Source organism: Trachinotus anak, unplaced genomic scaffold (assembly GCF_046630095.1).
Source record: "Trachinotus anak isolate AG129_WGS33_773 ecotype Australia unplaced genomic scaffold, CSIRO_AGI_Tana_v1 ptg000014l, whole genome shotgun sequence".
In the NCBI taxonomy this organism is placed as follows: Eukaryota; Metazoa; Chordata; class Actinopteri; order Carangiformes; family Carangidae; genus Trachinotus; species Trachinotus anak.
This window is the reverse complement of record NW_027273865.1, coordinates 17,842,300-17,986,478: the sequence shown is the minus strand read 5'-3', so window position 1 is coordinate 17,986,478 and position 144,179 is coordinate 17,842,300. Positions and strand designations below refer to the sequence as shown.

Here is a 144,179-nt window from a genome sequence, read left to right as displayed (position 1 = left end):
TGTGTTCATGTTTGTGTGATGTGTATATGAGTGTGTTTAAAGTGTAGTTTACAGGGAAGCATTGCATATTTTTCATTTCATTTTCTCCCCTTGGTATTGCTGCAAACAAACACGATATTCTTCAGACCTCACGAGGTATTTGCACCAGAAATGAAGCAAATTCATCTTCATCTCTTTTAAAATACCACTATGAGTTGTAATGTAACACAGCAACACAAGACTACCTTCCGTTGTCAACATTTAGTCCCCAGCCATGAAGACCAGCCAGAGTGGTGAAAACTCATACGGTGAAACTGTATGTATCTTGAAACAGGCCAACCCCAAACTTGTTTTGTTGTATTTCAACCAGTTAAAGAAAATATTTGAGGTAATAAATTGACCATGCATTTGTTCAGTCTTCATGAATTGCAAAAAAGTGTGTTAAATGGTTGTTTTTATAAGATTAGACATTTTAGTTGGCAGTGAATTTTTCTCCACACATCAGACAAAAGCAGGCAATCTGCTGACTGTTTAAACTGTGCATTATTCAAAACTGAACCTAATCATCCTCATAACTATCCTAAACCCTCTATCCTAAATATTCAAGGTGGAGGATTTTACTCATCTTTGCAGCTCTGGACAGGTGTCTAAGCCAGTGTCTATGAGCCAGAACACCCTGCCACCAGACACACACACACACACACACACACACACACACACACACCCGGGACACGACTTTTGCTCACCCATCTCTTACGTGTATGGAACAAGACACACATACACACGTTCAGACAACTTAATCACGACCACCGTCACTGCCCTATTTTCCATATGTAACTGGGGCACCTACATCCAGCCATCTGTATTAATGAAAACCAATGTGTGTGTGTGTGTGTGTGTGTGTGTGCGTGTGTGTTTCCAGCTATCTGCACAAGTGCAGTCTAGTGCTGCAGGCAGAACTCAAGCATCAGCCACAAGGGCATGATGGAGAGGAGGGGGCGGGAGAGGGCAACAGGAGAGTTACTGCAGTTTCCTCGGAGAGAAACAGGGAAGAAACAAGAAGAAGAGGCAAGCATAAGGAAGGGGGAAATGGAGGCTCTGAAGCAAAGTAAAGTGAGATGGAGAGCATGAACTGAGAAAACTAAATACAAAACAGACTAGCAGAGGTCATCATGAAAGGCAGAAGACAGGAGGTCAAATAATAATAATAATAATAATAATAATCTTGAGAAAGAAAAGGATTAAATAAAGACCAGAAAGAAGAAGCATTATTCAAAATAAGCTTCTTCTGTGGTGTTACAACCAAATATAACTGGAAAGCAGCGACTGAAGTCAGTCTTTAAGGAGACTTAGTTAAATCTGCATAAAATTACCTTCATGCCAATAATTTTGAATTTAATTTAATTTTCATTTAATAAAAAAAAAAAAAAATTAAATTACTTTTTGATTAAAATTTTAACCTCATTTTTCTATCAGGTTCGTTTCAGAAATGAAAGGGTTACTGTCCTAAAACCTGTCCTAAATAACTCAGGAAAAGACAGACAATTGGACTTTGCGCCCGCTTCAAATGTAGTGTGTAGTAGTAATGAATGTGTCTTGCTGGTTTACAAAGCCGGCAAACCTGATTTAACCCTTTAATGCCAAATGCATCAAGCATTTCTGAGACCTATTGCATCCCCTTATGGTAAAAAACTTCACTCAAAACCCTCTTGTATCAATCTTATACTTGTCTTCCAACCCCTGGTGGATACCTTTATCACTACAACAATTCAAACACAGTACATGGGACAATCCAAGTTGGCCACCTTCAGAGAGTTCCCAACTCACTGGATCAAGGTAAAGAAAATTGCGATTTTTACGATTTTCCAGTGACATTTTCTTTGAAATTTTTAGTAATATTCTAACATGAACACTTAATCTGTTGAAGCAAGTTATAATTACATAATTTTTTGCATTTTAGTATGTAGTAAAATCGTGTATAAAATTAGGAAAAACCTATATGCAAATAATTTTTTGTAATTTTTTTTTTTCAAATTTTGTGAAAGGGCCAAATAAAGGTTCCAGATTCAAGAAATCAGAATTTTCTGTCCATTATTTCTGGGGTCAGGCATTACAGGGTTAATTATACTTTTGTAGATAGATCCGCTGGTTGATGCTCCTGTAAAGTGTCAGAGCCTCTGCGTTAGACACTTTGGTCGCTAATTGTGTGTTTTTAAAGCTCATTGAACTCACAGTATCTCTGGTTCAACAGTACCACTCGGGGCAGGTGTCAGGTGTTTACAGTGTTGTGTGCTTTGAAAGGCGTCGCAGTACAAAAAAGGAGTGAAACTTTTGAAGGCCTAGCTCTGATACGGGTTCACCGTGATTTACAGTAACTTTATATATAGTGTGGCTGCCCTTGTGATTTTGGTTTGCTGTATCTGCTGCCTGGATGCCATTGAATATACAGTATGACTGTTGGAGATTTGAGTCACCAAAGAACTTCAGGATTTTTTCAGTTTACATACTCTGCAGTGAGTTGAACGGCTGTGTTTCACCGTGCACATGCACAAATAAGGCAACTCAACTATATCCATAAGCGCTAATACATCCTGATGCATAGAAGAAATAAATAAACAAATAAAACAAATAAATAAATAAACAAATAAAATAGCCACACCTGCATGCTTATACACACAGGGAAACACACATGCACACACACACACAGGCAGAGGGATTTGTTTTGACAGTATGAGTGTCCTGTGGGAGCAAACCATCACGCATCACCCCGAAAATAAACCTCACTCTAGGGTAGGAGAGAAAGGGCACAGGCATCACACACATTAGCTTTCGATTACACATCCACACCAACTCAAATTGGTGTACACACACACACACAGCAACACTCGAGGAAAAAGAACATAAGGTGTGTGTGTCAGTGTGTGTGGAGGAGAGGGGATGCTATGGAATAATTAGATACCGTTCTCAAACTATCAGCGCTTCATCACTTATAACTTGCAGCTTTTTGTGATGGGTTTTGTATAGAGGATCGGCTCAAATGGAATTTCTGGCCTTGTGGACCAAGTACAATTGAAGTTGCCAATGCTACAAGGTCCCAGCCTTACTTGATAGCTTTAGAAACTCAGACTCATTTGTGCACAGAGATGCCTTTTAAAGAAGCTGTTTGTTAGCTTTGCTCTTGCTACGTAGCCAGCATTAGTATTAACAGTTGTTTACTTATCAGTCTTGCCAAAAACTTCAGCCATTATTGCATTTTTGTTGCCTGGACACTACAGTGAGTCAGTATCAGAAAGTGGACAAGATCGTCGGGAGCAAAACAAGAGTAAGCATTGGTGTTGCTCTGCGCTGCAGAGGACAGCTCTTGGTGTGTAAAGCAGTGGGGTTTCATACAGAATTCACACTATTTCTCCTAGACTGGTAAGTAAATGGTTGTTAATGCTAACAGTGGCTTTGTAGCAGTAGGAGAGCTTTAAGTATATTAGCAACAACTACAGTACAGCAAACATCACCTGGTCTCTACTCATTAATCTCCTGTTTACAACATTTTACTGCACATTTTTGTTGACCAAAACATTTACAGCATTGTATTTGGCATATGACACATTTTTCTGTATGTTTGTTTTCTTCATATACTCCAATAAGGATACTGATTTAGCGAACCAACAATAATGCATAGGCCAATGAAAAATTACCAGTCACTCCTCTGTCCCTGTGAAATATTTGTTTTTTTTTTTTTTTTTTTTACAAAACAATAGGAGCTTGTGACTTCCAGGGGGTCAGCCAAACCTGCCACACAGATCATGGGAGCTTCTGACAATGCACATAATTGAGATTAGAGTCTTTATGTAAATTAAAAGTGAAAGACAAATATACAACAGGTTTGATCTCTTTACAGCTTTTGAGCAAAGCCTTTTCCATGAATTTTTGCCATTTAGTAGCCAGTTAAAATGAAAAAAAACTGTTATTTGGTAGAATGCAAAAAAAAAAAAAAAAAAACTTAAAGCTTATCCATGTTTGCATTTAGTTACTTCTCCGTCTTTCTAACCACTGAAGGTTGAAAAAGCATGTGGATAAATGCACGTACACACACACACACACACACACACAGACACACACAGAACACAATCGTTCTCACACACACAGTGAGGATTGTTGGATTGTTGTTGCAGCTGAGGCAGAGAAGACGAATAGATCAAGTTCACAAAGGTCAAAAGTCAAACAGGTCGGGGGAATGTTTACTGCTAAACTGTCTTTAAACTCTGTGCGTGCTTGTGGGCGCACAAGCATGGATGTCCATGACATTACACTACATACTACATACAGTATCTGTTTATACTCAATATGTGTTTATGAATGTGTGTGTGTATGCCTGAGCCTTCCACATTTGAAAAAAAGCAGAAGACATGAAGGGATGAAGAGGGTGAATGTGGAGGAAGAAACATTCCAATCCAATGTTTTCACATTAATCTGTTTATAATTTATGAATCTTGTGTTATTTTTCTTATGTGGTAAATTTTCATTGGAATCAAACTATCCATGAAAGAGAAAATTAATGTCAAGGACTGTGACACAACACTGCTGTCTGAGTAAAAAAATAAATAAATTAGATTTGTTGGAAGAGGGATTGGATTCTAAAGAGATGTTATTTTGGCACATGTACACATATTTTTACACTGAGCATGGCTGCTAAATTTGGTTGATGTAGAAAAGGCAACCCATCTTCCCCCTCTTATATGCAACACACCATATTTACAGTGCAGTTTTAGGGAAAGGATGCAAGTGACTAGTCTGAGGATGGATTTATACTTAGTGTCGGGCTGGAATGGTAGAGAGATGAAGGGAAATGAGGGACAGATATGCAACAGAGCTCCCCTCGAACCAGGGACGTCATGGTTGCCTGTTTGTATGTTTTTCCACCTGAACACTGATGTTCCACTAACAGAAACCCCACACGGTACATCACTGGCAGAGATCAATCCAAGATTCTGTTGCTTAGCCACAAAGCTTTAAATTCTTCTCTGATTTCACTTGGGGATGATTTCTAAAATTATTGTTTCATAAGGAAGATATTGAAGCTGGATAAGAAGAATGTTTGGTTTCGTGTTTCCTTGAGTCCCTGCTAATCCTAGAGATTGCTGGTTCCACCTCGGCACCACCACATTGCCTGAATTTGGATATTCTAACTGCAAAAAAAACTGGCAGTGTGGTGAGACAAAACATCTTCGCAGAAACCTGTAGATGACGTCACTTCTTGGAACAATAAACTAAACTGTACTGGGGTTTTTGGAGGTAAGTAGCCTTCAGTTGTGCATTTAAAATGAACAAAATACATATGAAAATGGCAGTAGTCTATGTAAGTATGTATAATTTGCTACTGATGGGCTAAAACTGCTGGTCTGGTTCGTAAATGTTAAGGATGATTAAATGAAATCCCCCCTCAGCCTTTAACAGATGCTCTTTTAATATATTTATTTCTTCATTAATCTCCACTAGCAAATAATTTATGGCTTCCCCTGTTATTTTTCTTAAACCGATGAGAAGTAATCTCCAAGATCATTTCTCTCAGCTGTCTGACACGGTGTCTTAATTTGTTTGTTTCAGAGATAACAACCAGTGCAAGTACAGTTATGCAATGGGATTGCTCAATGAACAGTCCTGTTAAAATTTAGATTTGTGCATGTGTGTTTCTTGTTGCCTCCTTTCAATCTTTTCATTTTTTTTCAACATCTCTCTATCACTGGCTTTGTTTTTTGTCATGTTCTTTACTTTCTCCTCTCCTCCACAATATTTCCCATTCCCGCTCACCTCTTAAACATCACCTAAATTAATTTACACCCATTCCTCACCTTACTGTAAACCCCTCCTCAAACAGGCATCTGCCAAAGTCCCACATCCCATTTCTGCTCCTCACAATCACTTCTGTCCTCCTCTTCCCTTCTCCTTAAAGAGCCCAGACGCTCCTGTTTTCCAGCTTTCAAATAAAAAATTAAAATGTCAAAAGGTGACCTTAAAAAAACAGGGAGCACTCACTCTTCCACATACAGACAAACATAGACTGTAGTGACAAGAGAACACACACAGACTTCCTGAGGCATCAATGATCAAAGTCAAAGCGGCTCCCAGGACACCACACGACCCGACTGTCATCTCTCTGTCCATAACACTCACTTTACAGGGACTGGTCATTTATCAGGAGTGTGAAAGTCAGGACACACATTCACATGGTCTCACACACACACACACAACAAAACAACAGTAATATCTACAGCAGACTATAGTATGTTTCTGTTTCACACACAGTTCAGTGAAGAGGTGAACAGTGTAAATCCCCTAAATCCCCAACAATATACAAAGACACACAGCAGGTGGTGTGTACCATTTCTAATTACCTGAATGTTTGCAGTAATAATGGATTTCTCTCATAATTTATGCGGCATGATTAGATTACAGAGCAATCTGATTGGTCTAAATGACTATCTAATGAGAGCATGGTAATGAAGTTACACAATGTTCCAGGAAGTAGGAGGTTACTGAGAGTGTATTCTTAAATCACACTCATGACAACACACACACACACACACACACACACACACCAAGTTACGTACAGTTTGTTTCATCAGCTGTGTGTCTGTGTCCAGCTACATCCTTTGAACAGCTCTGGACTGACTTCAAAGCCGCACACACACACACACACACACACACACACACACACAATTAGATACAGTTAGTCCCCAGAGTGTTAGAGTGTTAAATGAGGACAGTGTGTATCATCTCCTGTTTCAGCTTTATCAAAACAACATTTTTTTTGAAAGGTCAAGCATCCAAACTGACAACAAGCAGAAATGTACATTTTAAAGGAATAGTTCAAGGTGTTTGAGAAATAAGATTATTCATTTTCTTGTGAGATGAAAAGACTGACACCACTCTCATGGCTGCATAGTAAATGTACAGCTGGAGCCTGCAGCCATTTAGCTTAGCTTAGTATAAATACACGGGGAAACAGCTAGCCTGTCTCCGTTCAAGGGTATCACACTCCACCCACTAGCAACTCAAAAGTTCACAGTTTAACATATTATATTTCCTATGTGGAATGTGAACGTGTAAAAAAGTCTGATATCTGCGGATGCTGAGAGATGCCAAAATGTTCTGTGGAGCTGAGACCAGAGTTGCAGGTTTGTCAAAATGCGCAATAAAAAAACTATAATTCCTAATTTCCCAGTGGTAATAGCTGTAGGTAATACATATACATACAATACAATATCGTAATGCAAAGTCCATTGCAGAAAGTCGGCAATTTATTCTTCTTCACTTCACTCCAACATGGAAACAATTTTTGCATTTTGGCTTTGCAAATGCTTGTTTTTGTTAGTTTGCACCTATTCAAAAAGCCAATGTTGATTTCCCCCATGCGATAGCTCAGGCCTTGAGCCTTCAGGAAGACCTAGGGCAATGATTTTTGGCCCCACCTAAAGTAAATCAAAATGTGATTGTTAATTCACCTGCCACTTCAACACATACAGCTGCAGGGGCTCAGGCCTACTGTCCGGTTATGAAGTCGTAACCAATGAGTGAGCCAGCTAAAACTTTCTCTACCTACAGCCAAGCAGACAAAAAAAAAAAAAGAAAAATCTGATTGGTTAACTCTATTTTCATTTTTTGGGACATTAACCCTTTCATTTCTCAAGCAGATTTGATAGAAAATGAGGCTAAAATTAAAATTAGAAGAGAAAAATTATTAAATGAATATTTCCCACTGCTGCTGAGTCAATCACAGAGAAGTGAAGTAAGTCATGAACTCCCACAGGAACAGTTGGCCTGCGTTGTATCATTCAGCTCCAAGAAACCTCTGAGAAGGGTCTGATTTCAGTCTGTCAGGTCAGATTATTACAGACAATCCAGGCCTTCTAGGGCAGTGGACATTAGTTTGCTGCAACTCTGATGCAAATGGTGTGTTTTCTAGTAATCCTGTAGGTAAAAATGTTGTCCCAGCAATATTACACACTGATCTCTGAGATTAACAAGGATTTCACGTATGAGCAACTGCAGAGACATCGAGGAAAAATATAAATTTGTGTTCCAGTCAACTAAATATGCATCACTTTGCTTATCCTGTAAAGATTAAATGTCCACACAAATGCACACAGCACAGTAAAAAGGCACACATGCGGGGAGTGAAAGTGCCGGGGGAGGTTACAAGCTCTCACAGACAGAAGCTTGTAAACACACACACAAAAACACAAGCAGATTCACGCAAAGGGCAGCCTACTCACACGGCCTTGCGAGGTTGCCTCTATGATCTTTTAATTTGCATGGATCAACACTAATCCCCAATCCTGTTCATCTCTTTTCCACTCTAGTGACCCTGGTGGGAAATATCAGAGCAAGGCAGGATGTGTGGATTATTGCGTGTTTGGGATAAAGTCGTCTGAGGTTTCAGTCATCTCTTTCACTCGGAGCCCAGTGAAAATGATTTGACCATGTATCTTTTAGGTTTGGTCATAAATATTCTTCAACAGTTAGTCTTGCTCATATTGCAAACTTTTTTCTGTGCCATTTAACCCATTATTGTACAAATTTCCTTTTACTGTAAGTAGCTTTGTTTTTATATATCTGCACTATTCTATCAAATAAAAATATTCATGATGTGTATTATCTTATAAATATTTCTCACAATATCGAGGGGTCGTATGTGGTATGTTTAGAAACTTTGAGTTCTGTATGGCATTCATTTCTGGCATTCAAATGAAGGGGTGAAAAACAATATGGAAAGATGGCAATAACAGAGAAATCTACAGGCCAGCTGATGAGGGAGGAACAGTGCTTGGAGGGAAGAGAAGGACAGAGCGACAGATGAGAGGGCGGCAGTAATTCATTATTGAGACCCTTGGCTGAACGGCAGCTACAAAATACACACACATATATATACAAAGATAGGCACGCTTGCTGGTTGGCAGGGTCTAGTGGGTGTGTGACAGGGGGCGTGTGGACACGCCCTGTCAGCCAGCCTGTCTGTCAGTTTACTACCAAACAAAAAGCACAAGGAAAATGAAGGTCAATCCTTTCTTCATTCATCTTCATCTACATGTTCACAGCAAACTGATACATATTAATCTAATGAAGACGTCATGCCTGTCTGTTGAATCTTCTCTTTGCTCTTTAAGAAGTGTGACACCTTTTTATTTGCTGCACCTCTCACTGGTGTTGTTTCTAGTTTCATTTATTTTTCCCTGTTTTGTCCTCATTTAGAAAGGAGGGATGTAAATAACCAACATGTTTCCATGATGTGATCCCTCGCTGGCCTCCCAGGCTGAAAAAATGGCCAAGTGCATTCGCTGAAACACGTGACAAAGTCAAAGGTACTGCTACTGCAAATTGTGCAGACAACTTCAGGGCTTTTCATTGGTGATTAGTCTGCCAGTTATTTACTCAATAAGTCAATTTGTCAATAAAATTGTATAAAATTGTGGGAAACCCCAAAATTGTGAGTTTACCAAGACATTAGACAAAGCAAATCTCCAAATACTCACATTTGAAAAGCTGGAACTAGGGAATGTTTGGTATTTTGCTTGAAAATTAGCAAGGTAAAGTACTAATGACTGATAATGATGAACTGTCAATGAACTAATCAAATAATCACCTGATTGTTTCAGCTCTACTTTCCTCCTGTGTCAACAGTGTCAACAGTGTCAACTGCCAAATGCTGATTTTTGTTTATGAGCGAAGTTTTGTTTGTTTATGATCTTCAGAACCTCTTAATAGTAGTTAGCAGTTATAATAAATTAAAAGGAATGGTTTGGCATTTTAGGAAATTGCTACACAAAACCACAAAACGAAAAAAGGTAAAAAAGGGTAGGTCCCAAGTTTCAAGACGGAATAAAAACTTGAATATTGTTTAAATCAAACAACAAAATCCAGAAACAACATTTAACATTTTCCTTCAATAGCACAGAAACAGTAGTCGACCACAACCCAATTTTGTGTATCGTCCTCACCACAGACATTCTCCTAGAAAGAGGTCAAACTAAAAGACCTCTGTGACCTTCAGTGTGGTCAACACATACTGAAATCAGAGAGCATCTCCTGTACAGACATTACCATGAGTAATGACTGCATCATTCATGTTGATGCGGAGTGGTCTGACACACAGACCCTAACCCCAGAGCCCCCTCATAACTTCCTTAACATGAAACTGTTAATACTCTCAGCACCCCCATAACTCAGCCCTGCTTCATTTGGCTAATATGGCAGGCACAGTGTGTAAATTACATGACCTTTGTTCATTCATTCATACCTAATGTGTGTGTGTGTGTGTGTGTGTGTGTGTGTGAGATTTCTACGAGTATGTTAGTTGTGTGTGATGTTATGCCACAGCCCATACTCACCCACTTGAGCAGTGAAATATGTGTCCATGTAAAATATTCAAAGCACCCAGAGCCAATTAGTGTAATGGAAGTGTATTTGCATATAAGGAGGGGGAAGGGTTGGGGGTGGTAGGGGGATAAAAGATAAAGGGAGAAAGGACGGCTGGAGGGCTGGAGGGTGGGAGAAATGAGGCGAGCAGATAAAACTGAACAGAGAAGAAGGGTGAACTGTGAGAATACATGGGAGGGAAATGAACAACATCACTGAAAGGCCATTGAACGTTTTGCAGGACTCTGCCTTAAGTGTTTTTTGACGGTTAAAGGAAAAAAAAAACAAAAAACCCTGCTTGTTACCATCGTTTACATGGCAACCAGATTCATTTTGCATTTTGCATGCAGGCTGGAAATTATCAACACAGTTTGAAAGCATCCATGAACAGTCAGATTGGTTGGCTGAAATTACCCAGTACCCACTAATAAAGTGGCCTACATTTTCCCTTTGACACATACTGTATACATCAGTGGTTTTCTGTTCAAACTGGTTAAGTTACATCTTGACAGTGTTAGTCTTTGTCAGTGAGAGGAAGAGCACTATGCTGAAGCTGCACATAAAAGATGCAAAATCATAAAAATCTGATCATTTGGTAGAAATGAAAGGTTTACAAACACAATACTGAAAACCTCTGAAATAAGGTGAGAAGGAAGGCGACAACAGTGCAGGCCTTCAGCAGTAAAATTATATCCAATGCATTATGTTTGCACATGCAAGACAACTGGCTTCATTTCAGTTGTGCATTCTGGCTCACTGTGACACTGGAGCAAAACAGAGCCATGGTTAATGATATTAGCAACACCTGTGGTAAGTCAAAATATCTGTTGAGAGAACTTGTTTGGCTTGTGGTGCTCATTCATCTTCATTGAAATAATCACTAATAGAATTGATCTAAAATTAAACTTTGTCCTGGAGCAACTCTTATCTCCAGGAGACAAGTTTGTTGATTCAAGACTCAAGAGTTCATTGGCTCTAGAAATCCAGGACCAGTTCCAATGTGCATCAGCAAACACTCCTCAACAGTGAGATGGCTCAGAAGTGAAGGCCAAGACTTATTAAATCCAACAGGCTGGTATCACACTGGAGGGGGCAGCAGGCCATCTCTCACAGTGAACAATGATCACAGTGAAGTCTCACTGAAGTTGAGGAACAAAAGCACCTAAGAACCAGACACATAAGGATGAAGCTAAAGTGTCACAATGATTACCAATCATCAAAGACCACAAGAGTAAAAGAAAAATATTGCCCAGTTCTGCAAAACGACCCAGTACGACCCAGTGTCTGCTGAAATAGCGCCCCTATGGCAGCAGGCATACTGGACCTCAGTTGTCATAGTTACAATAATAATCGTCGCCATGTTTACTAAAATAATGGTAGGGGCTTGGTTAGGTTTAGAGAAAGATCATGATTTTGGTTCTGATTTGGTCCTTTGTTGTCATGGTTACACTAATAACAATGAGATTAACTTTCTTGATCAGTCACGAATAATAGAAATAATATAAACTGCCACTTTCACATGGGAATCAAACACTGTGTCATACTCCTGTGTTTTGTTGACTCGTCCATCCACCCATGGACTTGGTCGCTCCATATACTACGTTACTGTCATACTGTCATAATTCCTACGGCAGCTAGATGTCACATAACAACAAAGCATAGCTATGGGTCACAATAACCTGCCGCACAAACGAACTATGTGCTCGTTTTTTACAGCAGGACAGTCTCCTCTGATTCATCCTGCCAAGTGATCCAGATCCATCTGGAACAGTCTGGCACTGTGTTATGTAATTCTATGCTACGCTGTTATGGAATCTGTAGATACACTGATTTCAGACTGTCTTCTGGAAAAGTAGCCCTTGTGTTTCAGTAGCGATGTCATCTACACACTTGTCAAACATATTGAATTGTAGGTCTAAAACTGAGAAAAAAATCAAAAAGAGAAATGAATGCTAATATAAACATCTATGCAGTATAACTATGATATCTATCTATATATTTATATTTATATTTATATATATATATATATATATTTTTTTTTTTTTTTTTTTTTTTTTTTTACTTTTCTCATACACACAGACTCACATGCTTATATCAGTCATATAAATGCATCAATAACAGCCACAGTCTTTCTTCCTTATTAAAGATACTTGGTGGTTTTTTTTTATTTACATCATATAAGACAGAAGATGTGCCCTTAATGTCAGTCAGAAACCAACAGCTGTCATCAAGCCTCTGCAACATACACACCTGATTCCAACAGCAGGGTAAAACAGGGTTCTTGTCCAGGGTCAGCTCTAACATGACAGTACAAAACACTGACCAATGTTTCAACATGTGACATCGGCCAGCGGTTCCCAGAGTGAGGTCTGAGAGTGTTCCCTATGAAATAATGATTTGGTAAATGTCATTTATGTATTTTATTTGTTTTAAAATAAGCTGATGAACAAATGTTATGGAAGCTACTATTCTCAAGTGGATGAAGTTGTATAGATTGAAGATCAGTGGAGTAATATGCTTTTTTTTTTTCTTTTTTTTTTTTTTCCTTTTGAGGACCCTGGACATGGACAACAAGCATCAACCATGTTTGTTTCTGCTGTTAAAACCAGGCTAATGTTAAACCAATTGGGACCAGTTTCCCATCACCTTAGACCCACTGTACTGTAAGTCAGTGGGGATGAAGTTGATCTTGGCAACAAGACAGTTTATAACAATGTCCTGCAAAAAACATATGTTAAGCAACTTTATTTATCAAAAAATTGACAGTGTCATGCTCATTCAGTTGATGAAAATATTTCATAAATCCATCGTTAACAAAAATCATTCAAAATGTGACGCAGAATGAAAAAATTACAATAGTGTCAATGAAAAAAATCTACCATTTTTTTTCTTCATTATTGAAAAAAAGGACTCTATTTGAGGGTAGGAAGGTTTTGTGGGACACTGGCATGTTAGGAAAACCAGCCTGGCTTTAGATGGCACACATACTGACATAATGTAGGATCTGGCTGAAATAGAAAAAGGACAACAAAGCATTGGAAAATGTGAAAGTGTCAATTCATTTTGTGAATTATACCAAAAAGAAATCTGCTATATAATTTTCTCATAATGTCCATGTTTCAGTTTAAATATATTCAATATATCTAAATAGTACAGATTTGTTACAGATACAGTGGGCTTTCATTAACAAATTATTATGTTTGTACATTGCCAAACTCAATATGCTCTCATATTGACACACACAGACAGACTCACACAGTTGCTGGAGTTATGGATGTATTTGGCTTTGCCTCACTGGACACTGGACCCGCCCACACTTAACCTCAGGCTCATGACAATATGTGTATGTGTTCACTGTTTGACACAGTTTATACAGTACAGCTCAGTTGTATTGCCACTGTAACTTCTGATGTGTGCCTGTGTATGAGTAAGTCACCTACAGTATGCACTGCAGTGCAATGGTCCATGACTGACAACAACACCGTAGAGAACCAGTACCTGCAGCACCACATCATAACAGCAAGACTTGTAAGATCTGACCAAACGTCTAATATTATTCCAGGACTTTACACACTTGGAGACATAAAAACTTTATGTGGGTGTAGGTGTAACGCTGGTGTAATGTACTTTATTTAGCCTAGATGCAGAATTCAGGTACTGCTGAAGTTGAGTGTAAACGACACCTGCACTACATTTATGCTACAATAGATCTATTAAGTATACATTAATGCATGTATGCAGAACAGAATATCCAGGATAATAGCCACGGAGTATTTGCGTGTCTCTATATCTGAAAGCCTTGGAAAAAACCCTGCCCAGGCTTTAGAGTGGTCCAACTTCTTTGCAAGGACCCTAAGGAAATTCAGTCTTTTTTTACTGCTGGATAGACAGCAAAAGAAGTGTTTTCCCCATAGTGGATTTAACATGGTTTGCACTATTTAATGTAATTGTAATTTTATTGTGAAAATGGTTTGCAATTTCAACTAGTCAGATAAAATAGCAACCATGGCTTTCATTGTTAACACTGTAGTCAGAATTGATCATCATTTATTGGCACTTCCTCACCATTCTTCAATTATTTGTATCTAATCTTGTCTATTTGCTTCCTGGACTGGAGTGTATTGTGGATCTTGAACCCTGCAGTAGTAACATCAATTTGCCATTTGTCCCATGTTTCTGGTTTGACCCACAATAATAAGCTTATGCATGAGGGACTACTTATGGGTTAATTTAACTATATGTAATTGTTTTATCAAACTAAAATAACGCTAAAGACACTTCAGATACCTCTGAATAACTCATGTCCTCATAAAATGATCCAAGTGGCCTCCCAACATAACCATTTTCCCAGGCCTTGGAGACATGGGAAACTACCCTCTGGCTCTTGAAAAACCTGGTGAACCATTCTCTCATGTACTTGGCAATTTATACTGAACCGGAATTTACTTTTGCTGGAGAGGCTTGTCAGTGTCACTAAAAATAGAAAGGTCTAAGAGCTGATCCTCTGAACCACTGATTTATACATATACAGGATGCATGTTTCACTGATGTCTCAGGTGGGTGTTGCAGATTCTGGTTCTTTATATTAACACAAAAAATATCAATATTACAGACCTTTTGGTTTCAGGAACTGTTTTGGCTTTGCTGCCACAAAGAGGCAACAAATTCAAAATGTGGGCAACTGCTTTCTAAGAGGCCTCCACTAAAAATAATCTACTGACTTAAATCTTGTTTAAATCAGTGTATACTGTAGATACCTTCCGTAGGCCTAAGATTACAAGGTTGACCTACTAAACAATGGCACCTAATTCAGAGTTAATACACATATTTTTTTTTTTTGTTGCAATTCCTGATATTTTTAGGCTAAAAACTATCTTCTCATGTTTTGGATTTATCTTCAGGTGTTATTATGTCTAGTCCAAAGTTAGTTCTATACTGCATAGTATACTTTAAGCGTCAGGAAACTATTAAAAGTCATTTTAATTAAGAAAAGTTATTTAATTTAGTTAGTTATTTTTTGTTTACAGTGAATATGGATAAGAGTATGGGGTGTATGGAAAAAATATTCTCAAAAATATATTTGCATTTTCTTTATTAGCAAAATTGTCTATTTTCATTGCTATCAGGATCTTTACAGAATATATTGTAAATGTTTCTGATGCTATGCAATAATGGCACAAATGTACTATGACCAAAGTTTTCTGGTAGCTGTACCCATCTCTAGTTCACTTTTCTACTTCACCCTTCTCCCATCTTTTCCTCTAACATGGCACATTACTTTACTGTGCTGGTGTCAATCTCAGTTTTTGTGTCCGAAGTAAATTATCCATCTGGTGTTTTCCCTACATGCTTTGTTTTACACGCACAGGAGCACATGCTCCTGTTCTCACCAAGGCCAGTGAGTTGCCAAAGTGTTTGGCTATTAAAATGTCTCGTCCTTTAACAACTGACAACGGACAGAAGGAACCACACCTTTTCTTTAAAAGCAGCCTGTGCTGGTGGAGTGTCAGAATTAAAATGGCACATTTTATCTTTTAGAGGTTCAGCAATTAGTATGTCATTGTCAATATGATATTTCCTTTTATCCTCTGTCAAAAATGTATTATACCTTTATGACGAGCAATTATTAACTGTTTAGTTATTAAGTTATTTTGTCATATTGTTATGCCCTTTTTTTTTTTTTTTTTACACCAAGAAGGTAAACACCACCTTTAATTTACATAACCTTGATTATTTCAGAATGGTTTTTCTTTTTTCTTTTTTTTTCTTTTTTTGGTCATCGTTAAGTCATAAAATTATTGTGATGGTGAAAAATCTCTATGTACTTCTTAATGATAATATAAATATCTCTATCAACATGAAAAATGTAATATTTCAGGTAAAACAATGTCTGTGGGCTTGTAACAGCCAGTTACTCAAACTGTGATATAAAGTTGATTTTTGATTAGTATTTCACTCGTGAAGAACAATGGCAGCAATGTAATATAAGTTAGATTAAATGACTCCCTAAATGTGCCACGTCTGTAAAATATTCAAAGACGATCCAGACTCAACCCTTCACTTCCCACTTTTTGATGACAGTTTATGAAGAAAACTCCTGACATTTACTTTGCCATGTCTGGGTTACTGAGCTACCCTGTAGTATCTGAAGAGCCTGAGATTTCCACTGAGTATATCATCCTCAGTCTACCAAACTAGTAGACTTGAATTTGAATCCCATTATTTATATTTGTAAGGGGCTAATGTATACTTTTATATCCATGTGGTAAAAAAAAAAATGGAATTAAAAAAGATTATATATGTAAATGTGAACCGTGTCAAGCGTGCATACTGTGACTAGGTGTACAAGTTACTATAGTACTATATTATCAGTACTGTATTATGTGTATTATTGGTTGATCTGGACAAAACACAGATGAATACAATTTCAAATGTTTGATCTCTTTAGAGGAGCACTTGATTTATTTTGCTAGCCACTCATGCCTGTCTCAAAATGAAATACACAACTATTCGGGATAATGGCTCACAGGGATAAGGTTCCCCTCACTTGCAAGATCATGGGTTCAAATGTGGCTCATAAATTTTGGCACATGTCATTTCCTCGTTCAAATCCTTCACTCCCCAGTGCAGCTAATGGCACATAAATGTCATGAAAATATCTTCAAACAAGTGGAAACGTAAGATAAATGAAGCGCTCCTTATGTTTTTTTTCTTTTCAAATATTTCAAATGAATCCATCTTGTTTTTGTCCTGATTTGAGCGGTAAAAAGGCACTGAGCTGGGAATAATTTTTAGTCCTACACATATTACCTGCAATGAAATGGCTGGATTGTTGTTGGTTATAGTTTGCTGTGGGTTAGAAGCAGGAAAGGCTCTAAAATCAGCTTAGCATTTTTGGCATTTGTCTCTTGATGACCCATTTTCAAACCCATCTCCTTATTTATACCTCTCATTTGTCTCTCCCCACCCCACCCAACTGGTCCTAGGTTGACAGATGAATGTAACAAGCATCAGATGTTAGGAATATGTTTAGTAAAGCATGGCATGATTTAGGGACAGTTAGAAGGCGGATTGTATTGTTCTTCAGTGGTGGTCTTCCTTGTACAAGAGGCCATGATGCACAGCAAACATTTGTGTCAATGTAGCCATCTTCCAAAAGTTCATACAGTTTCATTCCTCAGCATCCACTTTGTTAATGGAAAGTAGATTTGTTCTATTTGCACAATTCCATTGCTAATGAGTGCAACACTGGTTGTGTAAATGGTCTCTCTCCAGGTTTTCTCCAAGCGGTGTTGCTATCAACCCAGGTCAGGGTACCACTGGAGAGAGCTGGACACCAGGTATGGAGCTGAGGAATCCAGCTAGATATTAAGTTTTATATTAAGGTGTCTTGACTAATTGCCCCATCAGTACACTTCCTTGGGGAAGGGTCCATGTGAGACTAGCACAGCTGCTGTTCCTCAGGTCTTTTGAACCATATCTCCCGTGCACAAGGGAGATGAGGGCATGTTGTTCTTTTTCACCTATGATGAAAGCATTTTTGTTTTTCAAGTTTGATTGAATCAGGCCATCCCACAGACCTGAATCCAAGTTTTCACGTAATGCATTTGCATATCCAAAGATCCGAGTGATCATTTCCCTGCATGTTCCCCAGGTACAAATCCAGCCTCTCACATAATGCATATGTATCTGTGCATCCTAGTCTGGGTATGGGACCTACAAACTTGTTTCTCTTAGAAACATGGTCCCAATGCTGTAGGAGACTTTCCTCATAGAGGCTGGGGGAGCAGAGCGAGAGCTGGTCAGCGAGGCATGACTATGAGATGTCCCCGCCTCCAGGAAGTAACATGTCCCTGGTATCTCTTTGGGAAAATTCTCAGGGAGCTCCAGTCGTGAACGAGGTACAAATGAAAACGAACGGTCGTCTTTCAGCAACCTGTTGAGAAGAGAAGAGTTGGAGTACTATGCAAAGTCAGGAGTGATCACAGAAGTTTGTAATATCAGGTGATGTACAATATATATATGTATGTTTGTGTACATGCATATCTGTATATTTGTATGCCTACTGCAGTCACTTACTGGTAAGTTGTGGGACTAACATTGATACACCTCGGATGGCTCCCCGATTCAAACTTGCTGGCCAGTGTCACATTGTTCCCAAACAAGCAATAACGTGGCATTTTAACGCCGACCACGCCTGCCAGCACTGAGCCCGTGTGGATACCTATCCTCAGCTAGAAGAGAAAAGGAGGAGGAGGAAGGAGGTGGGAGAGGATTGTGGGGAAAACAAAAGAGTTAGAAGGGAAGTAGAGAGATTAGGGCATTAACATAACCATCAGGATTCAAAAAGTGAAAAGAGTCTAAATGGTGTTTCAAGTACAAAGGCATATGTACTTGGCCTGAAAATGGCAGTTATGCAGCTGCTGTTGTTACTGTGTAAGTCTGTGTCTATATTCATTTCTTTAAACTGTATGTGCATGCAGCATGGCTGTTATGTTGTCATCTGTAAAGTTTGACCTCGAGCTGAAAAGATTAGTTGATTAATTAATTAATCAATCAAGCATTTTGATGATAATTTAATTATTTAAGTCACTTATCAAGCATACTGCTAAACATCTGCTAATTCTAGCTTCTCAAATGTAAATATTTTATGCTTTTCTTTGCTATATATGAGAGGAAACCGAATATCTTTGGGTTTTGGATTGTTGGGTGGATCTCATGTCTGGCTTTGAAGATCTGTAAGCAACAAGAGCAAAGTCTTGTTTTGTGCACTTTAATCAATCCTGGCATCTAAAATGACTAACCTGTACCACAACAACATACCTGACAATGCTGTGAATGTTACTGAATTACATCTCCCCGCTAAACCGAACTGATACCATTCATTCATATGCTGCCTGTCCTGCAGCACAAAGACCATCTTGTTTTGAAACAGAAGTGCATTAATCCACTGAATGAAAAATGTACCGTAGCAATCATACTGCTAAATTTGTGTAGCCGTTCTTATCTAATCTGATATCCCATGGCATCAGATTTTCAGTGATGAAAATCCTAAAATAGCAAGGGTGAGAAAGCAAAATTAATCAAATAAATAATTGCTTCCATCTCCTCTTGGTAACAGATATAGGACAGCAACATGGTGCTCATGTTATATTCTGGATGAAATATGAATCTGTAAATGGCTGGAGGCAAAGTGAAAGCCATCTAGCCATCATTCCAGCTTGACCGTCCCACTTCATTGCCACTCGACCAACTATTGATTTCTTCCACTTGGGAACAAGTCATCACACAGGCAACACAGACACACACACACATACATGTGCACACACATATGCAGACACACAAAAGCCAGTGGAACCCAGTGGATTTCTAATGATCTACTTGAGCATCTCATCACCTTGGTAACCAACGCCACTGTGCATGCCAGCACACTGCAAGGTAGTCATGGCAACAACGGGCAATGGGGTAGTGAAGTAGAAAGAAAGCACAGAGAGACAGAAAGACAGAAAGGAAGACAATGGAGAGAGAGAGAGAGAGAGAGAGAGAGAGAGAGAGAGAGAGAGAGAGAGAGAGAGGCAAAAATAAACCTATAATTAGATGGCAAAACCTTGACATCACCAGAGGAGAGATAAAAAAAAGAGAGACAGAAAGTGAGAGAGAATGGGCTAGTAGGTGCACTACTGTGACCTATTTTTCAGCTAAACTGCTTGCAGAAGGCCATGCACTTGTCTGCCTGTCTCTACAACAGACAACCAGTCACAGACACACACAAACAAATCTGTATCCAGCGCCCACTCTCCTCTTTATTTCTTAGTCTCAAAACACAGACAGTAACACTCATACACTCTTCCCCTCCTGTTTTGCTATGAGTCAGCATCCACGACACATGGGCCTCAGCAAGCCAATGAGCAAGCGGCGTGGCAGCACAGACAACCAATCACATTCTAGCTTCTGGCCAAGCTGACAGATGGGTAAAGTGATGGAGATACACCGAACATCATCCCCAACTGCTACCTCCAAAATCACCACAAAGTGGAATCAACACTAGTTAACAGTTTCAACACAAACTGAACAATATAACCTTCATGAAGGCAGGATCTATTGCAAGACTGCTGTATGACACTGCATTAATTTTAGCTAAAAAACAGTAGGTTGTATCAAACAATTTGTCTATAAAAATGACAATCATAAGCTGGTCTCTCAAATGTGAGGATTTGCAGCTATTCTCTATTTTATATCATTGTAATTTGAATATTTCTGGGCTTTGGACTTTTGGTCAGACAAAATAAGCAATCAGTAGAAGATAAGGGAAAATATGATAGATATGTTCAATAGACTGAAAAACTGTAAAGGTAAACATATTCATGGACACTGGAGGTAATGGTTAGTTACAGCACTAAGGGGTTTGCAGGTCCTCTGTATTCCATAAAAAAATAAGGTGACTGATGGACGCAACAACATTTGCTTTGATGATATTTAATTACAGTTAGCTTGCATGTAATCCAATAACTGTAATTATTTTACATTTAATCCCCAGTACAGTACTTATAGTATGTTATTTATTGAACTGCTATTATGCTAAACCAGTTTTCTTGATACCTTCATATCACTATGTGAAGAAAATGGTGATTTCAATTTTGATGTAGATGTGCAAAAAATATAACAAGTCTCAAAAATTCAGTCCTGTTAGAATTTTTAACTGCATGCAGAGAGTGTAGAACAGAGCATGTGTAGAGGATGCTATAGTTTCTACAGTGGTTACTGTAATGAGGAAAACCATAACAATATTAGCACAATGTCCCTGATATCGACACCCACTCATCAACTCATACACCCACTCACACACACAAGCACACAAAGATACAAAGATCACGCTACAATGCTATCACTGAAACAGTAATATAGATGAAAACAACTAAGTGTTTGGTTTCTATATGTGTTTCTCTCTTGACATCTTACTCCTCTGTGTATTTATCTCTCTCTCTCTATCTCACTCTCCCTGTTTCTCTCTTTCACTAAACAGTTTTTCTCAGTTCTCTCTCACAGCTCTCATGCTAGTTTGCATAACAGTGCAACACTGGCTGGAGTTGAGTGCACTCACTGACCAGCATTTATCATGCTGAAGTGTTGAATATCTCTATAACTCTTCTTTATATCAACATAAAGTAAAGAGAGATAAGAAAGGGGAGAGCATAACAGAGAGTGTAGTGTATGGAAAAACAGAACAAGAAACTACAGAGGAAAATGAAGGAGGTGGGGGGGGGGGGGGGGGGGGGGAGGTAAAGAGGGGAAGAGGAAAGGCAGAGAGAGAGAAAGTGGAAGAGCAAGAGAGCAGGCCAAGCTTGGCAAGGCCTTTCTATTTAGAGATGAATGTTGGGAGCACAGCAGTACACAGAGCAGTGTCCTGCCTGTTATTCAGCAGCTATCTGTCTCAGCCTCCCGCTCACGTTTTGTCTCAATCTGTGTCATTCTTATATTCTCTATGCATATTTTTAAACAAGTTAAAACCAAATGTGCTCAGTAGCAAATTGTGTTTTTCTTATTATCAACTAATTCCAGCAAAACACCAAAAGCAATGTCTTGAACAATGCCTTAATACTTTCCAAATAATCTTGTCTACGACATTCAGCTCCAAGCCCATTTAATGCTTCTGAACATATAAAAACAAGCTGCAAATATCTAGTTTCATTTTTAAGAAAATGCTCATATGTTCATATTCTGAAAGAACAGACCACTGTAGTTTTTAGCAAATGTTACTGAAACAGAAGAAAACAGTGCACTTGTGAGGGTCTACAGCTGCTATGCTGCATTTATGGGCTTTGTTTCATATATGATCTATGCCGACCACAACTAATAAAAAATGTTTTGTATGAATTTGACTCATATTTATATCATTGCAAGTAAGCACCTTGGCCTGCAAAACTGCCATGGTAACCTAAGAGTAATGGGTGACCTTGACAGAGACTGGACTGAGGATAGACATAAATAAATGATATCCTGTGTCCCCTTTTCATTCTACTGAATTAACATGAGAGGTTTAAACTCAATTCCCTCAGTTATGACTCTTGCCTTCCCTCCATACTTAATCATCTTTTCTCTGGATCTCTCTCTCTGGGGGGGAGGGGAGGGGGGCTGTTCCTGCTGTACACTGTCGAAATAATAATAGTAATATCCATAGGTAATGATGTTATCAATTTTTCTTCTTCTTTTTATTATTATTATCATTATTATTATTATTATGAGTGCTGTGTTGTAGAGCGTTGAGAGAAAATATAAAGTTAATGTCATAAAGTGTTGTATGATATAAATGCAGAGAGAGAGAAAGAGAGAGAGAGAGAGAGAGAGAGAGAGAGAGAGAGAGAGAGAGAGAGAGAGAGAGAGAGATTGCTAAATGCATCATGTGAGTTCCCCCAACAGTCTAAACTAAGGGATGGTTCAGGGCTCACCTAAGACAGACCTAACTATAAGGCAGACAGTTTTAAGCCTAATCTGCCTCCCGAACCCAAACTGGGAGCAGGACAGGAGCCTAATAGCTGAAGGCTCTGGCTCCCACTCTACTCTTATAAACTCTAGGAACTACAAATAGACCTTCAGGTTTTTCACTGAGTTATTGGGACATCAGTAGTCCAGTCTAGAGGTAACAAATGCATAGACTAGTTTTTGAGCTTGTGTGCATTATTATCATTAACATGAACAAAATGGAATCTATCTGGTAAGTATCACTTAAACCACCCTACTGTGGTTCCTTTAATGTCAATGACATGTTCTAGTCTCTGTAATAAGATCTTGTCATTATTGGTGTCAAATGCAGCACTAAGATCTCTCAGGACAAGTACAGGGACAAATCCATTGTCTGAGGCCATGAGGAGATCACTGGTAACCTTAACCAGTGCTGTTTCTGTGCTATGATAGTCTCTAAATCCTGACTGGAAATCTTCAAACAAACCTTTCCGATGCAAATAATCACATAACTGGTGTGCAACTACTTTTTCAAGGATTTTAGAAATAAAGTGGTGTCTGGAGAAAGGTCTGTAATTGGTTAAAACATCTGGAATAAGTAGAGGTTTAATTACTGCAACCTGAAAAGCCTACTGTACATAACCTGTTAATAAAGATACACTGATCAGATCTAATATTGAAGTAGTTATTATAGGAAAAACATCCTTGGACAGCCTCTTCGGGCTAGGGTCTAGAAGACAAGCTGGCGGCTTTGATGAAGAAACTGTTGAAGTGAGCTCAGAGAGATCTATAGGAGAAAGGCAGTCTGTCATTACTACTGAGGGTTAAAGGGAATATATGGCTAAATAGAGCTATGACTGGGGTTGTTCTTGTTTTCTTATATTTAATGATGAATAATAGGAGGTTCTGGCATTATGGAGGGCTTTTTTGAATATTAATACATAATCTTTCCAAGCTTTCTGAAGTTCTTCCAGATTGGTGGAACACCACTTCCTTTCTAGGTTTCATGAAATCTGCTTTATAGCACAGGTTTGTGAGTTGTACCACGGAGCTAGCATCCTCTGACACGCTACCCTCTTTTTCAGAGGGGCCACAGTATCTAGTGTTGTATACAACACAGTGAGGTTGCAGCACTATCAACAAGATCATCAACTTGTGTGGGTGTAAAGTTGACAATGATAGTTCATAGTGAACAATGATAGTACCTGCTGAAGGTGGACTCAGCACTCGTAGCACCAGCTGCAGTGCATGTGATGAAAAACAGACAGTTCTACCATTAAAACTTAACATAACATAAGTGATTCATGTGTCCCATTGCCAACACGAAAAAACAAACCATGACAGTAAAAATAAGATAAACCAAAAGGAGCATGTTATATTGTACTGTATGCTATACTGTCCAGGGCAAGGGGTAAAATACAGCAGATTTATGTGCAATACCAAACATAAACTACAGAAAAGAGTAAACCATTTGAAAATGTGTTTCCTGCAACAATGTCAAGGAACCATTGGGAGGTTTTGTAAGGTGAACACACTGTAAGCACAGCGAAACCATGTCATCATATCTCATCTTTATACAATGCGAAATGGAGAAAGAGGAATAGAAAAAAAGGGAAGACAAAATTAAGAAAATGGGAACGTGTGAGACAGAGAAAGGAAGGGAGATGGAGTGAGAGTAGACTAAAATAACCAACCCTAGATAGCCGACAACCAATACATACACACAGACACACACACACAACACTCGGAAACTTATGGTACATAAGTAACATAAAACATCACAGACATACAGTCACTCAGCACACACAGGCACATATAATTATGTGTCCACTGTGAAAACAAATGCATCTACATTAAAAAATCATCCACAGACACAAACATGGCAGCATACTGTGCGTAACCCTACTGTTGATTCTATAGTGTTGAATGACACATGCAGCCGGCTAGTAGAAAATAAGCTTAACTCAAACAGAGACACATTCTATTAAGGTGCACCATGTCTCTTGCCTCATTTCATGAAAACCATTAGCAACAACGACTAAAATATCTATTCTGTTAAACAGCACTTCTTCCTATAATATTTTTCTATTCTCCATCTTACCCCTTAAAACTACAGGAAATGTGATTTATTTGTATTAAAAATAAAATAAAAGATGGATGATAGTACTGAGAGTTTTCTGGATTTTGTCATGAAAGTCTTAACACTTAACAATTGCCAATTCACATTTGAAGTGGAATTACAGCATACGGTTTTGTGTTGAATCTTTACTAAAATGTGCACTGCATTTTAAGACCCCTGTTATTGTTCCAAAAGGGTTTTAACATCTTAATTGGTCTGTTAATAAGTTATAATCCCTAAACACTAACTTGCTGATGAAAATCAAAACTGAGCATTTAGATGCACTCTCTAAATGCTCAGTTTTCGATTGAAATTTGAATTTTTTTTTTTCAACACTTTGCTATTTTTATTAATGTAATATATTTTTTTTATCTGGCTCTGAATCAGGTTCTCCCTGAGAAAACAGAGTGTAATAATGAGATACACGTGCCAGATATTTTTCATCAGAAACCATGGGGAAGAGGTAATTGTTGATAAACAGCCACCTCAAATAACACAAAGCTAAATGTATAATCATGTTTTTTTTTTCCTACCACCTTGAAAGTTTCAGTTTCTCTCTTTGAAGGAAAACAGACTGAATTAATCCATTATTTAAAATATCATCCATCCATCCATTAGTTCAGATATCCTATTCTGATATCTACCGTCTGCCCTTTTTCATCAATCAACCCATCCAATCACAGCACAAAACCTTCCAGTTCATAATGTATTCTGTTATCACCATGGCAACTGCACATGACACTGCAGTGCTATAACCTTGACTATCCATGTGCATTCGGAAATAGTCAATAATGTGCAAATACCAACACAAACATATTTAGAACCAGAAAACATACAGTTAGATACAAGCAAAAACAGACACATGCACGATTTCTCTTGATGTACAATGTCCATGTCTTCGAATTACAGCATCAATTGTCTCGTGTCTAAAGGCAAAGAGTGAAGGAACCTGTTCTCAGCAGGAACATCTGCTTCTAAAGCTGCAACATTTAGATGAATTAGTTAGTCAACTGGAAAATTATACCAGCAATGACTTTGGTTATCAAATAATTGTTTAAACATTTTTTAAGGAACAATGTCAAATATATAGCTTCTTAAATGTGAAGTCCAAAGGATTGGGATAAAAACTGTAAGGGAAGCAAAATATAAACATGTAAAATACAAGATGGAAGAAATGCGGGAATATGATGTGTAAAACTACAAATAGGGAGACAGTTTAAGCTCATTTCTGTGTTAAATAAATATCAGGCATCAAGCATCAGGTTTTTGGAGCTGATTCCCTTGAACGCTCCAAAACCGGCAGCTGCATCCTTTCTTATCTTTAAAGTTAAGTCCCTGCATGTTTCTATGAATGATCACACAGCAGCTTCAAAGAATAAAGAGAAACCTCACAGACCTTTGTAACTACCCAACCAGCCTCATGCCAGTTATGTATGTAACTGCCTCAGATGGTGGGGAATAAATGAAAACTCACCTTGATAGGTTTCCCGTCAGGTGTCAGCACTTCCTCGGAAAGTTCCATCATCTTCAGAGCCATGTGTGCAATTGGCCTCGCATGACTATCAACCTTCTTGTGAAGTCCTCCTGCCACACAGTAGGCATCACCTATTGTCTCGATCTGTATGAGAAATGGAGGAGGAGGGGCGGAAACCGAATAAGTGTGGTTGTGAGTATAATGCAGACGGGTGAAACTACGTAGCAACTCAACAACTCATACCTTCTCCACTGAGTAACAGAAATTAAAAGCACCCCTTCAGTCCTCTTGTAATATAAGAACTACAGTATCTGTTTCTGTCTCTTGGCCTACATCATTCACAGTACGAGTTGGCGAGCTTTGGTAAAGTCACTTATGGCAGCTTGCACTGCTTCTCAACCAGTCTGAGAAGTCAAAAAAACCCAAACATAAAAAAATACCAATTTGCAGACACACACAGCACCAATTCACTGAAATGCCACGTCACCTTTACCATATATTGTTACATATATAGAGTCCAAATTCACCAAAGCTCAAGTCTTATCAAGTGTTTTTAGAGTCGGTTACATATTTTATCAGACTGTATATTTTATTTTATTTGTTTGAAAGGAAGCATGAACAATATTAAATGATAAGTCTGGACTTGTTCCACACTTTTCTTATTGTCAACAAATCTCATGAAAAAGTCAAAACCAACAATATAGCAGTACTCTATGATACTTTATGACTTCCCGACCCTGTCAGTGGCTCCTGGCCCTAAGTCCATTGGTTCCTATTGAAGACATAAATCTTTAAAAACGGCTCACAAATGTATTATCAAATGTAGTTAAATCCTTGCTAGGCATTGTAGTTTTTAGCAAAAGTCTCTCAAACAGGAGTAAATACTGGATTTTGGATCAATTCAGTGTCATCTTTATCAGCTGAAATTCATAACAAATTATCTCACTTTTAAGCAGTAATGCAGTATTTTCCATACACAGTGAAGAGCTGATCTGGGTAACTTACCCAAATAGAGTCATCACCACCAGGGATAGTCATTTTTAAATATGTTTTCTGACCAATAGCTGTCTGTAAAGTGTCTGCAAACAAAACAAATATCGAATCCTCTGGCACTGAGTGCACTGAGTATAACTGGCATAACAGACTCTCTCATGTAGAAAAATATGAAATAACTTATCAAAATAAATAACAGATAATAGCCAGACTTTCTAATGTATGACCAGATTAGCAAAATGAAAACACACACGAGCGCTGTAAACCTTTTCCTCCTCCACTCTCAGCTGATTAATCATCAAAACCAGCCAACAGCTTAACCAAACGGAAACTTGCAGTCGAAATTGTTCAGACCTAAAAAATAAAATAAACAGGCTAGACAGACCTCAGTCATCACCACAGCGGACAGCTCATCTACTAGTTTTCATTCAGAAATAGCAACATGTCGTCATGGTGTGGGCTTAGTCTGATCTGCGTCTGTTAACTGTGAGACCCGCAGCAGAGAATACCCGCTCACATGGTACCAATGTCCCAGGATGTTATAACTGTTTAAAATGCTAGTAAACAAAAGCAAAGGGTTAAGCTAAGTCTTTGTTGGGTTTTCTATGCCAGAGCAAACAGTCAGTGCCACTGTCATTTCCAGGAGAACAAGTAAGTTAGGTGACGTGACAGCTGACATGGTCCTTATAAAGAAAAAAAAAATTGATGGCACAGGGGGAGAAAAGGAGGGAAAAAGGAAAACTAAGAGACAAACTGCTCTCATTTAGGCCTGCCGCTGGCTAAATCATGTCGACAGTAACCATGACAATGGTAACATATGGGTGCCTCAATCTCCTCGCCACGTCCTCCTGTTCCTGCTTTCTCTTCCACAGCTATACACATAAATCCTCTTACATACATTCAATCTGTCTGCCTTTTTGCATCTCTTCTTCATTTCCTCCAGACATCTGACACATTTCTGAGAGATAACACTGAGGAAAAGCATGTCTTTATGGGACAGTGGCAAGTACATGTTGTTGTCACAGGGACTGAGGAAATGAGATAGAGAGGAAAGATGATGCCAAAGGTGACAACAGAGAGAAGGAAGCGTGGAAAGAGTGAAGAGAGAAAGTGATCTGATGATAGAAGGTAAGGATGATGAGCGGACAGCAGACTACAGTGATGACTGTAACTAGGCCCAAAGCAACACTGTCAGATGGACAATATTGACACATCTTTGTTAAGCTCCCACAGACTGGCCATTAATCACTTCGTTTTTCCACAACACACACACGCACGCACGCACGCACACACACACAATCTAACTTAAGTGCTAACACTTTAAAGACCCTAAGAAATGAGAGGTGGGAAACTGTAATTTCCTGGAAAATAATTGCTCTTTGTTGATGACGTCATTCTGCACAGGTGCCCACATAAACCATTAAAGCCATTACATTTTTGTGGGCAATTCCAGTTTTCTAAGAGCCTTCCTAAATGATACCCCTATGTTTTAACAATCTCGAAAACCTCACCAAGTCAACAGGTATTATTGCATCACACAAAGCATCAATGTGTGCATCTTTCTGTCTACTGACCTTATAAACGTCCAGAATGCCACACTGGTAGTCGAAGCGTGTGTAAAGCTCATTCAGCATGGAGATGACCTGCATAGGTGTGCACTGGGCACACACAGCAGTAAAGCCCACGATGTCCGAGAACAGCATGGTGACGTCATCAAATTTGCGAGCCGGCACTGGCTGACCCTGCCACAGTTTCTGTGCCACATCACCTGGAAATATGGAGTACAGGAGATCCACGGTTCTCCTCTTTTCCTCCTCCAGTGCCTGATGAGTCCGTTCTAATGTGGCCTGGGGGAGGAGGGGAGAGAAGGAGATTAAGAGGTTTTGTTCTGTGTTCTTTGCTTTGATGACAACAATGCTGAGATGTGGGAGTACTGCGCCAAATTAAAACTGCTGGTGTGTGTGGACGTAGTTATGCATTAGTTTGATTTATTTTTGATTGTGCGTATCTGCATATGCTTATTTGTGTCTGTGGGCGAGCTTCTTAGTGCCAAGTCTGTGTCTAATGCAGTGCTATACCATTGTTCATGCCGGCATGTCGACTAAGATATAGCTATTTATAACAGTGGCCTGGGGGAGTAGTTGCAGTGAGGGAGTGATGCAGCGAGCAGATGCACAGGATTGGGTCAAGATTCAGCGACTTGCTCAAAGGTACTTTGAAAGACAATTATGAGAGCAAGTCCCAGGAGTCATGATCTTCCAGCCAGAATGGATTCAACGCTGAGATTTATTCACTCACTACAGCTGATGCAGTGGATTTAACATCAGTGTGTGATCTTGCGCATGATGGAAAACTAAAATAAACACCTACAAAACATACTTACACACATATTTTTGTATATCTTCACAATTTTAGTGTCATGGCGTCAGGTTCTTTATAGTCGAGAACTGTACACCATAATGGACAGTGACTGTTATCCCTCATCTTCAAAGTATTTTTGATTTGGTTTCTGTCTGCATCTGCTGTTAATCTAAATAAACTTAACCAGTGCAGAGCTCAGGGGTCATGACTGGTGACACAAGAGGATGCTTGGGGGGCTTCGGCATATGTTGTGGCCTGTTAGAAGCAGGTAAAGTTAAGTGGTAATTCAATCCCCTAGACCTAACAATAACCCATTTTACCAGTGTCACCTGTGCCGTAACACAAGCTAGTGCCTACTTGTAAAGCAATGTTCACTTTATGTGATCAGCTTACTGTAAATGTATCCATGCTGGTCAAACAGTTCGGGCAAAAACTATATGTTCATGTAACACAACAAGAAGTTACAAAGAAGCAAAAAAATCTGGCTGGGTACGGACAAGCCTATTTTTTCACAATGGCAAACTGGTCTAATAAACTGAGATTTTCTGCTTTGTAAATATGAACAGACCCATGTTTAACGATCAACCATTCTACCTTCAGTTTGTCCATTCTCTTCTTCAGGCCATCCTGGGCCTTGGCCTGCTCCCCCACCAGGATAACATCCCGCGTGGCATCATGGATGGGGATATCTGAAAGGTGGAGGCCCCTGCCCATCAGCTCCTCCAATTTATCAACACGTGGCGAGCCCAGAAACATCAGGGAGCAGGACTCGGGCACATGGATCATCTGACCCTTCAGTTCCATGACCTGGCAGGGAAAAGGAAAGGTGGATTAAGAAAGTCTGGACTTTTTTATAAAGTTCTTTTGTAACAGTTATTCACTTAGAGAAGTTAAAAGATACAGATGTTTATATGTATGCAAATGCACACGTATATACAGTAAATACAAAACATATATAATAGAAATTGCAGCAGATTACTCTAATTAAACTGAGACTGAATTTCACTTAGAAAGACATGGTCTGGTATATCTTACCCATGCTGAAAACTGGGTAAACTGTTGACCTAGCTATTAAGGAGACAGTCCGCCCATATATTCTTGAACAACAGCTATTTTTGTCAGGAGACATGGTACTTTTGAACGAACCCTGAGAGGACAGCAGGTTAACAAACAATTGCAACACGATTGCCAATTATATCTGAAAAATATGAATGAGAATTTGTTTCACTAGCTTCTTGACATTTTGCTCAGAAGCACTTACACGTGATAACAAATATGTCCAGGACCCGCTTAACACAGGTGTGAGGAGCACAAACAAAACAGACTACCTCTTATTCCTCGCAGATATAGAAGAGAGAGATTGAAATAGGCATGCATGGCATACCTCTGCTTTAGGCCCTGTGGATAAACCACCGTTCTCCCTCTCCCTCAGCACATTTTCTCTCTCTCCTACTCACTCCTTGCCCCTGTTCCTTCCTTTTCTTTAGTTTCTCTTTTGCCCTCTATTTCCATCTTCACCTGTCTTACATTCCTGCCTCTCTCCCTCTCCAAGCTCCTCTTCTTCCTGTCTCCCCCATTCCTCCTCTCTCTCTTTTTCTCCATAGTGTCAGATAGATTATTCCGCCAGTGAGCACACTGCAGCCCTGTTTTATTTATAGCACAAGGCTCTCCTAGGTCTGCATAATGCATACAGTCTACATCTACACACACACACATACACACACACAATATTTCCCAACGCACAAGACAAAGAATACATCCAGCAGGGAGACACACATACACACATCTCTGACTGTCTGTTTCTCAGAAACACTGACATACATATATATAAACACAGATGCAAACATATACACATATGCAGCTTACAATCCACAGGGTCCGAGTTCAAACCACAAGTATCCCCTGAAACACAGCTTGGTGTGATTAAGTATATATATATATATATATATATATATATATATATATATACATATGCCTGTATGGAAGAACGTGAGTTTACTATCAACCATCTCCATGGAGACTGTGAAAGGGAAGCCAGATGAAAAAATGAATAACATACTCAAATGCGAGTTGTATAAATGTACTATTCTCTCTGTTATCTATCTCTACTCTGTCTGTCACTCTCATATGTCTGTGAACTCAGTTAACAAAATATTAGAAAGGTTTACTTTTTAAAAAATAGGGTGGTTTCATGTAAAGCTTAAATTACAAATTGATCTCTCACAGTTTATTACAACCAAAATGTCAATAAATGCCTTTTTAAGGGAGTGATACAAAAGATTTGTGGATCCACCACTTTGAATGGAGCAGCACCAAAATTAAAAGGGTTCTTCCCTGGCCACTGTCCCTTCAATCCACCAAGTTTGGTGCAAATCGGTTCAGTGCTTTTATTATAATCCAACAAACAAACAAACAGACATGGATGAAAACATAACCTCCTTGACAGGGGTAACAATGGAGATTGGTTTTATGCTTTGAGACAACTGTTTTGTAGATTGTTGAAGACTCAGTATCAGAAGGATGTCAGTGTCTTTATCTGATGGAAAAATAAATGTGAGATGTTGTGGAATGAGACTGCTACAGTTACAGGTTATGTACTTTTAATTGTTTGTTACAAGCTGATTTGCTACAGTCTAGTATAGTAGCAGTGTGACCAGTAATAAAGATTGTGCAGTTCGTGCAACTTGTTATTCACATGAAAAATTGCTACTTTAGGTGTGCCGTTACTTTACAAGCACTGGAACAATGCCTTATCGGGACAAGCTTAAACCCAAGGTAAAGCAAAGGTCACTACACTATTAAGTCCAGTCTTAGTCAGTGTCCTGTGAACACTGTAATGCTTAAATTGCCCTGCATCACAGCATCAGGAGACGGGCGGCGCCAGAGGCCAGCAACTCCTGCATCTCCTCTCAATATTGTCCTGTTTTGTTTTACTGTGAGTGTTTCACTGCTTCGCTGTTCCAAAATGAAGGTTTGAATTTTCATCCAGCAGCTGTTGTTGTGGCTTTTTTGATCGTGTACAGTAGATATAATTATACCAGTGTCTCACCACCTTACTCTCTGTGTCTGTCTCTGTTCCTCTGTCTTACTCTGCCACACACACACACACACACACACTAATGCATGGATACAAACATACACGGACACACATATTCACACGTCCCTGGAGGCAGTTGTGTTGGCCTAGTTGTGCGTCTCTGTTCAACTCAGCACTCTCCTCTCCTTCTGCCTGCCTCTCTGTCATCACAGCGAGGCGAGGAGGTGAGTGAGGGAAGGGAAAAAACGGTAAAAAAGAAAGCAGCTCAGACAGATGGGAGACAGAGATGGTGAGGTGGCAAGGCTGGATGAAAAAAGGAAGGGACTGGGGAAATCTTTTAAGAGATAGCAGCAATGCAGAAGTGACGAAAAGAGTGAAAACACGCTAAAAACATTCAGAGGGAAACAACAACGCAATAAGACTTGACTGAAGGGCGTTTATCAAGGCAGATAAAAACACAGCAAACTGTAAGAAGAGGCTAGTATGCTGTAACCTGGTCCAGTACGTAGTGGTAATTATTATTATTATAGCAGATTGTTACACTGAGCACGTGTTCAAGGTCACTGCATCGTCACCACAAGGAGATGAACATTTTCTCAAGGTAGTTCTACACCTGTAACTGTGAGAAATCTTCACAGATAAGCTGCGTGTTAGATTGTTTATAATGCTACATATCAGGACATGAAAACATGTTGTACGGAGGGCTGGTGCAGTAAAAAGAAAACCAATATATCCGTTGTGTCCTTGGTAGTCTGGTTCAAAAAAATCAACAGTTTCATCGATATTTTTTCTGCACATAACTACTAGATGCACATATTATCAAATGCACATTTAAACCCTACACTGATACTGTTTTTCATCAAATTAATCACAAGTAAAAATTTAAGATCAAAACTATGTTTGCACACTTACTGTATCCACTTAAACATGACCAAAACAAGGCATCTAATTCAGCAACCAGTTTTCCAAAGCTCGACAGGTCAGCAGGGAACTAGCTGTTCTAACAGTTCTTGATTTGTCAGGAAATCATTTCCAGACTTTTCTTTATGAAAATGACACTGGAGCAAATTTGTATTATAACCAAAGCTACTATAAGTATTACTGACTGCTGTCCTGAAGCATTGTGACTTTACTTTGTCCCATATGACTCCTGTGCATCTTGTGTTTATGCATGCTTGAGGTTTGGGCTGTAATGCACAAGTCTATGTAATCGTTTTTGTGCCTGGTATTCATGAGAACTGAGCAGCAGCAGCACACACTGTGATGTGCACATGTCACGAATTACAGATTATCAAAATGTACAGATTGAGGTTACTACCGCCACAGGCAACAGGGAGCCGAAGGTAGATGAAAAGGAGAGAGGGGAGGGGAATGGCCAGAGATGGAAATAGAATCACCGAGATAGAGAGGAGGAGTAAGGAGAGAGGGAGACAAGAGAGAGACACACAAGGAGAGGGAGATGCACAGGACTTGAAAAATGGAAGAGAGGTACGAGAGAGAGGAGGATAGCAGGAGGTGGAACGGACAGCTAATGGATTGTCTTTTGTGAGCAGACTCTGCATGTCAACAGACTCTCATTTGCATGAGCAAGCACCGAGCAGCAAAGAGTCAATGAGTCAGCCTCTCTCTCTCTCTCTCTCTCTCTCTCACACACACACACACACACACACACACACACACACACACACACACACACACACACACACACACAATCTTGTCAGACCCTGGCTATATTGTGCAGTACTCTTACAGTACATCCCACTCTCACAATAAAACATGTACGCAATCAGAAACGCACAAATGCACTGGCAGAATGTAGCCTAGATAAACCCCACAGAACAAAAACAAAAAAAAAGTACACACACACACACACACACACACACACACACACACTCTCACACACACACACACACACGGGGTGCAAGGTACATGGACATGCGGTGTCTTTGTACTTTGCCGTTTCAGATGAAAAAGTCAGCAGGGGCTTAAAAATGCTGATATCACATTAGAAACAAAATCACACCTGCGAATTCATTTGATACTTGAATCAGAGGTTGATGTGAGTCTTTGTGAAACAAGCGCACAGTGTCCCATAAGAGGATCTATGCAAGCAAATGCTGAACAAATCTCAGAGACTCATCCACGTGAGTCAACACTGTTCACATTGCTTATTACCTACATGTATTGTTTGTATGACCAACATCACAGTCAGACTGCTGCATCTTAAATATGCTCAACGGATATCGTAGCACAACTCTTAGACCAACAGTTTCGTTTTGAAAAGCCAGAGTGGAGAAATTCTCAGTAATGTCAAAGTTATAACTGATGGTGTGTGGTCCACATCACCACCCCTGATTGGATCTGATCTCTGGCTCGTGTGATCAAGGTCCCTCCCATAACTTGTTCTGGTTTCATGGAGAAAAACCTAAAACTCAAACCATCTGAACGGTCATCTGAATATGTCTAATAACAAACAGGCCATGGTCATTTTTAGGACAGATCACCCCCAGCTTGTCAGTGCACACGGATCAACGTCACTGTAAATGCACCAGTGTTGGCCAGTGTTCACCAATGGTGAAGTAGGCAAAACTCAAGCGGACTTTTGCAAGATAGTAGAAAGCTTTTTTTCTTTCTTGTTTCAAGTGGTGGTGTGCCTGAGAGAGTAGAGTAAAAAAAAAAAAATAAAAATAAAAATAAAAGTACTTCTTTTCTCTTTATCTTTGTTTCAACAGTCAGACTAAAAATATCTTTGTCATGTTCATTACTCATCATGTTTTTCGTCTCTGTGCCTCTTTTCTGTTCTCCCTTGTATTCTCATTCACCCTGTTTTGTAAATTTATCAAGAGTAGACAGAGGCAGAGAGGGCAGTGATTTTCAAAGCACTCTCCACTGAACAAACAAGCCATCACGGCACTGATTTATCTAGAAACAGATCAAAGGTGGTGCTAATGTCAAGATTCTCTTTGTACTCAGACACGCAGGTGCACACATGCACACACGAACAAACCCCATTCAGACCCCCCTACAAATACAATACAGAAGCATTTGTTAAATGTTAAGTATGATATTGCGGATTTGTTGGCCTTCACAGTCTTCCTTGTTCTTAATCTCCATTTAACTAGCCTGTTACACGGGGTACACAAACATTAAAGGAAAGAGCAGGATTTCCAGTTGATTACTCAAAACATGTCAACAACTGCTGAAAATGGGCTGAAGCCGCAACAGCAGCAGGTTTAGGCTCCAGCTCTTGCTCCACTTGCTCAACACTCCACACATGCTGTTGACTTAGACTTTCAGGACCATATTAAAAAAAAAGCACTGACTCATCCTAACCAGAATTATGACTCTTTGACCCCAAGAGTCTGGGAACTTTTGGATATTTACAGCGATAGCATCACTACTGTGGAGGCAGGTGTTGTGATTCATGGATTCGCTGTCTTATTCACCCTTTTATTTTTAAGAGAAAGAAAATATCTGCATTCAAGTAAACCTGCATCCACAGCTTAAGGCTCCAACAAATGATATCAGCGATTATTATTCCTGGTTAAACTAAAACTTGGCTACTCCATGTCAAAGCCTGCTCCACGTCTGTGTGACGGACGCAGCAAGAGAGGTGGGTTATGTTAAGGATATAAGAAATTGTAGTGTGAAGGAAACATGATGAATGAGATGATGCAGTGGTTGGAGCAGAGTTTCTGACGGCGCACCCCGTGTTCACTCCCCTGTGTGCTGACCACAGCACTCACACCAAGCAGAGAGGCAGAAAGAGAAGATCTGACCTTTTCAGTAGGTCTTTGGATGTCTCTTGCACGGCCCATGTCCCTGGGAGAAGTCAAACTGAAAATCCACTACAGGCCACTCAAATATATATATACACACACACACACACACACACACAGTGCAGCACAGGGGAGTGTGGCCTCTTTACCTTGGCCTGTCGCCTTCTCTTGCTGCCCTTTCTAGTGAAAATGTCAGCCCGTCCTTCTCTTTCTCTCTCTCCCTTTTCTGCTTCTCTGCCCAGGTGACACAAGATTCATATGGCAAAAAACGATGTCCGCCCACCTGCTCCACAAACACATACTGCAATACAAATCAATTTCAAGTGTCTGGTTGGTGGTGTTTGGAGCTCGGAGGCAGTGTCTAACTTAAACTTCAGCAGCGCCAGGCTGACATGATCACTGCTGACACACACAAAATGGAACAGAAAAGGCAGCTACACTGACTCAGTGGAACAGCATGAATGTGCTGAAGTACCTTTTTGACCAGTGGGCAGTAGATGAGAGAGACACATGGTCACGAGGCCACTGTACAGAACCAGAAAACAGATACTTCAGATGACCATGAGCTAAAACACAGCCCTGTGACTGAATTTCCAGTCAGTAACTTACATTTACACGCGCCTGGCATCTAAAAAAAGGCAAGAATTCAAATCTTATATATAACAGCCATGAACGCATATGTTTTGATTAGTGAGGCAACAGAGATATACAATGTAATCAACAGAATTGAACAAAGCCGATGCAAAAGCAAACTCTTCAAATAAGAAACCTCAGCTTCACTATACATTCATCTTCCTGAAATATGAGAGATTACATTAAAAGAACAACTGCATTTCATCTGATCCTCAAAGTACAGAACAGATATCATTGAAAACACTGTAATTTTAAAATGTTAGACTGTTCCATCATAACCTGAAAAATCTTACCAGCAGATACAGTAGAATATCGTATTTGTGAGCGATCCAAACTACCCCGAAATGTAACACAAGGTGAAAGGGAAAACAGCAGGGTAAAGTCTGTCTTATCAGGGAACTCTAATAGAGAAGTGGAAACAATAGAAAGGAGAGGATTCATTACAGAGAAAGCATTTTTGAGCAGCGGGTATTGCTTTCCCATTTTTGGCAGCTGTAAACTCTTTTTAAATTAATTTACAGCCTGAATGCATAAGAGGGAGAAAATTAAAATGTGAGAAACAGGAAAGCTTTGTGAGGAAAAAAAATAGAAGTTGGTAAGCAGCGGAGGGAGAGCGAATATAGTAAATTTATGAGAGACCGAGACAAGATGAAAGCTAGAGAGGAGGTGTACTGTAGTGTTAGTGAAGGTCAGACTGTGAAGAGGGGAACCATACTGCTGCTCCTCAGGGCATGCTGACTGTGGACAGTGTGCAATGTGTTATAATGTGCATCTGCATGCATGTATGGAGGATCTGTGGCCCTGTTTTGCTGTCATCTTGTCAGATAAATGCACAGAACCCTGGGATTGATTTATTTGGCCAAAGCATCACCAGAATTACCCAATTAGAGCTCTGTGTACACAAAGGTGAAACACCAGCCTTTACACTGCAGTTCAAACATCTTTCATGAGAGGAGCCATTATGAATGAGCCCATTGTGGTGTTCACTCAAACACAAATTTTCTCATAGCTCCAAGTTCACAGGTTGTGCCATACTGACCACCACATCTAATTATAATTACAAACAACCATGGGCAATGTAATTTGTACACTAAAAATATTATTAAACTATAAGAATAGCAGAGCTACAACATTAGTTGATTAATCAATTAGTTATCAAAATAACCAAACATTTGCTTCCCAAATGTAAGACTGTGATGCTTTTCTGTGCCATGCATGATAATACATGAATATCTTTAGATTTAGGACTCTTGGCAGAATCAAACAAGACATTAAAGACATCATTTTAGGCATTTAAGGCATTTTGGGAAATTGTAATGGAAATAATTCACTAGTGGTAATAATCGTTAGTTGCAGCCTTAAATAACAGATAAGGGCAGTAGTGGTTTGCAGCACGTGCCTTAATACAACGTAGGAGATGTTTTTCTCTCTATAATCCTTTGAACATAAAACATTTTCGACAGCACCGACATGATATCAATTAAAATGGAACTGCAGCACACCCCAATTACTGATATAATCTGCATAAGCTAACTGTACCAAGTTTGTATATAAATGTATTTTAACCAGTTTGAATGTGGTGTGAAGATGCTAGCTGTCTGTGGGTTCTATTTACATGCCAGGGCAAACACGATTGCAAACAGCACTAAAGCACAGGCAAAAAAATAATAATAATAATACTAATATACCTGACATGGCAGGGCGTTGCCTTTGGCTGCAAATCTGTGTATGAAAATAACATGATTTTTCTATTTGGAGAAGCCATCTCTCTATTTGGTAGGTCATTTTCATCATGCCCCACTGTGCCTGGCACAGCCATTTAAAAAGTATGAGACAAGTGAAGTAACTTGCTGAAAGTGATAATGATTTACCACCATACCCTCCAGTACTTACACCATTTATATTCACCCACCCTTTTGCTCATAGTTCTGCTTTGCCTGCATGAGCAAAAATAGCAGATATGCATAGAAACAGCCAAACAGTTCTTGTATAAGACCTAGCAGTGCGCACTCTTCATTCTTAGAACTCCTTATCTGATCTTGCTCACGCATAGAACTAGCCCCGAGCTAGACAAGATACCTCTAAGACGGTGCACAGCATGAAAAAAGAAACACAATCTTTAAATGCCCCAGTTGAGGATTTGTGTCGTGAGTGAGAACTGCCTCAGAATCAGTGGCACTATACACACTATACTGACACTATACTTCTATTTGTATCCTCAAAATTAGATATTATATAGATATTAAATATTATTGAGAAACCTACCTCATTGTTACTTGCTTAATTTTTATAGCACTCAGACAACTATGGAGGGGGAACATAGGGGAAGGGTGGGGGGGTATAGGAGTTGCTAGTGGAAGGGACATGATCCCTCACCAGCTTCCCACCCAACAGCAGCACCACTTGTGCTGAATAGTGTCTCTGCAGTAGTAGACAAATGTCTTTTCCCCAGTACCATCCAGCTTCCTCAGTCAGTGTGCTTCCTCAGTAACTCTTTAGTTCAATTTTGTAACCAAAACTATCAGAAACTAGTTCACACTTATGGGGGCCCTTTATGTGCCTATGAAAACAGCACTTTTTTTTAGTTCAAATATACTCCTATTTTTGAGTGTGTGACTTAACCTCAAGACCAAGCGCCCTCACACAAATACAAAGACACACAGCAGAGCACCACGACTGGGCTGATCAATCTCCTCTCTGTCAGTTCTGTTTAGCATCAGGATGTTTGGTGCTGTCACTGACAGCCTGCAGAGACCATCCAATCAATAAAGAGCTGGATATAGCATACAACTCAAATTGATTAATTGTTTCTGGCAAATTGGAACCAATTCAAACCTCACTCCTGCAAAACATCACTGGCTAGCGGTTGTGATTGCAACATGTATGGCATACAGAGAGTCTAATAATAAACTGTCTGATTTCTATTGAAGATGGTGCAACCAAAATTTAACAAAAGACAACAACACTGATACCCTCGCTACAAGGCTGAGGGCTTCAGCAAATAACTGATATATTCAACTATACCAAACTCAAACACAACACTTTGTCTTGACATTCATCCTCTCGGGGATAACACAATGGAAACCAGTGTGTTAGCATCTAGCTGGAACATTTGTAACAAGCTGGAAATTGAATCAAATTGTGTCCTTCTAGCGTTCCACTTATTTCAAATGAAACACTGCAAACTCTCATTGATAATGTTACAGCACACAGATGATGAGACGCTTAAGGTCGCTATTTTATGTTTTTTTTCCCAGTACAGAGCGTTCTGTGCTTGACTGTGACAGAGTAAATAAATCATACATAAAAAAAAAAAATACAACTTACCAATTAATTAAGGTTGCAATAAAATTGCTGTATTTCACCCCGAATCTATCATATCATATAATCATATAATATCATATAATCAATAATCCCATAAAATGACCAAAGTCAACTGTGAATTGTCCTGCTTGTAAGTAGCCAACAATACAACAACATTACTATTTTGATTCCAGTTTACCAACCAGTGAAGTGGTCAGAACCCCCCATCCCACACACACACACACACACACACACACTTTTTTCATGTCAGTTGATGGGGTTTGTGTGTCCAACCATTTCTGTAACTTTTCAAAACCAACAATCCATCATTCACACCAATTGAGTGCAGCACTATGAATGTGTTCCTAGAGAGACTGTCTGAAAATGTGCTCTATTATCACCATTTCTAAACAATATCATGATATATCACTTCAACAGTCGGCTTTTCACCCATACCTTTGAGTGTAGCCATTCAGATCACATACAAATACTTTTGGTTATAATGTCCGTACAGCACATCACATGAAACATTTCTTTTCTAGTATAACCCGGTTCATACTATCCCTGCATTATTTCTCTATAATATGTGCTAAAAAGTATTCCCCGCTGAGGGTTGCGTCAGGAGGGGCATCTGGCGTAAATCTTGTGCCAGACTAGAATATGTGGTGATCCCCTGTGGTGACCCCAGAGGGAAGCAGCCAAATGACAAAAAATAAATAAATGAAGAAATGTGCTAAAAAAGTAGGATCTGAATGACAAGGTCATCTGTAATGTTTGATATCATTACCTTCTCCTTGGTGCCAGTCTGTGTGGTATCAGGCCTGGTACGAATAGTGAATGGGGATGCAAGCCTCAGCAGGATACCCTGGAACGAAGGCTCCATCTTGGGTGAGACAATCTCAAAACAGTCCCTGAATGAGAGGCTCCGGTGAGGCTCAATGCGAGCCTGTCTCCTCAGTCCTTCTCCAAGCTGCAGTAGCTCCATGCGAGGCCCCAGGACAAGGTGGAATGGAAAGGCACGGCAAAACGTGGCCAGGCCAATGCGTAGATCACTGGGGTTGGTGGAGAGTGAGAGGGGGGGCCGTTTGGTGCTCACTGAAGCAGCATTTGGGAGGGAGGAGAGGGAAGGAGGGCATGTCTCCTGGATTTGGAAGGACAAGCAAACTGTGGGAACAGAGGTTGGAAAAGGAGAGGGAGGGGACGGGGACGAGGAGGGTGAGGGTGAGGCAGTGGGGGACGCAGTTGGAGTCGGGGTTGTGGAGTCACCGTCTGTGTGTTCTGTATCTTCATTGGGCAATAAGGGCGTTAGGGGTGGTACCTCTTCCACCTCAACCTCTGAATGAAAGATACGCCTGGCAACAGCTCTGATCAGCCCTGGCATAACCAATCCAACAACAGGAGCAGGGTTGAAACAATGAAGAAGCAACAATTTCCCTCTTCCACCTCTTTCTCCTCTCTCTCCAACCTTGTCCAATTTTCTTCTCCCTTTCTCCTCCTCGTGGGGATCCTTGCACTGGAAGGAGGGGCTCTCAGATGAGGCGCGGCGCCCCGTGGAGGTGCGGATGTGTTCCAAAATGGCGTCAAAGCCATTGAAGAAGTCCTGGAGGTTGCCACCGACAGCTCGAAGCACTCGTTCATTTTCTTCAAAGCAGAGGCCAAAGAACTCCTCTCCGAAATGTTCTCGCAGCTCACAGAATGGTACTCCTAGGAGAGAGGGGATGCAAAACACCAATGTCAGCAATGCAGAATCGCACTCTACTGAGGATACACACAAATGATCAATATCACAGACAAAGATACACAACAAACACAATAAAAATACCAAATGTATGATCAAGGTGACACGCCGTTAACCATTCCACAGGCTTGCATCTTGGGTCACTGTCTTTCAATACTATTTCTAAATGCAGAATTCTGCACTTGAACCCATAAGTGTGTATAATAATGCCTTGTTACAGCTGCCTTTTACAAGAAACCTAATGTTACCTCTGCTCCAAGATTTAAATTCAGCAAAAATAATCTCAGCATATCGACCACAGAAAATCAAAGTAATCAAACATCAAAGCCTTGCTAAAATAATGAATATTGATAAGATAAAATAATCATGTCACATGCCTACTGACTGAATAATAACTGAGAAAAAATAGGATTAAAGGATTATAGCAAAATTAAAACTGACATTGAATATAAATAAAACATGACACCAAAAAAACAACAAAACCAGAAAAATCCAAAAATGTGCTAGAATATAAACAACATTTGGGAAGCACTAATGTGGACATCACCGGGCACGACTTCACAAACTGCCTGTGTCTGTTCAAAACTGAACTCATAAACTCTGATTAGTTTAACATGACGCGTAGTATTTAGAGAAGCACACACAGGCGAGAGAGGTACGATGGTTACTGACAGCCAGATCGGTGTGCAATAATAGTTACTGAAAGAATGAAATTGCATATATACAAGTGGCCAAAAGGATTTTTTTTTCACATGACAGCTGAGTTCAGCGTTGGGGACAAATGAGGGCCTTAAAGAGGAGCTTAGAGTAGAACAGCTGCTTTTTCAAATTGAAAGGACTCAGCAGAGGTGGCACGGGCACAGATGCAGTCTTTGGCACTAAAACCTCCGAGACGCCTCCTTGCGGATGTATTTCAGGCACATCCAACTGGGAGGATATCCAAGGGCTGATCCAAAACATGCTGCCGGGATTATATATCCCATCTGTCCAGGGAACACTTCGGGATCCCCCAGGAAGAGCTGGAGGATGTGGCTGGGGAGCAGGACGTCTGCTACCATAACTAGCACCCAGATGAGTGGCATAAAATGGACGGATGAATGGATACACCACACCAAGTCAGCTCCGCTTTACTCGCGGAAGGCTGTCCCAGTTGCTGATTGTGTATCAAGCTGCTCAAACAGACACTATAATTATACACAGACAGCATGCACAAATTGAATGAATGGCATACCACAAATCTGCTCTACACTTTTATTTATGTAATAGTGGCCTTTTTCAAAATGTTTGTCACAACTCAGAGAGATTGAGACAAGAGGAACGAGACATTAACAAGACAGGAAGGTAGAAGGAGATGGAGAGAGGAAAGGGTGATCTGTAGGCAAAGGCAGTTCACAGGAGTTAACAAATACAGTGGTAGCTACCAGTTATGCAGTGGCAGTATCTCTGCACAACAAAAGCACAGGACAGAGGAGGAGGACTAGAAGGAGGTAGGAGACTGCAGATAGAGGCAGGAAGAGATCTTAGATGGCACAGAGGGAGGACAAAGCTGTACGGGGTGACTCACCAGGACAGTGTGTGTGTGAAATGTTTTTTTCATATTAGGCCATAGAGACAGTAGAAGCCTCCAGAGTGAGTCATCCATTGTGTGTGTGTTTTTGCATGTCTAAATAGTTGTATATTTGTGTCTGCATGCGCAATACCTAGGCCATGATACTGTATTTCTGTTTTTTTTTTGTCCGCAATGTGTTTTACAGGTGTAGCCTCTGGGGATGGTTTTGTGTGTATGTGCGCACAAGTGTCCACACACACATAAACAAAAAATGCTGCTACTGTAGGACATGCATGGGGGAAAAGAGAGTATTTGGTTTTTGTGTCTTAGCATGCAATAAAAAACAAAGTACAGTACAATTGATCCAAAGCAGTAACATAAACAACAATACAGCCAGAAACAAAGGGATAAGAACAATATACTCAATATATACACAACCACATGACCACATTAACTCATGTACAGAGGACACAATACAGACATGTGTATGAAGCCCCTCCCTCCCTGCCCTCCCTCTCTCACACTAACACACACACATCTTACTTTACTTCACATACTCACCCAGTATGGTGGCCATGTACTGTAGGATTTGCAGGACATCCTCCTCAGAACCAGAATTTTCTAGAAATGGACACTTCTTCTCTCTCTCCTCTTGTCGCCTTTCCTCACTGCCAACTTCCTGACACCTGTCAAAGACACAAACCCAACATACACACACACACACACACACACACACACACACACACACACACACACACACACAGGATAAGCCATGATCAGCCATTAGATCTGCAAATAAGAAGAGCTAATAACGTTCATAAGCTAATAACAGGATGAACATTTTATCACTTTAAGATGTACCATGTACTTTTTTTTTGTTTTAGTTGTTTTATGCCAACAGCCATCTGACTGTATAATACTTCACTACAAACTGTTCTGTCACCAGTTCTTTAGGACTATTTTCTTTACAAGAAAGTAGATTGATTGTTGTGGAATAACCCTTTGCTGCTAAGATTTTCATCCACTTCCAATTTGTTGTGGTGGTGGCAAAAATCTCAAAGTCACTATCTGCATGGCTAAATACAATTAATTTTTTTGTTTTGTTTTTTGTTTTTTTTATTTGGGTGACCTGGCACTTTGATTAGCCTGTGTAGGTTCATATTTGTTGGTCACTAAGCAGATCCACTAAGGCAGCTGGACAACAGAAAGGCAGGGAAATGTGCCAAAATGTCATCTCAACAATGGTAATAATGAAGGAGCAAGCAATGCTCTTTCACCTCCCCACACAGATTTATTCCACACACATTTGTCCAACAGGAGGAATTTTTTTTTTTTTTCAGGTAGATTTTTTTGGGGGGGTGGGGGTGTTGGATTAAAAATTATAGAGATACTGTATCACACAATAACATTGGCCAAGATAATCATACCAATGTTTCTATTAGCACAGGCCTAAAATACACAGACCCAGTATGAAGTATCACTACTGGCAAGTCACGCAATCATATCCCCAAAGAGACAAACAGAAACCAGTGTAACAAAGTTTCTGAAGGCCAGAGAAAAAGGCCGGCACTGCACAACAGACTTATGTGTGTCAATATGTAATCTGCTTAAAGTAAAGCTCACTTGAATTATACATGAATGAAGCACAGAAAAAGAATAAAAATCAGAAAATCAAACAAACAAAAAAAGAAAATCAGCAAAGAAAAATAAAAATCCAGTGTTTATATTTGTAGGCAGTATGTGCTTCATGCATAATGTTAGTACATGAGAGTTTTATGGTTTTGACGGGGGGGGGAGTGAGAGAGAAAGACAGAGACAAGAGTTGAAGGAGTACATCCATACAGTATGTCTCTGTGAGTGACTGAGTGACTGAAAAAGAGAGGGGGAAAGCAGAGAGACAGGGAGAATGAGGGGTAGCAGAGAGACAGTGACAGGCTCACAGAGACTGAACAGGTGTGTGTATGTGCATGTGTGACAGAAAGACAGACTGACTGACTGAGAGGTGAGAGAAATAGAGGCAAAAGGGGAGATGGGGACACCAAGACAAGACAGCAGGTAGACTGCAAGACACAGAGAGAGTAGCTGAGCATGAAGATTAATGAAAGAGGGCGAGAGTCAGAGAGGCAGACAGCAAGCGAGGGAGACAGTCTTACCTGATCTCTTGTTGTCTGTAGAATTGTAGAGTTCGCTGTAGAGCCTCCTGAACAGTCTGCGTCTGTAAGAAGAAGTGAATACATTTTACATGTATGTGTGTATGTGCATTTTTTTGTGCATCTGTGTGTGATTGTATTTATTGCACCTCAAAGCTTTGATTTTGCACATATTCAGCAAATCCCTTCTAATAAAATCAGTGAAATACATCACACAGAGATTGGTGGCCTCCCTTCTTTGTGTTGTGAATAGCTCCTATCGTTCATGAGGGCACATTCCTGAATCCATAATACAGCAAACATATACTATCTATTTGGTTATGGATTCCATAATTATTGCTGTTAAGGCTTAGGCGAGCACGACACACATCTAAGCAGGCCAACAACGCTGCTAACGTGTCACCTGAAGTGTTACTGCAGGCAAAACACGGAAGACATTTTGACTTGTCCAAGTAAGAACTTGTGCGTAGCTGTTTCAGTTTCCTGATCCTGCTGTTGTCACACTGTCAGGTCTTACTGGGACACACAAACAGAACACAGCCATCTGTTATTATTAACACCTGTGCCTTTCCTACTATGACAAGTAAAATGTTTCTTGTGATCTGTTAGACCACAGTGGCAAACACACATTAAATATACATTTATAAAATATATTTAACATTTTGCTTGAGTCTAAGTCGGTTCCACAGTGTAATTACTGAGAAAAACCACTACTGCTGTTATCACCTACATTTTTTTTTTTCAAATTTGTTTCAAATTTTTCATCTTTCAAAGGTCTGGAAAAAAACTTAAAGTAAGAATAATAATAATAATTATTATTATTATTGATGTTGTTGTTGTTGTTGTTGTTGACTAAAAATGTCATAATATACTCCTGGATTGTCTGTGCATGTGCGTATGTGTGTATGTGTGTGTGTTTATCTGTGGATGTGTGCAGCTGGCGTATTTTGCGTTACTGACAGCCTAAGCTTGAGAGGGCGGGTCCAATGTGATTATCTGTGATGCGGCTCAAATGCTGGGCTGTAGTGACAATACTAGAACACAGTGTGCCAGCTGGAGAGGTCACTCTGAGGCCTCCGCCCATTCCGGACAGATACAGGAGCTATTTGGTGTGTGTGTGTGTGTGTGTGTGTGTGTAGAGACAGCGAGGGAGTGAGACAGATTGTCAAGCAAAAACATGAGATAGTAGGGAAAGAGAGAGACAGTGTGCGTACGGTCAGGGAACAAATCTACGTGTTTTAAAGGTTAATACAGTTCTCTCAGGCATCATATTGTTACTAACCAACTGGACAAAGTAATATAAATGTCTTTATGCTGTATTTACTCTACGTATCCTCTATAACGCTTGAAGCTACACCTGCTGATACAAAATAATTTGCTCTTTTAGCTACAGCGAGCCACACGTCAACTTAGCAACAACAGGAGCAAAATGGGCATTTTATACAAGCAACTGTCCACACCTGATAGCGAAAAAAATACCCAGTGAGCCAAATTTTACAGACTATTTGTGAGAAAAAAAAACATGCTTTTACTCCCTGTCACCGCTCTGTTCCCCACTTACACATTTGTGTCGATGTCTACAGTATATGTGTGCGCGCATGTGTGACAACAGAAACTGTGTTTTCTCATGACGGTCTCCTCTAACTGCAACCTTGATTCAGCTACTCATTTACCACTGAGCATGCACATTGTAGTGTGTGCACACAAGATACTACAACATGACCAAACACACAGGCACAAATTGTTATCAGCCACACACATACACACACATGTGCAAACATACTGTACACATACATCATCATTAGTCTGCATTGTTACAATCGCTGGCATGTTTACTGTACACACAACTCCATAGCCCGTCACACATTAATCTCACTCTGTCGCACACACAAACATGCTTAAAGGTAGGATATGGTTAGCAGCTAGTGGACCAGTCAAGATCACCTGCTTGTTGGGATAGGTTTTTAAAGCACACAACATCTAAACTGACGGCAACAGGATCATGCTAGGAAATTGAATGTATTTGAACTGAATTGAGATTTTTAAAATATTATCATGCAATCGTTGCAATGATGACAGTATGTAGACTGGTGAAAGGTGGCGGTGAACAGATCTTCCATTAAGATGAAAGAATGTCCAGCAAATACTGGGGTATGAACTCTCAAGTGCTCGCTTTATTTTAACACACACGTGTACTCTTCTTATACTTTATATCTATCCTTTCTCTCTCTAGGTCCCATCGTCTTTATCCAAACCACTTTGTCTCTTTTGTTTGCTCTGTTTCTCCGTTTCTCTGCCTTGCTTTCTCTGTGTGGCTCAGTTATACTTTTCTCTACTGTAGGTGAATCTGCCTCTTCTGTCTCTTTGTGTGACTGATTCCCTCCAGCACAAACAGACACACACACACAGTGCAGTGGACAAGCTCTTTGTTTCCTCCTCTTATTCCATCTTCTTCCTCCAAATTTCTATTAGCATGAACTGGTGTGGTCTATGGTCTAGAGCAGTAGGTACTGGTGCTTCAGCACAGTTGGAAAGCTGCCACCACTACTAAAGGAAATAGGAACTCATACACCAGATGAGACCACGCAAGATAAATCCCAGCATGAGACACATCAGACCTCTCTGTCAGAGAGCAAACAAGCAATAAGGCAGGCACAAAGAAAACAGTTGCTGTTGCAATCTGCTTTATATGGGTATAACGCAGCCAGTGCATCGGACATGGCAGGGGTAAATATTTTGCCCTAGCTGGGCTAAATGCTTGATTATATCTAGCTGTTAATCCCTGTTAAAAGTTGAATGGACTTAATGTAAATCTCTCTGGACAAGAATGAATGTAAATTAATGTAAATTCTGACCAGATGGGTTGACAACAATGTATTTTTAAAAATCTATAAGAAGGAAAACATGCAAGTTGAAGTGAAGGTTTCAGTAGATTAAGGGTAGCCTTTTTCCCGTAGTCCAACTGAGTTAGCAGCTAATGTAATGTTTTTCATTAGCTGCACTACAGATGTTACAATGAAGTTGAAAAGGGACATTTTTTATTTTAGCTCCATTCTGTGCAATCAAAGGAAAAAGGATAGAAATATTTGTATTAGTTAGTTTGTCATTCAAACACTACTGGCCATACATTTTTGAAAACCTCCATTTTTCCAGTTGTGACTGAAAATTAACATAGTTACACAGTGCAAGTGAAACATGGAACAAATAAATAATAAAGACTGAATGAAGACTGTGTGCAAAGCCAGTTTGTTCCAACACTGCCTACAGACAGAGGGTTTGTGAGTTATCAGCAAGGGTTGAGGCCCTGTAGGGACTGTTGAATTGACTTTCAAGGCTTCTTTACTTCCACTGGTGGAGGAAAGCTGTAAGTCAACCAAAATCTTTCTATGAAGTTTATATGACTTTTCTGTTTTTGGTGATGTAGACTTTCTTTTTTTAACTTGGGCAGTTTGCCACCGACCTTTGCGCCATTTAAGGTTATTCACTGGACTTGAACTGCTGAAAATTCACGTAAAACTGGAAAAATGTGTACCAGCGTTCTCAAACATTAGGGCCAGTACTGTATGTCAAAAAAAAAGAAAAAAATGACACAATTCCAAAATCTGTCCTGCTACGTTGTTTTCATTATTCATTTGAGAGTGGAAACAGGCCAGTGGAGCTACGAATGACTAAAGACCATCTTGCGATGCGATCACACCAGCTGCGATGTACGTTAGCATGCTGATGTTTCGGTCCATGAATACTCAGTAGTCATTTCTACATTATCACTACATAATTGCATGAGTGCTCAGTGGGTCGGACCAAACACATCTTTAAACTCAGCCTTCATTTAGATATCAACTAAATACCTGTAAGGTTTCGAGACAGTAACTTACACGGCTGTGACATTTATCGCCTTGACAGAAAAATAAACACCTGCTAAAGTATTCAAAACCACCTCTGTGGTAGTTCCCCCAGCAGTACCACACAAACGCAAAGACTCACAAGGTGAAAACAATACCAGCCACAAGCTGTCGCTGCTGGTCAATATTCTTTTCTGGTGGGAATTCAATCGTCAGAGGGTGTGGAGATCAACATGTTCTTACATCATTTGAAGAAACCAGCCCCATTTGTGCAAAGTACACAAACAACACAGATGTGTGGACTGAACCGAACAGCAAACTTCAAACTCATACTCTTTACTCTGGTAAACTCATACAATGTTGAGTAAAGAAATTTCGATGGAAACAGCCAGCACATGTACAGCTGCAGCAATGACCTCACCCTATATCCAGCTAAAAGCTAGGTCGATCTACTCCATAATAAAATTATTTCCTGACAGGGAAGATGAAACCACAAATTTATGATGTATATTTACCAGAATACACACATTAGTCCACTCACACACTTGTCTCACACTTTTCATATTTGTGGCCAACACTCAGGCCCTTCTGATCAGCGTCATGGGTCACTAAGCTAATGGCCACCTTCCATGTGTATACACAAGACTGAGAGAGGCAGAGAGAAAACGAATGTTTGCACACGTGTGTGTGTGCGTGTGTGTGTGCATGTTGTTGCTTCTGGGTCAGTGTGGTGAGGGTGAAGACAACCACAGAGAGCATGCCCTGTTCTCTCTGTCATGGTCCATTGCAGTCAACAACAGACACTGCCACTGCACGCAGCCACTGTGTGTGTGTGTGTGTGTGTGTGTGTGTGACAGAGAGAAAGAAAGGGAATCAAAAACATAATAAACTGTGCGTGAGTGAGTGAGTGAGTGAGTATATTTATGTGTCCATTGGCTAATTTGCTTCAGTACGTTATTAAATATGGCAACAATTAAATGTTTTGATGGAGCTGTTAGTATCAGTGGATTCAAACACTGTGAAAAGACCTTGGACATTTACTCTTTCCCTGTCCTTATGACCGAAGCACATCACCATAATGGCCCTTACAAATTTACATTTTAAAAAAGGCTTTATTTATGCTCAGCTGATACCTGTAATTGCACTTACAGGTAAACAAACAGATCCTTTCGTGCAGACAGACTGAAGCACAGAAACACACAAACATCCACAATATTGCCCACATGTAAATGATGGCTATCATCACAATCGAGTGTGATACTAACCTGTCTTTAAGTGTTCCCTCTACTGTATTTTTTTTTACAGATCTATTAAAGATCAGGGCCAGTAAGAGCTGCAGCTGAGAGCTGAAGTTGCCTCTCACTAGCCCTCTCCAATATACACTAACTTCAGATTTTTAACTGCTGAATTTCATTATTTTGAGAGGTTGTGCCTGGGCAGCAAAAAGACTGACAATCACTGCTCTCTTATATTGATTTCTCTGCAACATCTATTTCTCCCAGGAATGGGACCACAGGGTCTGAGAATTTGCAGTTCGGAGAAACCTATTCCCACAACCTCCTGTAGTCTAATGAAAACACAGCAGCGCTTTTACTATCTTGGGAACTAACGTAAATAGACCTGGTACATATGTGAGATCAAAACTCTTAAATCAGAAGCAAAGAGGAGCACTTAAAATGTTCAAACTGTTTATCTACCCATTTATTATTAATCCTTCTACCTATTCATCAACCAGTCTCTGTCTCTGTCTGTGATTAAATGTGGACTATGTAAATTCAGAAAAGATGTGGGCTCCTGGAGTTTCCTTGGTAGAGTTTAAGTGAGATGGGCAAGGGGCCCAAACTACGCCTGACTGCAATAGGCCGAGACACCTTTCAGTCAAGGAAGCAATACCCCAAAACAGTCTTCAGTTTATTCTTTAATATCTCAACAATGATTAAATTAAAACTAAAATATACATTGAATGTGAATTGGGCAATATTTTTTATATCAACATTGAATCGAATGACTCAGTAAAGTACAGTGATTGCGAGTACTGCTGGTACCACTGAGAATCAACACCATACTTTTCACTTTCAGCTCTTGTTCTGGTTATCTGGCCTGAGAAAACTCAAACAGTGCCACCTGATATTCAGATTCTACAGGTGACCGGCATGGCGATTACATTGAGATGCTGATATTGCTGTTTGTGTTTGATGTGTAAGTAAGTTTTAATGGTTGAGATTTTGAGGTACAGTATCTAGAAAAAAAATACGTTTTTTGCCAAGGAGTTTGTGACTTTTAAATACAGCTAAAGTTCCTGTGACATTTCAAGTGTCTGTCTATATTTGTCACTGTTTGTCTGTTTTGGCTTGATATTGCTGAGCGTATATATCCTCCGTAGAAGAGACAAAATTTTACATATTTGACTTATCTATGCTCTGGACTAAAAGAAGTTTGGACTAAACAATGTCAGATCTTCAGCCTCTCTCATATCATTGGTATCTTTGGTAGTATGAAGCAGTCACAAGTGCAACATTTCTTGATGCCGCTTTACATTTTGGAGTTTGTACTGCAGTGGCGTATGAGGAATATGAGGACAGGCTACTTGGTCTCATTGACACATTATCAGTTCTTTCATGAAAAGGAAAATAGAACAAAGCATGAATTATTAAGAGGTTGTGATGGTCAGAAGTACATGTATTGATAATTGGCATTCAGCTTAATATGTCTTAACTGTATGTAGCTGCTTTAAAATTATGATTTTAATTACTATAATTTTTAATGTGATTTAGTCATGTGAAAGTTTATATCCTATCTCATATGGCTTTTCTGTTTTGTCCACATCTGGAACATCTGTCTGTCAATCTGTCTACTTCCCGGTATATTTTATTGCTGAGCAGCTACCTACTGGGGGCCACATTACAGGAGATGCAATCAAATTCCAACTATGCAATAGCAAATGCCCTAATCACACGCCATCTATCACAATTCTGCTCAGTTCTAATAGCTGCTTTATTACATTACAGCCTGTAATACAACTGAGACATGGATAGAGCCGAGACACACAAACACAGAAAGGGGCTCATTCGTCACACTCCTCACATCGTTTCATTTCATATACACAGACATGGGCATCTCTGTCTCTTCCTCACAACAACATACTTATTATATAATCAGCCAGATGATTCAGGCTATCAGAGGTGAAGGATGAAAACAGTTTTGTTTTCTGTTTTTTTCATAGATGGAACAGCACACATCATGTCATAATATGAGATATTGTCTGGGATTTTGAAGAATCACACTGTGGTGGAATAGTTTGAATGTTGCCTTTTCCCATGGTATCAAATGCTGTAGTCTTCTGAACTGTGGAGACAGCTCTAGCCTCTGGCTGCTTGGTCATCAAGTAGACTGTTTACTACTGTGTATCATCTGAAGAGCAACAGTCACCGATTTGGTCAATAATGCCCGCCTCCAATTGTGCGAAGTATGACACACAAACTAGACCTAAAATATTTTAACAGATTTTAGAAGACTGCTTTTCAACTTTTTGGTTATAAGGCACAGGATATTACCATGAATATTTGACTTTTCAGCAGCCTGAAACACTGGCGAGGTCCCTATTGACTATTAAAGTAGTTGAGACAAGAAACCTTCATGAATACAGCACCACAACTTTCTGTAGGAAAATTAAATGATATTTCTTGAAGGCACAGTCAAGCCCTTCAGACCTAAGCTGGACACCTACCGTGGGTGAGGTCAGTCGTCTCAGGCTCTCTCCCAGCGAGTCCAAGTTCACCCGTCTCCTTCTGGTGACCCTCTTGTGGGGTCCACCGGGTCCTTGCTGCTCCTCGCCCGCCGGGCACGCCGACCTCTCGGCGAGGCTGCGGCCGTTCCAGAGCACCGCTCTGTGCGAGGAAGGGAAGGAGGAGAAGGGGCAGCCCCGGCTCTCCTCCGCCGGCTCCAAACCACCGTCCCCTCCGTCTCCCCCTGGGCTTTCGAGCCCGCAGTCCGAGCCCACCGAGCTGCTGAACGACTCAGAGGAGATCTTGCGCGACGAGGACATGGTGATGGTGAGGAAGAGGAGGAGGAGGATGGTGATGATGGCAGTGGTAGTGTTGAGGACGATGATGGTGATGATGGTGGTGGTGATGGTGATGGTGATGATGCTACAGCCGGTTCCGTACCACGTCCACCTCTACGCCGGGGAGTCATCAGATTGTGAGGGGGGGGGGGGGATGAGGGGTGGGGGGGGGGTGAGAGGGTTGGGTGGGTGAGGTCTGGCTATATAATTATGTATGCATATGACTTGTGTGTGTGTGTGTGTGTGTGTGTGAGAGAGAGAGAGAGAGAGAGAGAGAGAGAGAGAGAGAGAGAGAGATAATGTCCAGGTCTGTCTGTGTCTATGTGTGCATGAGGTGCGTCTGTCTGCGTGTGAGACCCAACAACCTATTCAGAGGGGGGGGGGGGGGGGGGGGGGGGGTCGACGAGAACTGGAGCACTAACGGCACGCAAACATTTATGTAAGGGGGAGGAGGTGGTGGGGGTATTGCCTCTTAAAAAACCGTCCTCCTTTGCCCCCAAAACAAATCCAACCTGCTCCCTGGGATGCAAAACACTCTCCAAAAGGATGCTTCAAATAATAAAAAAAATAAAATATATATATATATATATATATATATATATATATATATATATATATCTTTGCAAACTATTCTGAAGCAGATGTTGCTTTAAGTGGCGAAATTGCAAAACAGAAAAATGACAAAGGTCGCCAAAATCGACATCATGTTGGTCCACCGCGGTAATTCCGACACACGATAATTATTCCTCTCGTACATTGTAAATTTGGGCACCCGAAGAATGTGGCGTCTCCCCGTTTTCTCCCCGCTCTTGCCAGAGAGAAATCCCCAAAGTCACGGCAGATGTGCCTGCTTCCCTCCGTCCTCCGTCCCCTCTCCTCCACCTCCTGCTCCTCCTCGTCGTCGTCCTCTGCGACAGCGGTTCTCCTGTCTGTCTGCCAACTAACCGTCCTCTCATCCTTCGCACATCGCTCACTTGTGTCCCCCTCGCCGCTGGCCCTCGGCTGCTGTCGTGCCGTGTGTCTCTTGGTCGTCGCTCGGAGGGAGTGTGTGCGCTGGGCAGGAGAGGTGGCTGGAGCGGAGGTGGTTCGAGTGGAGGTGGGGGGAACAGGGAGAGACAGTGCGGTCACCGCTGATGAGCTGTGCGGATGAGCTTGCGCTGAGCTAGACAGATAGATAGATAGATAGATAGATAGATAGATAGATAGATAGATAGATAGATAGATAGATAGATAGATAGATAGATAGATAGATAGATAGATAGATAAGGGGCCCCTGGGCAAAAAAATTTTGGCCCTCATAAACAACCTCCTCTTCACATCCTGCCACCCCAAATTTTGCATTAAGTCCTGTGCAGCCACATCTCCAGTGCTTATACATTTCTATGTGAGGGACTTCCACTGTCATCAAATGACACAATACAAACTCTTCCTGAGCAAAAAACAAAAAAAAAAAAAAAAAAAAACATAAATGTAAATGCAAATGATATCTTCCTTTGATGGCCTAAATGCTGTTTAGCTCCTCTGCATCCTCTGCACTACTCACTGCATGTCAACCATGTCTGTATACAGTACCAGTCAAAAATTTGGCCAGACTTAAAGTGTGTCCTGCTGTATGTAGCCTGTTTATAACTGTAAATGACATTATATCCTACACAGTGTCTTTTGCACTTTCCTATACTATCTTTGCAGGCAACATACAGGTGATTGTTCCTCAATTAACTAACTGGAAATGGCAATCAAGCAACATCCGATAGTAATCAAACAACAGTCATGGCCAATAAGCCAAGTTGATGGCAATGTGCCAGATGTGTTCAACGCAGGTATACAAGGACAAATATGGCTCCACGGGAAGATAATGGAGCTGGCAGCAGTGGTGCACGCTTGTTGCCTCCCATCAGAGAACAGAATGATGCTCATGTCTGGCACTAATCACAGCCATGACCTTGACCTTGATTGGCAGAGCATGTCTGTTCATTAAGGGCCCTAAAGGGACAAGCTGAAAGACAGTGAAACAGACTTGATGCATCATGCAAGTGCATGCATGTGCATGTGCGCGCGCGTGCACACACACACACACACACACACACACACACACACACACACACACACACACACACACACACACACACACACACACACATCACAGTGCAATTTCCTGGAGGTGCCTACTAATTCATTTGACTTTCTGGAGCAGCATGACCCCAATACATTGCATAGAATTTTGCTCCCTCTCTCTCTCTCTAACACACACCCACACACTCTCTCATTCTCTCACACATAGCCTGCACTAGCACATGACATACACTAAAACACACTCTCTCACACAGTCTCCATCTCTCTTTCCTTATCTGGTCGCTTGCTCTTACCAATCACTCTGCCATCCATCAGTAATAATGTGGGCATTTAATAAAGCCAACACTACAATGGAAGAAATAATGTTCCAGAGAAGATAAGGCCACTAGCTGAGGGACTGCCCTGAGCTGGCAGCCTGCCATCTCTAGCTGAGTGCAGACAGGGCAATGGCTCAGCAACTGTGCTATCAGGGAATTTGAACAGATAGGAAGAGTATACCTCCTGGTGTATCATGCTAATCTCATTCAATAGGTACATCTAACAGGGATCGCATCAAATTGAAATTATGATCACAAATATGGCACCATACCATCCTTACTCTCAGTGATACTGCTCCTAAGAACTGACATAAAATGATGGAACTTATATGTAGTGGTGACCTTGATGTGCTCATGCATATAGTATTGCTGATATTGCAATCAGTATTTCCTAATTTTGAGAGTCAGAAAGATTCAAATGTCAATTCATTGTTGGTGAAATGAACCTTTTCCTCGAGTAGCATCCCATGTGCGCATCGCCAACCTTTGGTCTCATAATATAGAAAGGCGTCATGCTTTGACTGCGCCAAAACATTAATATGAAATTACATGTACTGAAGAGTTGAGGAGTTTTCCCTTATTCTGGATGGTTTGAAATATCAATTTCAACAACATAAGTAAGACATTGTAAGTCACTAGTTTACTTTAAGTCAGACACATTATTAATTAAGAGTAAATTAAAGTAACAGGCAATACATTTTACAGCATTGCAGTAAATAGGACCATAAAAAGTAAGTAAATGAGAAGAGAAGGATTACCGGCATGTTTTACAGACAGATTTAGTGTCATTTCAGCCTGGAACAAACACAGAAACACATAGGTATTTCAAAGAAATGCATGAAAAAAAGGGGGAAAAAACCATATATAGACAAAAAACATCAGAAACTGGCACACACACACACACACACTGAGCAGAGTTTACTCCGTCAAAATCTGAAATACTAGTAGTTGTGGAATGCAGGAAGATAAGAAGAGATACAGCCCCATGACACACACCAGTGAGTCAAAACCAGGTGCCTTTCCCCAGTAATAAGCAGACAGCCATGCAGACAAACTCAAACATAAAGAACAATTCTACATTTATCCATGTGTCTGCCACACACACACACACACACACACACACACACACACACACACAGAAGTTGAGCATTTCATTGGTTTTAGCAGTAGTCACTAGAGTTTAGATCATTTATTTCTCCTGTGTGTGTGTGTGTCAAGTGTTTTAGCAGGCGTGTCAGCTTCGATTTTGTGACACAGAAGACATTTTATTATTGCCTCATCTTTCTGTCAAATACATGTCTCCTGCTTGCTAATCATGCAGAATGAATTTGTGAAGTATGAAAGGGAATGAAGAAGAAACAAGAGAACCTGAGGCAGAGAATGAATGAAAGAACAAACCTACAGAAGACGAAACAGCATGGTGTGTGTGTGTGTGTTTGGGGGGGGGGGAGGGGGGGGGTTGCAAAATAACACTAAAAAAGATGTGTGTTAGAAGCAGAGACGGGGAAAAAGAAACGGCTGTCTCAGTCATAAATCTGCCCCCAGCCAATGTAATTGGCCATAACCATACATCACTCCACGCCACTCTGCTGGTATTAACCGTGAACCCGGGCCTCTCTGTCACTTGTGCAATATAAATAACCTACTGTCCTGTCTCAAGGAATGGTTTCTACTGAACAAACAAGGTTAAAGAGTAGCTAATTGCATGTTGTGGGGTTACACTGAAAACTGCATTACAGATTCACCTGAATTTCCCCAAAACAATCACATTAGGTTCTGTCCATTTAAAACACATTTTGATTATGGGATATCTTTTTTTTTTTTTTTTTTTGGCCGTTAGATCATAGTCAACTGGTGGGCAATGGAGCTGGCTGACAAACTGAATTGCTGCTGATTTATGATGAAAATGACCCATTGATGCACATATGAACGATACGTAATCCACAGTGCATTGACTGTCCAGCAGCAGAGAAACCATGGTGCTCATGGTTTGCAGAGCTTTACAATGAAACAGGCCTTACCGAGGTGATGTTATAAGAATGATAAATAATAACAATGCACAATGCTTCCACCTCTGGGAAATTAATTTTCTGCATGTCCCTGTTTCCTTGTTGACAGGGCGATGGTGAGGAGGAGGAGGAGAAGGATGGTGTTACTAAGTGTAAACACTCTTGTTCAATGTGACTCGAAATAATTGCAAGCTGAGGAGTGGGGTGATCTCAGGTAAAGTGATACACTTCTTGGCAAATCACACTTCAGACCAAAACAGTTTGTCCAGTCCACATAAACTGATGATTTTTTTTCTTTTTTTACTTAAACAGTTCCTCCTCCACCTGCCTACAGTGAAATCAAACTGTAAAAATGATTTCAAAAACAATTATAATCCACATAAACTCCATCTCCATCTAAACTCCAACCGACTGGTTGAGTGGGACAATTACTTTAATGTTAAAACTGCTAATGAATATAGCCAATCAGGAGTCAGCACAGTAGTTTTAATACTGGATAGTCAACAGCAAAAGGAATTACATTTCATATTATTAAAAGTTGGAATATTGTTGTTTGGTTAAGAGCAAATAATTAGAAAATAACTTTTAACACTTGTTTAAAATGATCTTATCTTAATAATATATCTGGACATTAGATCAGTTTAACACTGTTAGGTTAAGTGACAGTGGTTTAAATCAGGTCTTTTTCAAATCTGTTCACACAATATACAATGACTTAGTATACATGAAGATATTAACAGTAACTGGATTTAAAAGTAGAATTCAGATTATTGTTTAACAATGGCTTTAATTGCAGCCTTATCATACCAAAAGACAATTTTGTCTGCCAGCTTGTTCAACATGTGGTGAGGCCGTTTTAAATAGGGTGATCATCTTTTTCCTACTATGACATTTCGAAATACTTACCCATTTATATTAAAATCACAAGAGACAGAAAGTAATTAAATTGTACTCACCGGGGGTTTAGAATGTACCACACATGATGATTATAGAGACAGATTATCCTACATTAACAATGTACTGACTACAGAATCTACCTATGGGATCTATTTCTGTGACTCCCACAGTGTTTCCCTCAGGTTTCTGAAAAGAGGGATTGATTCGTTAAGGAGAGCACTCTCTCTAATGACTGCAGAGCATGTAAGAGAGAGAAAACCCTCACTCTGAAGCCCGTCTCCCCTGTGTGACCACATATACAAACGGTGAAATAAAAACCAATTCAAACTCTCTCTTTTTTTTTTTTTTTTGATTCACACAGATTCAGAACTAACCAGCTGCATCCATCCACCACATGATGAGTTGAAACCTGGAAATAAGATGGGTCTCCAAAGTGATGAGTTAATTAAAGAACCAATAACATAGATGAAAAAAAAAAAAGATGAGGTCACATGCCGAGACAAGGTGGCTGATTACTCATGAGGAGTGTATGCGTGTCAGACTAGGTGTGAGGGCTTTGATGCTGCAACATGTCTGCTTGTGTACACCTGCCCATGTGGCTGTGATGACACTGAAACCTCTCAGAATTAAGTGACAGCTGCAAAGGATCATGAGGCCACAGAGAAAGAAATCAAATCTCTGGGCTGGAGAGCAGGGAGGGCAGACGAGAGATGCTAGAAAAATAGGGTTTATGACACATAGATAAATGGCTCCAATTCAAGTCTTGGCAGCAACAAACTTTTTCATAGATGTTCCATTATCAGCCAAGTCAGATGTGCATGTGGTATAAAATGATGCTGGTTAACATGTGGTGTTTTTTTTGTTTTTTGTTTGTTTTGTTTTCTATGTTGGAAAACTCACTCAAAAAAAAAGAAAAAAAAGAAAAACAATCTCCCCTGTAGTCATATGCTCAAGCATCCCTAGAGCAGGCCAGCCACACTGTGGTTTTAGAGGCAGAATGCAGATTAGGGCCTATATGTTGTCAATTTCAGTTTGAGTATTTATTTCATTTAGAGTATAAAACCTGTTGTTCTGGGGATGTACCCAAGGACAGATGTCATTTCTTTCCCGTTTGCCAAGTAGTGCTCACAGAGTTACAGCTGCTTATGTTGCTGTAAAACGCATCTGGCAAAAAATACTGATAAATTTACGTTTTGTGTTGCACTGTGACTGGAACTGTAATTGGTAGATTATCTACAATCAAACAGTGTGACCTGTTCCATTTCTGGTTAATTGGAAATACTGTTGTTACTGTCAGCCCATCACGTTTATTAGTTGCTGTCTGTGTTTGATATGATTTGATATGTGTTTGATACTAACACAAGCCAGTAATTTACACTGTCACCCACAGTAGATTTTTGGAAAAAAATATGCAAATGTTTTGATGCAAACTATAAAAGATTTAATACTGAAATAGCTTCAAAACCTTTACACAGAAATTGCAGTGTTTAAGTTTTTCCAAGTTAAGTTAATAATATATGATGGCTGAATAAGATTTTGGTCTTGGGTTTCTTTCAGTGTCAAAATATTGTGATAGGAAACCATTTCTGTAACATACAAATAGCAGAAACACACAAATCAAATTATTTATTTTTTATTTAAGTAAAAATGTCCTCACAATAACAACTTATAAATTTTACATTAAATTCTGAATTTGTAGGTACAACAGTATCTGCACCAGACTGACCAACATGATTCGTGTGTGTTGTCTTCACTATTGTGTGTCCAGCTAGCCTTCTGTCTTGGTACAGTCGTATGGTTTCCACCACTTTGCAAACTGCAAGACTTTTTTCCTCTGATCATCAAAGTTCTCTCTGACCAACTTCCTCCAGCGTCGTGGCTCCAGGTCCATCATGCCTCCCACCACTTCCTGTGAGGGAAAAGAAGGATTGATCATTTAAAAATATTGCTGAAAAATTAATTGGAATTTATTTTTTCATTGCAGAAATACACAACAATCAAATAAAGAATAGCTTCAAAATCCTTATAATGTTCATGTGAAGCAACATTGGGACGACTCGTAACTGAATATTTTGAAATGTAGCTTAAACAAGCTTAAAAAAAGCAAAACAACATAATGATGAATACACAAACTGACCTTGCCAAAGTAATGGGGGAACTTCTGTTCATTTTCAATGACATGAGCAAACCCTCCCTGGAGTCCAAAGTCTACAGCAAAGTAGGGCAGACCTCGAGGAACCTAAGAGGGCAACACACAAAAAATTAAAAACATTTAACAAGGACAAGGAAATACAAGAACAGAAAGAAGAGCGAGGAAAGACATAGGAAGGGCAAGAAATAAAGAAAAAAAGACGATGAGAACATACAGCTTGGCGGATGTCTTTTGAAGAGAGGTCAACAATCTTCTTGTTCATGGCCCATTCCTCATCACACTCCATGAGAGCTTTCTGGAGACACACAGAAAACAGCTGTAGAACTACACTTGACATGATACTTATTTGATTATTATGCATTAAACTCAAACCTATGCCTACAATACTCCTTTCCAGTGTAGGACTGGATAAAATGTGTGTTATCAGAATGATGAAACAATACACACACGGACCTTAAAGTATATGGGTGCCATATCGCCCAGCTCACGGGGCAGTGGGATACACTCTAGGACCATGTGTTGTCTTCTGCGTGGGTTCATGTGTGTTTCCATGAACACACAGTCCAGCTCCTGGGATTCAAACATACGCACCAACGCACGCCGGAACAGCTGAGGACAGCAAAGCAGCATTTTAATCCTTCTTGTTTGAAGTAAACACTGAAACTGAAAGCAGCGTTTAGTTCTGATTTTATGCTGCACCGCTGTAAAATGACAGTCGGAGGAGTTGTCGCTTTAGCCTGGAGTGACAGGACTTGTAGCGCTGATTGGCTAACCTGAATTTCTGACCAGACATCCTCGTCAACTCCGGTGGCAGAGCAGTGATGCTGGAGAGGACAAATTAGACAGTGGCCTTCTGTCATTGACATTCCCGCAGGCAGGCTCAGGTACACCTGGACACAAGATCGCAAACACATACATATTACAGACAAAGTTCTGAAATGCATGGATTCATTTTTTTTAATAGCTTGTTTTTCTAACAAAGAGTGCAAAAAAGTTTTTCAATTTAGACCTACAATTATATGTCAATTAATATATCTATTTATTGACAGAAAATTCATTATAAATAATTGTAATAACCAATTGATGGTTTTGAATGGTCTTTTATGAAAAAAAATGTCAAAATTACCTGATTCCAGATTAAAAATTATGGGTATAATGTTTTGGTTTCCTTAATTTTTTTAGGATTGTAAACTAAGTGTATTTAGGATTTGGACTGATAGACACTGAAACACAACAATATTGAATCAGTTAAGCGACAAAGCGACAAAACAGCCTACATTCATGATCCCTTACCTTGCTCCCTATTGCCACTATGAGGTGCTTCTGGAGCTCTTGGCTGCTGAAGCAGTGCCGGCATTTCTCCATAGAGGCAGCGAGCCTCCTACTCTCCCCGATGGCTCTGCTCCTCATCCTCTCCTCCTCCCTCCCCTCGCCCTCCCGCTGCGCTGCACTCGACACAAACATGTCATCCAGCGTGTAGTTGTCACCGTCTGTCTTCCCCATCATCTGGAGAGTCGAGTGGAGTGGAAGTAGTGGTGAGGACAGCGGGCACGACAGGCGAGATGGAGAAGAGAAGTGCAAGACGGGAGACGCAGTGGAGGAGAGAGGAGGAGAGAGATGGTGAACAGTGTTAAACAGGAGTGTGATATTTGGCCAAATCTGCTATATTTTCTCTATCTGACAAAAAATGATGCGAGAGCATGCTAAAGTATTAATATTTGCAAACGTTTAATGATAAGGAGACTGGATGTAGCTTTCACTTTCATTTCAGGCTTAAAACAAACAAACAATTCCACACTGGCACTTCTTAAAAGGGGAAGTAATGGTAATCCTCTAAAACTACTGTGGAGATACAGACTGTCCTTAGAAAGTGTCTGGTTACTTCACTTATTGGTGGATGTAGGTGCTAACACAATATTACTGTCTCTGCCATTTCCACAGCATATTCTGAGTGTGTGTGTCTGTATGTGTGATGTGCCTGAACTGCCCTGTTTGTAAGTTGGTCTCTGTGTGTTAACAGTGTGAGGCAGGATACCGAGCATCGACTATGGTGTTTCTACGTCTGAGTCTTGTCACCATGGCGACCGGGCAACAGGTTGGAATCTGTGTGTATGTGAAAGAGCGAGAGGCAAGCATGGCTGAAGTGTGTGTGCATGACTCGCTGTGTAGGAGAGTGTGTGAGTGAGAGTGAAAATTGGATTAGTTTAGTGACAGTGTGGGAGGGAGAGGGAGGGAGAGGGAGAGAGAGTGTGTGTGTGTGTGTGTGTGTGTGTGAGTGTTATTTAGTGTGTGTGTGTTTGAGTGAATGTGTGCTAAGGACCGCTATATAAGTGTGCAGCAGCACATGCTGCATTTGTCCAAGAGCAGACAGTTTTATTTTCTTACACACACATGCCATTACAGGTACTCTCACACACTTACATGTAGACTAATTACACATAATATAGTAGTAATAAATCAACATCCATGCTGTCAGCCTTCACATTCACTCAGCTAATAGTCTCAGCTAATGATAAATGGACACATTCCTGATGCAGTTTAAATTATAGATTGTGATACAGCATGTAGCAGTAGAGTGGAGGAGATTAACACGTCTGGCACACTACTCATGTATTAATAAAAATTAAAAAAAATGCACCACACCAAATCTCCAGACTGTGCTAGTCTGCTAATTTAACTGTCTCTGACCAATGCATAAAACTTGAAAAGATTTGCTGTGTTCCCTACGAAAAAAGGTGTTATCCTTCACTAAATGAGGACAGTACAGATACCTACAGGTACTTTACTCTGAGGGGATCCCTGAGATAAAAAAAGATGGTGAAGAAACATCTATCTGGTGTCTCCACAATCAGCAGCCATTAGAGGCACACAGAGCTGCACCTTTCTGTTTCTGGACACACATTCATTATTGATAAATGCCCGTGTAGAGAATAAAACCTGAGAGCAACAAACTGGCAAAAGTACATGATGGAAGATATGCTCTTATATTCTGTAATATAAAATCAATAAACAATCAATCAATCAGTCAGTTCTTTTAAATTCAGTGTCTGCTTTGTCTGAAACTGAAATTGCAGCCTTACATCACCCTTTAGTGCACAAAGGAAACACCATTACAACCAATCTGACGTACAGAAGCTGCTGTGGTGTCGAATTATGTTTTGAGAATCATGGAATTTCATTGGTTGTGGTACCGACTACCAAATTTCTGACAATGTGACAACCCTAACAGGAAGTGAGCTTGGATGCTGGAGGAAAAAAAAAAACAAAACAGAATTAAAGAATTAAAGAGAAAGACAGCAGGTAAAAGACGGACAAATGACATGGAAGAGGGGATTGAGAGGAGGAAGGGAAAATGAACAGCCATTGTATGTAACACAACATGTCCATAATGATTACTGAAAAATAAGTGGGAAAAAAGTGAACTAACATTTCAACCATGTAGTTCCTGGCACCAGATGATGTGAGTGCAAGACACCCAGCATTTATCTTGTTAAAACAGACTTCAACAAGACACTGAGTTGAGCAAAAAGAATAGTAAATGTGTAATTAAAAGAGTATAAACATGTTTGGCAACTCTAACAGCAATGAGGATATTAATTTAAGAGACAGGTTGTGTGCTCGTGTAGTGTCATCAGTTGAGAAGCATGAATCTGTTCAGTAAGGATCCTGACCATCTGTTTACTACATATATATATTTTTTATTCCAAGCTAAATTTCATGTTACTTTGGTCAGCAGCTGGTCGGTAGCTGTGGAGATATCTTGCTCTGGACCAAACACTTGACATCTGGGTCGCCTGACATCACTATATTTTAGTCCTACCACTTTTATTACAAACAAAGCACCTCTTTGCATTTTTAAAGCTGTAACCAACAGTTGACTCATATTTTTGTAAATCCAATAATTGTCAAAATTATAATCACATTCCTTGTCAATTGACTGATCAATTATTGTGAACTTTTTTATTTTTTTTATTTATTTATTTTTTTTACATGATACAGAACAGATGGGACATGGAAAGGAAGATGGATGAAAGGTTTAAGAAGGCAGATTAATACAACAGAGAAAAAATGGACATACAAAGGATTAAAGAGATAATTATAGTCAGAGAAAGAAATAGGGAGGAAGGGCTAAAGAGAGAAGTTTAGTGTGATGCAGAGATGGGAGGGAGCAGCTTGGACAAAATACAGTTTTCTCTCTCTCTCTCTCTCTCATAAATCTATAGCTGTGATTAAAAGTGGTATTTATAGAAGCCCTGCCATGGTAACTGTAGATGTATTTTTGGTGTCACTGTTTGTAGGTGCAGAATATGTGTGTGTGTGTGTGTGTGTGTGTGTGTTTATTTTTATATACAAATGCAAGTGTAATGAATATATATGAGGGCAAGTGATTGTGTGTGCATGTGTGTGAGTGAGGGAAAATGAACGAGTGAGTGAAAGCAAGCAAGGGGAAGTAAGCAAAGGGAAAATCATGGACTAAGCCAAGGCATTTGTCAGGGCAACTCCTCCATCTCTTTCTTTGTTTCCTAATGCTTTTGCATTTCATTTGCTTGCACACACACACACACACACACACACACACACACACACACACACACACACACACACACACACACACACACACACACACACACACACACACACACACACACACACACACACACACACACACACACACACACACACACACACACACACACACACCCCTGTCAGCAGATTTTTTACACTACTTGTTGTTATATTCCTACCTACAGAGAGGGAAGAAGTAAACGAGTAGAAAAGAGAAGAAGGACAAAGGAAAATGTGTCCCAGCTCGTGGAAAAGTGCAGTCTGACTGACACGCGCACCACGACCTGCCAGTACCCATCTGCTGCTGTGTGTCTATTTCGAGCACACAGTGGAGGAGAGAGTCGCAGAGACAGACGAGTAGATGTAAAAGTAGTAGTAGAGAGAAATGGATAACGGCACAGAGCCAAATGCCTACCAACCCAACAGAACAAAGCCTAAACTTTACTTCCCCTTTCTACATTTTCTGCTACCTGAAGTAATAAATCATTAAAAAAAAATTTAAAAAACGTATGAATTGAGAGTCAATAATACAGGTTAGCAATGACTAAAATCCATCCATCAACTATCCATAATAGCTATGCACCTATAGCACCTGCAACAACTTGACAAAAGCCATCTTCATCCGCCTTACCAACCACAGGTACAGATAGTTCTGTCCTGCATTGATTCATTATGTTCAACCCAATGAAGCTGCTGTGACCACAATAGATATATTTCTTTTCTTTTGGCTTCATAAGATGAGGAAGCTGCCACAATGCTGAGTACACTCCAACTCTAAGGGTGGCATCCAATATGACTGCTCAGAGACAGTATAACAGTATAATCTTTCAAAATTAATTCAACATCTAAATCTGTCTATGAGAATGTGGAAGTCCACCAGGGCCAGAGCAATGGTTCTCTAGTGTGCTACAGAGCAACCTGAAGTGTGCTTTGAAGCTCAAATGACAAAAAAGTCAAACTTGAAAAAATATTTTTAAAAAATCAAAGCATTGCATCCATTGCAAATGAATGTAATCCGGCTGCTTTGATCATGTGTTACTAGTACTTGCACTAGTAAAACTTCATAATTGCACTTTATGGCAAATAACTTTATTTTGGGTCACACTCTATATGTAAAACTATAGCTTTCTTACCTTGGCAGCCATGCGAGAATAGAGGGCATTCTGATCCTGTGCAGAGCTCATCTTCTCCCTCCTCACCATTTCCTGCAGACCAACATTGTCATCATCCTGGAAATAGCGCACGCGCTGGCCATCAGCATGGGTCTCAATCTGAAGAGAGAGGCAAATAGGCAGGGAGACATAAGGTGGCGGAGAAGAAGATTCTCTGGAAATTGGGTATGAAAAAAAAAATGCATTCTTAAAATATATTGAAAAGGAGGGACGAGAAAGCGTGAGACAAAGGACAGTGGAGAGTTGAGAAAGGGAGAAGGAGATGAGTGTATGAAGGGGGGAAACAGACTGAAATCCTTGAAAGAAAAGGACAGATCAGAGACGGAGAGAGACTGATCGTGAGGGAAACAGAGGGCGAGACAGACAGTGAAGGAGACGAAGCTACTCACTACATTTATAATAACCACAAACAGACAATGGACTGGAGAGCTTTGTTTACATTACAAACGTTTCAACTCAGAGTCAGGTAGAGTCCCTGCTCTCATTACACACTCTGATGAATACCAAATGACAAGGAACAAATAGCAGGACACAAACATCTCATTTGCTCATTTGCTTCTCAATACCTCCATCTGGTAATTCCAGGAGTGTGCAGGATCCTCTCTGTCCTCCTAAGTGGTGGCTTTCTGATGCCGTTCAAGATTTATTTTTTCCATGTGCGTACTAGTGGATTTTAATATTTTATTGCTCTGTAGAAAACTTCCCTCCCCAGTATCCTGAAAGTTTTTACCCCTGCTTTCATACCATCCTCAATCCCTCTCCCTTTACCGGTTTCTTTTTCCGCCGTCCTCCATGGGGCTCCTGAGGTCCAGATGGGGCCTTGACTGGCCAGGCCCGACCTGATTGATCTGTCCTGAACAGCAGGACTTCCTGGTCTTCAGTGGAGCGACCCGGCACCTGGCAAACCAAAACACAGCCAGGTCATTATCACTTTTGTTTGTTTTTTGTATGTCATTCCCAGAAATGTGAAACTTTCTTTTTACGCTCTGAAGCATCAAACCTCAGGATCAAACTGCAAAATGAACGACTGAACGAGTCAACTGTCTCCAGCAAAAAGGAAGTGGCTACTTTTAATTTCCATCCCAGTAATAACTGAGGCTCCATCAAGACTATCCAATATTTAATATCTCAGAACAGTCCAGCCCAAATATTGCAATATATGTTATTATCATATAGAACATATTCAATATTGTTGAATATCCGCCCAACCCTGGATCCATCAGAATAAAAATACACAAAATATACACAACTCAATTAACCTGTCTCATTCCAAATAAATGTCATTAGTTTTGAGAAGGTTGGGTTTAATCTGTCAATAATAAATTTGTACTTCCTGTGTATGATCAACTGGTTGGATTCAAGTTGTTAGAGAGTTGTTAGAGTATAATTGACGGATTGGTGTGTTTTTCTGAGGGAACCCTAGAATAAAGGACTATACGAGGATTGAGGGAGAAAAAACAGAAGCCTTGCCTTCTGTTCAAAACCTCCAGCAGAAGAATATTCTGATGAAACTGCTGCTTCAGTGACTTTTAGTGCTCAACACAAGTGCGTATTTTTCAAAGATCAAAAAGTTTACTTGCCATGAGCTGCTGGAATCTGAGTCACAAATAAGTGAAAAGACGCTTTATCTCATCATTTTATGTAACACTCTGTTAAATACTTTCTTGGGAGATTGACCACATTCAGGAAAAAAAGTGTTATGTAACCACAGACAGTGTTTTATTAGACAGCCTATAAAAGACTGGACATCGACTGACAAGAAGAGACAGACAAACAAGAAAAAAGAAACAAGAAGAAGGTGGGAGTAGCAGAGAGGACGGGAGACAGTCATGGAAAATTGAAACAGACAGTAAGATGGGTGTCAGAAAAACTATGATAGTAGAGAATATGTCCTTTGCTCCAATTGGCCCAGTCAGGCTTTCCAAGGCGCCACATGCAGTGAAAACACTAAATATGAGCTAGACAGGCAAAAAGAGTAAAAAACACCGAGTGGTGAAGGTAAGCCAGAAGTCCTCCATAACAAGACCGACTGGAAGGATCTCGAATGAGCGCAAATCAACAGCACTCCATCTTTAAGAGGGTTGAAGTACCTCTCAGTTGATAAGTGCACTAAAACCTAAGAATTATGACATTTTCTCAGAAACCTTATGGAGGATTTCACCCCAGACTTCTAATTTGAACAGGCCAGCCTTACTGGGGATAAATCTGGCCTAACTTACAAGTGATAATAAACAGGTTATATAAATAATCATATAAATAATCACAGCCTGCTTTCCATGTGTTTATAAAGCTGTCTGGAGTCTGCTCATGTCGGAAGTACGCCACCATTTACACGGGAATGTGTGTGTGTGTGTGTGTGTGTGTGTGTGTGTGCAATGACGGTGAGAGGAGCTACACAAGTGCTGGGGTGTTAGGGCACAGTTGCCTACACTAGAAACACAAGGACGATATATATATATATATATATATATATACACACACTCTCTATGTCTCTTTCTTCTGTTGTTTGTTTTTTTCCAAACACACACGCAAAATAACACATGGCACACTGACCGACCTCTGGTAGGAGAGCACTGTCAGCACTAAAAGACATTTGTTCCCTTTAGGGTCTGCTACAATGCAGAACAGGAGCCGTTTCCATACAGAGACCGAGTCGTAAGAGCTGAGGAGCAAAGAGACTTCAAACAAACAAAGTCCTTTTAAAAGCAGTCAGATGTAACAGCAGAGAGTTTGGTTTCATCTTAAGACGAGTGTGTGAGGCACTTCTCTTGCCTGTTGTATGGTGTGAGAGATGGTGTGTGTGCATGTCTTTCTATGGTTGTGTGGACAAATTCTGGTTTGAAACCATCGTTGTGAGGACATTTTATCCGGTCTTCACAACTTCAAAGGGTTGTCTGAGGGTTAGGACTTGGTTTTATATAGCCTTGAGTGTTTGGATTTGCATTTAGACTATCAGAGAGGAAAAAGAAAGGCACAGCAGATAAATCTGACACAGGGAGATTCAGTGTGTGTGTGTGTGTGTGTGTGTGTGTGTGTGTGTGTGTGTGTGTGTGTGTGTGTGTGTGTATGTGTGTCTGTGAGAGAGTGTACGTGAGTGTGTGTCTGGGAAAGGGCTGTGTATCTATCTATCTGTGTTTATATCTGTGGATGTTTTGAGAGTTTATGCATATATCCAATCCAGAATGTTGTGTCTGTGTCTAGGAATTTTTGTGATTATACATCTGAAAATTTACTGGGTGTTTCAGTAAATTGTGCATTATTTCTGTGTGTGCGTGTGTGTGTGTGTGTGTGTGTGTGTGTGTGATATATAGTAAAACACAAAACGAATGTAGTCTAACACAACAGCCTGCAACATAACAAATCCTACCATTATTAAAATTATAACGTAGAGTTTTTGTTAAAAGTGTTTAAGAGGGATATCATTTTAAAGACTGTACTTGAGGTGCTATTGGGTGCTGAATTATATTTTGTTCTACTGAGAGAAGCGTCTATTATTTTGTCTCCCCTCCTGGACACATTAGTTGGATAACAACTGTGTAAGACACACATACAGTATCCACACACCTGGTTTGACTTAGCCTCTTCTTGTAGCTTCTTTCTAGCAGCGAGGCTTTCTCTGGCCCTCCGTGCTGCATCCAGCTGTGATCTCAGCTTCTCAACCAAGTCCTGCAACACACACAAACACATATATATTTACCTTTAAGAAGGTCTGCACATTTAAACAGTCAGTCAGTATAAGTCTGTCAATATTGCTTTTTTGGTATGATATGTTAACAGAAACTTCAGTATGTAGATTATGTATCGGCTGCATTTTCATATATAGCTGCCTTTTGTTTGATTAAAATTTAGAACCTTCTTTTCTGTAAGTGTTTTTAAGCATTTCTCAGATAAAGGGATTTGAGGCTGAACAGTGAAAACAGAAAAAGAGAGCAGAGGAAAAAAAACATCTGTCTCAAGCATGCAGTACCTCTTGAGCCACCCTGCCATGACAGATATCGATACCTTTATGTACAGCACATGAAAGTGCATGACAGTTAAAGGCACTTAACACATATTAACGCACGCACGCACGCACGCACGCACGCACGCACGCACACTCGGTTTGGGAATATTGGTTTGATTGCTTTGTCATGTAGGGAGATGCTGGCAGTCAGGTTGATAACACTTAGGATTAAAGGTGTGAGTGTGTGTCTATCTGTGTGTGCGTGTGTGCACAGATCAATGAATGCTATAAATTAATGGATCCCCTGATGTGCTCTTAAATCTTTCCAAAGGAGGAAGGAAATGTGTTGAGAAAAAGCAAATCAACTGACACTTCATCCATAAAGCTAATGCTTGTTTAATGCAGGTCCACCCTTAAAAACAATAATAAAATATAAAGTAGTAATAGTAAAAGTGACTAAAAGACATTTATTTTATTGCCTTTACACACACACACACACACATATATATATATATATATATATATATATATATATATATATATATATATATATATATATATATATATATGGTTATACAGTTTAGCAAATACTTAAACAAATGCAGTATATTATTTATTGTGTTTTATTTATGAACTGTAAATTTCATCTGTGTTTACTTTAGTATCTTTGTAGCTTGTATCCCACCAACCATTTAAAACTATCTTACTCTAAAACTAAATCAAACTGATGAGTAAATGAAATATGAAAACACTATAATGGCACAAAACAAGAAGAAAAAGTTATTTACTGTATTTTACTTGAGGACTACATTCTACTGGTTTCTACTCTACATTTTATAAAGACAGTGTTGCATCATGGGTTGTAGCCATGAGGTTGCGAGGCTAACCAGTTTCTTAGTCTGTTCTAAAAGTGTTTAAATAGGCCAGTTTAACCTACAGGAGATTCTGACAGCTTGTGTAAAATGTTTTTCTGCCATGGAGGAAATAAATTCCTGATGAGAGAAAACTAATTGGTGGAGTCTCCCAATGAAAAGCTCAAAAAGTCAATCTGGAAGACACTAACAGCCAGAGAGTTTTTCCCCCTCAAAAACAGGTGAGGGAAAACTTGTTATCAGGCCAATAGTGTAATTTCCATTGGAGATCATGGAGACTGACAGTAACATAATGATAACCTGCTCACCGTTTTGCCCCTGATCTCTGCCTTCACCAACTCGCCTCCCAGTCTGTTCATCTCCTCCTCTGACAGCAGGGGAACCTCCTCTTCCTCCTCCTCTTCTTCCTCACTTTCACTCTCACTCCTAAAATGAGAGTTTCAAGGGCAGAGTAAAACCAAGAAGGAAAAGGGAAATTCAAAAATTAAAGAGGACCAAACATTTCCTCATGTCAATCCCAATGAATAATCAATTTATGACATAACAAATTGAAAAACTTAAGTCTCTGAATTCTGCTATGCAGAAGGTGAGTTATGGGGGAAATCTGGAAGAGAAGAGCTGGAGATTTTCTCAAGAAGAGGACACTCTATGGCTTGGTGTTAGAAACATCATGAACCAACTGGACAGATGTGTTTAAATTTTCTTAGGTTTTCTTGTTAAAATTAGTTATAGTCCTAAATCTTTCAAAAGGAAAGTCATTTGGGAAGTTTTCTGTTCTGAGCATTTAGTTGTTTTCTTCTGAGCTCTCACAGTGTGTATCTGTTATGATTCATTTGAGTCTCTGTGCCTCACAGAGATCATTACAGCTTTGCCTGTGAAGATCTGAACTGCAGCCTGGGAAGCATCGTTCTAGGCTATTACACTTCTCATAGCCTCATTTCCTTCTGCTGCCACACTGCAGACTCATTTCATGCTGCAGGGGTTCCGGGTGCTGGTTTACCCAAACAACTTAGCCTAATGAGGCAAAGCACAGAACTAAGAAGGCTTAACAAAGCAGCGAGACGCCGACATCTGGCCTACAACGCTGCTATACGCTGGACTGCCATGAAAACATGTAAGCTTATGATGCAATCACCTGGCTCAGTTTCAAAGAGTTTTTGTGGTGTCGTTACAATTTAGAGTGTCACTTTAAATAAGACACCATATTCTTGTATGTTGCAGATATAGCATGAAGAAATGCATAATAACATTAACAATGGACGAGAGTTACATGAAAGAGGAATGCTGATGAGAGAAATAGAAATACTATTTCAAAAAAGCAGGACTGGAGGAGCATCGGGGAAATTAGCAATAAGATAAGCTGATGTTACAGCTATTAAGTCAGAAAAAAACAGAGGTTTAGAGCTCAGATACCGAGGGGGTTTCCTGGGACTATCAAGACTAATGTTGAGAAGCAAATACAGACTTTAAGAGTTCTTGCAGGTCCTTTGAAACTAATAAAGTACATATGTGAAGACACAGCCAGGTTTAATGGAAGGGATTACTGTAGGAACATCCCTGGTAAGGCTGTAACATGAAAAGATGATATCACAGGCATGGATACTTTTATACACTGTCTTTTAAAAGTTTCATGAGTGCCTGTAGTTTATGTTGTGTGTGACTTCAAATGCAAAAGAACTATTCTTCTTCTATATAATACGAAACTGAATGGAAAAACAGACATTTTTCATTGTAATTGACATTGATATTGTGGCATTATTCTACCCTTCTAAATATCAGTCTTGCTGAAGCAGAAAAAAAACTCCAAAATACTATTTTTAAAAGACTAAAAGTCAGTTGCCAAGGGTTTAGAGAGTTTGTTATATGTATGTTTTGAACAAGCTTCTGCTCATGGTCATACCACCAATAACATCAGTCATCAAACTGAATAAATTGTCCACCAAAATACAAATAAAACTGGAACACTCTGTCTATACAGAAATGTTAAATGTCACATTCAGTAGCTAATCTTGTTTTGAAGGTAACAACATAAAAAGCTTTAAACCTTGATGTCGTGACAGCAGCTTTGTCACCACGTGGACCATCTTGAACAGCAGTTACAGTTTTCCCAGGATCCCTTTCTTTCTCCTGCTGTGGTTTTTCCAAGCCGTCAGATTCTTGGGCGGGATTGCTGCTCTTCTTCCAGGCTGGAACACCAGTGTTATGTGGACCAGAGTCTTCATCATCAGAGCTGGGTTTCAGGAATCCCGTGGAGGGACGAGCTGGACGAGGAGGACGCTCTGAAGCTGCGCGGCAAAGACATTACAAAGCACATTAAGGCTTCCAAGAGTCTTCACGTTGGACTAAATATAGCACGATTTCTGTGACCTAATTAAAAGGAAAAGAGCACAAGGTTTAACACACATGATCAAGATATGTGACTTAATGCAGCCATTACTACTCAAATAAGATCCAAAAGCTGTTTACTGCAAGACGTCTATTAGAAAAGGCCTTGATATCAACCCACCTTCACCACTGTCATCCTCTGAGGGTTTCAGGAAGCGGCCTTTTAGTGACCCAAGAGAGAGGGAACGTTGACTCCAACTTTCACCAGATGATGATGATGCTGCTGTAGCACTGGGCCGATCTCTTTCTCTATTTCTTTCCCTTAGCCCATCACTGTCTCTGTCCCTGTCTCTGTCCCTCTCTCTGTCTCTGTCATCATCTCTTTCTCTGGCTCTTCGTCCATCCCTTTCCCTTTCTCTGTCTCTATCCCTATTTCTGTCTCTGTCTCTGTCTCTATCTCTATCCCTGTTTCTGTCTCTTTCTCTGTCTCTATCCCTGTCCTTGTCTTTATACCTGTCTCCATCTCGACCCCTCTCCTCCCCTCCCCCTCGATACTCTCCCCTCTCCCTCTCAGCATTGTATCTCTCTCTGTCTCGGGGTGATGAGTCTCTTTCCCTTTCATTTCTTCTCCACCGACCGCCATCTTCACCATCTGCCTCTTGTCTCCTCCACCTCTCTCTGCCGTCATTCTCTCCTTTCCTCCACCCTCCTCTTGATGGGCCGTCTCCTTCTCTTCCCTCTCTCCTCTGCCCATACACAGCTTTCTCTGCTTCGGCGAGTCTCTGCTGAAATTCCTCCATTGACTTTACAAGAAGAAACACAAGACACATTAAAATACTTGGGTTCTGCAGCTTAGATCTTCACAAATGTCCAAACCATTTACCCATGGCTCTTCACTGGAGGTCCAGTGGAAAATGTACCAGCAATGTGTGCATGGTGGATAAAAACCAAGGCTGAAAAACAGCATGTCTAACTGATAGCAGTGGTCTGTAGACTGGATGTAGATTTTTTTCATAATTTCCATCTAATTACTAGAGATGACCATTATGCTATCAGAAAGCTCCTTCTTGAACGCAAGTGATGCATACAAAATAATGCAATGCTACACAAATAACCAAAAACTAAATACCAAAAAATGCACATATACATAGATTATATTGTGACTGATGAGGTACAATGACTGTATGAAGGATGTCTCTGTGAGAAGAAACACAAATAAGGTGCACCGTGACAGGCTGAGTTCTGACAAAGGAAAAATAAAGTGCACATCCACATCCACACACACAATGTTCTGACAGTTTCAATGTCTATGTTGTCAACAAATGCTGACACTGCTGAAATTGAGTTAACAAAGGTCAATGCAGACTGTCCAAATCTCCATTTACAGTGAACTGCATATTATGCAATGTCCTCATCTCTGCTGTGGCTTTTTCATATAACCGTATGTGCCTGCTAAATCATGCGTGTGAATGTGTGAGCCAGTGCCAGTTCTCACCCCGTATCTCTCAGACACTACATCATTGAGGCTGCGCTGCTCTCTCTCTGCCTGCTCCTTCATCCTCTGGTAACTCTTCCTCAGCCAGCTCAGACCTCCATCATTAACAACTGGGCCTCCTGGAACAGGGGGAGACAAATGAATAAGAAAAATGTGAATAAGAGAGAGGAGAGGCCGACCCAGGGAATAAAGTAGGAATGACTAAGGAAGGTAGTGATGAAAGAGAATTAAAGGTCTTAAATCCATGGGAAATAAATGTTCTTTCAAAATCAAGAGTTTTCAAACATTTGAGCAGAATCTGAATGAGTGTGAATAAATGCAGCCGGCGTGTGTGACTGAATGGCTGATAAGCAAAGAGGGTAACGATGACGGACAAATTTGACAGCTGGAGGAATTCAAACCTTCTTGACATGTTTGTCACTCTTGCCTCTTGCCACAAAAACAGAGATGGCTTTTGAATTGCTTTGCTTTTGTTACACCACTTCAAGCTGTGTATCACCTTTTTAAAATGATCCTGGGACAAACTACATGTCACCTGATCATTTATTTGATCAAGTCTTTTCTTGACTTTTTCTCTTTACAAAACAAGGTTTATCCAGTGTTAAAAATGAACACACACACCAGTCTGCTGTACCTCCTGCAACCCCAGAATTATAACCTGAGCTGAAGTAAACAACATTCCCATCTGGCACACAGTTTGAAGGAGAGAGTAAGCAAGTGTGAGTGTGTGTGTGTGTGTGTGTGTGTGTGTGTGTGTGTGTGTGTGTTTGTGTATGTGTGTAATGTTTGTGTCAGCTTATTCTGCCTTGCTGTTAAAATAAATCTTACAGCAGAGAGCCCATGCCAACTCTAGAGGGAACTGTACCTACAGTGTAGCGATAAGAGACACATGTACACATTCCTGCATTTGTGCATCAGCTTAACACAGCTTATTCTCTGTCTGTCTGTCTCTGTCTGTCTCTGTCTGTCTCTCTCTTGCTCTCTCTTTCTCCAGCTCTCTCACACAGAAGCTATTTGCGCTTCTACGTCTTCTGTCCATGAACCCTTCCTTTCTCCTGCACTTTCAGCGCAGTAACAAACTCTCCATCTCTTCCCTAACTTACAGTAGTCCCACTCTGGCTGTCAAACATAATGCATGCATTCAACATGTCCTTAAATACATGCATCTACAGTAGATGGAGCAATGATCAAGTACAGTGACACAAATCTTCTGTCTCTGTAAGGCAATCATCAAGTCATATTAGACACTATTTAAAGGGACCTTGAGGTGAGATTGTTTTGTCTACTACCGTTTCCAAGGTTAAAGGTGAAAATTAAAAGTCAATTTTATGATAAGAAGTCCTTAAAATGCGATTCATGAACCCTATTTTTTTGGCAGTGATATCAAACTATTGCTACCTTTCTTTGCTGCAGTACCAGTCTTCTCCTCTGGGGGCAGACCACTCCCTCCATCCCTCCAGTACGGGTTTAACTCCAGTTTGTGTAAACCAGCCTGAGGAACCCACAAACACAGACACTAGAATCATTTCTGTATATTTACAATAACACAACAGGGGAACAAATGCAAAAAGCAGGGAACAAAGCAGGAGGGAAGTGAACATTAAAAAGTGGAGAAGACAAACACACACCTGTTCAATGGCCTCAGCCTTTGCCCTCTCCTCCTCTTTCTGTCGTTCTTTCTCAGCTTTCTTCTCTGCTGTGGACGTGGTTTTCATTGCCAGGAAGTCAAAGCTCATCCATTCGTCTCTCTATAGGTGGAGGTGGAGGGGGGGAAGGGGGGGTTAAACAAAGAAAAAGAAAGATGTATAGATTAAGAAAAGATAAATGACCAAGTAACAGCAACTTAACAGGTAACAACTCTGCTCTCATACACAAGAGAAAAACAAACAGTCACAAATTCACAACTTCTGAGTGATGAAGGATGGCCCCACAAGAGAGTATGCAGAAGAAGCAAACAATGTGTGTCTGTGTGACAAAATTACTTAGTACCTCTGCATACAGTATTATTTCTTGACCTGTGCTCTGTTTAGAATGATTACTTATCTCCTATGTGGAAAAGGGGCTTTACTATTGTCTTGAATTTGCTATTAAGAGGAAAAGAGAGGACTTTTGAAAAAGCCTCCGTCAAAGCTGGCAACTTTTACCTGGACATTCTGGGCTGGGCCGGGGTTGCTCTCCGGAGGCTTGGACTCAGAAACCTGCCAGGGTTTAGGAGCTTGTGTCTGAGGCTGAGCCTCAACCCACTCCTCCTGTGAGTCCTGACATAGAGAGAGAGACAAAACGTGTAGAAAAGAGAAAGATAACGAAGAAGGGAAACAGTACCAGAGATTATCATATCAAAATAACAGGTTGGAAAATCAATAAATGATGGGCAAGATCCAAAACTGATCTATAAAAAACTCCATCCCTGTATAATAAAAATTTTGCTTTATCAAAGTAACATTTTAAATTCTTTACAGCTCACTGGGAATGGCAGACTACAAAATCTTAACGTACCACTCAATTATGACATTATTCAGGTGTTAACTTGAGACCTTATTTAAAGAAATTCTGCAGTGGAAAATGACTTAATGACCTACTTCTGAGCTGTCACTAGAGCCATCTCCTGCCTCTACTGTCTTCTTCTCCTTCTGGGCCTTCTTCTTCTTCTCCTTTTTCTTTTTAGATTTCTTCTCTTTCTTCTTCTTTGTCTTCACAGAGCCCTCCTGTGGGAGGTTCAGATTCCATGGATTACGTTTTTTTTCCATTAATTGTGTTATTGTTTGTTATTAAGATACCAATTGTTTTGGCTGATGTGTGTCCATCGTGGCAGACCATGTTGTGTTAAGTATAACTGACCACATCAGAACACATCATAGTTTTTGACCATGATTATCATCAAGGTCTTCCTGCTTCTGCTTAGGATAATGAGCATCTGTGTTGACACTATAAAAGTGTCAAACTACTGTATAATGTTGGTTTCTCTGTCTGCACATTGTATCTTACTTCCTCTATCTGCTGCAGCCTCTGGTTGACTTCAGGGAGCATCCAAGTGTCCTCCCCTCTCTGCCTCTTCAGCTCCTTCCTTCTCTCTTCTCTCTCATACTGCTGCTTGGCCTGATCAACAAGACAGAAATAGAAGAGATAATTCAATAATTCAAGAAAATAATTCGAACAGTTCAAAGTACGGGTACATCAGTATTTGCATTTTTAGACATGGCTATCTACTGCCAAATCTGTGAAGTGAAGAGCTGAATGATGTGTGTGGGTTGAAATAGAGATCTTGATATAACATTCAGATAAGAGGTTCTTTTGTTCAGTGTATTTTTATTTAAAGAGATTTAGGTACACAATGGGCAAATTACAAAATGGGACTACAATCTGCAATCAATACATTCAATCACTGGAGCCCTACTTACAATCACATTATGAACAAATCTTAGTAGAAAAAAACAACAATAATAAAAGGTAAGGAGGGAAGCAAATTAAAAATATTTTTAAAGAGTGGGGTTTAACTTAAAGAAACAAAATGTGCACATTTTATCTGTGTGGCAGAGACTGTTTTTTTTTTAATAAGTAAAGAAAGGTTGGCATTTAGAGAAATACTCATCTAATGAGTCTTCCAAATAATAATCTTCAACAATTAAATGAAAAAAAAAATTATATATATATATATATATATATATATATATATATATATATATATATACACACACTATCAAGTCACTGACCAGAAGGAGGAGGCTTAGGAAATTTCCTATGAAGTGCAATTTTTTATGTAGATTTGAGCAAATGTTGTAGAAGACTGAAAATAGTAATCAATGAACAAAACTCTAGAAGTGTAAAGATAAACTTCCAATATTTTTCCAGATATGCACAGGTTGAAAGCATTAGTCTAAGGCTGCAAGATGGGTTGCAGCATCGATCATGCTCATCATATATCAAGAGGTTCAGCTTGATGAAAACAGCATATGCAGAAAGTCCACAAACAGAGACATATTTTCTCATCATCAAGGTAAGAACAGTCTTCACGTTGCCACGATACTGCTGATGACTCATGATTTCCAAATATTTGAGCCTTAAAGTGCTTTCTGCTCCACATTCATATCTTTTGGATGCAACAAGTGACACTAAAATCATTATGCGCCAATTGCTCTTCAAACACAGGCCGAATAAATCAGACCCTGCTACACTCTGCTTTGGCCAGATCAAGCACAGGTGAGCTGTGGAGATAATGTCTTTACAACCTTTATTGCTCATCTACAGGAGACACCGTGTGCTCTGTGTATCTGGCAACAGTGTAAACAAAGCTGCTCGGCAAAAGGATTGTGCACAACTGGAAAGCTGTGTGTATATGTGATAACAACAACGAGGCCTGCTCTAATCTTTATGCTGACCACAGTGTATAGCTGCGACCACCACATAAAAGCTGTATAAACACCGCCGCCTCACTCAGTGTTTGTCCTACAACTCACTGGCTGCAGTTTAGCTGTGATCGCCTGTCCAGCCACACGTTGTCAGGGTCATGTGAAGACGCAAAAGTGCTCTCAGCTTTCCGAGTCACATGGTTGGATGGAAAGCGACAGAAAGAGAACAATTTGTATCAACGATAAGGACAATTTCCGCGAAGATACGCCAAGCTCCTCGGCTCCTAACGATAGCCTCAACTGTTGTTAGCCCACGTAGCTTGTTAGCTTTCACTCCAGCCGAGCAGGTATCACTTACGCCATTACAACACCAATGAAACAGTCCTAGGTTACATAGAGTTGCTGTTCCCACACCTCACAGTTCATACCTTTTCCAGCCGCTCTTGACGGGCCTGTCGTTTACTTTCCTTTCTTTCTTTGATGCTGCTTGAACTCTCAAAACTGACTCCGTTCGCTGCCATGACGTTGTCGTCAATAGTTTTGTAAATGTCGCAAAGCACTGCCGTTCACGTCAACCGTTGACTCGTGGTTCTTGTAGTCCATATGTACCAAACGTATATTTGGTTCCCCCAACGAATTCAAATGAATACATCACTAAAAAATTAGACACTACACTAGATTTTGGTGTGTGTATATATATATATATATATATATATATATATATATATATATATATATATATATATATATATATATATATATATATATATATATATATATATATATATACTGTATACTAGATAATATAAATATACATTCAGGTCGCCTAGGCCGCCCATTTTTCTGGAGATGGTAAGTTTTTTCAGACTTATTTCAGACTTATTTTTGTCTTTCCCATAGACTGTATAGAAAAGGTAAAAAATGTATTTATTTCTTTAAACCACTGCTGTGGAAATTTGACAGGAATTGCAGACACTCAGGAATATATTTATTTTGATTATGTCTGCTCTCCCCCACAACAATAAAAGCGTTGTCATCCTCCTAATATTTTGCTTAATAGTTTTTAATAGCTGATGTCCATTAGATCTTAAATCTTAGATTAAGTTTACTCAAATCAAGTTCAGTAAATTTAATTGTGCTTACTTACTGATTATACTTACTCAATTAATTAAACTTAAAAAAAATGAAATCAATGTACTCAATTGAATTAAATCAAATTTACTCAATCAAATTAAATTGAGACATGTAATTAATTAAAATAGATAAAACTGAATTAAATTATCTTGAGATTTATTTCATAAAATAAAATTTACTGAATTAAATAAAATTGATACAAATAAAAAAAGATAAAATTGTTACATTAATTTGAATAAATGTGCTCAAATAAATCAAGTGTCTTAAACTCAGTTGAATTGAGTGAAATTAATTAAATCAAATTTACTTAAATAAATTAAGTTGAGAAAAAAAATGTAATTTGCTAATATTTATTAAATTAAGTTAAATTAATACAATAAAATAAAATAAATGAAATTCAGGTCAGATTGCTTTTTCAGCAATCCCACCTAAAAATCTAACTGTATGCTGTACCATTAAGATTTTCCTTGGTTGTACCCAGGCTATTTCTTGAAAAACAGCCCCACACTAAAATTAATAAAGGCACGAGGACAGGGCTATTCACATACTTTTGGTGATATATAGAACCACACTTACTTTATGCTACACTCTTACATCTCACACTGAAATAATTCCCTTTTCAACACAACACACCTTTCACTAAACCACCTGGGAAATAATTGTTACAAATTATTTCAATGTAAATGTCTCTTGACTCCTGTGAGCTGAAGATTTTAAATGTTGTGTAGCCTGTCAAATCAATGGGCTATACCAGGGGGAGGCACACCTTTAAATTTTAATTATCTCTCCAAATGTCACGCACAAATCAGCTGACAGACTCAACAACAACAACACATGCACAATAACACTACTCTCAGGACACACATTAATGTGCATGACACGACGGAAGAAATCTCTCACTTTCTCTCTCGCACATACACAAAGTCTGCTTCGCCTTAATCAATAAACCACTGTCAATAAAAGCCACCAAACCGTCTCCCACCTCACCTCGCACCACAATGTGGTTGTTTGTGTGTGTGGGTCACAGAGGATTGAGGAGCCACAAGGGTAATTTACCAGGAGCCACTGACCCATTACCAACCTGCCACAGAGGGACCACAACAAATTACTGTGCCCCGCTCCGCCATCATCAATACTCCATTATTCCACATTTCATTCTGTCTCTACAGCCGTCGAGTGAAACTTGTAAACAGGATTAGTGTAGACATGTGTGAGTGCAAGAAAGAGAGGGTGATGAAGTCATACTTTAGTATTACTACATTATACAAATTAACACTGATTCTGGGTGAAATGCAGTATTGATTACTCATCAGTTGATCCAATAAGGATTTTTTTTTCTGTTAAATTTGATCCTAATTCAATATCAATGATTCAATTATACATCCACATTTCAAGTTGTGCACTACATTTTCAATGAAATTGTATTTACATTAGCGACTGTATGGTTGGCTAAAAATGATGTCAGTTGCGACACTGATTAAAAAAACTGACAATTTAAGGATTGAGATTGCAGCTCAGCTTTTAATTGAATTCGGTCATTTGAAGTTAGATAATGTTTAAAGAATCTCCTCTAAGCTGTACTGTATGTTCAACTCTTTCAACTAAACAGTCCAAACAAATGACCTTTATCACTTTAGTGACCAGGACAGAGTGAAAAAAAATGTTTTAAATGTGCTGCCAAATTGGCCCATTGCTAGTACTTGAGGGGACACTTCAGGTGCTCCAAAAGAGGACGTGTTTTGTCCAACATCATGAATCTGAACTCTTTGTTCAGCAACAGTACTCACTACATGTCTGGCTAAAGGTAAAGTTATCTGCTTTTCAGCTGTTATATCCAAATGTTGGACATTGCACATTCATTCTTCATCTATCTGTATGCAAACACTGACACTGTCTATGATGCAGTAGATTGATTTTATAAATCAATGTACAAATACATGCTTTAGACGATAACCCATGGCCATGAGGTGTCGGGCACATTTTTTAAAAGAAAAAGAAATATATGCTCTGCTTCCTAAAAATATGAGCAAATCCCCCAAAGCCTGAAACGCCATGTTACACAATGGCGCTTTAACTTGAAAAGGTCGAGCACACACTGTTACCAGCTTAATTACATCTCAGTGAATCCAGAGCAGACACTGAGGTCAAAAGTGGAAGAAGCAAAGCAGGGAAATAAAGATTAGTGCTGGTGGTCAACTGTACAGTACACAGACAGTGGAGAATGTTGAGGAGCCTTTTTCTGTACTATTGCATTACACAGGAGTGGTCAGAAGATACCTATTCAGTCTGCTTCTTCACCTCAAACACTCCCTCTTAGTTTGCTTTAGCCATGTGAATTGGATTTTCTGCTTTAGGGCTGAGGCACAATCCTTACAGGCATGTCAGATGCCTCTCTTCAGAAACAGCATACTGATGTGATGGAGCAATGCAGAAGTTCGAGGCTCAGTCCATTTTCCAAACTAATAAACAGTAATAGGTCAAAGAAATGCTGCAATTTCCCAATCATCTCATATTTGCTTGATTTTAAACGTAGTAAAGTTATTGGTGACCTTATAAAGTGCCAACTTGACCTATTGTCAAAAATGATGCAAGAAGTACACAAAGATGGTAGATATTTTATAAACTCATCACATTTATTTTGCAGCACTTTCCTGGTCATTCTTCTCTTCAGCATTTAAAAAATAATTACATCAATTGTCATTGCAGAATTTTCATCGCCTCCAAACATCCCTATCAATATTTGTCCTTCTCTAATATAACACACCAGTTTCCCTGGTCGTGGTAGCTGCTCTGCACTTTGACATCGGCCACCTGACCACACAGCTGCTCCAGCTCCCCCTGCTGGAATACATGGTAATAACGGTGGAAGACAGGCGCTGGGCCGCCCTCAGACTCAGACTTCGGGGTAGAGCTGGATGTCTTTGTGGTGTCACCATTTGGCTTAGGTTGAAAATCTGGGCCGTGAGTGGCATCGCTGGTGTCAAGACCTGATTCAGAGGACATGCTGGAGTCAAAACCTGAGCTGGGTTCATGGTTACAGTCTAATCTGGTTTTGGAACTCACACCTGAAGTCTTTTTGGACTTCTCTTTCCTTTTGTCCTTCTTACCACTCTCTCCTGATTCTTCCTCCCCTCGTCTTTTTCCCTCTTTCAGATGCCAGGGAACCAAAAGGTCTTGTGTGTTGAAGGCTGTACGGTTGGTGTGCACACTAAGTTTGCCATCAGTCACTTTGCTAACATCTTGCATGCTGTCAACAGCCTGTCTGCCGGGATGGATTTTGGATTGAGGCTCTTGTATATCTTCTGATGTGTGGTTGATGGGGCTGAGGTTCTCAGGATGCTCTTTGTTCTGCTCTTTGAGGTATTTGGACCTCTGCTTGTTGTACTCTTGTTCAAAAGCCCAAACGTAGATGAGCGCTCGACCTCCAGGCCTCAAAAGTCTCACCAGCTCCCTCACTGCTGCCAGCCGACGTTCCTACAACACACAAACACACCGCAAAACTTCTTCAAATGTGTTTTCATTTGTACTGTATTTCAAGACGTGAAGTTTTGGTGAAAATGGGACATCCCAGTAAGCGTCAGAAGCGTCTGAGTAGGGGCCCAAGCACCGCATGTACATATATATATATGTACATATAATACAATTTCAGCCACAAGACACCTAAATCCTAATACCTAATACCCTGAAAAGAATAAGTAAATAGTCCATAAGCTCTATCCCATTATCATCATCCAATTAGTAATGTTTAGTCTCTGGCTAAGTGGCAAAGAGATCCTTGAAACCAAACATTTGTTAGTTAACAGAAACCAAAAGTTGAAATGGAGCTTGAATTCCCGAGTAGTAAGTAAAATGATTCCAGTGATGCATTACAGTTTGTGTTGGGTGTTTCTGTGTGGCTCCATCTCTGAAAAAGTGATACAATGCTTTCTATAAAGATGGATATGTCACCTGATATTTTTTCGTGTGTGCATGTACTGCACATACCTGTGTGGAAAAGTGGTGTATGACTGCTATGGAGATACAGGCGTCACAGGATGCTGTTCGCAGAGGGACACTGAGAGCATCCGATACGAACGCCTGGAAACCTCTCTCTGCACAGATTTGGACGAGAGCACCACTACGGTCACAGCCAATCTGAAGAGACACAAAACACACACACACACACATATATAAAAAAAATAATTCACAAACAAGAACACAGGTACCGAGTGTAAACATGTACATGCTCCAAACAAAACCACTGATGAACATCTTGTTCTCAGCTGGATTTACAGATGCACTCCTCATTTCCTGTCTCACCCAATTAACAATGTGCTACAAAATCACACAGAGCAGCAGAGACAACCTGTTTCTTTAGCCAAGACAAGAGAAAAGACAGACAATACAGAGACAGAATGGGAAATGAATAAACAAAGAATGAAATATGAGCAAAATATGTGAAGAATTGTGGTAGGTGGACGGATTGAGTGACAGAAAAACATGGACAAATGCAGCAAGTGGAGAAATGTATAGAACAGTGAAAGTGGAAGGAAATGTAAAAGCAAGAGAAGAAAGGGCAGAGGGGATTGGATGGAGGTTATATTAATTTTCAACACATATGGTCTACAGGAGCAATTCAATCAGGCTCCACAAGTCATATGGTCTCTTCCCAAAAGAGACACAGGTGAGAAGAGATAGTGACACACAGGCTAAATCTGTTACTGACAGGCAAACGCAAAAAAAGGTCAAGCCTTTTCCACTTCAGTTAACACAGGGAAGGTTAACAGTCTTAATCTGCAACGAGAGAGAGAATGAGAGGGGAAGATGGAGAGGGGGAATACAGAGAAGACAAAAACAAAGTGCAGAGGGAATAAAATAAATTCATGAGAGAGAGAAAGAGAAAACGCGGAGGACTCAGCTCTGAAAGTTTATGTGCGACCTGATCACAGTGTTCTTAGTAATGATTTATCACGGTTACGGTCTGAGTCAGGATAAGCTGCTTACACGCACCTCCAAATCCCAAACATGAATATCCCAGGGTGCATACGTAAACAGAAAATTTAGGATATTACCATGGAAACTGAGCTAATGCAAACAATGAGAACCAGCAGAAATCAGAGTGAGAGGAGTACAGGCCTCATCGACAAGGATTATCATTCCTGGGTTTATTATGCAGCTCATTGTAATGTTGAACTTTTTCACTGCTAACTACCTACTAACTGATTATAGATATTTCCCTTCATGTGAACAATATGACTTGCAGTAGCACTAAAGCATTATCCACGTTACCACCCCGACTCACACTTTGAGGTAAATAAGTAAACAGCAGCAAAGGATGCAAACCTTTGTCTTCTCCCACACTTCACTCTAGGGCAAACAGAGGTTATGCAACACCAGTAACAGGGTGCTGAGCACTTGACACAGCTACTCCTTTTCATTTAACATTTAAGAGAGTGCTGCGCACCGAAGGCTGTGACCTTTGCGGTGGCTTTTACACTGTTGTTTGCTGGGAAATTGTTCCAGCAGGTATCCACCCCCTAAATCCATAACATGTCATTTTTACATTTCCAATTGTGTATAGATTAAACAAAGAAGATACACAGAGTTCATTGGTGAGATTTATATGCGTTGACAGGTGAATCCAATCTTTATGCTAAGCTAGGCTAAACAAGTCCTGGCTCCATCTCTGTACTTAATGCACAGACAGCCTTGTGCAAGTACCATTATGAGCCTCAAAAAGGCCTTGGTCAGCTTGTGCTTCTGAGTCTATTGGAGGCCCTAGTTGTTCGACCTCAAATGATTCATTGTTTGTCGTCTCTGCTGCAACTGACTTGCTGACTGTGTATGTGACAAGTGCTGTGACACTTTCACACAAAAATGACCGTTATGAAAATGTGTGGTATTTCACAGTGATGATAATCTGAGACACAGTGGCAATAAAAAAAGGGAGAAAAAAAGTAAATTTCCCTACAGGGATCACTGAAGTATCGCACAATTACAGACATTACTATAATATATGAGGACACTCACTGCAATCACCTCTGGGTTGACACCCAGGTATTTCCCATTTCCACAGCCCACATCAGCCAGCACGCTGCCAGGAGGGAGCAAGGACAGGAAGTGGCAAACACGAGGCCAGGGCGAGTGGCGAGTGCTGCTGAAGTGGGAGGCGATGGCGTCGTACACCCGGTGCACATACTCCTCCTCCAGACGGGTTGCGTCGGCATGGCAGCAGGGAATCGAGGGGGCAGATGGCGGAGAGGGCGAGGGTGCTGAGGCAGCTCCCTGACTGTCACAGGTAGAGGGAAAGGCTAGAGAGAGAGAGAGAGGGAGAGAGAGAGATAGAGAAGGAAGAGGGTGAGACAAAGGGTAGCGCATACACATCCAAATGCCCATTACGTTCAGCTGAAGCATGGCTACTTCACTTTGACCAGCAGTAAATTTCTTAACAATCTCATCACTTTTTTTTCACTTAACTATATCGATCAATCATTTCAGTATTTTTTTCAAGCAGCGATTCCAAACAATTTCAGGTTTCAGATTTTCAAATGTGACAATTTGTGCTGTTTCTATTTTCCTGTTTATCTTTTATAATGACAAATGAAGCAAATTGAAGACAATACAGTAGCTTCTGAGAAATTGTGAAGAGACACGTTTGAAAATTGATACATTTAGTCCTTGCATGCTCGTGCATCTGTTGCAAGTATCACATCAGTTTTGATATTAAATGTTTAATGTGTCAAAATGTTAAAGTAATTTTTTTTTGTGTTGCAGATTGTGTCACTACACATTCCATCACTCTATGTGAGTGTGTGTGACAGGCAATGAGTGGGGTTAAGCTCCCTATCATGCAATTTGTAGGACGCAAACTCACAGATTTAAGAACTTACAATGTCAGCGTGTGCTCCTGGGTAGCTCAGAAACAATTCAACATGTCACAGGTTTGATCCCGAGTGGGGCCGTCGCTTCTACAAATACTCAAAATACTCAAGTTGCTATGATCTGCTGGGCAGACTGGGACTGAGGAGGAGGCTGTCTAGCATCATTCATATAATGGTGGTAATGCAGTTTTCTGTTACCAAACACACAGTGTGTTTTATTGATTCTCACCACAGCGGCAGGGTTCATGTCTGATCTTGCGGAAAGTGAAAGAGGTGCGGGTGCCTCTCTTGCTCAAGGTGAGATTTCTGTTGGTCCCAAGGTCAGAAGTTGTATGAGCAGGGGATTGTTGGCTGCAGGCTGGCACCATGTCAAATTTCCGAGGTGTAATCCTGAGAGAAGATGAGAGACGGTTGTAGTAGTAGCTGACTATCAGACACAAACTGACTAACAACTAATCTGAACTGTTGTTGTGTGTAGTGTGAATAAGACCAAACCGTGAACCTGTCATTGGTTTCATCTTCATGTGAAGGGATGAAAATCAGGACAAAAGTTCACTCATGGATTGTATTGTACAAAATATAGTATGAAGCCATCGACTACAGTGGAACTCTGTGAATCGACCAAAAGTTCACGTCAAGATAATCTGACCCATCTAACACAGTCCAGCTCACCCATGGGTCCAGAGGTATCTGCTCTCTCCCTTCATCACTAGGAGGCTGCGTCCTGGCAACACCACAGGAACAAGACGACCATCAGGATGACGGAATTCCATCACTGTCTGTAATGAGACACAAAAGGCATATACAAGCATTTAAGATTCTCAGACCATTCATAGGAACACTGAGGGAGGTTCTCACACACACACACACACACACACAAACACACACACACACACACACACACACACATCAACATGATACAATTACTCATGTGTGTTTCTAGCAGAAAGAAACTGGAAAATCATGGAGAGGCAAAGAACTGTCAGTCATTTGTCCCACGAAGCAGTGGGACTGTGCAGATGAAATGACTGATACAGCAAACACAGAGTCTTATAATGAGGTTGACAAAAAACAATGGATTGGTCATATCTCGGCCAATGTCCAATTCCAATATCAGCACTGATATTTTGGATCGTTGCATCCATACTTCATAATTCTGTAGCTGCTCCAGCCATGTAACTGCTGCTAATGAGCGTCAACCCTTTGATTCTTCAGCACCAATCAAATTGTGTGCATATTTCAAGTATTGAAAAACTGTTAAGCATTGAATGCTTCATCAAATTTTCAGTCTTGTTTACTTAAATTTTCCAACAGGACGTTCCCTGATTCAATTCAGTTTTGTTCAATTTCTTCTGTATTTTATTTGAACCATATTGTTGTGCAGCTGTTTGACTCATGACAACATCCTTAGATATTGGTCAGGCAGAATTCCTGTGTGTTTGTGCTAAATTAGTTATTGGACAAATACTGGTTCGACAGGAGCAAATGTTTTTTATGAAAACCAATGACTACAGACTGCTAACACCGCAAAGAAAAGAAATACAAAAAAAAACATTTTCCAAACCTAAAACCTTCTTTCCTTTTACTCAACAGTTGAGTTGAGTGATGTCACCCAGATAAGACTCTCTACTTGCTCTCTAACTAACAACCAGCGGAGGCATCTCAGTGTTTGATCCTAATGTTTCCTTACAATGCATAACAGCATGAGCTCTGCTGGGAAATTACATCTACACAAATTCAAATTGCATCTCTCCAACTTCTGACAGCAGGAAAATTGGATTTTGTGAAGTAGAGGCGTGTGCGTGCGTGTGTGTGTGTGTATGAGGTGGAGAGGAGAGACACATATGTGTTTGTGTATTATTGTGACAGAGCAATGTACATGCAACACCAGCAAATGATCACATTTTCCCCTCAAACCACAACTGAAATCTCTCTCTCACACACACACACACACACATACAGAGGACTGTGCTGTTCTGAGGAGTATTAGCCATGAATGAAACAAGTGGAGAGTGTCTAAATCGATGGTGATGCTGGTGGCTGCACTTTACTACAAAACTATCCATGTGCGCACACACATACACACACAGACACACACACACACCTACAGTATAGACAGCCAATTACTTCTGTTCTCTCTCCATCTTTGAAATGCAAACAGGAACAGGCTCAATAAACCTGGTAAGTGCAGATATATGCTTCACATAACAGAAGGAAACCTGTTTGCATAAACTTTACATGTGTTAAATCAATAATGACTGAATCGGTTTCTTTTCTTTTTAATATTAGAAAGCAATGAAATTACATCAAATCAAGTGAAATCAAATCACGTGTTAGGCTGAAAGGGAGATTTCATGATGCTCTACGTCTTGTCTGCAAGAATCAAAACTGAATCGAATCACAGTTGGATTGACTTGCTACACATACAGATTAATGAAAGATATTTCATTTCATCCTACTGATAGATGTGTACTTGATCTCTCTGGGTTTTGGGTAATGAACACCTGTCTTCACAATATCTGTTTCACCTTTTTCCCTCAGCACCTGATACAACATGGCTACTGCACACTTCTTGTAGCACAAAAACTGCACTAAAGTCCTAGGACAAAGGATACACTGCACTCACTCACACTCTCTCTGTCTGTCAACCTGGGTGTGTGACAGATGCTGTGACAGATGATAGATGACTTCTAATAGAGCCGCTGCCTTTTCCGACAAGCAGAGACAGATGGGTGTTCATCTCCAGCAGTCACCCAGCAGAGACTGAACCGACATCCCAGAACTGGGTCACATCATAGTCACTAGCCACACCTGGAACAGTCAAGGACTTAACAACACCTACTGTTTAAAAGGGAAATCTGTAATCTATCGCTCTTTCATTGTTTGTAAAATGTATTACAAGCAGGGAGACTGGGACACCGCTAAAAAAAAGAGAAGGCCACAGTGAGCAAGAGAAAGTGAGAGGATGTACGTGTGTTAGAGAGAAATAATGTAGCAAGCAAGGTGAGAAAATGTTCTCAGTAAATCTCAAGGACACACACACACACACACACACACACACACACACACACACACACACACACACACACACACACACACACACGTGATAGCTGTACCCCCCTGAGACAGATGAATCACACTGGTCAGTGAAGTGACAGTTAATCTGATTGACCAAAAGCAGGAAATACAAAGGTATACGAACAGAGAAGAGCATCTGAAAACATCTGCCTTTTAGCTGCTATATTGTTCTTTTATGCTAAAATGTGAAAACAGTTTTCTTTAGAACAACACCTTCTATCTTTAAATTTCATTATAATTATTGATAAATGCACCTTGAATACCACCCATCGATATTGGCTACACAAGCTGATTGATGAGCCCCAAGGTTGGGTAAACTACCAATTCACTGGTCTGTGGAGCAGCTCGTGCTGCTTAAATAATTCAATGATGAACTGAGCTCTTACCTTTGCCCCCAGGCTCAGTGATAGGATCGTGTCCTCAAAGGCAGAGTGGGTGTCCACATGAGGAGGAATACCTGAAAACATCATTAACGCAAATGCACAATGAAAATCACTCGACAAAAGCTCATCAGGTTTCTTTGACATGTAAAACTGTTTAGGGTTCAGTGTTTTTGAAGGATGCTTCTGGGCGTCATTGACCCTTTTGTGACGTATGAAACTCAACTCATTCCGAAATGTAATAATAAATTTAAGTCAATGTGCTTGAGCTTTAAAGAACGGGCATAATTAATAATAATTCCTTCCTTCCTTATTCCAGCCGTAACAAACAAGAGCAAGGCATTTAGTCGTCATGAATGCACGTGGCAAAGGTTCCTGCTGCCACCTTGTGGTAGAAATCAGAAAACTCTACTCGTGTGATCCTTTTAATTATGTTAGAAAAATCAAACAGAATGGTTTTAGTAACAACAGCTTAGTTATTAGGTCTGAAAGATTAATCACCTTACTTTTAGTTTCACTAGCATTTGAATTAAACTATTATACTATCAATATGTAATTGGCTCAGTTTGAAATACTCAAGGGTATAAGTAATTCGATTTTTAATTCAATATTTTTGCGTTTTGACTAGTTGGCATTGTCTCTGAATGTGATCAGTCATTTTCACACTGATAACTTAATGACAACCTGAGAAATGACTCACCCTGTCCAGACTCATACTGGTTTACAGTGAGTTGGTCGGGCATGATGTTGATGTGTCCGCTCCTAACACAGCGCTCCAGAACAGGCAGACACACCTCAGGAAGACCTGGATACACACACACACACACAAATGCAAACACACAAACTCACACATTGGGTCCTCTGTTTCTTCTGCCTAATTTCCTTCTGTAACATTTTCTCTGTCGTTACAATGAGAAGCTGTCATAATGTGTTATCTAATGACACACTGTCCAGTAAAAGAGTTATCGGTTAAAACAGGCATGCAATCCACATTTTCTATGTAAAAAAGAAAACTAAACAAATTTCCCAGTGGAGAACAAAAAATTGTTGCAGCAGTGTGGGATTTGAAAATGTATGATTTTTAACTACTGCTATCAATAGCACCATAAAGCACTGTTGGTGACAGCACAGCAAAGCTAAGCATGCAGTGTCCCAAAATCTCAGCATTGCAATCAGTGAGTAAAATGTTATCATAGGTGACAGAAATAATGGCCAAACATATGTAAATATGACCCATAAAACTCAGAATGTAGGAAAAAAATGCCTGGATTAGAAGAAGAGCATGATTACCTGCAGGTAATGGCTTGTCCTTATCCACATTGTTGTTGTCGTAGCGAAATTCAAAGCCATAATGTTTGACTCTTCTATGCTTCAGAGCTTTTTGAGCTAAAGGGCATTAGAATGAAGTTAGCAAAGCAGTAGAATAATTATGTACATTGAAATGATGCAAACTTGAAAGATGATTATTCACGATTCATTCAGACTAACCGTGGACAATTTCACATTCACAATTGCTATCCTTTTTCAACATAACTGCGCCCGCCTGATTTGAAAGATGCATCAGAAAAACATTTTATTTTTTATTCAGGTTTTTTCCATCAGTGCTGCTCTATTCTGTGTGATCTTTACGCAGATGTTAGTTTCAATGTTAAAGACTAAGACTAAGAACAAGAATCTAAGAACCAAACACAAAGCAAAAAAAAAAAAAACATTACAACACATTACACAGGCCCTCACCAGTGACATCGTCATTGGGGGACGACCAGTCTATCGCAGCGAGCAACAGAGCCTCTTCCTCTGGAGACACAAAATCTTCCACCAAGACTAATCCCTCCGGCAAAGGAACAGACTTCTCCTCCTCACAAGTTACTGTACACAAACATACACAATACATAGAGCAAGGATCAGACTACTGGCTGCAAAAATATGCTTCTTATAGGACACAAGAACACATACAAATGTAATGGTTGTGTGTGATCATCTTGCAACTTTCAGCTAAAATAAGAATTTAACGTTAATGTGCGTTTCAAACAAGCATCATAGTAATGTGTGCACAGATCAGTGTCTAAGGTAAGCACCTGAGTTAACGTAACTGAGGTAGAGTGTGACATTGTTCTCTCCACAATGCAGTTTTTGTCCATTAAGGTGGACGAGGGCTCTCCGAGCACTCTCCTCAGATCTGGAAACAGAATGACAATAAAAACAATGCAACTATTATTTTCCAAGAGACAATGAACAAAAAGGTACTTAAAGTATAAAATAAGTTCTTGGTGTGATTAAATGCTGTCCATCACCAACCGTACCTGTATGTGACGAAAGCATAAGGCTTGTGTGGGGGCATTAACACGGTCTCCAGCTCCCCGGCGTCTTTCAGCACTGCGGAAAGCTCCTCCCGACTAACACCGTTTCCCAAGCCGCCGTTAGCCACCACCAAACACTGCAGAAGAGACAGAGGTATTGCTTTTGGATGTAAGGATTTTATGCTTTTCTTTGTTAGAACAGTGAACTGAATAGTTTGGGGTTCTGGACTGTCAGTCAAACAAAACAAGGTGCGAAAATGTTACCTTAACAGGCATCTTTGCTGTCTTTTATTATGTTTTTGACAGAAGGGTTAATCGATTAATCAATAAAGTAACCGATCGACAATGACAGTAATCATTAGTTTTAGCCTCTGTTTTATGTTTTTCTTGTGATGTCATGCCCTGATCCGGAGGAACTGTCATTTCATTATTAGTTAGTTATTAGCATATTCATTATTTTTCAACTTTATTTTTCAAAGATGAAGAGACTTAACATTAACTTGCAACTAGGTCGTAATTACTTGATTATACTGACTCCATACAGTCCAAGACATGCCATTTGTCCATTAATACAACGCACGAAAGTTAATTCCTTGTGCTCTTAAACCTGACACAGACTCTTTCTAGACGACACCATTGTTACAAAACTGCAGGTTGGAAAAAAGAACCTCAAGTTGGCTGCAAAGCCTTAACTGATATTGTTTTTCTTTTACCGCAGATACAAGCTAATATCTAAACAATGCCTGGAAATGAGGCAGGTGCGGCATCAAGCCTGTTGTATTTAACTCGCATTAAATTCACATGCGCTGATAAAAAACTTTGAATCATTTAACTGCGTCTAAAGCGGTACATGTTTTCAGAAGTAGAGGAGGGTACATGTAGCAGCCTCTCTTCCCTGCCTGACAGCTGATAAACTTCCTGTTTACAAACATGTCTGGTTTTCTTTTTTTTTTTACCTTGGTCGGCTCCGGTGCCGTGCTGATACCTTCATGTTTCAGTAAAATGTGACTGGCTTTTATTTGTTTTCGGAGAACTTTCTTCTCCTCTTTACTCCTTCTAACGGCCTTCACGTTGTTTTCCACACTAGGATCCATAGTTCGTCTTTTTATTTTGTCCGGGTGCAACAAACCTGAATGACAGAAGGTTCCCACCGTGCCTCCTTTAGGTTTAACAGCATTCTGATTACACTCACTCACTATATAAAATGTGTATGATTAAGGAATGCTTTGATATAATAATGATATATATTATTAATATAATAATTCTAATAACTTTGGTTTTTTTCTGAAAATAGTTCATTGTCCTTTGTCAGTGAATCCATGGGAGATGATTATCAATCTGTCCATCTTGCACTTTACCAGTCATTTTTGCTTTTCTGACTAAATCCTAATGTGAATACAGATAGTCTTGCTGATGTTTCTTCATCATCCGCAAATAAAGAGGATTCACTGACCTTTCCCAGAGTTGATATTTTGACCGATCATAGAGGGAAAAGCACAGGTGGAACTCATAACAATAACAATGGATGTGTTCCAACAATTAGTCCAGCGCAATGCAGCAGTTATTGCGTTTGGCAGTGTAAAACATCCAGTGTGAAGAAGGCTGTTCAACTCTTCTTCCATTCCACTTTTTCCACCTGGTCGAGTGGTTCCCCTATAATGTGTTTGCAGACCACTAATACAGGGAAATAAATCTTTGTCACTCAGCAGTGTGTCTCTGGTGACATGGGTAATCCAGCTAGTTATATCCTACTGTATAATATTCCAGCTGGGACATATTGTTCCTTTGTGGTGTGTATCCATAGTATCCCTCTTGCTTTTTTTGTCTAAGTGCTTCCCTCTTCTGTTCTCATATCCAAGCCTTACTGACGACTGGTGTTTAGCCCTGTGGCTCCATTATATAGGACCTAAACCCTGATGGCAGATCCATGCTGCATGCCTCCCTAATCTCCCAACAACAGACAGACAAAAATGCTCCATGGATTATTCTATAGGCCCCGCTAACTTGACGCTGAGGCATAAAATGTAAGTCTATATTGTCGAAACTATTCGTCATTCCATTTTCATCCATTTCATTCATCAGACTCAACTAAAATCTTGGCAACTGAGGATAATCTTGTATTACCTAAGCATGAAAAAGTATTATCACAATTGGCTTACTTATATGTCCTGCTCAACAAAACACAAAACAAAGCACCCTATGATGAATTCTGTGTATTGTGTTGTTCTTGGTGCAGTATCTGCCCCGGTCGCTGCTCTCTGTCTGCTCCCTCCCTCAAAGGAGCCAATTAGCGGAGATCTTGTGTATGAATTCCTCTAGAACCAGACTACAGCCCCTCTGGGTGTGAAAGTTTATTCCAGCATGCATGTGCACGTCTTTGTATATGTTTGTGAGAATGAAGCATTTGTGCGTGTGGATCAGTGTGTGCCTATGTGTGCGTGCATTTATACATGTGTGAGTTGTGTAATGAAGCCCCCACCTGTCCTCAGCCATCTCAGTAATCATAGCGCCAGGCTGAGCTGCTGGCCAGTGGGAACCCTTCCTCATCTTAACAGCACGCTCAGTTTAGTCTAAAAACAACAGCTGGTCAGGCGGGAGAGCACATGGCTGCCCTCTCCGACATGAAAACAACACTCTGCTCCATCTTGTTTTTTAATACAGTCTAATTAAATCATCACTCTTTGGATGACACACCAAAATGCCACTCAGGCCCAAAATGGGACGATCCAATAGGTAACAATCAGTAATACTCATATATTCTTGTATTTTCTATCATTGTAAACTAGTGACTGATATCCCACAATTTTCCTCAGCACAAGGAGCAGTTTATTTCATTTTTTTTTCTGTGCACTCTAAACATGTCCACATCCACATTGTCTGAAAAGACCAGATTCAAAGTTCATTTTTGACCATGAAAACAGTAGATGAACAAACTATGCTATCACAAAGTCGATCTAGTGGATGATGAGTGATCCATCTGCTAATTGAGATCATGTGACGTGATCAACAGCTGGACCTTGTTGTGAGATTTGTTACTCAAGCGCTGTTTCTAGAGTGAAACACAAACTTTCAGCTTCATATTATAAGCATAATTTTAACAATCTAATTCAAAGTTGGGCAGTGGTAAGCGCTGTCGCCTCACAGCAAGAAGGAACCCCGGGCCTGGGGCCTTTCTGTGTGGGGTTCACCCCACGTCTGTGTGGGTTCCCTCCAGGTATTCCGACTTCCTCCCACAGTCCAAAGACATGCACATTAGGTTAATTGGAGATTCTAAATTGCCCGTAGGTGTGAATGTGAGTGTGAATGGTTGTTTGTCTCTATATGTCATCCCTGTGATAGACTGGCGTCCTGTCCAGGGTATGCCCCGCTCTCGCCCAATGTCAGCTGGAATTTGCTCCAGCCCCTTTGTGGTCCTGTATGGATAAGCATTATATATAATAGATGGATGGATGGATAGATGGAATTCAAAGTTTCCATTCGTGAACCCATGAAGGATGAATGCAAATGACTGAATCAATGTTGTACCAAGTGGAAAACTCACTTCAAGGCTATGAAGAGGAGATTAGGAAGATATTTCCCTTGCCAGTGCCCAAGGACAGCTTCACCTCACACATCAGCCAAGCTCAGTGTAATGGTGAGAACTTAAGTGAACCACTTGTGTACCCTGACGCATGCCATCACCCTTTGAAATGCAGGGCCAGTAGCCAGAGGCCAAACTCCTGTTGCTGGCATCTTTGTATTGTAATTGCTGTAGACTGCAGGACAGAGATAGACGAATAAAGAACCAGGCCTTGCTTTTTAAATAGTGGCTCTTTTTAAATAGTGGCTCTGTACTGCTCTCTGGGGAATCTGTGCAAACACATATCCCTCTGTTCTTGGAGAAAGATGAGAGTCATGAAAAGGTGAGGTGATGACACAGCCAGTGTGCCTGTGTTTTTTTCAATGGAGATGATGAAGCAAGAGAAAGGTGGAATGAAATGGTGAAATCAATAATATAGGCACAAATGTATTTCTGAAATCGTCTTGCAGTTCTAAAGAGGTATGCACCAATTCTCAGTTTACTGTTCTTTCATGGCCTCTTTCCAGAGACTGAAATGTATTCAATATTTTTGCTACGTGATCTTTTCTAGGGCCAATTTCATTCAAAATGAAATATAACTGATATGCAACAAGGGTATTTTTTATGTTTTTGTGGTGGAAAAATAAAAACTGCCAATTTTTTGTCTACCATTACACAGCTATCAACAAGAGAAGTCTGCATCACACTGCGGCACTGAAGAAAATAAAAGATCAGTTCATTCATTGACTAATAGGCAGCTATTAAAACAGAGATAGAAGTAACTATTAGAAGTCTTTGGCAACACATCTGAGGTTTTAAATATTAACAGAGCTGCGTATTGTGTTCGGTGGTGTGTGTATCATCTCTCAGTCAGCTGAGATGAATTCCTCTTATCCAATCACTGCTGCTAGTGGAAAGGATCTTGTCACTTTAAATGAGCAAAGCTGGGGGCTAAATAAATTTTCAGTGCCAGCTATTTGTAGACTAATGTGCAGGCTAAAGCAATTGTTGTTTATTGCAGGAGGAGGACATTTTCTTCAGTAAATATAATTTTTTAAAACCCCTGCATCAAATTCAAATTGAGCATATATTTTCCATAAAACAATACAATTTCAGCATTTCAACATATGATATGTTGTTCCAGTTTCAATTAAATATGGGTTTACATGATTTGCACATCATTGCATTCTGTTTTTATTTAAATTTTACAGTGTCCAAACTTTTTTGGAAACAGGGTTGCACTATTCTGATTGCCTTTCAGAGGGAAGAACCTGTGTACCTTTGAAATTTGGGTTGTGAAGTTACACTGTAATAGTCAGTTGGCTTAGCATGAAGAGTTGGGAAAAAAACCTCAACTTGTCACTTTTTACATTATGGTTTTTGTACAGGTTAAACAAACAATATTATTATAATACTTCTTGTCTTTCTTGTCTCTACCGTAAGCTAAGCTACCTCCTGACTCAAGCCTAATGTACAGACATAAGTGTCACTGCCCATTTAAATAACTTTTATTCAGCATTGACTAATTAATTGGATTATTTCTATGTTTTTATAGTACAATGTGCATCAAAAACATAAGATGAAGCCATTGTATGCTGTCAACAGATGGTTGCAAAGTTTTGTAGAGAAATATTATTGATGATCATTTTTTGTTTTTTTCTCACCAACTGCTCGTACTGGGTAATAAACAATGCACACATATATGCGTACACACATGCACATGCATATGCACATGCAAACACACACACACACACACACACACACAGAATGTGAGGAATGGTGTCTCTGAGGCCTTGTTGACACCCCTCTGTCTCTCCACTGATTTAGCGGGTAACCTTGCCAAAACTTTTCTATCCTGAATACACACACACACACACACACACACACACACAGCTGTCTGAGTGGGCCTTGGTCCACCCCGGACAGAGATGCCTGCACACCTCGCCCTACTTTATTCAATCACCCCAGCACTGGATCTCTGTGACAATGGGAATCCCTGGATGAAATAGCTTTTGGTCCGACACTGGCAGAGCAGCAGGGTGATAAAATGGCAGCCTTTTTGAACTGTTAAATCCTCTGGGAATGACCTTGGAATCCAGTGATGGAAAGGTTCAAGGGAATTGTGCTCATACACAGTCCTGCAGTGACCCTTCTGTCTTTATGAGAGAAGGTGTGTGTCAAGGGGGTTTAACACTGGTTCAGAGATAACACTGCTCTAAGCAGCTGTCAAGTGAGAGATGAGCTGAGAGGGTCACTGTCAGAACCCTTTTCTTAGCACCAGCAGAACATAGAGAAAAACAAAGGTAAAGATACGATGGGTGTACACAACCCTCCAAATTCACCGCATTAGTATTATTACATATGAAAATGAGTAGTGTTTCTCATGAAATATTATTATTTGCTTTTTTTGCTGAGAGTTAGAAGAGAAAATCAGCAGCCTTTGACTTTAATGTCTGCTAAATATGAAGCTACAGCAAGCAGCTGGTTAGCTTAGCCTTGCATAAAGAGTGGAAACAGCTAGCCAGGCTCTGTCTGACGGGAAAGGTAATTGACAAAAGAACTGCCTACCAGCATCTCGAAAGCTAACTAATTAAAATGTTTTTGTGTTGTTAATTTATGCAAAAAAGTGTAAAAAGTTATGGTTTTACAGGTGTGCTATGCGAAGGACAATTTCTTGACTGAGAGAAGTGACTTCTGGGAGTTCAGAGATTTTCTGGCAAATGGTGGTAGCAGCAAGACTCCACCCATCACAACACCCTGCTTGGATAGCAATAGTTCAGCACATACCTTGCTAAACTACAGCTCTTCATTAATACACTTTGGTTTTTGCACATATCATAAAAAGGAAGGTGCTGGTAGGTGAATTTTGCTCAGGGCCAGGCTAGGTGTTTCCAGTCTTTATGCAAGGCTAAGCTAAATGTCTGGTGGCTGCTTATGTTTAGCATACAGACAAGAGAGTGGTATCTCATTCCTAGCAAGAAAGCCGACATGGATATTTTGCAAAATGTTGAACTTTATTGAACATATGTCTGCAGATGGAGATGGATTGATACAAGCTGAATACAATCTTTGACCAGGAAACATACTTAGATGATTTCCAACATTAGAGCTATATAAAAACTACACTTCCCTGATGGTGCTTGTACTGTACAATATATTTGTCCCTTTGCCCATCAGCCTGTCTGCACTCCAGCCTGGCTGCCTGTGTCTGTTCAACCATCAGTTGACTCTCTAACTCCTCTGTGACCTATTTATCCAGGCAGATGCCACCCAACAGCCAGGAAAACATTCAAAGTAAGTGTAGTGCAGTGGCATAAAGTACTGTTTTGTATATGTCATCATACTTTACTTAGGACCCTACAAGTCCCTCTGCTTGCATATAAGGCATGACCTGACAGGGCAGACAGCATGATAAATTGAGGCATCAGCAGGTTTAAATCCTACATGCCAACTTTTTTTTTTTTTTTTTGGAGAGGTGGCTCTGTTATTTTTCTTTGTGCATTTTTGCTCCACAGATACTGATTGATACCGTTACAGTTCCCTATAACCATCAGATGATGTAAATATTGTGTTTGTAATTGTAGTCCATCTAGTATCTGCAATAATGTTTTATAAATAACCCTGAGTCCCTCCTCTTTTTTGTGTGTGCGTGTGTGTTTGTGTGTGTGTGTTTGTCTGTGAGAGAGAGAGAGAGAAAGACTCTGTATGGTTTTGGATGGGAAACACTCCAGTGGACGAGATTGTGGAAAATAACACACTCTATTGGTCATTTAGTTGGCGTGTGACATCAGTCTGTGTCTATGTGAACCATGGGCGGTCCACTGAGGATGGCTACTTTAGGAGTGGGCCCTGCCCCTGGCGACCAGAGAAAGCTGGACAACAGAGAGATCAGCTGCTACTGGATGCTTCAGAGCAGAGGTGCCACAACAGAGAAGTTTCCAGTGAGAAGACAAGGCTGCTGTATCAGAGATCAAGAGAAAGAAAGGAGCAGAACAATACTTTTGCTTTCTCCTCCTCCAGTTCATCCTGAGATCACAGCCAAACGAGGAAAGGTAACAGCTCACTGACAGGATCTGGTTTAGGTTGTCAGAATAATGGTGTCATTGCTTTGATAATGAGGAAGGCTACGAATCCAATACAAAATTCTGCAACTGACAACTAACAAATGAAAAAAAAAAACAGTGTGTGTAAAAGGGCTTGCTCAATGTACTGTATGTCAAATCAGGTAAGGTGCAAAAATAGGATGCTTAAGTAAATCAGCTACTTGTTCCAACAGTAATTTCTATCCTGATTGTATTTACATCAGTGTATTATCATTATTATTGGTGTGTGTGTGTGTGTGTGTAAGGGGATATATTGGCCCCGCTCCCTGCTAAATGATGGTAACTGTGAACAGAAGTAACCCAACTGAGAAGTGACTGATCCCTCTAATCTATGATAACAGAGGCAGCATACAGACACAGGACACTTACACACACCCATATATTCAAATACCTACTTGTAGGCTTTGCTCATTCCCACATTTCTATCAACACCCCCAAACTAAAATATTGTGTTATTCTGCCCCCTCTCAGGCCGTGGATTAGTGTCCAAAAAGGAGCCACACCCTTTCCACAACCTTCCACAAATCTCCTTCTTTCCTCCCTCCCCCTCTTCTTGGCAGCAGGTCTCACTGCTCCTCGCCACTCTCACCTATCCTCTCAACCCGTGACACGACCATGGACCGCTCAACACAGGAGCTGTTCCTTAACTTCATGATCGTCTTAATCACTGTGCTGCTGATGTGGCTGCTGGTGAAAGCTTACCAGGACTAAACCATGGTGTATGAAGTGAGGAGATCAATGGGAGGCAGAGGGGATGGAGATATAGGTGTGGAGGGAAGCCAGCATGGTCACCGTAGGACTTGGTGCAGACACAGTGTTTACATCTTTTCATTCTTTTAGACTACGCTCACTGGTCTGATCCAGAGCTCAAGTATTCATAAGAGGTCAAAAACCATGTGATCACTAAAGCCAGGGCAGAATGTCAAAGACAAACTAGTCTTGGATCAGTAATTGTATTCTGAGATGTTGTCTGAATGTGGCCTTGAAATTCTGGCAAGAGCCAAAAGGTTAAATCAGAGTACAGATAGAAGGTGAATAAAAATAACTGAACTGATTTGACTGTCTAGTTTTTCACTGTGAAAACCTTGAAAGTGACTGCTAGAAAACAATTCAATGTTACTATAAATAGTAGTATATACAGTAGCCCATGTCACTGTGTCAGTTATGTGACCTTCCATACATTGAAGAATGTCATTGTGTCTATTTTTCTGTTTCTACTAGAGTGATGAATGTATGATGAAAATGCAGAAAATGTATTGAGACATCGACACAAATAATGAAGCATTATGTTTATGCTCCCTTCTTGCCATAAAGCAGTCTTTCATTTGTTGGATTCTTTTTCTTTTCCACAACACAAACCTATTATGCATTCATGATTTACACTGTGAAGCCCATATTTTTCTGCTTTCAGTTCCTGAAATTTTAAGTTATTACATGCTTTGAAGCTACAGAGTGTTTCTCTTTGATAGGCAGGTACAGATAAAGCTGCACATTTGCATTAAACAAGCATTTACTGAAGAAGATCAGGTGATCTATCTATTGGTCAGATGTAGAATTGCCATATGTAGTATATCATGTGAGGAAAACAGGGCATGCATGTATACATGACAGTCTGAAACAGAACAAAGGCAAGTGAAAATCCATCCAGATAATTTACACAGTATTGCCATGAAACTATTTTAGCTGAGTTGTAAATTGTGTAATATACACAAGCAGCTCTCTATCAGCTAGGAAAAAAAAGAATTGAGAGAGGACAGTCAGAAAAAAATATGGAAAAGCCCAGAAGTGGGGCCACTTTCCGAAATTATTACAAAATAAAGTGTATTTTCTAATTTTTGCTATCAAATAAAATCAAATAAAGCACATTTAGTTAAAGAACTTTCAAATAGTCACTTATACATACATCTCATCAGTTTTTGTTTTTTTTTATATGGCAAAGTGCCTATAGAGACCCTCGTGGCTGATAACATATTTTGTGTACTGTTGCAAGAAAAAAATAATCTAATCCATTCAGGCTGTAAAATCAGCAAATTTGGACAAATTCAAGGAGGCTGAATTCTTTGTGAAGGTTCTTTAAATGGAGCACCAAAACTGTTACATAATAAAGTTTTCTTTTCTGTCTTCTATCTGTAAGAGAGCTGATAAATTTACAGATACCATGAGTTCTTCTTTGAGTGGATTCTCCATTTGAAACATATTTATCAGACAAAAAATATTCATGTAGTAAAATAGGATTTCTAAAATAGTCTTCTGCTCAATAGGGTTCCTCCATGGGAGGGACCATATTTAGATTGACACAACAAATAGCCTATGACAGCAGGTGAGTCACACATACAATTTTAAGGATGAAATCTTTAAATAAAAAAATAAATTACTAATTCGGCTCAGGTGCTCTTGTGTTATGATGATCTGTATGAGGAGATGTGGCGTTAGATGAAGACAAACTCTTGATTGTCATTCTTTCTTGAGGTGTTAGCTGTCCATCATGCGTACAGGTTTGAAAGGCAAGGGAGACTCATCGTGGGTAACTGCTTACGTCATGTAACACACGTGTACATCCACTCGCTTGTTTGGTGAGTGGTTTTGCACGGTCATGTGTCTGCTGTGCATCATGCTGTGTCACCCCACGGGTCTCTGTATCTGTTGAAGCTGATGAGTTGGCAGTGGAACTCAGTGAGCGCTCTGGGCATGGGCGCCACTTCCTCCCATCGACTCCTCCCACTGTAGTACACCTACACAGGTAATAAGAAAACACAACGATTGTACAAACACTGAATAAAAGGGAAAAGAATTAATTACACACCTTTGGTTGTAAATAAACCTAACTACAGTAACCTAGCGTTGGGAGCAGCGCCACATCTCAACCACATCCAAACACCAACCAAGCCTACTCGTACTTGGTTAAGCCATGTTTTCCTCTTTGTCTCATTTCTGCCTCATCACTGGCTTTGCCAGTCTATATTCACACAAATTCATCATCTCATCCTTTTATCCCACATCTTACTCAGTTCTGGGTGTACCTTTTCCATCTCACCTTTCTCCAAGTACTGTCCTAGGCTTTTAATAGGCTTGGGTGACACAGTGCCTGGAATGGGTCCCCAGTGCTTAGTCTCCTCATTCCTGATCTCATTACATTTCTCCCAGACCAGACTAATATCCTATTCAATTTCTCACGCCCATCCATTCTCATCGATACTTTCCTCATATCATTAAACCTTAAATCACACACTGTTGTGCTATGGTGGAATGGATTAATATCCTGTGTCAGTTTTAATTTCAAATGCTGTATGCTGTATGACTTTTTTTTCACTCTTTTTCAATAGAATCATTTTCATATCGATCACAATAGCAAAGAACTACTTGGCCATTAGAAAATCTGCCAGTTTCTGTGGATAAAAAAATTTGAATTTTCTTTCCTACCTGAACTTCATCGGTGATCTCATCAGGGGAATAATCTCCACCCAGGATGTAGATTCTGTCTCTCATACCAACCGCTCCAGCGTTGAACCCTGCACACTCAAATGACCCTTCACCCTTCCACACACAGGTTTCCGGACAAAAACTGTAGACCTGGACGGGAAAAAAGAGACACTTCTAAATGTTCCTGTGCAAGGGGCACTTTAACTACATGATCCTTTTTAATGCTTTCACACTGTAATGCAATGACTGATCAACTCATTCATTTATCAGTGCCCTTCTGATGGCCCACCTTATAAGTGGACAGGTCACAGAGATGCAGTGTGCTATGAATTGACACCGCCTTGACCAGTGTCGCATGGAAGAACTGGCCAAACTCTGCCACCAGACGGCTCCACTGGTCCTGTTGGGCGTCATAGCAGAAGAAGCAGTCCAATGAGGGGTTGAATGAGTCTGTGATTTCCACCTCTGATCCAAGAATATAGATAACACTATCACAAGCACTGGCCTCAGGGTAGAAGATGGCAGTGGGCAACTGGCTGACTGAGTACCAGGTCTGGTTCAGTGGGTTATAATATTCCACCTAGATTAGGATAGAAGAGAACAGATTTTGTCCTCCAAATTTCAAACAACAATTTGGTCTCGATCATATATAAAGGACACACTGTTACCTCCAGCAGACTGGGAGCCCCCCCTCTGGATCCTTTGGTCCGTCCCCCAATGACATACACTCGGTCCAGACAGGTCACAGCTGTATGCATAGTGCGGGGCTTCAACATGACCGGTGCAGGTGTGCAGGTTAGGGTCACAGGACAGAAGCACCAAACTTCGTCGGTGGCATCGTGAAACGGTTCTGCCACATGGAGACGTACTGCCCGGCAACAGTTTCCACGACAGCCACCTGTTATAAACATCTTTTATCCAGTGGAAAGAGGATAAGGAGGTGAAATTCTCAGACTTTTATTGAGAGCATGATGCAAACATATCACTCATATGTGGTTTTAACAGTTTTTACAGTGTTTTGTTCCAAAACACTTTAAATCCCTTGATTTTACTCAGTACTGTGTGTTGATTTCCTGATTTGGGGAAAATACAGTCATGTGAAAAAATAAGAACATCCCATGGATATTTTTTTTTTTTTTTCAACATTTTGAACAAGACAGACAGGTTCCACCTGCCACTCCCTTAAGAGGTTCTAATCATTGCAAACCAATCTTGGGTCACATAACCAATGTTATGTGTCATTTGTTTGAGTATATCACCTTTATTATTAGGCACTGAGCTTCACATTGCTTAATTTTAAAGGGTCAGAAACCCAAACTGTACCTTCTCAGCATAGCTGGTCAGGTATGATCCCGGTGGGTCTGGCAGTGTGGTTGTCCCCTCACCATGCCCTGTTTCCAGCTCTTTCCACTGGTCTGTTTCCAGGCAGTAGCAGAAGGTGTGGCGGATCTCTCCGTTCTCCTCCGTCTTGTGGATGTAGATGTAACTCTGCGCAGTTGCTGATCTGGCATCAGTGAGGAGGCCATTGTACTGAGTCTGTCTGCTCTGGGCCTCCGACAGAAGGACAAGACAGGACTCATCGTTGCAGATCAGAGGGTCTGAATCATGCAGAGTCTGAGAGAGAAGGTAAAGGGTAAGTATTACATGGAAAGAGACAATCACAAGACGCAGAGTGTTTATACCTTTAATGCAGATGCAGGTAGATGGTGCAGTCTGGTTAGGGATAACAATCCTGGCAACAACTTCTGTCTTCCTGGGAGATCGTGCCGTGTCCATCTAAGAAGTGCCTTAACCACTGCCTCCTCACTGGGTATGTTTAAAACATCTGACCTTAGGCATGCCTCCAACACATTTACCTATAAGAAACAATTGAAATACTCATTGAGTCATTTTAACCATTTCATCACACTTTTTGATGTGAGCAGGATGATAATAATGTCACTTATCAAATCACTTTTTACACAATTATTCCTAATTTTACACAGCGAAACCTTCTGGGAGAATGGTAACACTCCAGACCATCAGGGCCAGATTTTATTAATGTAATACAGGAACAATGTATGGTCTTGTGTCTAGACAATAGATGAGTTCAGCACATAGTGCTGTTTATTCAAAATCAACTTTTCTGAAGGTTAAGCCAGACTTTGGTATAAAATATAAAATTGAACTTGAGGAAGTCATTCATTTTAAAACCTTTTATCAAATAAAATATTACATATCTTATATGTCAATCATAACCTTTTTTCAGCATGTGGGTGATTTAGGAGAGGCCAGGACATCTGAAACATATTGACAAAGGTTGGTGCTATGTCTTTTTTCTTAGCTTTCTTCTTTAACGTTTATACATCATATATTGTACCAGGAATTGGATAATAAGTTAGTTTACTATCTATGGAATATGATTTCGAGCTGCAATGTTAATTACTGAGAATGAACAAAAATTAGTTAAAGTCATTGCTTAGGCTTACAGAAGGCATACTCTGCATATATAATCAGCAGTTCTTAAGCAGCACCTGCATATCGAGGAAATCCTGGGTTTTGGAGAGTTCAGAGAAGTTCTGAACCACAAACTCATTGGCACTTTTGAGGAGGGAGGCAGAGCCGTAGCCCTCAGCAAGGGACAAGAGGGACAGACAGTTACAAAGATCCATAGTTCCTATCAGGAAGTCGCTGCAAGCTTTAGACAGGACTGATACCTGAAGAAACAACAAGAATGAAAATATACATGAAAATAACGACTAAAATGAAAGATATATTTATATTTTCAGTTAAATTATCAATATTTCAACTGATGACATAATGGGAGATGTGTGCCAGGCTAGGGTGGGGGGGGGGGTAAACCATTTACTCAGCAACTGCAGTGCCCCGCCTATTACGTGAGGCTAAAACCAATTCACAAACCAATTGGCATTTTCTCTTGCAGACATGATGCATATTTAAGAGAAGGAAAATGGAAAGAATGCAAAGATGTTTAGTGGGTGCTAATGGTTGTATTTCTACCTGCAGAAAGGAGGCAAGCTGGAACAGCATGTCGACATTGCTATCGGTGATGAGTGCCTCTCCAGAGTAGGCAAAGTCCAGGAAAGAACTCACTGCCACCGGACACAGGTTACCCAGAGTCACTGAACCATCACCACGCTCTCGCATGTCCACCTCGAGCATAGCCCTAAACACAGAGCAGTGACATATGATACTGATGTAGATAGATAGATAGATAGATAGATAGATAGATAGATAGATAGATAGATAGATAGATAGATAGATAGATACCTGAAGAAATCACTGCATGCTGCAAGAACACAGCGATGACAGGGAAAACTGCTTTCCTGGACCTTAATGGTGAAGTCAAACAGCAAGCCTCGCTCTCTCAAGGATCTGAGCACGCCCAGGAGCTGCAGTCCGTGGGACTCAGACACCCGCAGCAGGGTCCGGTGCTCTGGGACCCCGTTGCATTGTGGAGCGCTGCCAGGTTCACTACTGGGAGGGCTGTTGCTGGAGTTGTGGGCGTTGGTGGTACAAGAGGATGACTCTTGATTTTCATCCATTTTCCCAAATTCTGATAATATAAAAAATATGTAATAAAATCCAATAATGAATTTAAAGATCATGCATTTTCAAAGAATGTATTGAGTCTGAGCCAGTTCCTGTGAATTTGTGTGTGTCTGTGAGAGAGTGGTGAGTAGCATAAAATGCATTTAAAAAATCTAGTTCACTTCAGCATATCTGTGACACAGTCCCACTCCACAGTACAAGCATATTAGTGAGAACAGTTTGAGAAAAGAGCTTGGTTTGTCTCTAGCACCTTCAGCAATTACTCGTATCTAAATAAAAAGATATAGCACACAATCTTAGATGACATATCGCCGTTAAAAGTCAACCATATACAAATTTAGGAATGCAGGTGAAAATTCAGCTTACCGGTATATGTGGTCTGAGGCAGGACAAGCACTACTACAGTGTCAGCACCTCGGACAGCTCTCTTTCTCATGCCATCCCAACTTCCGGAAGCCTGAAATAACGCGAGGATTCTGACAGCTTTTCGTTTTTTGCGGTGACACTTGTCGCTAACATCATCTTTGCTAAACGAACGCTGTTTTGTTAATAATAATGCGATATTTTTCTCGTTTATAAACCCCCTCGAGTGATATGCGTGTATGCAGTTCTTTGTTTGCGGTAGAGGTAGGCGCAACGACAACTGGGAACTGTAGTTTTCTCTTACTGGTCGGCTTAAGCCTCAAAACTCGGTGGCTGTGGCCAATCATGTGAACGGTCTAGTAGCTAGTAGTGACACATGCACAACTGTTTTCGGTGGCAAGTATGTACTAATGAGGGTTCACAAATACTTTAGGCTGCAACAGGCTGATAGTTAATAAATTGTTTACGACTAAAGCCTCTGGGTTTGCTGGCTGAAACTGTTTATGTTTGCATTTCTTCTGCAGATCGCCATTGTGTTATTTATTTATTTTGACCCCAAATGCAGCAATCGTGACACAGCACTTGATAATTAATTGAAAAAATAAGAGACAGGCTAATACATATAAAATATAACAATTACATTTCATTACATTGAAAATAAAATGAAATAAAATAAACTAGATTCATCATATACACTCTGCTGGCAGTTTAAGAGCATGTAACTAAAGTTAATGCAGACTAATACAACAGTCCGTCAGTCAATCCTCCTTCATGAGTAATGTTCACTTTGTGTTTGTGTATATATGCACACACACACACACAAAAACACACACACACACACACACATCCAATTATAGATGTAATGTCACCTGGATGTGTGTGTGTGTGTGTGTGTGTGTGTGTGTGCAAATAAATCTTTTTTTCCTAGTTTGAATATTACAGGCATGAGGTTCTTCTGGGCAGTGCACATTTTAGAAAATTGAGGCAATGTGGTGCAATGTATCTCCTCGCCGCTGGATGGCGCTGCCCTGCTGTGAAGCAAGATTTGCGGTTGTGGCTGCGCTTACGCATTAGGCAAAAACACTGACTGAATCTGTGAAAGTCAGCTTCCACTTATGCTGCAGTACCGTTTCACCACCACGGTGCTGCTGCTGACCAAATAACACTCTCCTGCCTGGAAATGTTGATTACAAAAGAAGAGGAATAACAGCAGGCCTTTGTAGACATGCACCAATACTACTACAGCGTGTGTTACTCCAAGTAATAACGATGATAATAATGTGCATGCAACAGCATACTGACATAACGTCACACTAATACTCCTCTCTCATCAACACAAAAACCAAAGAGTCTGGATCAAGTGCAAAAAAAAAAAAAAACACACAAAAAGAACAAAGAACTAACAACGTATAATTTTGACTATCTTCCTTTATTTCCATAGGAGACTAACCTATAAGAGACGATAGTGGAGTCTCACTGACCAGCAGAGCGTCCTTTTTGAGTGAATGAGAGGAGGTCCTGCAATATCAGTGAAAACAAAAACAAAGGCCATTGCTTCACTCATTTACAGTTTTTAAACTGATTACAACTCGACATTGAGTATTATTATTATTATTATTACTATTATTATTATTATTTTATTATTATTATTATTATTATTATCATTAAAGCCTCGACACTGCACGGTTTCGGTTGGTCGGGCCCCCTCCTCTCTCCTTGCATCCCTGCATCCCTCCCTCCCTCTCCCTCTCCCTCCCTCCCGGCAGTGCATCCCCATCCCCCACACGGTGGCCGTCTCTCCGGGTGAAAGCTGTCTTCCCATCGCCACTGGCCCGACAAAACGCTGCTGTAGCAGAGCCAGTCCGCACCGACCTGAGCAGAGCAGACACACGGGAAAGAGCACGTACACACACGGGGAATCCTTTTTTTTGTTCGACCAAGTGTCATTGGTGAGTCTCCTTCGCTCTTTGCAATGGGGGACAAGAATGTCCATATGTCGACTTGTTAGTTGTTCGTTTTTTCCGTCTTTTTTTCTCCTCCGTATCCCTTCAATTGTCCTCCGTGGTGGTGGCTACAGAGGGGAACTAGCCGGCTAAGCTAAAGGGGCTAGCTTAAATAGCGGAATCAAACTGATACTAGTTGCCCTGCCGATGAGGCTTTTAACGTTAGTGGTTTGTGGTCAGGCGTTAAGAAATAGCTGCTTTTGTGTTGGTGCAGTCTCCTCTGACCTCCTGTGAGTGTTTTTGTCTCATTTGCTAATCTTGCCCCAGCTAGCTCGCTAATTAGCAATTTGAGCATCGTGTGTAGAGGGATGCGGGGATGCTACGGCGGGTTAGCGGTTGTCTTTTCAGGCTAGCAGGCGAGCTAAGCTAACGTTAGTATTATGTGACCCACACGGATTCCTACACGGGTTGCCTCGGAATTGTTGAACAGCCATACTAGCGGTAGCTAATCTGGTTATAATTGGCAAGATGGCATCTCGGAGTTGTTATCCAGAAATCGGTGGATTTTCAAAATGGTGTCTTAAGCTTGTTTGAGTGTGACCATTTTTGTCCAACCATGGCTGTTTTGGCGTTGCTGGCTTTCTGTGGAATGCAGTACACCGCCAGTGCATGCCATACTCTGGTGGACATAACTAAATATTAACCACTGATGTGATGGTAAATACAAATGCTTTCATACTATACTGAGTCCTCCAGGCTACAGCCGCTGTTGTGAACAAAACAACTGACTTGGAGTGAAACTATTTTGTTTTTAACCGAGTTTCTTCGTGTTCGATTCATGCCATGAATACGGTTTGCCCAACATGAGGGATAACGTCTATTCTGCACATGTAAATATTTGCAAATTGTGTTTGGGTGGTTAACTACAGGCCCATCACTTATTCCTAGGTTCACAACAGACATATAGTTTCTCTAAAGGTTAAGTTTCAGTTACATGAGGAACCGAGCCACTGCCATTGGAAACATTGGAAATGCACAGAGATTCACCTTGGGGTGATTGATTTGGAGACTGGGTCTGCAACTCATGTGAATAATAGTTCACCATTGATTAATCTGTATATTATTCTATGATTGATCTAGTAATCTTTCACTCTGTAGCATGTTAGAAAATAGTGAATATGCCCCCCTGAAGTTCTCAGACCCGAACCCACGATATTTTCAAGTGTTTTGCTCAACAGCTGTTACAATAGACATTCAATTAATATTGAAATAAAACAGAGTTTAGTTAGCAAATTGGTCATCAAAATTTATCTTGAGTAATTTTCTGTCAACTTATTTCAGCATTAGAGGAGATGCAGCAGTCTGACGTGGTATCGTGCTTTTAGCTGTCATAATATGGGGGCTAAATGCAGCCTCACATAGTGCCAAAGAGACAGGATTACGCACTATGCTAAAGGCATATTTTCTTCTTTTCTCCTTTAACTAGTCTTATCAATGAAATGAATCCTCTTTGCAATCATCTCTTTTTTTCGGGTTGGGGATTACCTGCTTTAGTCATTGACTACAAATCCCATTTAATTCAAGAAGCCTTATCAGTCTAAAGGGATTTGAGATAGTACTGTTCTTGGCCCTCAGCAGAGCAACATAGTGTAAGTAAACTGTATACAGTTGAAATATTTCGCAGAGACTGGAAGAAGCACACTGCTCCATATAGGGTGCACATTCACTGATGTGATGTGTTTTCATTTTTGAATTTAAGTTATGCAAAATAAGTTAATTTTGTTCATTATTACATCTAATAGGAACCCCTCACTTCACAGGGCTGAAAAACAAAAGTCATATTGATTCTATCCAATGAAATAACACCCAGTCTTAAATATAATGACTGTGCACAGTCTTTGTCAGACTTTTGTGAAATCAAGAAGCATCTTGCAGAATTGCCCCCAGATGAAGGCATATTAATTGCAAGGACAATGGTCAACCTAGAAAAATCCCCTCATAAATTAGAGTATTTATGTTGCATGTCAAGTGAATGTATAATTTTGCAGAGAAGAACTAGTTATTTAAAAAAAAAAAAAAAAAATCAAGTGATGCTGAACTGAACTAAACATCTGTCAAAGTGTTTGCTAGTTTAATCCTCAGTCTAAGGTGACCCTTGTCTGCCATGCTACAGGAAAGGGGGTGGGCATTTGGGTTTTGGCATGCGTTGAGCACAGACTCATGTGTATGAATGGTGGGCTGCACAATGCGACCATAAAGCTGTCATGCTATTGAAAGCTGGAGTCACTTAATGTTACGAGACTCAGTGGTTCTATAACAGATTGTTGTCTTTCCAGCACTTCATTCCCCTGTGGTTCGAACCACTTAATGAGTTGCTCATCACAGATCAGTAAACGAAACGCGTGCAGACAACAACTTCCAGATTCCCCCTCCCCTCTTGTACGTTGTCCATCAGTTAGTACCTCAACTTGATGACCAACATGTTTCTTGTGGAGGCGAGCAGATGCAAACATCTGTGCAGTTGGACTAGCTGGAAAGTCAGTGATTAACAAAGAGGTTGCTACATTTGAAGGTCAATACTGCGGTAACTGTTTATTATTGTAGACCGTTGCTAAAATGAAGGCTGTTTCCATTCTCTAGTTATCCATATAATTTTATTATTAAATCAATTTTTAGTTTTAACTATAAAATGTCAGAATGGTTAAAAAAAACTTCGAGCCCAAGGTGAACCATGCACATTGTGCATTTTTGTCTAAAACCCAAAGATATTTAATTTACAATAATCAAACATATAAGCAGCAAATCCTTCTATCGAAGATGAAGTCAGTGAGTGTTTTGCATTTGCATTTTTTTTGCATGTTGTTAATGATGAATAGATTATCAGAATAGTTTGAAGTCCATTTTCTGTTGATCAACTAATTGATTAATTGTCAAATTAACTTGCTTTTATGGCTAGTCTTAAAGGAATCTGCAAGAAATTGTGAATAACATCACAAATAGATAGTCATGGTACCAGTGTTGGAATTTCACAGCGGACACGGCCCTGAAAATCATTGTATGCCCTACAGCCATACTAGCCCTTGTGCTCATGCTACTGTCAAAATCCTGAGGTTGCTTTAAAAGCATCACTACAGCAATCCTTGCAGCATGGACTAGTTGTGCGCATATACTACACTGCTAAATTCTAACTAACTAGCTAACTCTGCTTTGGTTGCGAGCATCACTATACACACTATATACACCCACTACACACACATCCTACATACTGAATTATTCCTGAAAGGACTTGCGCTGCTTGTGCACAAAATCACACTGTAATTTGCTCTTTTAGTTGCTACTGCCTAATGCGCAAGTTTAGTTTCCACAAACGTCTGCGCATGCATATAACGCGTTCAGTAACATTAATGATCTCAGAATTGCAGAAGTTGAGTCATAGCTAGCTTAGAGATCGTTATCCGCTAGTCACCTGTTAAAGATCCATAGATTATCCTCAGTGCGCAAACCTCTAAGAAAATGCCGGTGTCCTCTCTGCTTGATAAGCTCCAGTCAGTGGGACACGGCAACGTTCACAAAAATGACAGAAACTATAGGTTCAACATCCGCTAGTCAAGCACCCCTCCAGGGACAATACTCTGCTCCCGCCACGAGAGGGCAGTAAATTTCATGATGAATGCAAACAGGCATCAGATCCTTTATGGGAGAAAAGGCTGTTGTGAGCTCAGATGTAAGGAGAGATATCGGTATCGTTCTAATCAATGTCTAGCTTTAGATTCAACTGGGCAAGCACTGTTTGTCTTGCTTGCCCTGACGGCACGCCATTGAATTGAACATTTGAACTTTACTGTGCAAAATGATTTGTGAGTTTGACACTTCAAGACTGTTCTTACATTTATCTACTTAATATATTTACACATTAAGGATCTTAAAATGCTACATTTTTGTTTTAAAACGCATAACTTTTGCTACGTTTTCATCTGCTGTCCACACTACTCTGGAGTTTTTGAGCCCCATAATTTTGGAAGTGCTGCTGGACACGTTTTAGCGTGAAAACTCCAGGGTTGCGTTGTAGTCTGCGGTTACGTTGTAGTCTGGACAGGCAAAAATGTAGACCTTTGGAAGTAATGATGTAGATTTGGTCTTATAAGCATGGACTACCAGTGGTGAAAGCAACATGAATAACAAAATTCAAAGTTTTACTCACCTTGTCTTTGCTAGCAGCTGTTGTGCAGTTACATTCTGCATTTTAATGCCACATCTGTCTTTGCTGTTCCTCATTCATAGTATTTTGTATAACTAATCAACTGCAGAGTAGACTATCTGCTTCCTGTTTACACCAGCTCGCACATACCCAGGGTATGTGAATGGTTATGTCTGTATGCGTTTTCAGGTGTGATAGTATGGACGGAGATCATTTCTGATACAGAGCCAAAACAGCCGTCTGGACAGAGATTGTTGTCGTTTTTAAAACATTTTAAAATGAAAATGTAGTCGTGTGGACATAACTTTAATTTAAGGTGTTTCGTCCTTTCATTTGAAATGGTGTCGGGCACAATTTGCTTTAGATTGTCAAATACAAAATATCTCTATACACTTTTTTCTTTTTTCCAAAACTCGCAGCAGACCTGTGTACTCACTTGCCACTGCCATTCTATGTGTTGTTGTTAGTGCTTACTTTGTCTACCTTCTTCTCTTCAGGTTTAATGTCAAACTAGCACATGTAGGGTTATTATACTGCTCTCGTCAGTCCCAGAAGAATCATATCTCAAGTACCTACATCATCTACAGTACCGTCGGTACTGTCATGTTGCACCTGACCTGTTCACAGTGCTAATTGTGTTAAATTTTCATCAGATCAATTAATAATATACTCACATTCACATGACCTGGTTGTGACCTTTCCACTGCATACCAATAGCAAGAGGACTTCACAAACACAACACTAGATATTCCTTTGTTGTTGATGTAGTGGGAACATGATGAAAGTCATGGATTGCACCTTTAATGAAAACATACAAATGTTCATCTGATGATGATACATATGTGGACTGCAACTGATAATACTTGTAAAGTAGTACTCTGTAGGGAGGAGATTAAGTTGCTATGTTGTATTTATTATTTAGTTTGTCTAGAATTGACTCTTGTTAAAAATTAGGTCAGTGAGATGTGCACAGTAAGGTCACAATTTCAAATTTACTTCTGTTTTTTGTTATGCCAAATGTTGAAATATCTTTGTGTTTACATGCACTTAAGTAACCATGTTACCATGTTACAATCAGCTTTCTCCAGCAAACTGACATAAGTGTTTTGTGAAGGAGAAACATAGTTTCAGTAATTGAGGTATGCCATCACAAAAAACCCTGATTTCCCCAGGTAGATTTCTTTTGGAAAAGGCTGATTTCTTTGCCAGCTGAGTAACCGAGTTTTTAATCAGTTCAGTAATTAGTGCGCATGTACGTGAGAAAAAATTACCATCACTGAGCATTTGTCAAATCTGGAAAAATCCGGTTACTGATATGCTGCATGTATACATGGGTTTACAGTAACCAGGTTATTACAGTGCATATAGATGTCTAGATTTCCCATGTAACCTGAGTTCTCTGAGTAACCTGGTTACTTAAGAGCATGTGAACACATTGACTGTAAAATCACATTTAATTAATTTAGTGATTTTAAATTAAATTTTTAGTAAATGAACTAATGGAATGATTCTCAAGTAGCATTGCGCTCTTGTTTGCTCTGTATTACCCCGGTTACCTACAAGCATTTTGTAGCGTCACTCTGAAAGATTGACTCTTTAACATGTGCCCAAACAGATTCCCGATTGGTGTTGTCTGGATACATCTTGCTTGTTGATTGATCTTTGATACAAGTGTTTATGTGTACGTGTGCAGGCATGTCTGTGTGCATGTATACACAGAGAGACAAAAGCTGTCACAGGGAATAAAGGACCACGCTAAAAGGTTGAACTGATCCCTGAAGGCAAAGTTGTAATGCATTTAGTTGTCAGTAATGTTTGGAGGTCTGCGACTGTCTGCAGTGGGGCCCAAAAGCCTGGGACCACTTTCCCAATCGAGTGATTGTACACATGGACACAAGTGTCTGTGCTGCAAGCTCTTGTTTCTTTAGTGATACCATCATCAATGGTATGATCAATGGTTTTTTTCTCATGCTGCCAGCAATAATATCTGGCCCGCCAGATTATTTTGATATGATTTCTCTCTCTCTCTTACAACCTTGAAAAGCATCAGCTAAGAAACCGAACTAAGTGTTCTGTCTATCTATCTCCTCCACTGTGTTTACTCACAGTGCAGCACCTACACAAAACAAGCAGCACTTCAGTGACAATCAACTGGTGGAAGTGTGTGTGTTTTTAATATTAATTAGAAATAATGACAATAAGTTAATACATTAAATGACAAAACAAGCCATATACTGTCTTGGCATTTGCAAAGACATAAGCTATCAGTGATTGCTGTGATTGTCACTCACCGAGATCACCATCCACTGACACAACCCTACTGAGGTGATATCAATGCTCTCAAATTAATACATGAAACAATGAAACCTTTTGTTCTTTTTTGTCTTTTCACTGCACTCCTTAAATTATGTCATCTTGTTTTGCAGTTTTCTAATGCAGCGGTTTAATGCCACCGGATATTTATCTTGTTAAACCAAGTCCTAATAATCACATAATGGAAACATCTATTGATTCACATTTTTGTTTTTCAGATTTTCCCAAAATTTGGTTACAATTTGTGTTATATTACACCTACTAAGGCAACAGAAGAGTCATCAGTAATGCTTAAAAGCCCCTTTCTCATTATTTATGGTGGTTTGCACAAAGACAGGAAAATATTTTCTCCAGTATTTGCCACGTCCCATCTCCACTATGGACAATAATGCCTGTCTGCTGTTAATATTGCCTAGTGGTAATGATTGTTTATCATGGGTTTAACTGCCCAGACCTAGGTCATAAAGCTGTCTGCTCTCTTATTGTGTGTGTGTGTGTGTCTGTGTGTGTTTGTGTGATAGAGACAGATTGCGAGAGCATGTGTGTTCATGCATGCATATGTCTGTACATGTGCATTTTTCCCCCCGTTACACTTTTAGAACTGTCTAATTACAGAAGCTCATTTTCAGTACATTTCTTTTTAAAGCAAAAGCTTAATTAGGCGTTAAATTGTTATCCCAAATTTTCACCAATATTATGTCCTACACTAATGACATGTGTAACTAATAATAATCATTTCCAAAGCAATTCTAAAAATTTGTAAATGGCTATTAAAATTCAAAATCCAACTCTTAACCAGTTTTGGCCTTGTCCTATGGCTCATTATTTCCTTTCATAAATTTGTAATTTGTAAGTTATCAATGGCAGTGAGTAATTTGGAGCACCTGTAAGCTAGTCAGACATACTGAACATTACTGCAATAGGCTAGGGACTCACAAGTGCCTTATTACATTGTTATTAGTCATTACACAGTGTTGAGGATACACTTGTACCATGTGTGAACATGACAGAGTCAGATTTATCTTTAGTAGTTGTGTTGCTTTTAATAAGTCAACTGTCATGGAGGTGGTCATCATGGGTTAATTCACTTGCAGCTGCACTAAACTCGGAGAGAACAAGTCCTCTTCATATTGTTGGCATTTGTATATGGATATGCAACCAGATATGCACTACAGTGTTATATATGCAACTGCAGAATTTTCTTTCTTGGTTCATGAATATTTACAACAAAACAAATCAACCTCAACTTGTACTTTCTATGCTTTGCGCAGCCGACTGGGGCTAGTGCGAAACAAAGAGGACCCAACCACACACCCAAAAACAAATGCACAAATGTATAGTAACCATTTAGGAGACCAACATAGATTGTTCACGGGTGCATGTGCAAAGGAAAGTAATTTACTTATTTATGACTTGGCAAAGGCAGTGGAAATATAACAGAAGTACCAGAAATAAGTTATACAAAGTGACCGTTTACAAATATCCATAGCAAATTAATTGTTAAAAGTCAAGCCAATCAACCAATCAATATTGTTAGGTGGCACATTAACACTGTTACACAGCCATGTCCGTACACTGCAGTTAAACCTAGAGATGCGGCCAGTCCACATTTATTCAGTTCTGATCCAATTACAATACACAACAGCCGATACAGATTCTGATACAAAAGCTCTTTTTACTATGATATTATTATTTTTGTTGGTATTGTGTTTAAGGTTACGTCATCAGGCTAAAATAAACCACACGGCACTTCTTATTAGAAGAGCAAAAAAATATACACAAATGCATTGAATTTAAAGGCATTCCAGAGGAATTTATTTGTTAGACTTCAGGTAGCAGCAACAGCTGTAACTTTTTTATTCAAATTTAATATTTGAAATTTAAACCTAGCCAGTGGGATCTTCCAGTCATTAAGCATATCTGTAATGGAGGCTGCAATTGAACTGCTGGTGTGTGAACCTCTGCACTTTTTCATCTGAAGCACAGCATTCTGTTGTGCATATGTCTCTGAGTTCACCAAGTGTACAGTGAGACTTATGAGAAACATTGGGCTCACATCCGAGGTCCAAATATAAGTTGTGAAGCTCGTGGGTTTAACATCTTCTAACTGTGCTGCTAACTGTGACGACACTCGGTTGTATAGTTCGGGTATAGCCGTCTCTGAAATGTATTTTCTGGATGGCAGATTACACCTGGGCTCTAAGTGCTACTACAGGCTGCGAAATCCGACATTTTCCACAACAGATAGTGGTTGGTCATCAAGTGTAATGAAGTTGAGCAACTTCTCTGTAATCCCTTTAGCCTTTGGGTTGTCAGCCAGAAGTTTATTGCATTTCTGGAAAGGATCAGTGAGAGTCTGCTGCCTGGTGGTGTCGTCTTGTCCCTCGGCTAGCATGATGTCCTGGTACTCTTTCACGTGAAACCTCTGCAGGTGCTTGTTTAAATTGGTTGTATTGTACAACGCAACTGTATTTCCACCCCCTGGCATGCTGGCTTTACACACATTAAAAGTAGCTGTCTTGCTTTTCTGGGTTTGCAGGCCTTCAATCGACATTTTAGTCAAACCAACACCTAATGTTATTTGCCCACTCATTTATACATTGGAGTTGCTACAGGTTCATGGTAAGATGTGGAATGGAATCTGAATCGGTGACGTGTCTACTGTTACGCTGTGGCAGGTTCATGGTCCAGCACAAGCTGCGGACTGGAATCTGGATCAGTAAGTGGATCGGCCCTGTCCATCTGATATCCGAATAGTGAATGACGTCAATATCGACATACCAATAAACCTGCACATTTCATGTTAATTACTCAGGCAGGGTGTCTAATTAAATTGATGTATGGCCGAAGAACTGACATTTGTAGTGGATGGATCTAGTGAAAAGATTATTTCAGCTAATTAAGTACAAGAATAGAATTTAACTTTCCACACAGACTGTTGTAGAATATTAACCCCATGTTTTCAAGGGCCCTTAAAAATTGGCTGGCAGTGATGGACTTTAACTAGTGTTCCACCAGAGTCCCTGCATGATGGCTCTTCTGAGTAAATGTTAGCATGGTATTTATAGATATCACTAGGCAAGCTTTTCTCTCCATTTTTTATCTTTGCAACTATTTCCTTGTCTGGTGTGTAATGACTGTCAGAATCTCACTTGAAACCAGCATGGCTGTAGACTTCCAGGCTTGTTTCCAGTATTGTTCAGTCCTACTATCAGTGTTGCAATTCCCCAGTTGCAGTGAGAACTCATTAAAAGTCGCATTACTTGATGCTCCCCTTTAAGAAACTTAGACAGAAGCCTCTAATTAACACCTTTAAAAAGCCTGTTTTTGTTTAGGACAACTTTTCACTGCAGTTTCTATTCCTTTTAACCTAAGTGAAGGTAATGCTATTAACTTTATACACTATACTGTGGGTAATTTTGGATTGTGGGTAATTTTGCATTTCAACCACCATCAAATGATATGTTTAATTCAAAGTTGTATCAACCAAAATATAGAAATATTGCAGGCTAAGTACTAGGTGCTAAGGCTGAAATAATAGTTTATCTTAGATTGCCAGATTACTTCTTATACTGTCTTATATTCTCATTAGGACCTACAAAAAGGTAGAGTTTTGCTGTCCAAAATGTTTAATAGTGACTTTCATCATTCTGACCTCAGTGGCAAAGCCTAAGGAAACTTTAACTTACCATAATGTAGTGCCTGTAAATGTGTGTTTGTAACCAAGGATGACAGCACAGGTAGAAATCTCCATAAACGGATAATGTTGAAGGGTATTTCTTTCACAGTATGGGGGCTCGGTGTATAGAAAAACATTTCCATTTTCAGTGGCCCAGCACAATATTGTCACATAATCCAGGGATGCAGACCCATGAGGTGTGTGACTGATGAGATGATTTAGGAAAGGAGAATAGAGGAGGAGGAGGAAGTCAGCTCAGAGAAAAGGGGAGATGCTGTCCCAAAGTGTATAGTGCTGCCCTAGATCTAAAATAGCCCAGAGCTGTTTGAAGCTTATTGCTATGGGGCAGAACTGATTGTGTGGAAGGCCGGGGGGGGGGGGGGTGATCATTCCATCACACTGGCTTTCAATATTGTTGTAGGATGGATGTGGTCCTGGTGTTATTATAATTATAAATGTCAGCTCTGTTTGTGAGAGAACGCACTATTAGTCTGTCATTTAGGCCTGTTTTTTGTTAGATATCATGCTATAGGTAGGATTTCTGCTGTTAAAGCCGAGGAAACTTTTTTTTTTTTTTTTAATCAGCTTTGTGCTGTGAGTAATGGAATCGTACATAGACACAAGATTTTCTGACAAAATTATAACAGTTTTGGTGATTTGTGTTTTTATTTTTTTGTCTGTGCTCTTCTCACTGGTTTGAAGTGGGCAGGTTTTAGTTGGAACAAGGTGATGTCAGAAACATCTGACAACCAATCAGATTTCAGAAAAAAAAATTTGAATCAGATGACAGTTGGTTGCTTGCTGCCAGGCAGCTGTTGATCTACCACATGCATAGTCCTGATGAAAGAGATTAGCTGAGTTGTTGAGTGTTACACTTTTAACAATAGTACTTAATATAGTCTCAAATTTTTTACTTTGTTGCTTAGTGATGAATATTGAGTGTTAGAAATACTTAAAGTGCCCATATTATGCTTTTTGGGTTTTTTCTTTTCCTTCAGTGTGTTATAGCTTTTTGTGCATGTACATTCTAAATTAACAAACCAAAACAAAACAACAACAAAGCCCAAAGTCCATGGTAAAGGGAGTTATTCTCTTACACAGAAAACACTGCTCCTGATTTCCCTGGAACACCTCATTGTATTATGGCCTTTTCTTCCGTTACTTATCTGTGTAACCGTGTAACGCATTCGCATGATACCCGCCCACCGACTAGTTTGGCACACGCTCAAACCAACCCAGTTAGAGCAGAGGCCAGGAACAGTTTTCTTAATTTTAGCCTTTAGTTTTCTCCATGTCGTGAAGATGCTGTTGTCAAATTTGCTTTGTTTGCAAATAACTGACACTGCTGGTTTAGTATACAGTCGTTTGGTGACAGCAGAATAACATTTTACTAGCAACGGTAGCATTGCTATTTCCTGACAGCAGATGTTTTCCGCTTCAGTCGGCATTTTAGTGCATTTCCTATGAACAATCCTGAACATCTTCCCAAAACCAAATGCTGCATAATTTTAGCTTGTTTTGTCAGAAAAATGGCCCAAAACCCTAAGATTCTTGTAATTATCATAGAAGACAAAGAAAACATTTTCACATTTGAGAAGTGGAAAGCATTTTTGCTTTAAAAATTCAGACGCAATTAACCATTACTGTTTAATTTTCTCTCAATCATTTCAGCTGATGCTAAAATAATATGCAATAGAATAAAATCGACCAATATGAAAAGATCCTCCTAATGCAATATATTTAATGTATGACTCATTGTCTAGGTAGGGATTTTGAATATTAATTGGTCTGTAAGAGAAAAATTACTACTGACGCACCACTTTACACTCAACAGTTTATTGTCTTGCAGGTTTTCTTTCCGTTTCCTTCTCATATGACCCAAGTGAAATGCTTTTCTCCTGGAGGATTTAAAAAAAAGCTGTTCAGTTCTATTCTCTCCTGTGCTGAAGTGTGATAACGCCCACTGGTTTTGATTTGTAGCTTAAAGAGTAGATGCCTGGTGAGGTATTATGTGGGAGGACAGAGTCGGTGTGGGGGTTGTGTTGTATTGTACATGTTCTTCAGGAATGGTAGCTCTTTGTGTGTGTGTGTGTGTGTGAGTGTGTGAGTGAGTGAGTGCTTTATTCTTTTTTCACAATCCTTCCCTCCTCCCTCATTATGAGCTCTTCTGCTCCCCCTAGGCTGAAGGAATCTTCCATTTATGGGAGATTGGAGTGGAAACAACGTTATTGTATTGAAACGCACCTTTTTATATGAACATACATAAATTAAATGTGTGGGCATGAACTTTGATGATCTGAAATGATGCTAGACTTGAGGGTCACATTATTGCAATCACACAAAACATTTAAAGACACACAGTCGCACAAAAATACTCTATCTCTGCAGGATAGCAGGCTGTGTTTTTGTACTGTGGCTTTGAGGCAATAGTTTATGAGTTCAGCTCAAAATGAAGTCCCACTAATAGACTTTAAGCTTAACAAAGTCCTGAAAATAACTCAGGTTAAGCCAGAGAGCAATAAGGTCTCCTTAATGTCTGTCAGTGGTGAATGAATCCCTGCTCTGTGTGTGTTCATGTGTAAAAGGACAGTGAGCTCCCAGTACAAACACTGCCAGTATTTGGCGTAGCAGTAATAGCTGAAATGATTAGTTGGTTCCCAGAAAAAATAACTATCATATAATTTTGATGTTTGTTTAATAAATTAATCGTTTCAGACACAGACATTTATCAAAACAAAAAAAATCCACATTGTCTGGTTGCATCTTCTCAGAATTGAGGACTTGATAGCTTTAGATTTTGGATTGTTTCATGAAGAGCAAGGAATTTGAATATATGACATTTGGCAAATTCATTATTTGGATTTTTCATTTTTTTCTGACATTTTATAGACAAAAAGTAATCAAGAAAATAATTGGCAGATTAATCCATAATGAAAATAAATGCAAGTTGCTGCCTAGTTGTAGTGTATTCAGTACTACGTACAGCATCGTGCAATATCCTCAGGCAATTTATGTATTGTTTTTTACCGTCTGTTTAGACTAGAGGTCAAGTTGAGACAAAATTGCTTTCTCTTTATGAGAATGTCTTTTTCCAGTGAGGAGAATTTTGAATGAAAAGTAATTCAGTATTTGATGAGTGGGCTAGTGATAAGGCTGCTACCAAAAGTACTACACTACTCAAATCAAAATTTAATACATCATCCACTCTACAGCGCACAGCACTTTTTTGTTGTTGTGTAGCAGCGTCAGTTTTCATTGAAAATCCAATTTTCTGATAAATAGTTTTCATCATCGCATTTTCAGACAGGTAGCAAAAAAAAAAAAAAAACGAGACCCAGTTCCATGTTGAGGATCGCAGGCTGTTATAGAGCCAAACACGGTCACTGCTTTGATTGTCATAACCTACAGAGAGGTTGTGAAAGTGAAAACGTTTCACATCACATGCAGTTTTATCATCACCGCCAGAGTCCCTATAAGCAGCTGTCCTTTGGCTAATGGAGGGATGCTACACTGCTGTCTTTGAAGTCAGGTGTGCTTGTATCAAGGGGAGAAGGGTGAAAAGACAGATAAATACATTTTTACAAAAAGGGGCCAAGAGACACCGGCAAAGTCTGTGCTATGACATAGGCATGGATTGTACTGTAGCTGATTTTAAAAAAACGCCAATTAATGATTCAGGTAATTTTTCTTTCAAATGGTAAACATCCCCTAGTTTCAGTCTTGAGGATTTGCTGTTTTTCTTTACTATGTGATAATAAACAGAGTGTCTTTTGGTTTTGGAGTGGTGGTAGGTCAAAACAAGACATTTGAAGGATTTCTGTGAAATATGGATTTTGAAAAATCGTGGGCATTTTATAGACATATTTATTAATCAAGAAAATAACCAGCAGGCTGCTTGATAATGAAAATAGTTGTCAGTGAATCAATTAAATGATAGATAAATTAGAAATGGCTATTATTAGTTGCAGCCCTACACAGAGATAGAATTGATAGGTATTGTCTGTCTCCAGTATATGGTATATGGTGTATGTTGATATTATTATTATTATTATTATTATTATTATTATTATTATTATTATTATTATTATATTCTGATTGTGAGCACACAACCCAACCCTCTGCTTCAAATAACCTGAAAACAGTTGCTGTTTGAAGTATGCCTTGTAAATGCTTCCAGATCCTTGAGGAGATGTGTGGATTTCTCTCTCCTCCTTTACACACTGTCCTACAGATAAATGTGCAATCTCTCTCCCTCTCTGTATGGTGAATATCCTCTAGAGAGTGGTCTTGTACAATCACAGTGGTCTGTTGAACAGAAGGTCTTCTGGTTAGAAACAGGCAATTTTTTTAAATTTTTTTTTAAACCAATAGAGAGCCTGAATCACCCCATCACCACTCCCCCTGAAAACAAAGGGAGTTGTGGTTAGACACTCCTACTCATCACATGCATTTCTGTCACACTCTGTTCCTCACACACACCTTCATTAGATGCATTGTAGTGCCCGTCTTGTTGTCACCCATTTACTTTTCATCACCTTTGCCTACACACACACACACACACACACATACACACACACGCACGCACTGTTGCTCAGACTGAAAGAGATGAACACACGTCTCTCTCTTCTTTATTCATTCACAGCTGTAATTGGGTATGTGTGTGTTTGCAGCATAAGACCTCAGGGTTAGCTTAGCCACCTGTCCATGTGTTAATGGGTATTGTTCCCTCACTCTACACATTTACAACTAAGCTCATGTGGTAAAATCACCAGATTAAGATAAAAGATTATTAAAATAATATTTTGATTAAAGCTCTTACATGGCTTAATATAACTTAGAACTGGTTTGACAATGTTGTTTGATAAGCACCAAAAAATAACATTTTAGTCAGCCAGTTCATGGTCATATGACTCTTCATTTAATTTTGACAATGATGGTGAGTGAAATGTCTTTTTAAAATATATGTTTTTAGCCATGCTCATGGTATTGGCTTTAGGGATGATGATGCTGTTTGATCTGTTTGACCACTACTTTGGTGCAGGTTTAAATATCAAGAATTACTGGATAAATTGCCTTGAATTCTTATACAGATAAACATAATTTTGTTGATCCTCTGACCACCATTTGTGGTTTTGAGTGAATTATCTCGACAACTATTGAATGCATTGTATGAAATTTTGTACTGACATTCATGTTCCCCAGGATGGATTGAATTGGATGAATTGTAATAACTTAGGTGATTATTTAATTGAACTGTTATTGTTATTATTTAAATTACCTGGCCTACAAAACTAAGATAGTGGATATGGTATCTTGGCTAATCATTACATTAACATTGTCATAGTGAGCATTTTAGCATGCTAAATTTAACTTTTATGCCTCACAGAGTCGTTAGCATGGCAGTAGATCATTGTAGCAATTTACACCCTGCATTAAAATGTGACATGTATCTGGATATGTTATTTGGATAAGGAAAAAAACGCACATTTATGTAATGTAAATGTCATCATAACGCAAGGTATCTCTACAGCATGGCCGCATTTTTAAGAGAAAAAAAAATGCCAATCCAGTTTAAGTTCTCCTCACTCCAAATGCTACAAGTCGTAGCAATATAGCTATTTCTACTGCAAGTCTTCCACAAAAAAAGGAATGATACTCCTTCATGGCATTGTTTCCCTTAACCTTGAACACACCATGCTTGGCAACGCTGGCAGAATGGAGAGAACAATAATGCATTTTAATACCAGGTGTAAACACAAAGGTCCACAGATCAGATATCATTATCCAGATAAGGAAACAAGATACAGATCACATGTTAATGCCAATTATAGTATTATGGTCTTTTACAGATGCAGATCAACTGTGGTGAAATTTAAAACTCGCACTGTGAGCTTGAAAAATCAGGGATAATATTTTTAAGATCTTCTTTTATGTGGCATTTGCAGTAATCTTTGGTTTTTGTTTTAATCTGGGTATAATCAAACTATTAGTTTGCATGCAGCGATGCCGATTAACTGAGGTGGAGGAACCTAATGATAAATTAATTGAAGGAAAGCAGCAGAGAGGAATGAAAGGTGGGAGGCTGGAGGGAGGGATTAAAGCATAGCAGTAGATGAATGATGAATGTACTGTGAGGTGTGTTCAGGAATAGGTTAATCAATTCCCCTGGGGCATTCTTTTGTTATGAGATATGAATTTGAGCAATGAACCAGAGTTGACATATCACCGCTCTTGTCGTATTGCACACCCACAAACACACACAGGGTCATCTTTTTATTCATGTTTTGGAGCATGCATATGTGTTTTAAGGAATTCATGCACAAAATGACTCAAAAGCAACTGCACCCACGTGTTGGTGCTCACATTGAGCTGTCAAGTGTCTCTGGGTGTTTGACGTCAGTGTTCCTGGATGGTGCATCGAAATGCTTCCTTGCCTAATTTGAAGTGTCACTTGGTGCCGTTTGGCATCACCACGGTATAGTGTATGCCCAGGCATTATGACAGTGAGGCTGTAATCATGTAAAGAGCTTAACTGGCTGTGAATCAGAAGCCCAGGATAGACCAGTTCAGATTTAGGATGGAATCATCCTTTCCCCACAATCCAGTTCACAACTGCACATTTGTACAGTAAGCAGAATTGGACAAATGAGTTTGGATAGTCTTAACGTGGTGAATGGCTTGGTGATGTTCTTTGTACTCGGAGCTTGCATACAACTTATTACATACAGACTTATCAATTAACACACAACAGAGCTCCTCTTAAAACCAGACAGAGCTGGCCTGATCACTGCCATCACATACCAAGTCCCATCTCTTCCAAAAGCTGAAGTAACATACATGAACTTAATAAAACAAAGCTCTCTCTCTCTCACACACACACACACACACACACACACACACACACACACACACACACACACACACACACACACACACACACACACACACACACACACCCTTCCACTTTATTTCTCAGCCGTTTCGCTTTGTGTTTGTGCAACGCTCTTGTGGTTCTGGCTCATGTGTGTACTGGATCATGCTTACTCATGGCTCAGTGCAAGTCTCGGCCTATTTTCACTATATTTTGTTCTCTGTCCTGTTGTTTTTCTCTCCGTCACTTTCCCGCTCACTGGGTGTGTTATGCTTTTTCATTGGCTGTCTTGATGTTTGCTTTGCTGCTTGTATTCAATATTTTGTACAGCACATCATATGTATAGAGACACACTCATGAATGCTTCACTCTCACTTGGACATACCCGCATCATATGAATAAAATACTACCCCAAGTCTGTTAGATCAGCAAGTACTGCCAGAATACAGCTTGTCACATACACTGTAGACAGTATAAGATTTTTTTTTTTTTTGCACAAATTTAAATAAAAGTTTTATCCATGCACTTATTTGTGTTTAGCACAGTTATTAAATGTATTTATTGGTTGGCTAAAGACACAGCAGTTACAACAACCACACACTCAGACATGCTGTCCTAATCACTGTCTGCCTGCAGCTATCACTGACCATTTGCTGTTGCACTGGTGCTTGCTTTTTTGCTGTTTCTTTTTTTAAATTTTTGATTTATTTTTTTCCTTTTTCCTGTGTTCGTTGTAATCATGACCTCTCGCTGTTTTAATTTCAGATTTGCATATCCACTTCCACTTCTTCCTCATTTGCATACAGCAAGAATGGCGAGCGGGCATCCCACAGACAAATTCAGTTTCATGTATCAACCAGACACGCACAAGAGGTACGGGGCACGCATGCACACACACTCACACACATACACACACGCACACACACATATATACAATATCCCATGCCCACATTCTCACTGATCAGGTAAGTTGAAATAATAGAGGAGCACTTGAGGTCCTTTCATCCACATTGTGAGGCCAGTGGTGAAAGATGCCTTATGGGAGATGTAGTGTAAATGGCTCTGTTATTAGGTATCTTCACCCCAACCTTAAATTTTTATTGGCCACTCCTCCGTTCAGTCCTGCAGTGGAAACCAGGCTGGTAGAGCTCACCATGCCTTTTTTTGGTGCAGTAGTAAAAATAAGACAGATGTGCAATATCTGGCTGGCTGTATTTAATGCCACACAGGAAAGCAAACCATTATTTTCAGTGGATCTATGCGTTCTTGTGCTTTTCTGTCAGTACTTGTGCCTTTTTTTATTCCAACTGTCTCTGTTTTTAAATACATGCTTATGTTGAGCCTACTTGAGGGTGAGGATTCACGAGGCTGGATTTTTGTTGCATGCTGGCAAAATCCATCAGCTGGATGTCGCCTTAAGAATCTGAGTTTGGGATTAATGTGTGTGATGAGTGTGTGCATATGCTTGATAATCGTAACAATTTTCTTTCCAATTTACATGGCTTGCGTCTCTCTCCCCTCCATTTCTCTTCTGTCTCCTCTTACACCCCTCCCCTCTCTGTCACACTTTCTATTTTTCTTTCAGTAAGAACAGGTTATCTTCAGCTATGAATCCAGTCTACAGCCCCGTTCAGCCTGGCACCCCATATGGAAACCCCAAGAACATGGCTTTTACAGGTAAAACTAATAGGCACATACACATTTATTATCCTCTATACGACTATTAAAATTTTTTTTTTTAATGTTGGCTACTGTTGCCAGACATTGCTTAGTTTTAAGCCAGTGAAGAAATGCCTGGCTATGCCTGAAAGACAGTTCTCCTAATGGCCCATCGAAGCTCATACAAGAAGGAAAATTGTTAAGAAACCTCTGTGGTTGTGTTGAAGTCAGTGAGTGGGTCATAGGTAGTCTACCTAATTTCACTTTCTCACACTTAAGAAAGTTGTTGTTCCAGTAGGAAAATATCAAGGTTAAAAGAGAGTTAGAGGGGCACGTGTTAGCTTTGCTGCTGTAGATTCTGCTCACTTGTTCCGTCTTAGTCTGTACATGTTGAATGGGTGAATGATGTGTTGCTCAGCTCTGCTGATCTTATTTTTCTTGATCTAATAACTGGAGACAAGTGATTAAACCTAACTCAAGCTTGACAACATACCTTTTAGAAGCCAGTTAACATGAACAAAAAAACAGGTTAGCGGTGCTTCACCAACATATTCACCATCACTCTACTTGCAAAATAGGTGCTTAATACATTATTCTTATGCTATTTTTAGCATAAAAGATAAAAAATGTCTTGGTAGTAAATCTTGAGAGTAGTGGCACCATCCTGCCCAGTATTATGGGAAGAACTCAGACTACAGCCATGATTTTCCACAGTCAATAGTCTGTTTCAGAGAATGAAGCATATGTATTTAGAACATTTGGGTGACATTCTTGGATAAAACAACATGCAGGTGCTGCGATAGTGGAGATAGTTTACAAAAATCACAGAAATCTGGATTGTCATGTACTATAGAAAAGTAATACAATAGAAACTAGTGAAAAAAAATGTTTTAGCAATATAGAAAAGATTAGCCTATGTGGCACTTTGAGTAAAAGTGGCAGCTGATGCAGAGTAGAAGGTTTTGGATAAAGAAAAGAGAAGGTAGGCGATATTAGTCATAAAGTGTTGACTGCCGTTGAGATGCACCGAGAAGAGGGAAGAACATAGAGTACAAGATGTTGTGCAAAGAGCTGGTCATTCTCTAGTGAGGAATAGTTTCACATGGCGGAGTGCATATCTTTAGGTTTTGGAGGCCGTGGGTCATTGTGGGCCCTGAACATCAGCTGTCTGCAGAGGGCCAAATTTGACAGGGAGGAACAACAGCTTGGTCATTAAGGTTATGTTCATGGTGATGTGCAGATACCAAAGTGTAGTTATCCAAGCCAGAGAAACAATCCTCTTGTTTGTGTGCATTTTGTGCAGCTGCTCCACATTTTGACATCCAAATAAGTTGGTTAGATTTGTCACGCTATACTGTAATATGCCACAAAGACTGTTTCTTTTGTCTCATGTGGCGTCTTTTTAACCTGATGCAGAAGCATGAAGCTGGGATAATTGGACTGCTCCATGATATTGTTTTACTAGCTACTATGTGCTATTGTTAATATGTTCCTCACTCTTCACACTCAGTGGCCTTCTCTCTGTCTGTCTCAATATGCTGTTTTTGTTTTTACAAAGAGTGCAGAGTTTGAACTGCAGGCCAAAGGTGACTCCCATCAATGAAGAGTATTTAGATTACAAAGTTTGCACATTATATTAAAGAGATTTAGTGCAGCAAAATGTGCCTTTATGTCTTTTTAGTTTACATTTGCACGTAAACTAGCAGGCACACATGTGACAAAGTCAGAGGAGCAGTAGGTTTTTGAGGGATGAAGGGCAGCAAGTAGTCATTGTGTGTCATTAATGTGAAAATACTCAACATAGACGCATTTAAACAATAAAATGCTTCATAAATGTTGATTTCCATCTATGCAAAACTGACTGTTGAATATAGGAAAATTAGTCCCAGTATCTCTAACTATAGACTGTGAGCTGAAATCACCAGGAATAGTGTAACAGGGCAGCAATGAAACATAATTGTTTGTAATTTTAACAAGGATTTGAAAAAAAAATGTGGTCATAGTTTCATTAACAAAATCCCCTTCAGAATAAGCTAAGTTGGTCATGGAGTGATAGACTCTCTCCACTCAGATGCTTATTCTCTCCTCCAAGCAGAAAAGTGAATACAAAAAAAATAACACGCTGTTTTCCACAGGATTATGTCCAAATCCTTGAGTTGGCAGTCAATTACACATGGTCATCTGTCACCCCGAGTTCTTGTGTTAAATACTGCTAAAGACTTACCAACCATGCAACACAGTCGGTCAAGTTCAGAGATGTTAAATGCTACCCAGGGCGACTTATGGGATAATTGTTAAAAAAAAAAAAAAAAAAAAAAAAAAAAAAATGCTGTTGGATGTTAAGACAAAGCCAAATTGTATCTAAATATCTTAAGTAGTAAAAATGTACTTACAATGACAACTAACAATAGTATATATGTGAGAAAAAGAAGAAACATTTCCTTATTTGCTGGTTATGACTTTATTTCCTTTAATTCGTAAGTTTCAAATTTCATCACCATTATAGCTGAATGTGTTTTATAGGGGTGTGACGACAAGGGTTGTTATTGTATCATGTAATAGGCAGTTGATCAGTACACAAAATCTTTTGAACTGCGCAGTGTTGCAGGGGTTGTGGTGTACTACCAATTTTGTGATATTTTTCAAAATAAGAAACCACTCTAAATGAGCCACTCCTTACATTAAAATTACAGTAAAATGCTTTCCACTGAATTGAGTCCTGGACGTGTAGAAACGTGAGATTAGTTAACCACCACAACCTTAACTCTGCAGTAGCACAGATTGATGCAGATATTTATTAGAGCTATTACATCTGACTGTAGCTCCACCTAAAGCAGCAGACAGCAGACAAAGCTAGATATAGCAAAGGCTCAAGGCTACAGAACAGATAGTCTGAGACACTGACTGCCAATAATAGCGGGCAGCGAACAGCACTTCGCTCATGTACATTCTTTGTCTTAACACTCCTGCCTCTCCCCTCCCTTCCTCCCTCTTTATCTCAGTCTGTCGGACTCGCACCTTTTTATCAGGGAAAGCTTTTTTCTCAGGTCAAATTTGCTTTACATGTAATTGATGACGCACAACAGTATATGTGATGTGTGCCTGCAGCCCCCTTGCACGTGTCTGTGCGTTGCTAATGTGTCTGAATTTATCTCCACCCTCACCATATTGGCAGGTGTGTCCCATCTGCCAGATTGGTGTATGTAAGACGCATTCAACCGACTATGTTATTGGTGGAGACATGTTTTTTAATGAGTGCCATCTGTGCTCATCCTGCTCTGAACCAAACATTGCCCTACCTGTGAGTGTGTATGTGTGTGAGGGTATCTTTCTTGTGTGTATCTATGGGCCTCTCTTTGTTAAGCTATGGCTTCTAATATCTTTTCGCTCTTCTGTGATGTCCAACAGGCTATCCAGGAGGGTATCCTGCCACGGCCCCCACCTATACACCCAACCTCTATCAAACAGGCAGTCCTGGGTATCCACCAGGTGAGCTGAAACACACACACACACACACAGACCATTTGATGACTTTGTTCATATTTTAAAAGGTAATATCTAGGGAGACATGCTGTCATTGTAGCCCAATTTGTTTGGAGTTAATTAGTGGGATGTTTCTTTTCTTTTTTCAAGCAATGAAAATCTGAAATAAACAAACAAAGTGTGAAGAGGGTGTTTTGGCTCTATTGAAGTTTGATGTAAATGATATCACACAGACACATTTTTATTAGTTTACAGACTGATCATTGTCATGTTTTAACTACAAAGATGTGTGTGGCCTATTGTTTGATGGAAAGAATCGTACATTAAAAACAAATGTGCGAACAGAGCCAAAACACCAAGAGCGTTATCATTGTGCTCCCATTGAGACAATAATGCAACCATCATCTGTGCAAACCTCACTCTATGATACTGTTACAGATCTAAATTCAAAATAAAAACATGCTACCTGAGCAGTTACTTTACAGTTTTCTCTATCTAATTGGATTTCAGATTCAAGGAGCTCAATATGAAATTTGAAGTTTGGCATTTGAAGTTCTTGAAAATTATGGCTGTTTTAGTTGGGCAAATTTGAATGTTAAGTCTGCTGAAATAATGATTAAAAATAGTAGGGAAAATGTTTTTAAACAACTATAAACTTAACCACCACAACCAACCTGTAACTGTGCCAACTTCTTTTCAGTGATTTTCAGAAATATTTTATTCCCACTAATGAGTAACCAGGGAATACCAGTTCACACTCTGAAAAGCAGCTGAGTTATGTGTTGGTGTGAAATCACTGTTTAGGTTAAGGTTGGAGCAACACTCGATGTGCTGAATAAATTGTACACTGATGAAATTTTAATTTCAAGACAGAGGATCCCTTACTGCTGCTGCTTTATATTGCTGCATTGAATTTATGTTCTTTATAATGCATACTTAACCTTAAGCAAACATTGGTTTCCTACATATTTAATAATTGTCTCAGTGATGTCTAGTTAATATTTTGTTGTAAATCAAATGTTGGTCAAATTTAAGTACTGTAACAATCACTAATGCAGTCGGATGGTTGTTTGGAGCTCAGCAGACATTGCAGTAATGTGAAGGCAGTATGGATTAAATGGTGACCTCAGCCTAAAGGGCGCTGATGGTGAAGTAATGGGAAGCTAGCCAGTAACAGCTGCCAGCGGTCGTATAGCAGCAGATACATACTCTGCTGGGGTTCAGTGCCTCATCCTCACAGCAGATGGGGTATAACAGTTGTCTCAGTGCTTTCCAGATATGGTGTTTCTGTATTGATATAGTTTGGTGTGACAGGGTCTTAACCTTTTCAGCCCAGAAACCCAGACTGTGTCCAGTCCAAGTACAGTCTCACTCAGGCTCATTGTCTATTTGGGGATATTCTGACACATTAGAAAGAGACAGTTTGATTATTTGACCAAATTTTTTCTTTATGCTTGAGATAAGTAGAGAAAATATCGCAAATATCAGTGGAGAATCTTGCAATCATTTGTGGAACAATAAAAATCTACAGCATGTGTGTGCAGGAGGAAGGAAGGTAAAGCAACACACAGTAAAGAAAAAGTTGATATGAGGAGCTTGGAACTAAACAATCAGTATTAAAGTAGTAATATTATTTTGCACCATCAACAGGATCATTTTATTCAATTTAGCCTTTGAAGCCATGCATTGAAATTCATGACATTAACAATGATTTTAGAGAGTGGGGGCTTTATGTTTTATGACATATCAATAACAAGAATAAAGGAAAGAAAGTCCTTTGAAGCTCTGGTAGGGTATGAGTGGATTTCATGGTGTATTAAAAATGTTTGTCTTGGAAAGCATTAAGTATATTATCACCTAAATAACAACATCATTGGAAAGTATCAATTACTAAAAATAGATAAAAGATAACATTTTCTGAAGAGGAGGGCAAATCCCTACATGAATTGTTCCCTATTCTCCTGAATTTTAAGTATCTTAATAAGGCAGGATGGGTTTGTAGATTTCATATGTGCTACTTTTGAAGCCCCTCTTGTCTCGTCCCCTCCCCCAGTTTGGTTTTATCTTTTGGAAATCTAACAAAATATCAGGTAAGCACTGGCAAAGCTCACACAGCTTTGTTCCAGCAAAAGACCAGAGCCTTATTATTCAGGCTGTTGTTGTCTGACTGCAAATTTACTTCTATGCATTCTGCAGTGCTTAATGTATGGTGAAATTAAAATGTTTAGGTTTTTCAGACAAGCCGGCTATGGTCTGATTAGAAACGTGTCTTGGTCAATGTCATTATGTCTCAAGACCATTGAATAGACAAACTGTTTTCTATCAGCGGGGCTTTTGTGTAATTGTCACACACCATTGTCCTCTAATGCCCTGCATGCATGTTAGAGCAAAGAATGTGTGTGAGTATACACACACACACACACACACACACACACACTCTCACACTCTCACACTCTCTCTCTCTTTTAGACACACACAGAGCAGCTCCAGCATCTCTTTGTTCCCTTGTCCTTGTGTGAGAGAAACGCTTTCATAAGCTCTGCAGCAGCTAGCTAGTAGCATGTTTGACCTTCAGGCTCCTCCGGGTGGCCGTTCAGGGGTACTACACTCCAGAGAGCAGAGAGCCCAGTTAATAGCTGACATGAATGCAGCAAGTCCAAACCAGCTGCCCTCACAGCAGACATCTTACTTTGAACCTTTTGATGTAGTGTCAGTTAAATGGTGGCTACACTTAAATTATGTTTTGCATTGTATCTTTCTATGCCTCATAGGTTGTTTGTCTTCTTTATTGAATACAGTCGATAAAAACAAATAAACTCTGTATACACTGACTAGTTACACAAGGCAAATATGCTGTTTTCCAAGCTCCTTCTTAAGACAGGTTAAATGAGGCATTTTCAGCCCTTGCTGTATTGTTTTGAGACGTCCATCAAAGGCAGCACCAGTCCCCCATCTGGTGGATTGTATAGGAAATGCAAATACTAAAAAAGGCAGTTAAACGTTGAAATAATCTGTTTAAAGGTGGATATTTTCACATATTACGGTTAAGGCTGTGTAATTGTGTTTTACTAACTTTGTTGCTACTGCTCCCTATCCAACCCTTATAATGTTTAGTTCATTCATATAAGAGTGGAAGCATTTGTGAAACACAAAGCAGTAGCTCACATCCTCCCTTGACCTAGCTGTATCTAAAGACAATAGTGTTTCAGCATCTTAAAGCTCCCTATTTTGGTTTCACTGCCTACAACTATGTTTTGCTTCACTCTGTGATGACTCATTAGGAAGTTGTTTTCAGTGAAAAAAGCTCAACAAACCTTATGCATTACCTGGAGTATTTAGTGGTTAAAGACCTAACTACTTCCTTCAAAGGTTGGAGAATAAAACAGAGCTAAGGAATGTATATTGGCCTTAAAATCAATTTTGCTTTATTACTGCTGGATGTGTCAATAACAAATTGATATGCAATATGTCAGTGCTGTGTTTACAGCTTGTTTTTTACAGTCTGATTTATTTCTAACCCCTCCCTCCTTTCTCCCCTTTTATTTTCTCTTGTCTGTTCAGGATATACTTCAGCAGGCACCCCATACAAAGTGCCACCCACTCAGTCAAATGGAGCACCCCCTCCCTACACCCCGACCCCCACCCCATACCCGACAGCTATGTACCCCATCCGCAGTGCCTACCCTCAGCAGAACATATATGCACAGGTAAGGACCCTGAGACTCTTGTTGCTATGATGCTGAAAAAAAAGTTGATCAGGTTTATCATGTTGCACCTGTTCTCTTGCCAGCGCCGCTAGATCACCGGCTTATGAATGGCCTGTCATCTTTGCAGTAGTTTCAACATGGGAAGCATTTTGAGCAGCTCCAGCATCTCTTTGTCTTCTTGTCCTTGTGATATTTAAAGAAATCTCAAGGTTGTGTCAGATAGATTCTGTTCTGCAGAATTTAACTTTTCAATGACATTTCATTTCTACTTGCTGCAGGAACATAGATTTGATAAAGACCTAGCACAACACTCATATAAAGGGGGTGACTAAAAAGAGAATTCCCTCTTGAGAATCAGTTAGATTAAAAAACAAAGGTACAGTCAGTTTTGTGTTATGTTCAGGTACTATTAAATGTCAGTGCTGTAGTTTAATAAGGAAGGAAGAATTCTTTCAATGTAAGTGAAGGGTTTTGTTGTTTGTTGAAATGTTGTTAATATGATTTATACCAAAGAATCAGTTTGGTTTACAGTTTGAATGAGCTTTTTAATGTGTGTTAGTTTTAATGTGTTTACATATCCCCGCCAAAAACCCTGAAGACTTGGGCAAATTAGATGGACAAGAGATTAAAAAGCCTCATCTTTGTTTGAGATGCAGTTACACACAACATCACAGCAACAGAGCCATCATTTTGTTCCTTTATTATTTGGTGTTGCACTGCTTTGTAATGGATAAATGGACATTTGATAAGAACAGTACAGAAGTGAGGGATTGAAAATGCCAGAAAGGCAACATGTCCATCTTCGTGGTAGTGTTGATCTGCAGGGCTTTCTGTCTACTCCTGTTGTTCTGCAGCGAAGGTTAACCTTGAAATTCCTTTAAATAAAAAAAAACATTTAAATGCACACACACCCTCAGCCTCACCAACCCTTTCCTGTGTTCATCCTGACAGGGAGCGTACTATACCCAGCCAGTGTATGCGGCTCAGCCACATGTGATCCATCACACCACCGTGGTGCAGCCCAACAGCATCCCCTCCACAGCCCTCTACCCTGCCCCCGTCCCTGTACCTGCTCCTCGCAACAACGGCATGGCTGCCATGGGGATGGTAGCTGGGACAACCATGGCTATGAGCGCAGGTAAGGCCAGAACCAAGGACCTTTATTTATTTGTTAATTTCAGTTTTCAGACATGACATGACATGCTGGATTAAGGCATTGACATCCTGACTGACAAGAAATTTGAGTTTAAGTCATTTATTCATGCTTGAGATACATTTTTGCATTTGCACAGTTGTTTACTCATTGAATATGGGTGTAAGTGTTGTGGTGAGACTTGCATATGTCATAGACCTTGTGTGCTTGGCAGGGTCTGGTCAGAAGATCATAAAACTACAGGTGATAAATAATAGCTGAAATTATTAAAAATGAATTATCAGTCAATTGACAGAAAATTAACCCTAAAGGTTTTTGTTGGGGGGGGGGGAATTCATCATCTTTTTAAGTAAAAAAAAAAAAAATCCAAAAACTTCAGTTTATTTGTGATGGACAGTTTTTGCTATATGTAGACTAATTTGGCTTCAAGGTTACTTTCGTGTGTACAAGGTAGGTAGATAATTATTTTAATTTATTTAGGGTTGAAGTAAATCACCACAGCTGTTAAATGCTTGTAAAAACCAGGGGAAAGATAAAAAATGCTGGAATAAATTAGGAACAAAATTATATGCATGCTGACATAGCATGAAAGTCTGTGTGTGCAATGACCCACAACTACAGTAACAAGCTTCCATAGCTGTTTAGCAGATGGATACATAAATGAGTAAAGCTCATTAATGCTTTGCTAACTTCCTGTAGGGACCCTGCTGACAACGCCCCAGCACCCCCCGATTGGAGCACACCCAGTTACTGTGCCAACCTACAGGCCCCAAGGGACACCTGGGTACAGCTATGTACCACCTCACTGGTAGAGCCCACCCATCATGTGAGTGTCTGCCCTCCTGCTGGGTTTTTTTTTTCCTTTTTTTTCCTTTTTCAGATGTTCCTCACTACAGCAATTTTCTTGTCCTCCATCTGCTTCGTCCTTCTCTCCCCCCCTCCTCCTCTCCTCCTTTTGTTCCTCCGTTGTCTCTGTCTGACTTGAACAAACCGTGCTGCCTCACAGTTCTCACTGATGGTCTGATGCAGTCTTTAAATCAATCACCGATGTTTACATCTGCTCTTCTTTTCCGACCAGATCTGGAGTCCACCATCGTATGCAACTGCTCAAATCTTACACGGGCTCCCACTGGTAACCATGGGAACTCGGCACCTGTCTGCAAGAACAAAACTAAAGTGCAACAGCCACTTTACTATTATTGTTATTGTTATTATGCGACATTCTCTAACGTTTTTACAAAAGCTGCTTCTATTTTTTATTTTTTCTCTCTTCATTTGCCAACCAGTCATTACTTTATTTTGTATTATTTTATTTCCTCATTTTCTTTTGCTGTGTCTGTCATTGGAACTCCAGAAGGACTCTTGACCAATCACGGGTGTCGGTCGCTCCTGTTTCTGTGTTGTGCTGGTGTGTGTGGTCCTGCCTGCTGCTGCTCAGTTGGCTGGAAAATATTGGGCACTTATTCCTCATTATCATCTCCATCTTTCACTACAAAGACTTACTGACTTATGCTGCCAAATTTTCTAACGACTAGATATCAGCACAAGGTTTTAACATAATTAGGATCTTTGTTGTTTTTTTTTGCTTTTTTTGCTTTTTTTGGGGGTTATTTAATGTTTTAATATTTTTTCTTATTACCACACTCAACTGAATTACCTAACCTTTTTCTGTAGACTTTTTTTTTCCTACCTAAGTTCTTCCTTCCGCTTCATCCTTTTTTAAACTCCTTTGTTTAATTTTGAGTTTAATCTCAGTCGTCTTCCAGCACGTAGATGTCTGTCCGGCAGTGGTCTGTCAGTCATCCCAGTCGTTTCGTTTCCATGTAAGTTGCTGTGTCGCTATGAGCAGAGCACTAACCGACCATCACCCATCATGCTGCGTGTGCCACCGTGTCCACATTAGCATAGCACCTAGTACACAGTAAAGAAAATATCACCTTCTTCATGCTACATACTATGCAGGCTAGTATGTTGTGACACTATTGAAATCTTAACCTAGCTAGAGAACATTTCGGGGTCATGCAGGTCCTGTCAGCTTTTTTATGTGGTTAGCATAGATCAATACATTCAGAAAATGTAAAAATATTTATACTAACCGTGTCAACAGCATGGGTGGTCGTGCACACTTTCTCACATATATACACAAGCATTAATACACACACACACACACACACGGGCTCCTGTGATCACTTAATGGCACTTACTGTACAGTACCTCCAGTTCTGTTGTTAGCTGATCAACACACATACACACACCAACACATACACACTAGCAAACACACACATGGATTTCTAGGGGTGTGCATGGCAGACACAGCCAGCAGAGAAGGAGTTTAAAGGGATTGTGTTGACACTAGGTGAGGAGAACAGGACGATACGGGGAGAGCAGAAGGAAGGGGGAGGAGATGACATATTCACAGTCGTTCATTTAATTTCAAGGTACAAGACATTTGAGTTTGTGACACCTTACCTGCAAGAAACTGCAGGTAAGATGTCTGCTCATACTCTGCTATTTTTGCAGAGTATTGTACATTGATTTCTCTCTGTGATTATATTGTCTCCTCCTCGTTCCTTCTTCCAGGCCAGGACTAATAACCAAACACTCTACAAAGAGAAACCCAGACTCTTGAGTATACAGTTAATAATGGACCTGTCAGATAGATGTGCTGAAGGATGGATTCAATCCCATAGTCCATTTCTCAGTGCTTTGAGTGATGAAAAGACAAAACCAATGATGTGGATGCTTTTACTCCACATTTAGGAAGAAATTTTAACTTAGTTGGTAATCCCGTGTGAAATGACGCGAGCAAAACCAGACTCAAATCAAAAAAGTGATGTATTTGTGCTCATGGCAGGAGTGCAGAGCTGTGATGACAGTCTTTCTCAGCTATTTAGTTTTAAAAGTAGTTCAGTTGTTTTGGGAGAGAGGAAAAGAACAGCACACCCTCCAAGGGCCAGTAAGAGGCTTTTAGACTTTTAAGCAGTATTATGAAAAAGGAATCATCCATTTTGTTTACTGTGCTTTCTCCAAGAGTCAGAGACTTATACATATCTGCTTTTACTGACTCCATTTCAACATTGTTCTCCATTTAAAAAAAAATCCAGCCTAAACTTTTATTTTAAGAAAATAGTCATTCAATGGAGATAATATTTTAGCCAGTGACACATGGAGCATGTACAGCTGTTTACTGCTGCTTTTCTGCATTATGGTTCTACATGCAAAGGTATTTACATCCACAGTATGATGATCCATCTTAATCACTGAGTCTTTGTTTATTGGTCCTTGGCTGGAGAAAAAGGAGGTGTGGGGTGGCAGTTGTGGTGATGGGGTTTAATATTTAGGGTAAGGCCTGTGGCATTTTTCAGGATTTACAAAGAAAAAAAAAAAGACTCAAATCACAACGTCATGATCTGTAGAGTACAGATTGGTATAACAGAAAAGCATTTACTGCGCAGGTATGTAGTTGAAGTGATTTGATATTGCAATAAAACAAGAGGGAATGCCTCCAACTGTTAACATACAGTAATTATTTTATCAGCGTTTTGAATTGATTTAAAAAAAAAAAAAATGCTTGTTGTTGTAATCTCTAAATATGGAACACAGGCTCTGTATGCAGCCTCCATTCAATAATTATTACAGTTACTGCTAAGAAGAGTAGAACATATCAAAAAAATTTGGGGTATTGAATAATTTTGTGAGGAAATATTGCACAACATAAGAAAACTTGATGACTACAATTTAATGCTAAGTAACAGGTACCTAGGCTTTGTAGTGCAAGAGGGAGAAAGAAGCAATTTATATTGTAATTAAAAATAAAACAATAAGGTTGAGTGTTTGAGGTATTCTTAGTCCAGATGTTTGTACACTAGTAGGTTAATTATCAAGAAAATATTGCATAATGCCGCTGTCGGATGAAAACCATATATCTTTGAGCCTTGTTTTTAAAATGACCCCTGTATTTTAGAAGATATCAAGTGGATGTTATTGGCATGAGGGTCATAAAATGTTCCCACCACGTAAGGATCTGAAAAAATACAGAAACTGGATTTTCTTGCGACAGCAGTAATGTTACTCGTTATTAGGATTTATTTAACCAACCACTACTTCTGTCAGTATTTCTCAATTAAATCTTATGGTTTTTTGTTGTTTTTTCTTTCTTCCCTCTGGTCAATTAAGCATAATGGGTATGCATAATATTCAGGTGTATTTCACTATAGCATTGGATCTCTAAGTTTAAAAAAAAATGCAGTATATTTATACAGCAAGTGGTACAGTAATGTATTTCTAGCTAAGCATGGTTGCATCAGTGTGGCAGCTACTGTTTGTGCTTTTAATTTTTAATTTTTTTTTTTTTTTTTTTTTTTTTAAAACCTCCTCTTCTGCATCTCTGTCCTCTACATCTGTTACTGAGGGGGGAGAAGTTAACACAAGGTCTGTAAATAAAGTTAGGACTTGTGGAAATTCCTGTCACCATATTTTTTTTTTTTTTTAATGATTGTTGCCTGAAATGACAGACCTTGAGGAAGTAGAGGATGAATGACAGGGCTGAAATGGGTTGCATTTGGCTGAGAGAGAGAGGTTACCAGGATGCTCTTGGAAGCCATACTCGCTGTCCATCTCTGTTCTGTTGGTGCAAAGATATATCGAATGATGTCTTGAAAACCCTCAGCCTCCTTGCCCTTTGTTCTGTGCCATATTTCACCAACTGTTGTTCAGTAAATATTAGTTTCTTCTCCAAAGTAACTGGTGAATTCTGAGTCCTTGTTATGTCTAGCTTCCTGTGAATCTGTGTTTTCCTATTGCTGTCCTGTTTCTCACATTGTTGTTAATGCATATTGTCTGTCTTACTTTTATATTTCTTCCTGATTCCTTTGTTTATCCTGTTTTCACTCTGTGCCACAACTCCCTTCAGAGGCCATTTTGCATCCCTTCAAACATTCATATAATTTTGCTACATTCAGGGATGCAAAGTGATGTTAGATCGTATGTTCTGCTCCCTCCCTTCTTCACTCTTTCCCTCTCCTTGAACCCTCTGCTCTCACACCTTCATGTTTCTGGCCTATTATGTGCTTTCAATCTGACCTTTGCTACCCTCACCACCCCCGTCTGAATTGTGGTAATACTAAATTATATGATGGTCATTAAATTATTATTGGTGGTGTGATAATCTACTCTATTTTGGCATTTGTGATATTCCACTGAGCCTTTTTAAACACTAGATGTCACCAATGACAAAGTCCAGAAGAGGCATTTGAGCCAGCATGATAAATTAATCATTTATCAGCGTTCTTTACATTTTAGAATCACAATTAGGTGTCACATTTTGAGCACTGAGATTATTTTTGGGGGGTGGTCTTTTCAGATTTAATTTTTTTTTTTTTCTTTCTTTTTTTTTGAGGAGAACTTTGAGGAGTTTTTCTGAAATGCCATTTAGGACGACAAAAACCAAAACACCAAATAAGGTTTTATTTGTTGTTCTTATAGGAGGAGTTGATTATTTTAGGTTAATAAGAGAAATCTTTTCTTTTATGGGCTGTGGACCAATGCTCTTTAAAAACTGTAACACTGTTTTAATGTGGCGGCTCTGTAGAGAGGCAGACCCACAGAGCATTTGGGATAGTTGATGAATAACGAGTCCCACAGAGCAGGTTTGCTTTTCAGGGTGGTGAAACTGCTTCCTTATTTCACTCCATTCCTTGCCTCTCATTTATTTCAATTTGCACTTAAGTGAAAACAGTTGAACACTTTAATGTGTTTTCGGGGGGAATGCAAAGTTGTCTTAATCATGGGTCTTTTATCATCATTTACTCTGTTACATTTCCAAACATCAAAAGGTGGTAACTTTACCAAGGATGACTCAGTACTTTTTTTTTTTCTTCCAGTATATTTTATTCTTGCGCCTCTTCACCTTGATGGTGAAAATGCGTCGAGAACCATTGATAACATCTCTACCCTCCTTCTATCTTCCCTCTCCCCTCTCTTCTTTTTTGCCTTGCAGTTGGTAAGTCTTAGTTTTTTTCATGAGTATAAATTAAAACACTACTATCACAGTGAATAGTAGGCTCTTAAATGTCTTTGATGTTCTGCTGCAGCTTTTTAATTTCAATTTGTCAGAAATATCTTAGTTTAATTTGACACTAAATGTGATGCAAAAAGTGGAAATTCCTTGTCTTCCAAAAAAAAAAAAAGCGTACTTGTATCCCCCGGGATCAAGTATTAGGAACAACCCCATCTTTGGAAGTTTTAGTTTGGTACCCAGTTTGCACATGCTATGGTATATCTGTTACCGTAAGGTTGTGTTTGAAACTGAAGCCCAACGTCTGTTCAGCGTTGAGAGAAGTGAATTGTATGTTAGCTATTTGGTCCAG

At 39.8% G+C, this 144,179-nt stretch overlaps 6 protein-coding genes and 1 long non-coding RNA gene across 9 annotated transcripts; 3 read left to right on the top strand and 4 right to left on the bottom strand.

Moving 5' to 3' along the window:
* Nucleotides 1–12,526: 12,526 nt before the first annotated feature.
* Nucleotides 12,527–54,473, bottom strand: gucy1a2 (guanylate cyclase 1, soluble, alpha 2). The gene is made up of 9 exons (XM_071496285.1): nt 53,554–54,473; nt 45,988–46,049; nt 44,396–44,520; nt 41,335–42,251; nt 30,390–30,602; nt 29,009–29,281; nt 26,442–26,585; nt 18,469–18,623; nt 12,527–18,325 (listed from the first exon to the last, which is right to left on the bottom strand). The coding sequence occupies exons 1-9, from the start codon at nt 53,869–53,871 to the stop codon at nt 18,106–18,108; spliced, it is 2,427 nt and encodes an 808-aa protein (XP_071352386.1). The 5' UTR covers nt 53,872–54,473; the 3' UTR covers nt 12,527–18,105.
* A 6,329-nt stretch (nt 54,474–60,802) lies between these two features.
* cwf19l2 (CWF19 like cell cycle control factor 2) lies at nt 60,803–80,607 on the bottom strand. Its single transcript, XM_071496782.1, has 19 exons — nt 80,485–80,607; nt 78,696–78,806; nt 78,290–78,415; nt 77,855–77,968; nt 77,339–77,458; nt 77,109–77,202; nt 75,711–75,829; nt 74,397–75,018; nt 73,935–74,175; nt 72,199–72,316; nt 70,640–70,741; nt 67,844–67,972; nt 67,037–67,174; nt 62,631–62,843; nt 62,111–62,227; nt 61,791–61,946; nt 61,552–61,632; nt 61,323–61,424; nt 60,803–61,094 (listed from the first exon to the last, which is right to left on the bottom strand). Exons 1-19 carry the CDS (start codon nt 80,575–80,577, stop codon nt 60,954–60,956), a joined length of 2,937 nt encoding a protein of 978 aa, XP_071352883.1. The 5' UTR covers nt 80,578–80,607; the 3' UTR covers nt 60,803–60,953.
* A 3,195-nt stretch (nt 80,608–83,802) lies between these two features.
* On the bottom strand, nt 83,803–94,909 carry alkbh8 (alkB homolog 8, tRNA methyltransferase). 2 transcript variants are annotated; one of them, XM_071496955.1, is made up of 13 exons: nt 94,765–94,909; nt 93,812–93,945; nt 93,587–93,687; nt 93,246–93,377; nt 92,799–92,894; nt 92,209–92,313; nt 91,515–91,585; nt 88,723–88,829; nt 88,280–88,440; nt 87,200–87,480; nt 85,175–85,324; nt 84,298–84,664; nt 83,803–84,177 (listed from the first exon to the last, which is right to left on the bottom strand). In XM_071496955.1, exons 1-13 carry the CDS (start codon nt 94,900–94,902, stop codon nt 83,924–83,926), a joined length of 2,097 nt encoding a protein of 698 aa, XP_071353056.1. In that variant the 5' UTR covers nt 94,903–94,909; the 3' UTR covers nt 83,803–83,923. The 2 variants fall into 2 exon arrangements, with proteins under 2 accessions (XP_071353056.1, XP_071353055.1); XM_071496954.1 differs by having other exon boundaries at nt 83,803–84,664.
* A 5,175-nt stretch (nt 94,910–100,084) lies between these two features.
* LOC139632252 (uncharacterized) lies at nt 100,085–101,276 on the top strand. Its single transcript, XR_011693529.1, has 3 exons — nt 100,085–100,222; nt 100,545–100,661; nt 101,142–101,276. It is a non-coding gene; the product is annotated as an uncharacterized lncRNA (long non-coding RNA).
* Nucleotides 101,277–101,948: 672 nt separating this feature from the next.
* On the top strand, nt 101,949–102,330 carry LOC139632251 (sarcolipin). The gene has a single exon (XM_071497087.1). The coding sequence runs from the start codon at nt 102,086–102,088 to the stop codon at nt 102,179–102,181; it is 96 nt and encodes a 31-aa protein (XP_071353188.1). The 5' UTR covers nt 101,949–102,085; the 3' UTR covers nt 102,182–102,330.
* Nucleotides 102,331–102,744: 414 nt separating this feature from the next.
* Nucleotides 102,745–109,092, bottom strand: kbtbd3 (kelch repeat and BTB (POZ) domain containing 3). Its single transcript, XM_071497086.1, has 10 exons — nt 108,809–109,092; nt 108,161–108,446; nt 107,891–108,056; nt 107,404–107,586; nt 106,573–106,746; nt 106,214–106,504; nt 105,559–105,801; nt 105,180–105,470; nt 104,891–105,040; nt 102,745–104,202 (listed from the first exon to the last, which is right to left on the bottom strand). The coding sequence occupies exons 1-10, from the start codon at nt 108,876–108,878 to the stop codon at nt 104,080–104,082; spliced, it is 1,977 nt and encodes a 658-aa protein (XP_071353187.1). The 5' UTR covers nt 108,879–109,092; the 3' UTR covers nt 102,745–104,079.
* A 1,480-nt stretch (nt 109,093–110,572) lies between these two features.
* fam168a (family with sequence similarity 168 member A) lies at nt 110,573–141,390 on the top strand. 2 transcript variants are annotated; one of them, XM_071496402.1, is made up of 8 exons: nt 110,593–110,754; nt 128,575–128,682; nt 129,395–129,486; nt 132,877–132,957; nt 136,513–136,658; nt 137,610–137,796; nt 138,511–138,637; nt 138,890–141,390. In XM_071496402.1, the coding sequence occupies exons 2-7, from the start codon at nt 128,621–128,623 to the stop codon at nt 138,621–138,623; spliced, it is 681 nt and encodes a 226-aa protein (XP_071352503.1). In that variant the 5' UTR covers nt 110,593–110,754; nt 128,575–128,620; the 3' UTR covers nt 138,624–138,637; nt 138,890–141,390. The 2 variants fall into 2 exon arrangements, with proteins under 2 accessions (XP_071352504.1, XP_071352503.1); XM_071496403.1 differs by lacking the exon at nt 128,575–128,682 and having other exon boundaries at nt 110,573–110,754.
* The last annotated feature ends 2,789 nt before the right edge of the window (nt 141,391–144,179 follow it).

What these genes read in the sequence shown, in the direction of transcription:
- gucy1a2 (XM_071496285.1), bottom strand. Translation starts at nt 53,871, where the DNA reads ATGTCCTCGTCGCGCAAGATCTCCTCTGAGTCGTTCAGCAGCTCGGTG. An exon ending in GTACATGGCCACCATACTGG is followed by an intron (nt 42,252 to 44,395) that starts GTGAGTATGTGA and finishes CCTCTCTCCTAG; the next exon opens with GAGTACCATTCTGTGAGCTG. An exon ending in GCATTCTGGACGTTTATAAG is followed by an intron (nt 26,586 to 29,008) that starts GTCAGTAGACAG and finishes TTTCTCATACAG; the next exon opens with ATCGAGACAATAGGTGATGC.
- cwf19l2 (XM_071496782.1), bottom strand. Translation starts at nt 80,577, where the DNA reads ATGGCAGCGAACGGAGTCAGTTTTGAGAGTTCAAGCAGCATCAAAGAA. An exon ending in GCTGCTGTCACGACATCAAG is followed by an intron (nt 72,317 to 73,934) that starts GTTTAAAGCTTT and finishes CTCTCATTTTAG; the next exon opens with GAGTGAGAGTGAAAGTGAGG. An exon ending in ATTCTCGCATGGCTGCCAAG is followed by an intron (nt 62,844 to 67,036) that starts GTAAGAAAGCTA and finishes TCGACTCTCCAG; the next exon opens with ATGATGGGGAAGACAGACGG.
- alkbh8 (XM_071496954.1), bottom strand. Translation starts at nt 94,902, where the DNA reads ATGGATCCTAGTGTGGAAAACAACGTGAAGGCCGTTAGAAGGAGTAAA. An exon ending in CCCCAATGACGATGTCACTG is followed by an intron (nt 92,895 to 93,245) that starts GTGAGGGCCTGT and finishes AATGCCCTTTAG; the next exon opens with CTCAAAAAGCTCTGAAGCAT. An exon ending in TACACCACTTTTCCACACAG is followed by an intron (nt 84,665 to 85,174) that starts GTATGTGCAGTA and finishes TGTGTGTTGTAG; the next exon opens with GAACGTCGGCTGGCAGCAGT.
- LOC139632251 (XM_071497087.1), top strand. Translation starts at nt 102,086, where the DNA reads ATGGACCGCTCAACACAGGAGCTGTTCCTTAACTTCATGATCGTCTTA.
- kbtbd3 (XM_071497086.1), bottom strand. Translation starts at nt 108,878, where the DNA reads ATGAGAAAGAGAGCTGTCCGAGGTGCTGACACTGTAGTAGTGCTTGTC. An exon ending in GCCTCAGACCACATATACCG is followed by an intron (nt 108,447 to 108,808) that starts GTAAGCTGAATT and finishes TTATATTATCAG; the next exon opens with AATTTGGGAAAATGGATGAA. An exon ending in TGACCAGCTATGCTGAGAAG is followed by an intron (nt 105,802 to 106,213) that starts GTACAGTTTGGG and finishes ACTGGATAAAAG; the next exon opens with ATGTTTATAACAGGTGGCTG.
- fam168a (XM_071496402.1), top strand. Translation starts at nt 128,621, where the DNA reads ATGGCGAGCGGGCATCCCACAGACAAATTCAGTTTCATGTATCAACCA. An exon ending in CAACCAGACACGCACAAGAG is followed by an intron (nt 128,683 to 129,394) that starts GTACGGGGCACG and finishes TTTTTCTTTCAG; the next exon opens with TAAGAACAGGTTATCTTCAG. An exon ending in AACCATGGCTATGAGCGCAG is followed by an intron (nt 137,797 to 138,510) that starts GTAAGGCCAGAA and finishes AACTTCCTGTAG; the next exon opens with GGACCCTGCTGACAACGCCC.